Source organism: Pan paniscus, chromosome 4 (genome assembly GCF_029289425.2).
Source record: "Pan paniscus chromosome 4, NHGRI_mPanPan1-v2.0_pri, whole genome shotgun sequence".
In the NCBI taxonomy this organism is placed as follows: Eukaryota; Metazoa; Chordata; class Mammalia; order Primates; family Hominidae; genus Pan; species Pan paniscus.
The window spans coordinates 25394654-25538832 of NC_073253.2; the positions used below are offsets into that span (position 1 = coordinate 25394654).

The following is a 144179-nucleotide window of genomic DNA, read 5'->3' on the forward strand; positions in this document are numbered from 1 at the left end:
GTGATGGTATTCATCTTCAGGTCTCCCAGCCATGGATACCAGCACCTGCTGCAATGGAGGTGGCAGGCAAGTGAAGTGGACTCTGTGGGAATCCTTGGTTGCAGTTTTGTTTAGTGCACTGGCTGAAGTTTTCTTTAGTGCACTGGTTGTGGTTTTGTTTAGTGCACTGGTTTTCTCAAATGCTAGCAATGAAGTTGTCATGTGGACAGACTCAGGACCTCTGGTTAGTCAGTGTGTTGAAGGTGGTGAAATTGGCTACTGTTTTTTCCTTCTTTGGAGCAGAGTTATTCTGTTATGAGTTACTGTAGTGGCTTGAGTTAGTTGGCCTCCAGCCAGGAGGTGGCGCCTTCATGAGAGTATCAGTTGTAGTAGCAGAAGGAGGATATAATCCTGCCCTACATTGACCAAGATAAGTACTGGGTTTCTCAGGTGATGGGCAGTGCCATAGAGCTTTCAAGAGTTTATGTCTTTTGTCTTCAGCTACCAGGGAAGATAGAGAAAAACCATCAGCTGGAGGAAGGGTTTCATATAGTCTTTGAAATCTGCCTGGTACACAGTAAGTGTAGCTCAACTTATTGCCTGCTCATTTTCTAAGGACTACTATTCCCCTTCAGTCTACCTAGTAACAGGGCAACAATGTGCATAAAATGTGATTCTTTTCACCTTGCCACACTTGATTTGTCCAAAGTTAAATATTTTACCCAAATAGGAAATCAGTATTTACCTGAAAATATAAACTTGTATTTTTAATAATACATTTTAGCTCCACTCTAACTGCTCTTTTAGAAAATCAAGCACTTGAAGGATCTTTTTAAGTGGCTTAGGAAGCAGAAAGGGTTGGGCTAGACCGAGATCACAACAAGAATATATATCTGGGTAATAATAGGAGTGGATAATAAGAGATTAGGAGAGAAGAGTTCTCAAATTATGTATGACCCTTTGGCTCTGGATTTCAGTGTATTTCTTCCTGAAGTTCAGCTGTATTCCTATTCTTGAGTTCCTTTATCCTCATATTAAATGACCTCTTCTTCTCTTTAAGGTAGCTTAAAAGGTTTTCCAATAGAACTATACTAGAAATCAAATGTTTCTTTCTATCCTCTTACTATTACTTTATCTTGAATACAAAGCTGTGACTCTGAGTCAAAATTTTCTCCAAGATCTTTCAACCCACATACCAAATAATCAAATTCAAACTGATTTATCAAATGAGAAATTCCTGTCCTATTTGTGAAGCCAGTTCCTTGTGTTATTTCATGAAATTAAAGCCTAATCACCTTCACTGAAAATTAATTTCCATGTAAAATATTTTATATATTTTATACTCATGGATTTTTAAAAGTTAAAAACTATACCATTATTAAATTACTTGGAAAATTATATATATACGTGTGTGTGTGTGTGTATATATATATGTATATATATATGTATGTGTGTATATATATATATATATACCTGTATCTATATATGTCTTTCTCTTAATATGCACACACACACATTTTCTATCCTAGGCTAGACTTTCAACCAATTTTGTGTGAATTTTAATGTTCATAGCAAAAACAGGCTTTTTTTTCCACTTAAGGAGTTACAGTCTTACCTTTTAAAATTTCCCAATAGAGTTTCACAGAATAAAAATGATTCTTTTATAGAAGAAAAAAATGCCTTTCCCCTTTCATTTTTATCTGTACTATAAATGTCTATTTAGTTCCCATGGAAATGCAAACTCAAGTTTAGAATATCTATGTGCATGTGTTTGTGTATGTGTATGAGAAAAAGCATGCATGATAAAACCCCCAGTCATGAAGACTAAAACGCTGTTTCTGATGATAAGATCAAATGAGTTTGGCAAGAAGATCCTTTTGTACTCCATGGAACAAGCTCAAAGGGCTATGGGTGGTAAAGATGTAGCAGAGTAAAGAAAGGTTCTCCAGGAAACATGTGGCATGTTTGAATTATTTTAATGCATTTTATGAAGTTTTCATTGTGTGAAAAATTATATGTGATTTCCTTTACCAGAAGCCTCAAAAATGATGACATAAGGTAGAACAAGGCAGGGCCAAGCTGAAGTCTGGCTTAGGTATCTAAAGGCTCAAGCTGAGCCAGGGATACTGCTCAGATACCAGAACTGTAATATGCAGACCGTGTTCCAGCCCTAGGGGACTAACTGTGATTGTTCTGCAATCTTTAAAAACCCCAGGGATTCCACAGCCATAGAATCCTGGCCTTTTTCCCTACCGGAATGCTAACACTTAAAGAGTCTTCCTAGATAAAACTCTACCTGTTATTTCTTTCACTTCTTTCAGAAACAGATAGCACAGCTAAATTCAGACACTAAGCTCCAGCCAGGGTCAAAGAGCAATTCATGTTATCAAGTAAGACACTCTGCATGTGTTGACAAGAATGTCATTGATGCAGATGAGGATGCTATCTAGTATTTTTGTTTTGTTCCCACAATACTTTTATTCATCAAAATTCAGAGGTATTAATTTGGTAAAAAGTTCCAAATAAGAAAACATGCCAACTTTAATGCAATTGTTCTTGATACCATCATTTTATCTTCATGAAAACAAACAGAATATTGCTGTCTTCAAATTTTTAAAGACCAAAAAGATGATTGCTTTGTCTAAAACAATAATGTTGTATAAAATCATAAAAATCTTAGAGATAACAGGTCATGTAATCAAAATAATCTTTCTAAAATGGATATATTTATCGACTTTCTTAATTAATGACATTGAACTTTGATTTTCCCACATTCACTATCAGAGAATTTAGCAAGTAGAAAAGCACTTCATTTATTGATGGCTAATTTTAACAGAGAATTTCCCCTTAGAGTGAGCTGTCCTTATTTTCTGCATAATCAAGTATGTGTCACTTTCACTTGACTATCACAAATTGTTACAGCACCATCAATGAACTTAATCGTCCCAAGTACTTAAAATCAGTTAAGCACTGCATTTTCATGTCAAGAAATGAAGAAAAATTAAACCTCTAGCTTTTGGTTATCATCCTTGTACGTTTATACTTTGAGCACCAGTGCATCCCAACAGAGAGCAATGATAGATAGAAATTGATCAGACAAAATTTAGAAGACATTGCCTTTTCTAAAGGTAAGCATCCCAAGAAGCAATGTGGCAAATGGTGCTGAAGCCATGAGCCCATTTCCAGTGCCTCTCCAGAGAGATGGAGACAAACAAATAAACAGACCAAACTAGAAAAACTGTAGTCACATGCATAGGTGAAAGGAACAGATGTCAAGCTCACTGACTAAAGCTAGAGGCTGGTACAGACTATTTTCACCCACCTTGCCCTATCACATGAAAGACAAGTAAAGAGAAATGACCAAAGAGAAATGACCAAGGCTCTAGTTATCCTTCAAGATCCATCAAAGTTCAAATGGATTTTCATATGCCTTTACTGCCTCTAAAGAACCTCCCACTCCCTTTTTGTGTCTTACTACATTCTGCACAAACATCCAGCACAGCACCTGCAACAGGATTGGGTCCACCGGTCAGCAGGTTTAGCAGCCTCAAACAGGTGGTAAGAGCTACTGGATGGTAGACATCATGTCTTATTAAACTCTGGATAGGCTGTAGCATAGTTCCCAACACAGGAGGTAACCAATTTATATTATTGGAGGAAGGAAGGAAAAAGGGAGAACATTCTCTCATTGCAAGACGCGTACTTCCTCTTTATGAGCAGCAACTTTCTCCCAGATAGTAATTCACCTTCATTGGCTTGAACTTTGTAGTTCTTTCTGTCCCTCTGGTTTTGAAATCTTATCTCTCAGAGCCTAACCTATGAAAGTGCAAAATGCAATCAGGTTCAGTGAGTAGATGCACTTCAGAAGCAAGGCGAAATCATTCATTATAGCTTGTTTTATGACTCTGCTTTATGGTTTACAGTGGCAAAAGAGTGAAAGAATGATGCAACACATGGTATATAACCATTATCATTGAAGCAATTTAAATTGCTTTCTGTGAGTACACTGTCACTGATCTAATTCTTACTAAATGTTAAGCAGGTTTCTGTGCTAAAAATATATTGAGCTGAAACAGTGGATTAAGAATGATGTTGTTCTAAAATCCCATCTTGTAATTTTCATTTAATGGGTCTAAATTCCTTGAAGTCTCAGACTTTAAAATTGACTTGCAGAGATCTTAAGTTATGGCTCTGAATCCCTTTGGAGGAGGTGCTTATGAATATTAACTGTACTTTAGGATGCACTGTGTTGGTACAAGACTCATTTGAGCACAGAATTAGTGAGAGGTGAATGATGAATAATAGGCTCAGTGTGTGGAGTTTAAATATTCCAAAGAACAGACTCTGTATGATATTGTAAAATGTCTTGTAACTTCATTTCTGATTTTGAAATGTTACAGTGCTTGCTTATTGTCACAGCATGATCTTCAGCACAGTTGGATAGTGCTTTTTTAAAGTAATGCAAATGCATGAATGTCAGAAATACCTTCAAATATCGGGGACTACATCTTTAAGGAGTGCATTTGGCATTAAGCAGCCTTTTCCAGCTAATGAATTTCTCAAGTTACAAGAATAATGGCCTTTTTAATCTTAGCAAGAGTAATTAAACAGACATTTGTTATTAATGATGTTGTTAATGGCAGAAGATATTGAATTCTCACTTTAGATATTATATTGCTTGAGAGTGATTATTTTGAATATCAGACATATGAGTGTATAGTAGTGTTAAAAGTACAATATCTCCTTAAGAACATTGTAAAGTACTATTCTTTAACATAGAGAAAAATGCCTTAACTTTTATTAATACCAAGAGAAGTAAACATTTCCAAACTGAGGCCGAACACACTTTCAGGGACAAAGAGCATTTGTTTGATTAATCCTACATATCAATTGAAAGGTGTTTTCTTCTATTGAAATATTTATGTGTGTTTCAGTCAGGGTCTCCAAAGAAACAGAACTAGGGTAACATAGTTATGTAACAGGAAATTTATTATGGGAAATGGCTCATGCAGTTATGGAGGCTGGTAAGTCCTACAATATGCCATGTGCAAGCTGAAGAATTAGGAAAGCTAGCGTGTAATTCAGTTCAAGTACAAAGGGCTGAGGATAAGGGAAACCATTGGTATAAGTCCAAGTCAAAGTCCAAAGGCTGGAGAACTAGGAGCTCCATTGCCCAAGGACAGGAGAAGATGGATGTCCCATTTCAGGAAGAGAAAGTGAATTCACTCTTCATCTGCCTTTTTGTTCTATTTGAGGCATTAAAGGATTGGATGATACCTGCCCACATTGGTGAAGCAATCTTCTTTATTCAGTCTACTAATTCAAATGCCAATTTCATCTGGAAACACCCTGACAGGCATACATAGGAATGATGCTTGACCAGCTAGATGGGCATCCCTTAGCCCAGTTATGTTGACACACAAAAAAATTAACCATCACAATGTGGCAGCCCACAGCTTGAGAGAGAACTGCTTACACTATGTCTGCTTTAAAATAGAGAGGGAGATGATATTCCCTAGTGTATTTCTCCTTCCTGATAGTTTCCTCAATTCTGCTCAGAAATCCACCCTATCCTCACCTTCAGAAGGTCATCCTAATTACTCAGTTCATTCATTTGTTCAACAAATACTTACTGTGTACCAATTATGACCAGGCACTATTTTATGTGCTGGGGTTATAGCTGTAAAAACAGCACAGAACAAAATAAAACAAAACAAAAATATCACAAATAAACAAAAGCAAATATACCAGAAGACAAAAATTCCTATGTATTATGAATGGGGTTAATGAGTTAGTCAGGACAGAGCCAATCAGGCTGCAGTATCCCAAGTGACTCTTATGGTCCAGTGCCAGCAGTGGCGTATGGGCCATATTGCCTCAATCACACCAGAGAGGAGAGATTTTATTTCTGCTTGGAGGAAAGAAATGCTTGCTCTGTCCCCTTCTAAACTAGTGGCCCAGTTGCCACTGGCATCCATTTTGTGGTTCTGAGGGAAACTCAGCTTAAGGTGAATCAAAACCTAAGGACAACTATGGGAGTTTCTACTTCCTGCGCTAAAGAATCTGAACAGATATAAATTGTTTTATTAAAATTAAACACTTTTGTAACATAAATGTATGGCTATGCTCTTTATTGTAAGCATATGAGTTAGGGCTTGATCTTAATGGGATTGAGGGCAAATAAAAGATGCTTTATGAATTTGAGGATCAGAGTAAAGGGCATACTTACAGCAGACATTGAGGAAGCTGCAAGGATTAGTTAGCATGTACTGATGGGAGTCATGGGATTGGATTTTGAGGATGTTTGATCAAGAGAGCTGGAACATAAGACTGCATGAGCAAGAGTTCATTTACTTAAGGGCATTTTATCTGCACATGGGATTTAACACCCTGCCAAGGATCCCAGAGAAAAGGGAAAACTTATTGTTAGAATAACTCTCAGGGGTAGCAGTCACAAAGCTGGTATCTTCACAAGCTCATGGGAATGATGAGGCTCTGAAGAAATGGAGCTGATGTGTCATCATTTAAGCATTAAAAGCCAGGGGATTACTATTATTTTAAGAATTGGCAAAGTCCAAGGAACGGCCAAGAAGGCTGTCCACAGGGCAGTTTGGTGGCTAATAGAACATGGTACTCCTAGGTCAAAAATAGACAGATATTTTGTGTGTTACTTAACATACACAATAAAAAGAAGACAAGGACAGATGAGCAGGCATTTGAGGGTGGTTGCCCCAAAAGGAAGTCACATTGTCTTGTCCAGTTTCAAGACCTGAGTCAGTTTTTTGACACAGAATCCAATAACTGATGTGATGGCTAGATACCCCAGAGAACACGTGGTATTACAATGTCTTGTATTTACTGTATGATTCCTCTGATATTTCCCCAAATGGATCTATGAGTATTTACATTGGTGCCCATACACTGGAGAAAGAGGAATGCCAGATATTCTCAGAGCTATTGCACATAGGGTCTCAACTGACAATACCTGGAGATCTGAAGCATTATCATGTCCCTGTTCAAGTTCAGGGAATACATGGGCCAAATAATCAATGGAGTCTTGGGTAAATTCTTACAGTAGGTTCACCCAAATGTCATTTCTTCAATTCCCAAGTGTAAAATTGAAATACTCAGCAGTTGGAATAACCCCAGTTGAATTTTTGGCCTGTGGAGTAAGAGCTATCAGAGAATGCCAAGTAGAAGCTTTTGGGATTGCCTCCTCTTTCAACCAAGAGAGTAAATAAAAAATAGTATTGACTCTGGGAGGGATAGAAGAGATTAGAATCACCCTCAAGAACCTTAAGGATGCAGGAGTGGTGCTCTCTATCATTTCTCTATTTAATTAACAAGTCTAGTCCCTACAGAAACCAAATAGACCCTTAAGAATGTCTATAGACTACTATAAACTGAACCAAGTAATATTCTTGATTGCAGCTGCTGTGTTGGACATAATATCTTTGCTAGAATAGATTAATGAATTCTTGGGCATATGGCATGAGGCTTTGAGACAGCAAACTCATTCTTTTTATTGCAATTAGAATAAAAGAATCTGAAATAATTTGCATTCACAAGGAAAGGACAATAATATACACTTAATATTTTCCCCTAGGTATATGTTAATGCTTCAACTCTCTCACATAAGATAGTCAGAAAAGATCTGGACCATCTAGACATCCCACAGAGCATCATATTGATCTATTAAATTGATGATACCATGCTGATAAAAAAGAATGAGCAAGAGGTGGCTAGCATGCTGGAGGTTTTGGTAAGACACATGTGTCCCAGGGGTTGGGAGATACACCTTTTGAAGATTCAGGGACCCGACACTTTTGTAGTTTTTAGGGGTTCAGTGGTCAAGTGCATGCCAGGTTTTTCATCTAAAATAAAAGACAAATTGGTGCATGTATCCTCTACTGAAAAAGAAGGTATAACATTTGGTAAGCCTCTTTGCATTTTGGAGGTAATATCTTCTATACTTAGACATATTGTTTCAGCGGATATCCTAAATGATACAAAAGACTTATAGCTTTGTGTGGGGCCTGGAACAGGAAAGGGCTATGTGGCAGATTCAGACGCAAGGCAAGCAAATGTTTTCTTGGGGTATGCTATCTAGCAGATCCTATGATGCTGGAGGTGTCAATGGTGGGAAAAGGTACAGTGTAAAACTTATGGCAAGCCCATTGGGACAATCATCCCAAAGGCTCTAGGGTTCTAGAGAACCAAAGGCTCTAGGGTTATAGAGAAAGGCTATGCCATCAACAGAGGGGTAGCATCTGCCTATTGAGAAACAACTCATGATGTTACTAGACCCTTGTAGAGACTTATATGAGCTGGGTTCTGTTGGATCCCTCAAGGCATTGAGTGAAACCAGCATCGGTTGATCATAATAAATGATTAATTTGCATTGACCCTGAGCAGACAAGTGAGGATGAGAAACCTGCATGAGCAGGTAGCTTAGACATCATTGACTTTTCACGTCAGCCACAGGGTTGCACCAACAGCCTTCCTCAGCTCACATCTATGACCATAGGGCCAATGCAGGTGTCCTTCATGACTGCTGAAGAAGCAGAACAAGTCCGAGCTTAACTTACAGATGGGTTGGTTCAGTATGTGGGTCAAACCAAAAATAGACGTGGTTGCTTTATAAGCTACACTCAGACAATGGTGAGAGAAATCTTTCCAATGTCAGAGTTTCAAGTGGTGCAGCTATTTTGTGTGGAAGAAGTAGCTTGAAGTGAGAATATATACAGAGTCATGAGCAATTCAAATAACCTGGCTGGCTTCTCAGGGGCCTGGAAAACTGAAGATAGGAATGTCTGAGGTAGAAGCATGTGGATGAACACATGGGAGTGGGCACAAAGTGTGAAGAGCTTTCTATGGCTTGTGAATACCCACCAGAAAGCATTATTGTAGAAAAATCACGGAACTACAAAGTAGGTAAGAATGACTTGGTTGGTAGACATTAGTCTGCCTTTGTCATAAGCCACCCCAGAACTGGCTTAATGAACACATGACTAGAAAGGACTCAGCAGCAGAGATGGAAGGTTCACATAAGCCCAACAGCATGACTCTCATTTGCCAAGGCTGAGACTCAGCATTGATCAGCTATCGTCAATGCTGAGTCTCTGAAAATGTTTCTCTTCCTTAACGAGACCAACCACCCACTGGTAGCAAGTTGACTACATTTGGCCTCACTCTGTCCTAGAAGGCCCAGCTGTTTTTCTCACAGAAATAGATGTGTTTTGAACATGAGTTTCTCTTTCTTATGATATTTAAGATATTCAAACACCTGAGTTTGTCTTTCTAAATAATATTTAAGACACCACCATCCAGAGACATTCAGAGTGCTTTACCCACAGGCATGGAATCCCTTAGTGCATAGAGTCCCCCAGCAAAACACACTTCACAGTTAAAGAAGTGTAGGAACAGGACAACGACCATGGGATCTACTGAGTACACTAAATACCACAACATGGAAAGGCTACCAGATGAATAGAGTGTTAGAATGGCCTGACTAATGCATATGAATGCCCTGGTGAAGGGTAATGCTCTGGAAGGATATGGCACGTTGCTCCAAGATGTACTATATTCTGCAAATCAGATACCGCTCTATGGCATTGTGTCTGATGGAGAAATTCATGGGTCTAGGAACCAAGGTTTGGATGCAGAAGTAGTCCCACTTGCCATCATTTCCAATGACCTGTTGGGGGACTTTGCATTCCCTGTCCTTTCCACTCTGGGCTCTCTAGGGTAGAGATCCTGGTTCCTAAGTATAGCACACTCTCCTTAGTGACACAGCATGGATATCATTGAGATCCAATCTCTGGCTGTTGCTTGAGCACTTTGGATGTCCTGTATCCAGGACCCAACAGGTTAGAAGAGTAATTACTATGTTACAGGAGTGATTGACTTGAATAGCAGGAGCAGGCAGGACTACTGTTATTCAATGAGGGAGACCAGAATACACTCAGTTGATCTATTTGGACATTTCCTGGCATGTTCCTTTGTGTAATTATGGCTGTGAATGCATAAATGTAGCAACTCCCGCCTGAGAAAAGGGTGGTCATCAGGGCCTAGATCCTTTAAGAATGAAAGTTTTGTGTCATTCCACCAATTAAGATACCATTCCAGGAGAGGGGATCCATGAGGGCAAGGGGAAATTAGAATGGATAGTGAAGGAAGGAGATAGTGAATACCACTTATGGCCTAGAGATAACCTCAGGGATGGGAAATACAGTTTTTTTTGGAAACCTCCCTTTTCTAAGTTTCTCTTCAGGAAGTGAGGCCCACTGGAACCCTGGAGTAGCTGCATCTGGACAAATGAAGAAGTGAATCCATGTGACACAGGGTGAACAACAGCAGCCACGGGTGTATATCACTCCGATTATCCTGCAAAGAAAAGAGTTGGAAATCAGCTGTTTCACTGTCTGAATTAAGAATTATAAGGTCACAGCTAGCAGGGAAAAACAGGGGGTATGATGTTGACTTTATCTGCCTTTTCGGATCCATGGAAGGCCCTGGATTATCTCTGTGGCCCCAGAAAAAAAGAAAAAAAAAAAACCCAGGACACTATGCATCCAACAGCTCTGCCTGTGTGGCCTAATTCCTTGAGCAGAGGCTTGTGGCTTACACTGTTACAGTTGAAAGAACAGTTCTGGGCATGGAGAAGGTACCAAATGTGTATATGCCATATTGATAGAACTAAAGTATAGAGGATGAAGAAGAAATTGCCTAGAAGAGGAAATTACCTTTAACATTTCAATAAATGACTCTGAGCTGTTGTTTAGGAATTCTTGTTACAAATATGAATTCAGTAGTGGAGTGATTTGGCATTCTCAATGAGTAGAGTTCTTTCAAACCAGAGATTCAATGGGAAATTATTTTTCAGTGGAAAGGAAGCACTTTGTTGAGTATGCCTGGGAGCAGTTCCCATAGTGACATGTGATAGAATGTGCTTCCTTTGGCTTTTAAATCTTTATGTCTCTTGGAAAAAAATTTTTTGAGCAGAGCTTAAAAAAATCCACCAAGCTCTAGAGAATAGGGTTTATAGGCAGCTAAATTATGTGACTTTTTGAATCTATGGGTTCAAGCTTTCCTGCCTTTGTAGCTTCCAGCTGACACCTTCCAAGGGGCAATGATCTGTACTGCATTTTCTCATCAGAGAACTCAGCCATCTTAATTTTAGGGTCATTTGGAATCACATGAGTTAACCTGATTTTTTTTTTTCATTCTCCAAAATATCATAAATAGTGGGTTTTTTTTTTTTTTCATTTTTTTAGAAGGGAAAAAAATCTGGCTTCAGTTGCTAATTTCCTCTGTTCTGTCAAGATTAGGCTAGTAGTTCTGAGTAATTCTGGCTCATTTTCTCAAGGGACTAGGCCTGAAATAATCCAGTGTTTATTTTTATACAAATTCTCACAGTAATACAACATTTCAGTGACTTCCTGGGATGTTTCTAGTTTTTCACAGGCCAAGAGGCCATTCTCAGAGGTAGCTCCTTCATGTAAACCTAAAAATGGCACTTTCCCACATTATAGTTTATCAGGAAGTTTAAAGTTCAATAGTCCTCCTCTCTTTTCTTTCTCGTCACAGGGAAAGGAAAAAATAAGGGGCAGTTCCAGCATTTCGGCATGGTCATTCCATTTCAGTACTTTGGAACCTGGGAAAGAGGAGGGAGATTGTAGTATATCTTGGCTGCGAGATGGCTGGACTGGGAAACAGGACTCTCTGCCATTCCCTGTGTCACTCTCTGAGTGACCCTGACCTCTTCCCAGCATTCCTGACCCCACCTCTGTGTTGGGGAAAATGATGCTCGTCATGTAACCCTCACAACATTCTCCAAAAGTCATGGGACATTGCTGAAAAAATAAGAATCCTGTTTGGAAGGCCAGCTTGGCTCTCAACCTGCCTTTCTGGATTTATCTTCCACTACTCGTTCTCAGGAACCCCTATTTTCAGCTCAGGTGGTGGACCAAGCTGTCTGCTGTGTAACATGCAATTCTCTCCCTCTCCACTTTTCCTCACTGAGCCTGTGAAGCTCAGTTCAAACCCAATTCTGTAGTTCAGCTTCACTCTTGTCCTTCCTCTGAAATTATATGGCTCTCTTCATTTGACATTTCACTTGCATACAATAAATATCTTGTCGCTATATTTGCAGAATGTATTATAACAAATTTTTAATATCCTTTATCTCTTCTAACACAGGATAAGTGCATCGATACATTCAAATATCTGATTGATCAAACAATCTTTACATCTCCTCAGCAGTTCTAGTTGGGTTTTAATGACATCATGACCCTGCGTGGACCTACACACATTGCTGAAGTTGCACATCAGAATGTAATTATGATATATGCATTCAGGCATGCAATGTGGACAGCAAAAAAAAAAAAAAAAAAAAAAAAAAAAAAAAAAAAAAAAAAAAAAAAAAAATCTGTTTGAAATATTTAGCCCGGAGTGTTAAATTGGATCCTAGAAGGCAAAATTACTTAGCTGTGTCAGGTCCAAAGCTATATTTAAGTTTATTGTTTCGTAACAAGTCTGGTCTATTTCAGTGTATTGTTCTCTGTACAAGGTCTCCCCATAACCATGCATTATAATAGACTGTTGCCAGCATTCTTAAAAGTTTCAGAGATGGATTCTTGATTACTTACTTCCTGCCCCAGGGATTCTTGCTGTTAGGGTTGTCATTAAACAAAGCAGCCTCCCTGGCATTGTATTCTGACAAACAATTCGCACCTTTGTAAACTGATTAACAGAATGACTTTGTTTTGATAATTGATCCTTGACTTGTATTTTAAAGGACAGCAAAACTTTAGAGAACTTCTATATTTGTTACAAATACTTTTCCTGGAATTTAAAAAATAATTTAAAACTTCATTAGAAAAATAACGTCATTAGAAAAACAGCGTCAACCAGTACAAACTTTTAGTTACAAGATGAATAAGTTCTAGAGATCTAATGTACAGCATGATGACAGGAGTTAATAATAATGTATTGTATACTTGAAATTTGCTAGGAGAGTAGACCGTAAGTGTTCTCACCACATATAACACCCCCCAACACACACACACACAAATGGTAACTATGAGAGGTGATGGATATATTAATTTTAGCTTGATTGTGGTAATCACTTCACAATAGGTAAGTGTGTCAAAACAACCATATTCTACAGCTTAAATATATACAGTTTTTATTTGTCAATTATACTTCAATAAAGTGAGGGGAGAAAACAGTAGCGTGAAACAAATTAAGACTGGAGACCATTATGTTCATTATTACGTGTATGAATTAATGTATAGACTGGTCAGAGCAAGCAGGCTACCCAGAACAGGTGGTAACCAGCCCAGATCCAGACTTTATCTTCTCAAAGTCATCCCTCTGCCCTCTGCCCAAGGTGAGTGATGATCCCATCACTCAGAGGCAATGGCCTGTCTGTACTACTGTATGCAGAGCAAATGTTATAATCTGAAGTATTCTTATTGTGAACTATTCTGTATGAAGACCAACATGACCAACATATGAATCTTTGTTGATTACCTGGGTTAAAAAAAAATGCCCCACCTTGACAACTGTTCTCCATTTCCTGTTCCACATCAATAATCCTATTAGCTATACAGCCTTTGGCAAGTAAGAGGGAAAGTTACTCCAAATAAAGCTACTGTAATCAGGGGATAATCTGATGGCCATTCCCCTGTTATTTGGTGTTTAATTACCTGTTGTTAGTTTTTTCTAAGGGCTTAAGAAAAAAATCATACATATATCAATGTATGTCAGAGTTCCAAATGAAAAGAAAAAGTTGAAAGTAAGTGGGAGGATTAGAGCTAGTTACTGACACACTTAGCCCAGGTAGAGAATTTAGGTGACTGCTGATTTTGGTGGTCTAGTGAAACCTTGCATGTAGTTGTTATTGGTAAAGAATATTGAAGCTATATTGATACAGCACATTCTTTAAAAAGGAAGGAGATTTTAACAGCTATTGAGAGTTAAGCATTTGGTATTAACTTTTATATTTAAAAAATTGCTCTTTCCACTCTAAAGTGACTCTAGAATTGGAATTCTATTCCAACAAACACTGGGGGGAAAATGTGACCAAACATAGTTGTCAACAGACTTAAAATGTCAAACACTACCACATTTAAAATTTATTTTCAACATTTCTTGAAGTAATAAAAGGAGAAAAAGGACCGGGCGCAGTGGCTCGCATCTGTAATCCCAGCACTTTGGGAGGCCAAGGCGGGTGGATCACGAGGTCAGGAGATGGAGACCATCCTGGCTAACACTGTGAAACCCTGTCTCTACTAAAAATACGGGCGTGGTGGCGGGCGCCTGTAGTCCCAGCTACTCGGGAGGCTGAGGCAGGAGAATGGCGTGAACCCGGGAGGCGGAGCTTGCAGTGAGCAGAGATCACGCCACTGTACTCCAGCCTGGGCGACAGAGCGAGTCTCCATCTCAAATTAAAAAAATAAAAATAAAAAAAGGAGGAAAAGAGTAAATTTTCATTCTGTACAGTTACATATTTTGTATAATGGCTGGGAAATAAAGGATTTTGACATCTTGAACTCTTAAAATTCCCTCAGGAAATGGCTAGAGATGGATTTTGATAGAAACAAATCCCCATTTTAAACTCTTTACAACATTTTTTATATCATTCAGGTAGTAGTCCTTTGGGCATTGCTGGAGAAAGCTGATGAAAGAATATATGTTCTTAACTAGTTAATGAAAAATTGAGATAAACAAAAGAGTTGCTTAAATATAGATTTTTTCCTCATATAATTTGTCTCATTAAAATGCTTTTAATATTCTGTATTCTGATTTTCCTTGAAGGAAATATTGTTCTACAAAATTCCAATGAGACATGCTAAAAATAATGTCTGTGACAGAAATTTTAATTTCCTATCTAAATAATTAAATTTAAGACTATTGCATTTTGTATTTCAAAAAAAGATCATTAGATCCTTTTTCTTACGGGAAAACTGAGTCCCACAGAGCATAAAACACTCATCCAAAGTCACAGAGATAACAATTATGAGGGTTGGGTTGAACCCAAGTTAGCTTATTTCTACTCTAGTACTTTTTCCATTATGCTGAGCCATCACGGATTATTTAAAGTTCGGCCTTCTTTCCTTCCATTGCAAGAAGGAAATCTTGTTGAAAGTCTGCATACAGGACATGCACACCAGTAACTTGATAGTGTGTTAAATGTCATGTAGGAGTCCAGTAGGCCAAAGGCTAGATTTAGTTTCTGGGCCAATTATGATTTTTATTTAGTAGATTTTCTTTCTATGTAGTACAGTATTGTGTATGGGCTGAAAAATACGTAATTCAAATTTTTTAGTTTTTAAGTTTTTTGGTTCTACAGGAATCCCAAAACATGACTGGCTTTACATCAAATTATAAAATAAAGTTTTCTTTTGAACCTCCAATTTTTACACTTAGTGTCTCCTCACACCATCTGCTGCATGTCTTTCATCTGAGGTCTACTACCCTATTATTTCCATTTAATTATGTCACTTCAAAACCTAGATAATATCAATCATTTTTAATTTATTGTGAATTTGAATAAATTGTGAATGCTATCTTTCCTTTGACTATTTGTATTTTGACATTTTCATGGTAGAACAAAAGGCCATATCACTATTTATAAAAGTGAATTCAGGTAGTAACTATGAGGGGAAAATGTTTTATTTATAGAAAGGAATTTATTCTGTTCCCTTAAAAATAATGCAACCTATGTAATTATACTTCTTATTCTCTCTACCTTAAGACTTTTTTTTTGACACTTGCTTCCTAGAATAATAACCATTATCCCCCTACCTTGTGTCAGCATTTGTGAAAAAAGTTATTGGCGTGATTTTAAAAATGAGACTCAGTTAAATGCATAAACATTTACTAGTCTTCTACTTTGCTTGGCACTATGAGGAAGGAGGAATATGGGTAGGTTATTGAATTATCCTGAAAAATCTGTAATGTCCCACAGTGTGTTCTTGCGTAAAATGTGGCTTCAATACCAAATTTTCTTATTTTCTGTCTTCATAACTCAAAACATGGCTTCCAAGTTCTTCCCTACCAAATCCAGTCAGTCACACCAATTGATCCAAGATTGTATTCTACCTGAAATCCATTTGTCATCTCCATTAGGTAATATAGTACAATGGTTCTCAAACTTTTAGGACTCAGGGCTGGGCGCGGTGGCTCACGCCTGTAATCTCAGCACTTTTGGAGGCTGAGGCAGGTGAATCACGAAGTCAGGAGATCGAGACCATCCTGGCTAACATGGTGAAACCCCGTCTCTACTAAAAATACAAAAAATTAGCCAAGCGTGGTGGCGGGCATCTGTAGTCCCAGCTACTTGGGAGGCTGAGGCAGGAGAATGGCGTGAACCTGGGAGGCGGAGTTTGCAGTGAGCAGAGATCGTGCCACTGCACTCCAGCCTGGGCGACAGAGCGAGACTCCTGTAAAAAAAAAAAAAAAAAAAAAAATCCTTTTAGGACTCAGAGCGCTTTTACACTCTTAAAAATTATTTAGGACCAAAACACCTTTTTCTTGAGTAATATATACAAATATATAGCATATGAGAAGTTAAAGTTAGGAAAGTTTAAAACTATTAATTCATTTAAAAATAATTTTAAAGTTATTACTGTATGTAAATACAAAGTAACATATTTTTTGAAATATATGTATATTTTCAAAAACACATTTAATACAAAGAATTGCATTGTTCTACATATTTATAAATATCTTTAATGTATGGTTTAATGGAAAAGAGATGGATTCTCATATCTCTGCATTCAGTCTGTTGTTACACATTGTTTTGGTTAAAGAATATGAAAAAATCTAGTCTCATACACATACATAGTTAGAAAAGGGAAGGATATTTTAATCACCTTTTCAGATTATTATGGATATTCTTCTTTGATACTATTCCAAAACTCAGCACGTGGTAATAATTTTTAAAGGTAGAATCTGAAACCATTGCAAGAACTTCTCATACTCTGTACATTAAAATCCATTGATCTATCTTATACTTTAAATTTATCTTTTGTCCATGCATGATTTTATAGCATTATATATTCAAGATTTGGAAATTATTGGCTAAGATATGCATTTCTACCAAAATTTGGCACATTTCATTATACAATATCAATAAATCACATTCATTAATATGACCAACAATTTATCAAAAAAGTTTTTAAATATTGGGAAACTGTCACCATGAAAGATTTTCTAAAATTCTAATTTCTGCCTGAAAGTTTAAATTTTGCATTTGGAAAAAACAAAAAACAAAAAGACTGCCCAGGTATTTTTCCTGGTGTGACAGGGTCACATTTGTCATTTTTCAAGAAAATGTCTTCCAAATAAGCAAATCTGGATAATCAGAGTTTGTTATTTCAAGTAAAAATTCTGTTTCATGAAGGAAAGTAGTTAGGTGAGAGGAAATTCAAACAATCACATAGTGCTTTCCCTGGAGACAACCAGTGCCCTTCAATATGCAGAAGTGCTTTAAGTGTACTTCCCATTTTGTCATGCAGAATATTAAAAACATGCAGACTCAAGGGTGGGAATGTAATGACAATGGCTTTTTAGTTTATTTGCCTTCCGTAGTGAGAGTGTGGCAGTGAAAAATGCAATGACTACTCGTACAGTTTGGTGCCACCGGCTTTATTCCAAGTTGCCAAAAGTTTTAAATACCATTTCTTTTGAACCGTAAGTGTAAATATCAATAGAAGGAATAAAAAATAATGTCTTAAGATTATTAGAAAACTAGTTTTGACCTTATGCACTCCCTGAAATGGTTTTGGTTGTCCAAGGGTTCTGTGTGATACTTTGACAACTGTGACTAAAGTGGATAACTCACTATTCTAAAATACTGTCTAGTCTGATACTCTTAGCTGTTGTGATTATGCAAAAGATTCGTTTTTCTGGGTTTCAGTTATTTATAAAATGAGAGAAAGTGGAAATCTCTCGCTCTTAAACTGTATTCTTTTCTGATTCTCTTGTTTGTGTCCGTATATTGCCACTACGTGGCTGGGCAGAGCAATTCTAAATCCTGAAAATGTCAACTTTTCAAGCTGTAATTTGTGTCAAGTCAGGATCTAAGAAGCTTTATTTAAATATTTTCTTGCTAGTGTGCCATTTGGGGATAGACATGTGATTCCTTTACAATTTTTCTTTTTAAATTTGAAATAAATGTCAAACCTGTTTGGTTTTATTATCATTTTTGTGGGTTTATACTTTTGTATTATTTAATTTTTGTACCAGAATCTCAGGTTTGCTAATGGTAATCATAGCTACCATTTATTGAGCAATGCGCTGGGCACTATGCTAATCTCTTTGTGGTCATTATCTTATTTAACATTCTGAAACAATCAATAAAATGTTCAGTACTACCAAGGTCTCCTGGAAGCTAATGGAAGTGAGTTACCAATAATGGAAAGAAGTATGACTTATTTTTTGAGAATGTAAGACACAAACCCTTTATGTGTACAATTCTAACATGCAGTAAGTGACATAATGTTGCAAGACTATTTTTAAACTCTGTCTTCTGTGTCAAGAATGTTTAGAAATATTTGTGATACCTATGCAAATATACATAACATACACAAATGTATGAATGTGCTTCCCTAAGCAAATTACCATTAGGACTTTCCTGGTATGTGAGTAAACATGTAGCTCATCGTTCAGGTGGATAGAACTCAAGATATTGTTTACGAAAAGATCATTATGAACAAATTTTGAAGTAATTAAAACAACAGAAGTGTGCTTCACATCCAGTTTATGCAGTTGTGTTTACTGTAGGGCGTGATCTTTTTCCTAGTCCCGGAGGAAGCTGACATCTGTATTTGATTTAATGAACTTCTGTTTGGTAATAACCCATGCAAAGACAATAATGCATCTATGAGCACATCCAGCTTTCAACATTGGTTCCCAGAACTCAAAGCAAGCACTCTGGGAAAAAAACTTATAAGTTTGTACGTGTTTTGACTGAGTTACTTAAAGCTTATTCCGCTTGGAATCCACACTTCTCTTTAGATTTATAAAAAATGTTTTTTTTACATTTTATTATAATCATTTCAAGCAAATATCAGAATCTTAGCATGATCCTGTACTAAATCATGTTATTCAACCAATTGAGTCCTACTCCCCTGTTTTTTGGTCTGAATTCTGAATAAAGATGTAGAAAGAACATTATAACTGCAGTGGTGTGTCTGGGAATCAAATAAGGTGTGCTTAGATCAAAATTGATCTCATGCAAATACCTGCTATTGAATTTTACCCTTCTATCTATAAGGGATAGCTAATGCGCTGTTAAAAAGCTCTTTAGTAGAAACATTTCAAAATGTAGTTTTGTGTCGTTGCTAAACTTTAATAACTAAGGCCTCTTTCCATATTTTTTAAAAGCCTGACAATAATGGCTCAGTAATTACTGAACTAATGTTATCAATTCCAACAGATATCACATTTATTAAATAGAAAATGCTATGTTGCTGTTCATCAGTTAGAAATGTGTGTAATTGAAATATGAAAATGAAGTCTGTTGGAGTATGTGATTCATCATGAATTCTGCAAGCCCTACACTAACTCTCCTTTTCCTAATTAAACTGTCAAATTGAAATCTTATAATTAATGCAACCACATCCCTTACAGTAGGTTTTCCACCCGCATGTAAAGCTCAATTCAGCAGAAACTTTGCAAGAGCCTTCTCTAGGAAGAATGCAATTCTTGGCTCTTCTGAGCTCTTGAGCAGAAATTCTGCCCCCTCTGCAGAATACTGTGTGGCACGAGATTTCTGTTCTTGGTAAGATTAGGAGTGGAGTGGGCTGACATGTTTGTCAGGGGAGCTGGTAATCCCTGCTTTGAATTTTTTTGGGAGAAGCAATAAAGAGGAAGTAAAGAGTTGGAATAAAGTCTTCTATATTCTTGCCAGCATTGTGTATTTCTACATAATGACTAGGCTTTTCTGTTTTGGTGCTAAAATTTGAAGACTGAGGTGTATTCTTTCCTGGCTAAAGCTGTGAGTATATAAATTTTTCACCTCTGTTCTGTACCACTTGATGGCAGAAAGTGATTGACAGGAATTTATTTTATCACTCAGGCTACGAACTACATGTGTAATCCACACCCTGGCCAAATGTACATATTGAATTCTGTATTGGCAAGGAGATATCTTTGAGAGAGCTTGTTTCTACATGTCTGTGTCCAATCACCTCGGTGGTAACATATTTGATCTCTTGTGTTAACTCTGATCTGTTGGTGGTTGCTGCCTGGACTGTTATATTAAGAAGGATTGTGAGGCCAGGCACGGTGGCTTACGCCTGTAATCCCAGCACTTTGGGAGGTCAAGGTGGGTGGATCACCTGAGGTCAGGAGTTGGAGATCAGCCTGGCCAAATGGTGAAACCTTGTCTCTACTAAAAATGCAAAAATTAGTCAGGCGACGTGGCATGTACCTGTAATCCCAGCTACCCTGGAGGCTGAGGCAGGAGAATCACTTGAACTGAGGAGGCAGAGGTTGCTGTGAGCTGAAATCATGCCACTGCATTCCAGCCTGGGTGACAGAGCAAGACTCCATCTCAAAAAAAAAAAAAAAAAAAAAGGATTGTGAATTTTAGCTGGTTCAGCACTTGAAATAGTGCTGGGATCCAATAGTAATGTCTGATGTGGTGAGACAATGGGTAGTAACAACAAAGTGTCTCTTGCTTCTATCCCTGTGTTTGTCTTTATAGATGCCTTTGTCAGATGCATTTTCATCATCTGTGATGTCTTTAGTCTCTTAGGTTTCTAACACATGTTATCTCTGGTCAAACTTGAGTGTGTCCTAAGTCTTACTAAGAAACAAGAAGCCAGTTCTCTACTTAGTTTCCAAGTTGAATACTTACACGCTTCGAATCAACTGGACTAGTCTTTCTCTCAATTTCTACAAAAAATATTTTACTCATTGATCTCAACTTCTACACAGATACAGTTCTTCATTCTGTGGTTCAGCTGGATCCACAAACCTAGTTATATTTAAAAAGTCTACTAAATTTGGTCAATGAATATAAGCAATTATACTCATTTTATCTATCCAAATACAGACAGCCAGTATGCCACTTTTTGCTATATTCAAGCCAGCCAGGCAGAGTAGACTGTTCCTGGAGAGCCACAAAGCATCCATAGTCCTAATAACAGTTCAATTCAATGTCTCTCTGTATCGATGACTGTGTCTCTAGAACTCTGCAATGTTCTACTCAAAGGGACTTCCCCAGTGAGAAGAGGCTTTTCCAATTTATTATGTATATTTTGTGTACTAGCTGATATGGTTCGGCTCTGTGTCCCCACCCAGATGTTATGTTGAATTGTAATTCCCGGTGTTGGGAAGGGATTGATGAAAGGTGATTAGATCATAGGGGTGGATTTTTTTCCTTGCTGTTCTTATCATAGTGAGTGAGTTCTCATGAGATCTGATAGTTTAAAAATATGTGACACTTCCACCTTCACTCTCTCTCTCTCTCTCCTGCCATCATGTAAAGATGTGCTTGCTTCCCCTTTGCCTTCTGCCATGATTATGTTTCCTGAGGCCCCCCAGCCATGCTTCCTGTACAACCTACAGAACTGTGAGTCAATTAAACCTCTTTTCTTCATAAATTACCCAGTCTCAGGTAGTTCTTTATAGCACTGTAAGAATGGATTAAAACACTAGCACACATTCCTTCTGTAATTTTTTTACAATGAATGTAAACATTATGTCATTATGTTTGTAAACGTATGTAACCTGCAGGCCAGCTAGGACACCTCTGCTCTTTATGATCTAGAACAGATATTCTTGAACTCCTATTATTGGTGTGTGGTGAGAACATGCCACCTCCAAGATTTCTGAGAATTATTTACTGATAGACTTACATTTTCATGGCTCTTTCTTGCGTCTTTTGATTTTCTTCATTTCTCTTTATATTCTAGCTTTTTAAAAATTATCTGCCCTGGCTTCAATCCAAACCCATGAATGAAACTTCAGACCCTCTTCTTAATTCTCTCTCTGTCTCTCTCTCTCTCTCTGTCTCTCTCTCTCTCTCTCTCACACACACACACACACACACGGTTTTTGTGTGTAGGGCAGATTTGTTTTTTAAAGTTTGAGAAGATGAAGTATTTGCCATGACAGCAGTGCAAGCAATTTAAGATGAAATTACCCATTATGGTTTCCAGGAGTCCTTTGGCCATTTGAGAATGTTGCTCTGCCCTTCCACTTTTTTTCCTCTCTTAAGAGTAAAAATTATACTCTTGGGAGAGGAAGAAAAGATCCACTGAATTAGTCTTAGGCTTTGGTTTGGGGTTTCATATTTGTATTTGTTAGCGCACATACATATCTTTGTATAACATAAAGGCCTAGGGGTGTGTGTGTGTGTGTGTTTTCTTAAATCATTCCCATGTTGAATAATATTTTGTTTCACTACTAGTAATAATGCTGTATGCATATGTTTATTCACCATGAGGTTTTCTTGAGGATAGATTCCTAGAAATCTAGTTAAGTATTTGATAGATAACATTATTCTGATGTTTAGAACAGATGTCTCAAATTATAATCTAATAATCCAGGTGTAAAATCTCCGTCTCACCCACATTGTTGACCTCAATATTTTCAAATTAAAACAAATTTTATTAATCTACTTGGGAGAAATGGTATCATGTTATTATTTAATTTTTACTCATTTGATTACTAGTGATGTTTAGCATTATTTTCATTCATGTATTAGCTATTTGAATTGCTTTTTAAATCACATATTCATATTCTTTGCTCATTTTTATATAGGTTCTTTCTAGTTTTCTTACTGATTTATGAGAGCTATAAATGTCAGCTGATTTTTCTGCATTAAACATTGCATATATTTTCTCCCAAAATGTCACTTTAAAAAAATTGTTTTATGTGTATTTTGCATCCTAGAAATTGTATATAGTTTGTTTAATTTATCATTGATTTTCTTGGAGAATTTACATATGGCTTTGAAAGACCTTTCTAGTCTATTACAAGTTAACAAAAAATAATGTGTACTTTCCACTATTTTATTATAATTATCTAATAGTTTGGTTTTATACATGTGGCCCTTTAATCAGAATCAAATTTACTTTTGTGGATGATGTGAGGTAGAAATCTTTTCTTCTTTTTTTTCTCCAAATGAATGGTCAGTTATCTGAATGCCACTTATTAGAGAGTCCATTATCTACAGCTAATTTGAAAGCCTCTCTTCCCATATACTATGTAACCATATATAAGAGGATTAATTTCTGTAGCTTTTAACAATATTTTGATATTTTGCATGGCTGGTCCCTGTTATTATTCTTCATTTTCAATTAATTTCTGGCTGTTTTCCAAGTTGCTAATATGTGTTCAGTGATTTTTTCCTGGGTACCTTGGCTATCTTCCTTTGCCAATTCATTGCCATACAGGGGTTACTTAGGTGATCATTATGTCTGTAAATACTGAATGTTATATTTCTTTCCAAATTCCATGATGAGATAAAAATAAGAAATTTCCATATTTTAAAACTCATGATAAAACTTTTTACTTCTGAACAAATACCAAATCGCTAAGCATACATTTTCATTAAATTCATGTGATCCAAATAGGAATCTTTTTAGAACATAGGGGAGCTTATGATCCTTATGTGGAGACACTATGATAGCCTATTTTTTCTTTTAATTTTATTATAATGAAAGTAATGCATGTGATTTTTTTAGAAAACACATAAAACCAAGAATAAAATTAATATATAATCCCAACATGTAGTGATAACAATTATTAACTTTTTGATGCATCTTTTCCTTGTTTTATACATGTCTATGTACATTTTAATGTTATTTTGCAAAAATGAGCCCTGAATGTGCATACAGTTTATTTGCTGCATTTTGACTTAATATATGGTGCATACTTTTTAATGAAATGAACGATTGTATTGATGTACCATGATTAACTTAGCTGATCCACTATGTTGGGATTGGTAGTTTGTTTTCATTTATCATATTGTAAACAACACTACAATGAATAAATAACCTTTTAGCTAAACTTCGGGCACACTTATGATTATGTCCTTTGTCAATTCATTAGAATTGTTAGGGCAAACATTATATGCATTTAAAAAAATTGTTATATGCTGTTGTATTACCCCCAAGAAAGCCCAGCTAGACTGGCAGTTACGTGTTTACACAAGAATAACAATGTTCATTAGCCCCTGTGTATTCATGGAGATAGCCTTCATTTGACTCTAATACAAACTGGGCATCTTAAAGGGAGCATAGCCAGAGGATGCTGCAAACAGCTGGATGCTGTGGGCATTTCTGTAGTCCACACTCAGGACTTTCTGTTTCCCAGCATGGTAGTCTGTCCAATATTTAAATGAATTGACTTAAAAATACTTGCTGGTTGGTGGCCAGTATTGGATAATGTTAGATGGGAAGTGATTCTTCAGGGAGAGACTTTGGTGGGGGAAAGGAATAATTATTTTCTTGTGGAACCCAGGAAAATGCCAATGCTCTCTTATAAATGAAAATGCTACCTATGTGTAAAAAATGATATTCTTTTTCTGGTCTATTACCCCTTCCTCTAGGAGAGTGGTTCAGAGCACAGCCAATGTCATCTGCGAGGGTGGGTTCTAGGGTTGTCTTCGCCATTTACAGTCTGTATCAACTGGAACAAATGATATTTGCCTTTCTGAGTCTCAGTTTCATCAACTAGTTGTGAGATGTAAGTGAGGTAGGTAATTTACAACAGCACCTTGGGAAATGCTTGGCAAATAATAAATATTCAATAACTGTTAATTAATATTATTAGCTAATAATGGAGTAGAAAAAGTGTTTTTCTGATTTCATTGAGTAGCTAGAAGCAATACTTCTTATACCAGTGGTTGGTTAAGTTTGACTGGACATTTATCTTATCTTTTTCTTCCTCTGAGATCTGCTGAGTAAACTAGGTAAGACGAGGGGAGGGAGAAGGAGAAATCAGTGATGACAGAATTATGATGCACTTGGTTTCTATTTGGAAACTGCTTATTAGACTCAGCAGCTTATTTGGACAGGTATATAGAACATATTAGTTGGATGAAAAGGACTAGGAAAGAGTAAGGCATGCATTTATACACATTGGTATTAATTCGAGCTATTTTGTATACATATATATCAATATGTGTTAATCTTATATTGCTAAACACATTTCTTAGTCAAATAAAGTTACCTGGGAATCCCTACTATGTACACCTCTCATTGAAGTTATTGTCCACATTTAAAATAGATCTATTAAACTCTCTCCTGTCAGAATTTTGGCCACATGCATTCCAAATCACTCTTAGTAGCCCATTTTATTGTGACCCAGAGAGTCTTTGGTTCACCCTAATTATCTCCAGCTTGAATTTAAATGTTTCCTTTTCTTTCCCCTTCGTGGACAGATAAAAGCTTGACATTTTCATGATAAAAAAGTCTTCATATATGTGAAGGCGATAATTAACTAATCTTCCAGGTCTCCATTTGGTAAGCTAAAAAAATACCTCAATCCCTTTAACCTTTCCTTTCAGTTCATTTTTGAAAGAATTGGCTTAAAGCACTTTGAGACTTTATGTCTTCCTCATAACTTGAACTTTCACCTCTTGAACTTGACATTTCAGTCAAGAGGGTGAGATTTCCTTTCTCAAGGCTACAAAATTAGTTAATTATAATGTTTAGCAATAGTGTAATGATTACAGACATCAACCTAAATTCAAGAATGTCTCTTTAACATCAATAGCTATTCATTCATTAATACACATTTATTATTTACTATGTGCTAGGCACCAGGCTAGGTGCTAGGGAAACAACGTTAACTAAGACATAAATAGTTCCTACCCTCATCAAGTTTACATTCTATCTGGGGGGAAAAGACAAACAGAAACAAGATAAATCATATGATTTCACATAGTGATAAGTAAATGATCTAAAATAATAGAGTTTAATGATAGAAAGTAGAGGGAGGAAGGTCAGCAGTTATTTTTAAAAGGGTGGTAGGTCAGAAATGCCATTTTATAGTGAGCAGACTTATATTAAGGAGCTAGCCATACAGAGATTTGAGGAAGTACATTTTAGGCAGAATAAAGGAGCAGATGGTGCTCAGATGTGGAGGATCCAGGTGTGCTGGCTAACAGGACTCAAGAGAAGTAGGGAGGTAGAGAGTAGAGCCAGATGAGTTCAGCAAGGTAACTACGGTAGGTCACATAGCACCTGGAAGGCAAAAATTTTGAGTTTAGATTATACTTCAAGTATAATCAGAAGCCATTGAATGAATATAAGCTGGATAGAATTGTAATGTAATGTCTTACAGAATTCCTGTAGCTTCTGTGGAAATGGACTACTAAAGGAAATAGCAGAAGTAGGGAAACCTGTTGACAACGTGGTTTCTCTCATGCTTCATAAATATCTTTTAAATCCAGTATGCCTCTTTTTATCCTCCACTGCCAAATTTAATGAGTTCAAAAGAGAATATCTTTGGAATGCCATGTCATTGTAGGTCATGATGAGAAGTGTCATAAAGTGTCTGAATGTAGAGCATTCCCATTGGTCAGGTGTTGGAGTCACTACAGGATCCAGAGAAGCTTAGCCTCAGGGATAAGCTTCAAAGTGGTCACAGAATTCAGTTATTCTGTCTGAGAGATAATTTCATTTATCTTATGCCAGATGAGTGTTGACAGCTGCAATAGATATGGAGATTGAAATAAAATAATTGAAAAATGTGGTCCAACCTCTTGATAAAGCAAGAAGACACATGCAAAATAAATACATGTGCTGATGATGTAATTTGTAATACCTATCAAAATTTTATTGGTTTGCATTTGCTACTTTTGCTCTCTGCAATATTAAAATCTAACTCTTAAAAAATTTGGATCATTCTTACATAGAGGCAATAAATCTTCAGTCTATACAGAAATCTGGTATTTTACAATCATTTTTATTTTCAGCATTTCAGTTTGAAAAAACAAGCAACAGTTAAAATGCTTTTCTGTAAGTACAAGTATTAGTATTTTAAGAATATTGAATTTTGCAATTTTCATTGCAAATATAAATGTTCACTGTTGTTAATACATTAAAATGACATCATATGCCTTAGGGTAGCCTAGAAATCTAACCCCCACATATATTTTTTTCCTCTACAGTAAACACATTCTGAATTCAAACACTGATTTACAAATGCATTTTTGGATTTCAAGCTATTTGCAAAGGTGGACACACTGTATTGTGTACACTGCCCTGAGGAACCTTGAAGTGAAAATAAGGAACCAAATGAAGTTGATTAGATGCAGCTAAATAATATACAGTATGTTTCTAGCAAGAAATGGTTAATGTTTCCTTTGCTTTCACTTGAACCTGACTCATCTGCTGCTTAATATTTACTGGGACTTTGAGAGCTTTTTAAATTTTTTTTCACCTTTTGAACAAGTTGTCTCTGTGTGAAATTATTACCTAAAAGTGAGCCTGTAGGCTGTGTTTTGAGGTGTAAAAATAATCATAGCTGAACAAAAGTGATTCACCTATCAGTTTTCCAGAGTAAAGGAGATGAAGAGAGCAGGGAGTGAAAACATATTTTGACCACTGAGAGACAAGCTTGTTGGAAGCAACATTTCTCAGTCTCAAGATCGCTTGTGCACCTTTGCTTCTTCACTAAAGCATCCATCTAGTTAGCATATATCAAATAACCTGCTCAGCATTTTCCTAGGATGATTTACTTAACTTGTCATCTCTTAAGAAAAGAAACACACATTTTCCTCAGTCTCAGCCATTGGTGGAAGTGATGTCACCATCTTGAGCAATGGAAGCTTACTCTTCCAAAGTACTGGAATGACCAGATTCCACAAGGCTTTCACCTCCCTGGACAGAGGAGAATTTTTGCTGACTTATCCCCACTGTACATATTGCTACAATTACGGGGGATTAAATGGCAATGTAATCACATAATAAGTTTACTTGGCTGAGGAGGAAAATGCAACTTATAGAGAACTGTGATTTCCCGATGGGCTAACACAGCAGAGGAAGCATTTGAACGGTGGATGTAGAGATGAGGAGTGTTTTGTTCCACAATCCCTCTGATAGTTATAACTCCCCAATAAATAAGAGCATTTTGATTTATTCTCTTCATCATGATGCTGCTACCCATAGGTTATTCTTTCATTTTTTGGTAAGTGGTAATTGACCAACTTCTCTCACTCCTGTAGCATTAAAAAATAAACCTCCCCTTGCAGACTCCATATTGTTTTCTCCTTTTTACAAAGATCAATATACAGGTATACATTAAATAATTTTCATAAAATAATGCTAGTTACTCCCCAAAGATATCAACTATAGCTATGCTGTATTTGGGGTTATTATTTCAGAAGCCAACTGGGCACACGCATTCTTCTCTCACCCCTGTAGAGTGGGGTAATGAGAAATGCTTTCAGAGCACAAACCTCCTCAATGCCAATTGTTACGTCGAAAGTGCACACCAAAATATTGAGCGATACGGTGTGCCTTTAAGTAGATGCTGGATGTCCACATGCGCTCTGTCTAAATTGATAATCCCCAATCAAAGATTTGTTAGGAATAATATTTTGGGGTAGGAACCTTCTTATTTTTTTATGGTTGGGTTGCCACATTCAGGACTTATGGTGATGAAGCACTGGAAAAGCCAGAGATGAGGTTTTATACTGTGATTTCTAGCAATAGTTAACCATGGGCAAATGTTTTTAATCCATAGAGTTTTACAACTGTATTCTATTTTCCTTGGCCTATGAGAAATGCAAATATTACTTCTTTACTATTAACTCTATCAGTTCAGATAATCATGATCTGAAATCAATGTTTTTAGCTAAAATAAAAATCTGCTGTTTTATAAGGAAGTGTTTCTACATTAGAAATTATACTAATTTAAAATATGATCTTATAGAAAATTGAAAAATCAGCATGATATGGTGGGATTTTTGACAGTTATATTTTTTACTTTTACTTTTAATTGATACATAATAGATACACATATTTTGGGGGTGGAAAGACATATTTTGATGAATCTTGTCCAAATATCTGTTTTATTAGGGGAAAATATTCGAAGGAAAATGGTTGATACTTTCTCTTCAAAAGTTTTTCCATGCTAATAAAAGAACATTTAGTTTCTTTGAAAATCCATGCTTTTTACACAATTAGCAGTTTCAGAATTAATCTTTGTTTTTCATTTTCTGTAAGTCAAAACACCATACGAGGTGTGTTTTTTCAAGAAAAGAAAATGAAAGGAAGGAAACAAAAAGACAATAATTTCCTCCTTCAGCACATTCTCTTTTTACTTAAACATTTGTGGAAGTGAGAATGTGTCTGTGTTTGGAGCATCAAGCTTCAGTCATGATGGCTTCATGTTGTAAGAACCTGCTCCAAAACCTGCTCTCTGTGTAGCAGCTCAGATGGAAGGACCAAAAGTGTGTAACTGTGCTGGCTCAGCTGCAGGACAACAGTTCTCAGCCACCCCACATGGTGGAAGCCTTCAAACAGTTATAACGCCAACCGCAGAGATCACCAGGGTTCCAAAGATCAATTGCTATGATTCCATGCTAGAATTTAAATAATATTTGGATGTGTCACCAAATGTCTTCTCCTTCTATCTCTCTCTCCCTCCCTTCTTCCCTCCCTCCCTTCCTCTCTCTATTACACTGGGGCACAAACATACACACATACCCCTTTCTTGTGAAGCATTATCCTCTGAAAAGAGAGTAGTGAATTGTTCAAGATATATTCCATCATTCTGTAAAAGTTACCCTAACTTATTATAGTAAAAGATACTGAAAACGATTGTAGAAAGGTTTTAAAAATACAACTACCGAATTCTGAGTATTTGTAAACCTCTGTTTATCTGGAAACAAGGAATATATTGACCGTACTGTTGCTGTCTTTTTCCTTCTTTGTTCCGTTTAAAAAACATACTTCACATTTTATTAGAACATTCATTTGAGGATAAGAGTGAAAGGAACAAATGAAAAAGCTATATAAGTCATGTATGCTTAATTTTTGGTTGTTTTATAAATGTAAGGTGAAGGGAATTAAAACAAAGTCTAGCATAAATGTTTAGAGACAGTAGATTTTGTGATTCCGTAACTGAGAGTTGACTATACATATTATTGCTTTGAAAAAAATTGCAGACAAATTTTGTCTTTTATATTGAATGCTGATTTTTCTACCTTACCTAGCCATCCTGAATACCATCTTCAAAATTGCCTTCCACATAATTACTGAATAATGTCTTCTAGATGCTTAAGATGTTTGGTTGGTCTTTTCTTTACCCAAATCTCCCATTTGCCAAACCTCACCTTACCAATTCTGTAAGTCGTGGGCCAGGCCTAGCTAAGAGATCAAGACCTCTCTGGCTATTTGCTTATAAAGAAATTTCAATAAGCCAGAGTCCTCTTTCTCTGCCACATAATAGGCAAACTCTTTTCCTCTAATGAGCTTCTTAAAAAAGACCCTTTATCTAATAAATTTAACACTCTAATTTAGGGAGTTTCAAGAATAAGGGGTTTGTTGCCCCTTATTATAACATTATAACAGGTCAATGCAGGACATGTCTGGCTAAATTAAGACTGGCTCTTCAAATGTCATTATGATGACAGCCTCAAGGTATCCATGTGCTCAGCCCTTACTACTTTCCCATGTGTGTCTAATGGTCCTCATAAACATAACATGTCCAAAAGAGAACTCTTGATTTCTCACCCTCTGCATCTCAACAATTTTCTTTTCTCCCCCATCTCAGCAATTGGCACTCTCTCATCCTCTACACCTTATTTTCCCCCATCTCAGCAAATGGCACTTCCATTCTCCATCTTTGATTCCTTTCTTCAACATTCAATAAATATATCAGCAGGCCCTTTTATTCTACTTATAAATGACCACCTCTCTTCATCTCCAACACCACTACCTTGGTCTAAGCTTCTGTCATCCCTCTTCTGGACCAGAAAAAGCTTCCAAAAAATATCCCTGGTTTTCTCTTGCAGCTCTCCTATTTAAATTTATTTTAAAGACAAGTTAGATATTTTCTATTCAATTACTTCCCATTACTCCTAAGATAAAATTAAATCCTCCTCACTTCCTTTGGTTTCCTGCATTATCTAGTCCTTTCCTTTCTATAAGCGTATTAAGCTTCAAGTATTCAAGATATAAGCAAATAATTCAAAAACTCCAACAAAGACCAAACCGTACATGTGACTTCAAAGTTCAATAAACCTACTCATAAGAACTAATATTCATTGAATTCTGTCTGCATCAGATGTTTAACACTCATTATCTCATTTGAATTTCACAACAATACTGGGAGCAATTATTATTTCCATTTTGCAAATGAGAACACTGAGGCTCAAGGTTAGGAAATTTACTCAAGGTCAGGAAATTTACTCAAGGTCAGGAAATTTACTCAAGGTCTCACTGCTTAAAAGTAGAAGAAACTTGAAAAGATTGAAGCTCAGCATTTTTCTAAAAAGTTTGAGCTCTTCATCTGTCTTTTTGATGTCTTTGTCTCCCCCATTATTCCGATCTGAGAAACTTGCTGGTAAAATGAAGCCTCAACATGGCTTTTTAAAGCAGGATTAAAGTGTACTTAAGTTTGCACTCCAGAGGCGGGGAACAAACTTTGGCAGCATGTCAGAGTACACTCCTACCTCATTCCTGAGCTGTGGTTTGTTCCTTTTTAGAGGCTAGAATTTTGATCAAACTGAATGATAGGAAAAACATATATCCTTCAATAATTGGTCAGAATAATAAATGTCTCTAGCCGACATGGGATGCTGTGGAGGAAGCATAATAAATTTCATGCCGAATCAGCTTAAGAAGGCAAGCTGAGGCCAAAGAATCACAGCTGTCATTTGGCTGTGGGAAAGGGTTCAGAGGTCCCTTCTACTGTTCATTCCCATGAACTTAAGGTTCTCAGAGGGGCACTCCGGGAGGTGACGCTCCATTTTCTGTAGTAATGTGACCCAGAACATGACAGATTGCTAGTAGTTAATAAACAGGTTATGATAAAAGTTCAAACCTGATTTATTTCTTTTGCCCAAGATTGGCTGTATTTTCACAAACATAAAAATACAGGCAAGCAGCTGAGCAGATCTCACAGAAGCCAATCCTATCAAATGGACATTTCCAACTGATATTTTATTATCTGGAAAATTCATAGAAATTGTAAAACATAATTAAATATTTCAGATTTCCAAATAGAAGTGACATCTATCCACACATGTAATTTTTATTTATGTAGTGCAAACTTTATGTTAAGATATTTAAAATTTAGGAGAAACTTTTTTTGTCACAGAAGAGTAAGGCTCAATCCAAATATGAAATGTAAAGGATGACATGAGAATGGAACTTTGCCACATGCAGGAATCTTGCATTACTTTAAAAATGTTTTTGGACTATGTGTTCCTGAAATATTTAAATATTTTAGGAATTGTCATGATTGGCAATTTGTAATAAAACTTTTGTGGTGGTGTGAAATTTGATGATGAAAGTAATAAAGATGATAATAAAAATAAAACACTAACAATAATTGAGTGTTAATGCATGCCAGGTACTGTTCTGTGTGTTTTGTATTTATTAATTTAAAAATCCTCACCACAACCTGATAGCATAGGAAACTTTCTTGTCTCCATTTCATAAGAGGAGAAATTGAGGCACAGGAAGATGAACAATTTGTCCAAGGCCTGACAACTAATATATTGCAGAGTCAGCATTCAAATCCAATCCACCCTCTTCCCAAGCAATACAATATACTTCTAATTCATAGGTTTGCATTCATATGTAGTATGCAATTTTTAGGTATAGTATATATTTATGTAATATAATTATAATACTACAGTATACTTCAGAAACAGAAGCCAGCAGTACTCCTATGACTAATTCAGATAGGATCATCAAGAACTGGCACTAAAATGAAGTTTTCAGAAATTAAGACAGGAAGCTTGTGGTTTCAAAAGTTATGTGGTGATCACTGTGATACAGGCAATGACTTTTGTTATTCCATCAAAAGAAGAACTTGCGGGAGGACACAGTTAATGGAGAAAGAAAGCCAGAAATGTTAGTTTTGCCAGTGGATTCACTGAATAGCAGCTATCTCTTAAGCCAGAGGATACAAGTTGCCAGGAAAAAAAAGTTCACATATTCCCTTTCACATTTTTATTGCATTTTTGTTGCGTCCTTTAGTTCTTGATAGAGTGTATAAATATATAAATATATCTCTAATTTACATCCTGTATTGTGACACATTTTGGCGTTTGATTTACCATTTTTATAAAGCCAGTGGATCTGGTAGAACTAAGGGCTTGTTGATTGGGAGAGAAACAAACAAGAGAGGTGCCAAGTTCTCCAGGGCAATGGTTGAATTATTTTGACTGTTGCCTTCCTATCAGCGTACTTTTTTGTACCATCTCAGAATTGGAGCACCAGGAAAAGGCTTATTTTTAAAAATGACATTCAAATAGAAGAACACATAACAGCAGAAATTAGAGTGCAGTTTCCAGCAAATAGTTTGAAAATCTTATACACTGTCAAATGAAAACAAACTTCTTGGTCTTTAAATTAGAAAAATAGTGAGAGGATCAGAAACAGCTGTGGCACGTAAGGAAGAAGAAAAACACTCAGCTGTAGTGTGGGGAGTTGATGCTGAACTATAAAAAATTGTCATTGGATTTTATTACATGCTGGCTAATTAATGATAATGAATCTTATTTTTTTCTTTGTACATTTTGAACATATTTAAAGATGAACAGGCAGACTACTTGGTATGTATATCTGTGCTAACCTTGGCATCTGAAATTTTAGTTCCTCTTTTATTCTGGAAAACCCAGGATAGGAAAGACACTCTTCTCTTTAAGCCAGTAACTGAGTTGATTCTTAGGCTGGCTCTTATCATTATTATTTAATTCTTCCATCATATAAAATGTTTCATTTTCCGCTATTATCATCAATAATGCCTGCATTAACTATCCACTTCATGGGACCAAAAAATAAACGTGAAGAAGCTTCAATACTATGACTAGATAATTTTTTTAGCAGTTAAATAAATGTTGACTACATTTGTTCCAGCCACACATGATGAATATGATTTCTCTCCATCTTCCCCAAAGCTAAGAAGCTAAGTTCTGTGTTTTATTTGTATGTTTATTTGTATTTTTATATTTATCTCTCTTGCCAAACAGGTCTTAGGACAGCAAATAGTTGGTATTTTGGGAAAGTGTTCATTGAAAATGTCATCGTGTTGTTTTTGCTGTATTTCTGTACAATCTTTGTATATAAGGATGAGAATATATGTAGCTTTCCAAATTCAAAAGCCACTTATGGGGTTGCGGGTACTGTGGTCAGAGTTTTGGAATCTAGGTGAGTAGATAGACACCTAAAAGTCATTAATTCTGTAGTTTTTCTCTGATGGCAGGGCTGTACACATGTTTATGGTAGGGATGACATGGCTACATTTATTAAGATACAGAAAGCATTTATTTTCCTGGACTTCTGCAGCAAAACCACAATGATACCTTAGTGGGAGACAGCCCCCTGGCCCTCACCTCAGCTGCTCCTGTATTCACCACAGCCTTAGGGACACCCTTGATTCTTTCCGTTCATTAAGAAAAAGGTATAATTGTTCTTGATTACTTATCTTCTGAAAAACATTAAAGAGTTTTTTTTTTTTTAATAAACAAACCCAAAAACTAGCCTACAAAACGCCTCAAAAACATTATGAAGCCTTTGGTAAAAACAGGTTAGACCGGGACTATATTTGGTCCTTAGACTGATACCTCGACATAGAAAAAGTAACATTTTAGTATTTTGATGTTGGTGGATAATGAAGGGTGAAAGGAGAAAAGGAAAGAGTCACCAAATTTAGGCAAAAATAAGAGAAAAACAGTTCAGACAGTAATTGTCAGGAGGTTCCTTTTCCTTTCAACTTTCAGGGACTTTAAAACTTCAAATGAACCAAAAGTAATTTTGTATTCTGTTGCCCCTCAGTTTCTAAGGTTGAACGCTTCTAAATCTTAACAAGTCACTGACCACGTTACACTTTGTCAGCTGGTTTCTAAAATGAATTTATATGTGTGTACATAAGTATATATCTATGTTTTTTTGCCAGTTCTGCATACATGAAGATAAATCCCTATCAACCTCATAATTGGTGAAGATTATAAAATAGAGAACAGCCAAGATCAATTATTGGCAAGTATGGCAAATGAAAAAGAATAACATGCATATGTAGGTTAGAGATAATTTCTATGACATAATTAAAACTAATAAAATAGAATTGGGAAATTAAGAATATTGCCAAGAAAAATAGTGAGAAATGTAGCAGTAATATAAATGTGATGATGGTAGCGGAATTGGGTAATAATTAAGACACACTAATTAGTCCCTGGAAATCAAGAACTCATGATCAATTGGATGCAGACTAGATTATGTTGACCTTTGCTTAGCAAGAGATATTGTGAGCTAATAGTATTTATAAATTTTGTAGGTGAATATAATGCTTGTATTGACTAGAAATAAAGTGTTTCAAGCATACTTATGCATTTAGTAGCATCTTGTAACATAAAGAGCATTTGATGTTAATTATAATTTACTCCTATCCATTTGTTTAAAAATAAAATCCACTAAGAAACCTGAGTACATGTTTGTTAAAATGAGAACCGCGCATTCAGATTTAGATTTTAGTGCATCGAGCAATCATTTAGTTTCTAGGGAAAGATTGAATGTTCATTTAAAAGTTACTTTTGATAACTCTATAGAAAAGGCACTTGTTAATCATCTAAATGCTGTGAATTTAGATGGAAAGTCATATGAAAAGTGAGTGTTATCATACATTTAAGATCTTGTACTTATAATGTTATTATAATCTTTTGCAATGCTTAATATTCTATAATTAATTAATTTAGTTTTTGATTACATTGTAAATTTTTTCCTGAGTTAAAACAATCCATCTTCTTTTTGGAAAAATTGTTTAAAAATTTTTATTTTTAAACAAATGGATAGGAGTAAGTTATAATTAACATCAGATAGAAAAGTTAGAAGATAGAAAAATTTTAAATCACTTTTTATTCCATCATTGTGAAAGTTTTAGTGTTCTTACCCTCTTCTTTGTATATGTGTGTAATTAATTTAGAACAGTATTTAATTAAAACAATCTTAACAATGTTGTTTTAAATTAAAAAACACAGAAGCTTCTTACATTTTCTGTCTTAATAAATAAAATGTATTAAGGAGAGTAATTAAAGAAATAATGGTCTGCATAAAGAGACCATCTGTAACTCTTAGGTGGGATTGTAGCACTGTAGACAAGTCAAGGTGCCTATCCTGAAACTATTCATCACAAACTCGACCACATAAATAAAGGCCCAATAAGATTGAAGAGTCAGATTATTTTTTGCATCAACTAGCCCTCCAGTTTATTGTTGCAATTTATTTTGTCACACCTGGACATTGCTAACAGGGTGTTTCTTCTTCCTCATTTTTGTGGTATCCTAGCATTTATATCTTTGACTCTGATCATAGGAGCCTCTTCAGATTATAAGAGTGGACTGCAGTGGAGCTAAGAAAAAACAAGCATAGAGTTTGATTTTATAAAGCAACCAAAGTCTTGTTAATAGGTGTAGTCAGCATAATCAGTGCTCATGTTTTTGACCCATTACTGTTTTCTACCTGTCTTGTTTTTAGCTTACAGTATTGCCCATAAAAAGGAAGCTTCTGATCATCCTATGGGAGTGTACTTTGTCATAACTAAAGACAAAAATGTGTCCAGTGAGTTTCTGATTACTCTCTATGTGTACAGACATTTAACAAACACATTACATGTCTATTAAATTGTCTATAAACATTTAACCAGACATTTCAGAAAGAAAGTCAAGAATATTTCCGTAAAATGTGACAAGACTGGCTATACTGAACTAATAAATAAACCCTGAAATATAAACTTAACAAATATGAGGCTTACTAAAAGTAAGACTAAAAGTCTGAAGCAGTTCAGGTGACACTTTATTCCATACTGGGACTCAGGGATGCAGGCTGCTTCTGGTCTGTGGCTCTATGATCTTAACTCACGGTCTTCAGGCTTGCCACTGAAGAAGAGACAAAGGAGGCACGCCAGCTTTGATTTTAGCTGTGCATTCATTCTCATCTCTTAGTCCATGTGCCAAACTAGTCACATAGCTTTCACCTACCCAAGGGAGCCTGGAAAATTTAGTGGGATGTATGAGTTAGGATTAAACCACAGAAGCAGAACCAGCAGGAGATGTATATATTAAGAGATTTATTACAAGAAATGGGTTTACGCAGTTGTGGGAGCTGGATATGCAAGGCTGAAACCCACAAAGCAGGCCACCAGGAAGGGGAGACTACAAGTAGGCTGAAACTCATAGGTACTTTGGGCATTTGCACCATAGCCTACAGCGGTTATCAACAGGACTTTTTTTTTTTTTTCTCTTCCTCTCAGGGAAATCTCAGCTTTGCTTTTCATCAGGCCTACACAAATTAGCCAAGATAATCTTCCTTATGTAAAGTCAAATGATGACGCACTTTTAATTATATCTGCAAACTCTCTTCACAGCAACACCTAGCATAATGTTTGATTGAACACTAACCCAAGTTGCCAAAATGACACATCACAAAAACCATTACCAGGGAGCATATGAAATAATAGGTGAGCTCTAATGACCCCGGCCAGAATATGAGATAATTATACTAGGTCTCACAAGGTATCATTTATTAAGAGCTGCAACAACAGAGAAAAAGATGTGAAAGGACTGATGGGATCAATGGGCCTGTGAATTTGTGTGCGACAAAGAAGAGAACCATCATTTAATTATATAATATGTTCATTTCATCATCTAGGCTGAGCTAATAATTAAAGATATTTAATCTAGAAAAATTGTATCCAATTTTCAGAAACCTTCCAAGAACCAGCAAACACCTCATCATACCAACTTTTCCTAGCAGAGTTTGTTTTCATATTTTGTTGAATTGTGATACTAACTAAATTTCTATGCATGATCTTGTCTTTTTTATAATTCTACCTATTTTGCTATGTTATTCATCTCCTCAGCATCTCATGCTTATTGTTAAATTCCTATTAGTCAGTGCAAACTAGCCTATTTCTTTTTTCTTATGGCTGTTGAATTCGCATTTTAGTTGAAGCTTAAATTCTGACTCATAATTATCTTTCTTCCTTTTCTTGTACCTCTTGGCATTGCCTTTATATTCTTCTTTTGCTTCTCATTAGCAGCCCACTGAGCTGTATCACTTTCTCCCAGCAGCAATGAGCAAGATAGCTTTAATTTAGTAACTTCTCATTGCTGCCAGCCAGTTGGTCCTCCCCATTGCCCAAGTCACAGCTGACATCACTGTTGTCAGTGTCACCTGGTAATGGCTGATGGTGTTTCACATACCTCCCTATGTTCTGAAAGTAATATTTGCCAAGAATTGGCCAGACACTAAGGTGGTTGGGACCAAGCAAATATTCCATCTGTTGCCTGTATTTGTTCTCTGTATACTGCCTGAATATTACCTGGGCCGGGGGTGGGGGGGAAAGACACACTTCCACAAACATGAGTTCTAGTAGGGAAGGAGCCAAAAGCAGGCCTTTTCTGGCCAAGTTGTGCTAAACCTTTCTCTGTTGGAAGTTACTCTTTGCCAATCAGTCAATAAGTCAAAACTAAAAGCTGCAGGAGACAAAGTGATGCAGAATTAATGAACTTCTTTGTGCCAAGGTACAAAAATAATATTTGGGAAATAAACATTTTAGTTTTAAGGTCAAAGTTATTTCACCTTGGGACCACTATTAGATTAGCAAGTGATTTGTCAGTCACAGACAGCTGTTGTAGGTAGTCCTAAAGTGAAGTGATTATACTCATTAAGCCAAAGTATATACTTTTCCTTTATTACCTATTGGGTCAAGATCTTACCTTATAATAACACACCTGAATATAGATTTTCATTGCAGAATATAATTAGTGCATGGTCTATTGAGTAAGCAATATGAATTTTTAAAATTGTCTAAACACCTCTTTACATGCCAACTCTGGTGATAATTACCAAATGTCTATATCTAGAAAAACAGGCAATTCAGAAATATCAATTTGTGCTATTATTTATGATACACATGTGCTAGTTTTCCCTAAATATAGACATTTGGTAATTATCACTGAGACTATTTGTTATAATTCCGAAGTAGATCCCAATGAAATAGAAATATAATTTATTTGGTAAAAATGTAAATGCTGAAAAATTCTCATTATCTTTCTGCAGAGTACAGTTCTTAGTTTCCTATTCATATTTCATGTAATAATTTTGGATTAGCCATCTGGTTTGTTGAGGGTTGAAAATCTGTTTAACACCAACGCAGAATTTTTGTTAAAAAATAAAACAAGTCATACAGAAATCACAAATGTTTTCAGGTATTTCACAATGCTAATAATGAATAGCTTTTAGGATATGGCATGTAATTTGCACTTTTATCTTTAGCATTTTCTTTTCTTTTCATTTGTATAATTTAGATTCGCCTTCAGCATACTTTTTAAGACTATTTTTCAGGGATGTGTCAGTATGAAAGGTTGATATATAATAAATATTACCAAAAAACTATGTTGGGCCACCCACATTTTTCCAGTACCACTCTTTCCCTTGTCCAAGTGGTTAGCTCAGTGGATTAGTTAGAATCCCCTGAGTGGATTAGATTTTCTTAACGACTCCAACTCTATAGTCCTGAGATTGAATTACTTCCTCTCTATCCATATCTGCAAATGGATTTCAACGCTCTGCTCCTCATCCTGGATAGAGGTGATTGGTTCACACTGGAGACTAGGAAGCGGAGTTTGCATTTATTGGTATAGATCCATCACTTCATCTGTGTGAAAGCCTTGAAGTATGTGCTGCATAAAAAGTTGAAGAACAGACACTATCTGACTTCAAGACTTACCACAAAGCTACATTAATCAAAATAGTGTGGTATTGGTGAAAGAATAGACAAATAGATAAATGGAACAGAATAAAGAGCCTAGAAGTAGGCCCACAGAAATGTAGTCAACTGATCTTTGACAAAGGAGCAAAGGCAATACAATAGAGAAAAGAGTCTTTTAATAAATGGTTCTGGGATAACTGGACATCCATCCACATGCAAAAAAAATACATCTAGATATAGATCTTACACTCTTCCCAAAAATTAAGTCAAAACGGATCACAGACATAAGTGTATAATGCAAAATTATAAAATTCCTAGAAGCTAACATAGGAGAAAATCTAGATGATCTTGGGTTTGACAATGACTTTTTAGATACAATGCTAAAGGCATGATCCATGAAAGAAACAATTGGTAAGTTGGACTATATTAAAATTAAAGTTTTCTGCTCTGTAAAAGACACTGTCAAGAGAATAAAAAGACAAGCCAAAGACTGGGAGAAGATATTTGCGAAAGACATATCTGATAAATAGCTATTATCCAAAATGTACAAAAAAACTCTTAAAACTCAACAATTAAAAAAAAAACCAACAATAGGCCAAAGGCCTCAACAGATACCTCACTAAAAAAGATATACAGATGCCAAATAAGCATATGAAAAAATGCTTCGCATTATATATGTCATCTGGGAAATGCAAATTAAAATGAGATACCACAACATATCTATGAGAATGGACAAAATCCCATTATCAGAACACTGACAGCACCAAATAGTGAGGTGAGGATATGGAACAACAGGAACTCTCATTCGTTGCTGGTGGGAATGCAAAACAGCGCAGCCACTTTGGAAGACAGTTTGGCAGCTTTATAAACAACTAAACATACCCTTATCATATGATCCGGCAATTGCAGTCCTTGGTTTTTACCCAAAGAAGTTAAAAACTGATTTCCACACAAAAGCTTGCACATGGATGTTTATATCAACTTCATTCATAAGTGCCCAAACTTGGAAGCAACCAAGATGTCCTTCAGTAAGTGAATGGGTAAATAGGCTGTGGTATATCTAGATAATGGAATACTTTTCAATGCTAAGAAGAAATGTGCTATAAGCCATGGAAAGATGTGAAAGAAACCTTAATATATATCACTATGTGAAAGAAGCCAATCGGAAAAGGCTACACTGTATGATTCTAACTGTATTACATTCTAGAAAAGGCAAAACTATGGAAACAGTAAAAAGACCAGTGGTTGCTAAGAGTTAGTGGGGTGAGAGGGATGAGTAGCTAGAGCACGAAGGATTTTTAGGGCAGTGAAAATACTTAATGTGATATTGTAATGAGTGGATACATGTAATTACACATTCTTCTAAACCCATAGAACATACAACACCAAGTGTGAGCCCTAATACAAACTCTGAACTTTGAGTGATAATGATGTATCAATTGCAATAAATGTACCACTCTTGTGGGTGGTGTGAATAATGAGGGATGCTATACATGTGTGGGGGTAGGGGAAATATGGGATATCTCTGTACCTTCTCTCACTGTTGCTATAAATTTAAAACTTCTAAAAAATTATGTCTTAAAAATAAAGTGGGTATGCAGTGTTATTCTTATATTTGATAAACCATGTTCTTACCAGCAATTCCTTTTCCACTGATGGAAAGAAACAGGTTGCTACCTATGGATGTGAGTGTCTGTGACTCTATCTCAAATCACTGACCCACATACTGTTGTATCTTGCTGAATTATTTTTGTCATCATTCATTGCGCCTGACTACAAAATTAGTCTGGATAGAACATCTGGATAAAGCATTCCACTCATCCAAGTATCAAGCAGAGTAGATGTGGGTATTCAATTCTGAAGACCAAACTTTGGCTCATCTGAATATGAGGTTAAAAAAATTATTTGGGGAGAAATATCAGGCCCACTCAACACAGATGTGGAATTCTGTGAAGTACTCATTAAAATGCCACCTGTGGGAAATGCATCTTTGAAGGGAAAAACTCAAAATTGAAGAGACTGTGTCTGGGCTCCTGTTCTTGTTGAGACTTGGCCCAAAGCTGGGTAAGATAACCATGAGAAACAGGTTGGCTTTTCATAAGGCTTTGAAACATGCCTGGTTTCCTTTTGATATGGAGAAGAATAGTCAGTTTTGTTCCACGATCTGTCATTTAACCATCTAAACTCTGACAAGGCTGAGGCCAGGGAGGCAGGGAGTTGCTTCTTCACGTGCATAAGCATAAGTTTTCTTTCTTCTCTTTTATTTTTGAGATGAGCCCGCTCTGTGGCCCAGGCTGGAGTGCAGTGGTCTGTCTCAGCTCTGCAACCTACACCTCCCAGGTTCAAGCAATTCTCCTGCCTCAGCCTCCTGAGTAGTTGGGACTACAGGTGTGTGCCACCATGCTCAACTAATTTTTGCACACACACACACACACACTTATATACAGAGAGAGAGAGAGAGAGGGAGAGAGATGGGGTTTCACCATTTTGTTCAGGTTGGTCTTGAACTCTTCACCTTGAGAGATCTACCTGCCTTGGCCTTTCAAAGTGCTGGGATTACAGGCCTGAGCCACCGTGCCAGGCCCCCACACATAAGTTTTCTAAGGGTGTTTTGAGAAAATGTAGGCATGGGTACTTATTCCATTCAAAAAGAGATTCAGAATACAGACTTACATACTTCTCAACCTTTGAATTTTTTTTCTCTATTTCCTCCCTAAACTTTCTAATTGAGAAAGGAGTGAAGAATGATCTATATATTACATATAGGACAACTCTTACAGTGTTCTCAGTAATGGGTCATTTTTGTCTTGATGATGTTTACTTGGCTAAGGTGGAAAGTAAAGAAGGTATATAAATGAATTAAAAGGCCAATAAATGGATGCATGTGAAGATTAAGCATTCCTACCCAAAGCTGCATACAGATAGTGAGGTGTTGCAGACAACACTGACTGTTTGATGACAACACTGACTGTTTGATGACAACACTGAGCGATTAGCACTAAATTAGTCTCTTGCTGCAGGTAAAGACACATCGAGTCCTTGGGCACATCAGAAGGCACAGAGTCATTGTAGCAATAAAATATGATGGGACAGTCATGGTCACATCAGAGAGGAATATTCTAATCAAAGATATATAGAATGTTCATATTCTACCCCTTTTCACAGGAAAAAATGATTCTTGTCTCCATTGCCTTTATTGGGGATAATTCCTCTCACTGATTGATTAGGAATATGAAGATAAAAGATATGATCAGAGCTTATAAGATCTCAGGAAGTGTGTAAATACATTTGACAGTGGATCTGAAATGGTTTCTTCCTTTCATTCTTAACTATTTCTTTCAAGGGATTTGGTACACTTAAAACAAGTTTCTGCATTTTCTTCTGGGAGATGATGATATTCTCTTACCTAAATGGTGAAGGAACTACAGTAGAAGGGAATGGAATGGCTGGGTGAAAAGCAGTAGTACCAACACTTTCAGACAGTATAATTGTGGTTTGGAGCAGTGTAATTGAATTTTCATGGGCCCAATATTTTCTGAATATTAATTTCAAGGCTGAGCTAAAGGGTTTGGGCTTAAATAAAGTGATTCTATGATTCTGTTATGTGAATACTTACTTGGTTCCTATCAGTGTTCTACCCTCTTCTTTGCTATTCTTAAAATAGTTCAGTGTTTTGCACACAGTATAGAGTGTACATACTGGTTTATATTGATGGAAATGGCAGCTAAGGGCATTACTGGTTCAGAAAGTTTGAACCAGTCTGTTGCTAAGTCTAAGGTGCTTAATTTTCTGTAACTCTTCCATTTGGACTCTTTTTCATTTTTCTTGTCTGTAATGTCTACATTGGATTGTTTCTCCAGAGGCAAGAGTATCAAGATTGAGACCCTAAGCAGTGTAGCCTTCCCCGTAAGTTCTTTCAGTTTAAGTACAACCAGTCTGCTGTACAAAGTCCAGCAGGGAAACATCCTCAGAAGTATCTGTATGCCAAAATATATTTTTAAAACTTATTCTATTTATAATCTCTAATCCTTCATCTCAAGGCTGTTAGACACTGTCCTTTTATTTGAAAGCTGTTATTTTGAGTACTGATTTTAGAACCAAAGTCTCAAAGCTTCATAGAAGGCATTCTTTTTCCTAGCTGTAAGCTGTGGAGTTGATTTTAATAGTACGTCAATTGTAAAGCTGCACTAGCTATTGCAGGCTACGGCTAATTCAAAACTAAATCAGATTGGGAATACCATTTGGTGTGATTATATCATTAAACCACAATTGTCTACCTTCATGCACTCCTGGGCTTAGTATTGGTGTTGACAATAATACAAATCATAATATCTTTTTCACAAGAAATGCAAAGCTCTTTAAAATGGTCTCATTATAGCATCCCTGTGAAGAACTCAGAAAATACCTTTATCTGTGTTTCCCCAGTTGAAGACAGTGATTATCACTGAATCAAAACATGAAGCAAGTTCCCAGAAGTCGGGGTTTTTAGCTCTGGAATGAGTGTTCACTTCACTTAAAGCAACTAAAGTGAAACTAGATAAAAACATAATTTTATAATCTTATTATTCTAATATTATGACTATTTTTACGTTACCAATAGGTTCCTTTTCTAAAAAGAAATACTATTTGAGTGTTAAAACTAAAACTTAAATGGTATTTTTGAGGCAATAGCAAAGCCTAACTTAACCTTGAATAGTACTGATGTAATGTTTTAATCAGATATAAATGCTCTTTAACTTTTTCCTACTTGTCTCTGTTTTAGAGATGCAGTTCTACCTCGTTGTGACTGAAATGGTCAATTCTTAGAGCTGCTCAGGCCAAGTTAAATACATGATAACACTCTAAGTAGACAAGTGGCCATATTCAGACCAAATTATCAGAATGCTTTTTAATCCTCCATCGCATCTTTAAATTGAGTGCCATTAATACCTAGATTAGTAACCTCAAAAAGCAGGCTGCACCAGATAGGAATTCTGCTCCCAAGGTACTGCATGATTATGTTGTGAGATATTTGCAGAGAGGTTTATTTTGGGCTGGGTGAAATTAGCATCTTTGTTTACAAGAATACCCTCTCACTGATCAAGTTAAAGTACATGCCTAATAACCAGCATTTCTTAGACTTTTATGTTGCCCTTAATTAGACTCTTCAAAGTTAATTAGGGGAACAAATGGTACTTTTTGTTCTTTTAAGTCCCCTTTAACAGCTTTCTGACACATAAAATGTTCCCCCATTTATAGCTAGTTTGGCTTCTGCTTTAAACCTACTGGTTAACTGCTCATTGGTTAACTCCTCCTTCATTCACAGAATGAAAACCACACTGTTTTTGAGGTGCCTCTGATCCCCCCTCTTTTCTTCCAATTTTCAAACATTAATATGGTTCATTTTTAGGTAAAAAATTATTCATTAATTTTTTTTGTTCTTGTTTGGGAACAGCATTTTGCTCAAGGCTTAGAAACTGGCAAAACTAAATTTGTGAAACACTAGCACATGCAGGGAGACTAGGAAAGCTTCTGCCTTAGAAATTGCACAGAAAAATCGAGTTTCCACACCCCTGCTCCTGGACTTGGGGTGGGGGTGGTGGTGGCGGTGGTGGTGTGGGAAGTAACACTGTTTTCATTTGAATTAAAATAAAAATGATTGGCCTCATTTTGATACCTATTCTACTTTTGAATATTTTTCTTTATTTCTGTTCAAAAAAGGGCTTATTGCATACAGAAAGCTGGCTTTCAAAGTAATAAGCTAATCCATGGATGTGAGATTTTTCAGCCATGCTGTCTGTCTGCTTTGTGCCACTAATGGTAATATAAGACTATTAGAAGTGAACCGAGTAAATGAGAAATAGTCTTTGCATTAGAGCAGGAGTCTGTCACTCTTCTGGCAACCCTGCCGAGAGCTACACATCAAAGCCACCACACTGTGCTAATAGTGTCACTTATCCCACAGCCTTTACACTGTCCCATATGCAGTTACTATGCAGGGGGTGTGCACATGAGGGTGAGAGGGGAGTTGACAACGTGCTAGAAGAAACCGTAGGAGATAAACTGAATGTGATTTATCACCTCTAATCCTTGCAATGGAAAACATTTAGGAAGAGCAAATAATTGAGGTCTTTCAGAAATATGCTTTTATTGAAAAAAAAATCCTTGAATTAATTGGAAACCTAAAAATGGAGGATTAAAATATTTTTTAAAAAGTCATGAGAAAATCTTTAATGTATTTAAATGATTGGAAGAAAGAAATTATGCTTTAAAGCAATCTCCTTAAAACTACTTAGTTTTGATTATACGCCTGAAAGAATGCTAAAAAATAAAACCTTTCATTATTGTTTTTGTATATGGCAATCACGATCATGGATATCTACATAACTCAAGTTGCTGAAACAAAAATATTTCCATTAAACTGGAAGCAATCAGTGATGAGATATCTATATTCTACTTATTACCATCTTCCTTACTGGGCAAATACTATTTTTGTTGTATTTGATTTTTTTAGTCGTTGTTGTTTGTATATTTAGTAATCACTGAATGGCACCAGATTGACAGGTTGGAAAGGTGAGAACTATGGAGACAGCGTAGAGAAGTCAGGCACAGCTCTTCCAGCCACAGAAGGCAAAGCGGACCTCTTGTGCCCTTAGCTGAGCTCTGCAAAAGGTGGCTGGTACCTGCTCCAGAATCTCTCTGCAAGGTCTTGGCTAAATACAATGGCCTTATTTCTAGTTCATTCAGTTCAATCATTTTCCCAGGAACTGAGCTGGCTACAAATGCTTCTGGAGTCTTTAAAACTGTCCAAAGCGTTTGGGAAAAATGGGAAGGAGAAATTCAAATGGCTGAGTTGAAGCATACTGTTATGTTTCAAACATGCGGAGAGTTAGTGTAAAAGATTTTCCAACAATATTTCTGTGACCCAGGAGAATAAAAAATGAGCATTTCAGAAAAGAAAATCACCAATGGATAGAAAAAGATGATTGCAAACAAATGAACAAACAGCCTTCATTCCTTCAAATTACCCCAAGACCTCTTTAGCAGAGTTTTGGGAATGATACCAGTTTTCCTCTCATTTGGAGGTCAAATCTGACAATTGCAACCATTGGGATGGAACTTTTAAGCAGCAAAGGAAGAAATCATAGCAAGGGTGTCCTGAAGCTTCCACATTTTAAATCTGGAGGAGTTTTTGAGTCCATGTTTTGTTTCCTGTTTAATCTTATAATCTTAACATATAGAATGATTCTATTTACAGACCATGTAGGGGCTTTGACTTCACAAAGATGCATCAAGTGAAAATCTCTTAACAAACACAAGGAAAGAGAAGTTTTAAACAGCAGAAAAAGGAAAAGATGAAAAACTTTTGGGGCCTTTCAGTCTACACACAGAAACCTGTGGTCTGACAGTGAGCTTCCATATGGGAAAATATACAAATGAAGTGAATTTTGTCAACTACAGAAAACCTGCTCCTCTCCCCATAGTCTCATCTCAGTTAACAGCATCATAGCCTACCAAAGCTTGAACCATCATCATACCTTCCTTAGTCCTAACCTTCTCTTCCTCACCCATTCTGCGTCCAAGTCCTACTGATTCCTCCTCTTAGGTATCTCTTAATTTTATGTCTCAGTTCTCACTGCCACTGCTTTGTTTTGGGGGTGACCGTACATTTGAAACCTTATTCTTCCTTCTTCATGCTCCCCATCCAGTCTCATAAGTTATAGAACATGCATGTATATGCTCTTAGTGATTGATGGCAGGGGGCTTCTGCTTCATGATTTTTTTCTGGGAGGAACTACCTATTAGTTGATCTCCTCAGTGCTAGTTCATACTGTCAGCTGTCCTCTCTCAAATCACAAGGCTGGTGCTAAAGTGTACCATGCTACTATTGTATCATCTCTAATGGCTTCTGGGAGAGCAACATTCATCATGATCAACGCTTCCCCAGTCTTCCCTCTACAAACCTTGCCACCTTCATCTCTTCTCATCTCCCACATGCCCCCTACGCTTCAGTGACGAGGAGCTTCTCACTATTCTCTGAATATGCCACTCTTTCAAACTGTTTTCCCAGATGCTGTTACTTTTCCTGGAGTGCCCGTCCCTCCTTTCTCTACACAGTAAACTCCCACTTATGCTGTAAGACCCAGCTCAAATGCCATCTTTTCTCTGAAAACTCTCCCATTCCTGTGAAGAAAAGCTATACTCTCCTATTCAGAGATCCACTGGCCTTTTGTGGACACCCATATTTGATAGCTGTAGTTAGTGCCACCCCCAGACCTGGATGAGAAGGGCCCTGATTTAAAGGTCTCTGGCCCTCCTCTAGCTGGAGAGACGATCTTGGGGTCCAAGGGGTGTGCTACCCAAAGTCCTAGCCTCTCTCTTTTTAAATCATGCTCTGAATACCTGGGATTATAAAACTCTCTACCCAAACAGTAACAATCCCCTTGGAGAAACTGCCTGGAATCCTTTTCCTGGGTCTTTGCATCTGAGAGTTGTCCATGTAGTTGGTGCAAGCACCACTAGGTCTGAAGGATGAAGAGAATGTGTATTGTGGATGGAAATTAAACTTGTTGCCTAGGGTGTCCACACGCATGTGTCCAAGGGCTTTCATGGTAAAAGGCAGAATTGGGAATGGGGTAGTGTAAGAATTAAGGAGCAATACAGGCCTGGGCCTGGAGGACAGTTTTTCTGATGGTATTATTTTCCAGCCTTGATCTCAAAGAATCCAGGAATTCTAAACTTGAACCTGATAGGTCATATTGTTAAGAAGGTATATTTGTCAAGGCATCAAAATAAAATATATTTTACTCAACTGTTTGTTAGCTTAATTCATAACTTTTAAATATTTAGGCATCTGGTATGTGGGCCTCTATTCATATTCATTCTCAGGTCTAGCAAATGTTAGGAATGGGCCTGCTTGTAGCATAATTATTTCCTCACATCCTTATCTCTCTGACTGGCCTGTGAATTCTGAGAGGGCTGGGACTGCTTTTTTGTCTTTGTTAATCTTTTTATCCAATAGTTAACCATCTTGCTTGGCAAAGACTAATCTTTTAAAATATATTTGTTGATACAAAGATTATATTCATAATATTTAGTTTATAAAAGCAAGAATGTGTATGACACACTTCAAAGAACAATGTTGAGACTGGTTAAAGGGAAAAAACTCTGTGATAACTTCATAAAATGATGAGGAGTACAGTTGTTTTTAGACAATAAAAGAGTGATACGTGACTTTAGAAGTTAGAGTATAAAACATGCAGTTAATTAGCTCTAAAACTGATCCTATGTCCTCAAATTCTCTAATGACTAACCCTACAATAGCATATTGTAAATAAAAGCCATGCATATTCAGCCACCTCTGTGGAAGGAAAAAAAGGGAAAAGAGTTTAAAAACAGTTAAACATCTACTCCAAGATGGACACTCTTTCAGCTGTTCTATACACACTGTCTTACTTAATCCTCAGAACAACACACTGAAGCATGTACTATTACCCCTATTTTATGGATGAGAGAATTAAAATTCAGTAAATTTCAATAACTTGCCCAAGGCCACAAAATGTGTAATTAACAGAGCCAAAATTTGAACCCCGGTGTAAAGCCTATGCTCTTTTGATCAGAGCTGCAGTAACAAAGATTATTAGCATGAATTTGCCTTGGAAATTGTCAACCATCAAGACTTGAGACTTTTGGTACCATTGAGACAAATATTGAGCCCACATTGATGAAGCATTATTCTTTCAGAAAACAACAATTTGCGTGTGTTCTATATACAGAACACCAGGTAAGGCACTATGAAGAACTATAAAAGAAATATATACATACATACATAGATGTACACATATGCATATATATGTGTGTGTGTGTGTTCATTTCTCCATTGTTTGACTATTAATTGGAACCTTTAATTAAGAGTTCTATTTTTATAAGAAGAAGGAAAATAATGATAAAACCAAATTGTAACAGCACATAGTTTTTAAGAGTATATTCTGGTGTTGAAAATCAGTCAACTCAACCTCTTATCCCTACTACAAATATAGTTTCACTACTGAATGAGAATAATTTCATATATGCTATGGTAATCTTGAGTACCATGATATTCTTAATCATTAAAATCTGATTCATGTTTACTAAAACTTATAGGGGTAGGAAAACATATTCATAAATGTATTTGAGGAAAAGTGTTATAAGAAAATGAAAAGTTTTATTTATCTTTCAATCTTACCCTTACTGGGGTCTTTATTTCTTTTCTAGCTTTAAAATATCTAGTCAAAGTAAAGCATTTCTCTCAAATCTATTGACAAAATTTCTTAAAAGTCATTATTACAATTCTCATTGCACAGAGCTGCACACACATCATGAGATGAAGGTATAAGAACACATTTTTCAATAGCTTTGATCCCTATGTGTGGCTACTGACATTTATAATAATTTACTATTAATATATCTTTTCTCAAAAATATATTTTGCAATTTTATACTTCTAAGACTGATTATTCATGTATGAACCTATAACTTGGGGGATGACAGGAGCAAGTTTTCAGTGTTCATGGCACATCTTCTCCTTGGGCAGAATAGTAAGCTATTTATATCTTGGGATATCCAATATCACAATTAGATTCACTCACTCTTTGAACTTGTCTCCTTGTTTACCCTCACCATTTCAACTCCTGCACTCCACGCTGAATGTTATCTGAAATCCCACTTCTGGAATGTAATTTATCTAGCTTGGATCCTATTAAAATGGAAATATAACCAAGAATGAAAAGAATGAGTGAATAAGAAAATGAATGAAAAGATAAAATTGCTATTGAGTCAGATTTTTTTCCTGACAATTGTCCTTTATAGTGAGGACAAAGGCCTAGGTTCAATATGATTGAAGAGATTAAGAAGGAGAAAATTCTAGGAAACATAGATCCACAGAAAGAGTAGTTTAAGAATTATTTAAGAAACACCTGGCCAATTATTCACTTTTGCAAAAACCTTGATGTGAGTGACCATTTCTATTTCATCTATGGTTATAGATTGAACATTACTTCTGCCAAACACAAGCCATTTGTTATTGGAGGGAATAGTGGTCTCTGGACAAAGAAACTTTCAAGTGTCAACCCCTTGGTTTAGAATAGTTACCCTGCTCTGCCAAACCAAGTGTCTCCATGTCTAATTGTTATCCTTCATTCACTGGAGAATACAAAGTCCTTTGATGTTTCTTGGGTCCAGGAGAGAAAATGTTGAAAGGAAAAAGTACAAAATTGAGAAGCCCTTGTAGCACCACCTTCTTGAATTTTCTTCTCAACTTCCTCTTGCTCCTTTTTCCCCATATTTCTTTTCTTTTCTTTTCTTTTTTATTTTACTTTAAGTTCTGGGATACATGTGCACGTTTCTTTTAATATGGGTTTCTAAGGGAGTTTTTCTCTCTCTGAAGGACTGCAAATAAAAATACACAGCATTTGGGTCCTAAATTCATTTAATAGATAAAACTTTCTCATTCAATGGCTCATTGAACAATGTGACAATGAATATGTTGTAGCTCGGGCCACTATGACAAAATATTATAGACAGAGTGGCTTAAACAACAGACATTTATTTCTCATAGTTCTGGAGGCTGGAAAGTCCAAGATGGAGGTGTTGGCAGATTTGGTTCTGGGTGAGGGCTCTCTTTTGGCTTGCATATAGATGCCTTCTCTCTGTATCCTCACATGCCAAAAAGAGTAATCTCTGATGTCTCTTCCTTTTCTTATAAGGGCATTAATACCATCATGGGGGTCCACACTCATGACCTCACCTAAACCTAATTACCTTCAAAAAGGCCCATTTCCTGATACCGCTTTTGCTATTATTAATAGGACTTCTTTCTCAAGTGTTGAACCACATAGACTTCTGCTTTTCTTGTTCTACTCTCATAATTCAGTGGGTACTGCGCTACAGATTTTGTTTTCAGTTCACCTTCCAAGCTCTCTTTATCTCTTCTTTGCAAAATCTCTCCCCATTTTTCTCTTACTTTCCTACTTACTCTTACATTAAATCTGTTTTCTGTAAGGAGCAATTACCAGTCTTAACCAGCATTCTGTTTAATACAGTGTCACAAAGGAAAAATAAATTATTGATATAGATTTATTATCTAAGAATTTATTTTCATCTTTTTTGAATCCCGTTAAAGTTCAATGATAGCATTTTAAAACTTAACTAGGTCTTAAAAATCATCAATCAATTAAGCATATGCTCATTATACAGATATACAGATAAGGACACTGAGATATACAGAAGTGAAATAACTTTCCAATGGTCATGTACCAGAGCTAGAACACAGTTCTCCACAGCAGTATTCTTTGTCTAGCCATTATTGCAGTGTTTTGTTTCTCCAAATTTTTTTCTCTCTTTCCAAATTTGGCTGTTACTTCCATTGGGAAGCATTGAATTAAGTCTGAAGTTTAGGTGCAATTATGCCTGGGTAGATCAGGTTGGACTACACTAGTGATGAAAATTAGCACTTGTGTGTGTGTTGGGCTTAAAATAAGTGAAGACTAATGGAAATCATCCAGTGCACCTAAAAGCAATTTAACATTCCCTTCCCTTTGCTTTGGTTTGAAAGTAATCTATGTATGTGGGGAGTTCTGAGTGAATCTTAAAAAGGCAGGTGCTTACATTCTCTGAAGCTACAATTAAAAACAATCTTGTTTCTCATGGGCTTGGGGTATAAGATACACATACCATACACATACATTTCTATTTGAGTATAAAAATTGTAAGTGTGTGTGTGTCTGCATATGTGGGTATTTAAGGTGTTATGGACTATGTTTGAATCAACTTGACTCCAACCATATGGGATTTAGTAGAAATAAAAGGTGGAAGAAATATGTAGTTCATGCAAATTCACTTAAAAATTAAATTTGGATGGGTCAATTATCTGTAAATAAGAATCAACTACATTGTTCAGGTATACATTTCAGTCTCATCTTCCTTCTTACCCTGAAACCAAAATTAGCACCTCATTTTTGAATTAAGACTCTGAAACGATTAGCTTTCTGTAATGATTGGGGTAGAGACTTTGAAGCGGAGATCTAAAAGGCATGTGTTTCAGAATTAAATGCTCAGGAAATTTCCATATAGCAATTATTCTGAGCCTTATAGATTAGGTGGCTATTGCAGAATACTTAAGCATACAGATAACTCTCTAATGGTAAAAGATGAATGTAAAAGCTATTCAATTTTTAAATATTTTTCTTTCATTTATCTTTGAGCTCTTTCTCTCCCATCTCCGTCTTGCTCATTGCACTCCAGATAAATTGACCCTTTTACTGCAGCATGTGCTGTTCCCTTGCCTAGAATGCTGTTCCTCCAGAAGGTCACATGGCTTATAGTCTCACATTAAGCACCTGCTCAAGAATCACACACTCAGAAAAACCTTTGTTGACCATAGTCTCAAAAGTAGCATCCCAACACTCTTAATTCCTTCTCCCTGCTTTATGTATTTTCATAGTATTTATCACTAACCATTTTTAATATGTTGGTTTGGTCATTTGTTTTTGTCTGTTGTTCCAGTAGAGCGTAAGTTTAATGAGAATGGGGACTTTGTTTTGTTCCCTTCTTATCTCTGGGGCCCAGAAAAGTGGTTGTTCTAAGAGCTAAAAAAGAAAACCCATTTTTAAATACGGGAATATTTCCTGAATGAATATTATCTGTTTCACCTTCATAGGGCACCTGCCACATGTGGGGGACATGTGCCTCGGAAGGAGTTCTGGTTAGAAGCTGCGATATCTATTCTTTTTCTAAAACTTCTTTTTCTTTCAAAGAAGTTGAATCTGAAGAATTTTGTAACTTTGGATTCAGTTTTTTACTATCAAATTAAAGCTAAAAATGCTGCCAGGAAGGAGGGAAAGCCAGATTGGAGGGGGAGGAGGCGAGAGGTAGAAGAAGGGGAAGCAGAGAGTTGGGGGAGGAGATGGCTGAAAGATCCAGGAAACCTGAGGAGAGGCAACAAAAACCAATTAAAGTTAATGAACTACAGCTAAGCTTTTTATTTTAGTTTTTTCCCCCTCACAGTATACCAGCCTTAACTTGGAATTATTTTTCTTGGAGAGACACTTTCAAAAAAGTAGACTATTTCCTCCCTACCCCCATGCTCAGAAAAATAATATAACACTTTAATCAACAAAAGCATGAGGGTATGTTTTGTGCAGCTATCTAGTGGATTTGTCACTTGGCCTTCAGCCTTAGTTCTACCACCTACTAAATTCTGGCAAAATCCCAGAATGTCACAAATCCTGTTCTCCTCTATCTTCACATAAGCTGAAAGTCGGCCCTACTGAGTAGTTATCTGGAGGCAGGAGGCGGAGGTCCAATTGTAGTATCTAATATTAGAAATAGAGACGCCTCCAATGGTTTTTGGCAGACTGAGCCTACAAAGAGTGGCTCTGGCTTTCCTACTCAAACGTCTTAAATAGTTTATATATCTGTTTGATTAATTTGGCTGGAAACATGATTGCAGTTAATGTATTAGGTATAAAAGTTTAGAGGAAGAGTCTTATGTCAATGATACCCCCATTTTCTAGAACAACTTATTCTATCAAGCCAGCTATGTTTTAATGATGAATCCTACTGATAATAAGAACCTATCTTATATTTATTATTTTTTATTATCCACAGAACCCCCCCTCCCAAATTTGAATATGAATGAAATGTACTTCACTAACATTTTCTATTCATTCAACATTTTGGCAAAGTATCACATTCAAATTTATGATTCCATTCTATAATGCAAAAGTGGTATACACTGATCTAAATTATTTCAAGATATTTTAAAATCTGAGCCTTTGACACTCAGGTTTCCCACTTGAAATAGAGTTTCAAATGCTCTGCTTTCAAATAATCTCTTCTTCAACCTCTTGCCTTCACCTCAGGCTTGAAATCATAGAATTTTTTTCTATGTTATTTCTCAGCTTCCCATTTAATTCTATTCATTTCTTTTTTGACTTTTAAATGATATATAATAGTTGTCTTTTCTCAAAGAGTTTAAAAGTTATGAAGGTAAGCGTGGCCTTACTAAATATTTGGCTGAATGCTGGCTTCTCTCTCCATCTACCCAATCTCTTCTCTATGTTTGACAGTTGCATCAGAATCTCACGGTGCTCACTATTGCTTAAGGAAGCACATCCTTTGTTGGGAAAATCTAATGCTTAGAAAGTTGGTGAAAAACGCATATACCATAACTTCTACTCATTGATCTTGGCTCACTTGTTGATTCATTAATTCATTCATTTATACATGCACTCAATAATCATCTTAAAATTCTACCACATATAGAGGCTGTCACAGCTCAAGGCCCTAGAGGGTCACAAAATTATACTATTCTGGTACACACTACCTTCCTTTTCTGAGTGGGAAAGAGAAAAAAAACTACATTTGTAAATTTAAGTATTCCCACTTCTACTTATCCTGACACAATATAATTTTAAATTGTATTCTGTTTCTGGTCACTCTCCTCCAGAAAAGCCTTTGTATGTCAATGTCCCACTTAAAATGTGCATCCAAATATGAGTGGGCTTTTTTCACATTTAAAGAAGAGTAAAACTGTTACCTCCCACATTTGAACACATGCTTTTTCTTAATATAAAAAATATAAAAGGGCTTTTTTCTTTCATGTATTTCAGTGTTGGTCATCATTTACTTTTATATGATCTGAAAACTTTAGATTTGGAAATCAAAATAAAGTACAATTAGGTCAGAAATTCTCCATGTTGCTTTTGTATAGTGTGTGTGTGTGTGTGTGTGTGTGTGCTTTTGTGTGTTTGTGTGTGTGTGTGTGTGAGAGATTAACGCAACCCTCAATTTTGTTTTTAAAATTTTTCCATATTAAAGTTCATCTTGTCAAATGATTATTCTTCCTACCTATATAGAGTGTGCTTATAACTAATGTAAATAAGATGAGCATTCCACTTACTAACAGTAAAAAATAAACAGATAATTTACAAAATAGTGAAGACTAATGTCCAATACACATATACAAATTTAGTCCTCAATTACAATAAAAATGTAAAGTGAAAGCTTAATAAAATATAATTTTTTACTCACCAAATTGCCAAAGGTTGATTACTTTGTTTTCAAATGTTGATTCAATACTCAAGGTAAGGAAGCCAAATGCATTTATTTATTACTTGTTTAGGTATAAGTATAGTCATTACAATCTTTTCAGAAGCCATGGAAAATAAAGAGGAAGAGGTGATCATTAATAACATTCCTTGGGTCATATTCTAATAATATAAATGAGAAATATAATTAATAATTTATGCACAAAACAGCTTAGCATTGTTTATGACAATAAAATTTCAAAGTAGTTAGACATCCAACAATAAGAAAATGAATAAATGAGTCATACATACCACCAATGAAACATTGCAGTTATTTACTGCCATTTAAAAATATTTAATAACATGAAAGACCCTTTCATTATAATCTTGAGAAGACAATAAGATATTAAATTATATTTAAACTGTAACTTTCATGAATTCAAGGGTATTTGTCTGTTTTATTTATAGCTGACTGTCCCCAGTACCTAGAATATTGCCAGGCGCTAGCAGGCATGCCGTGCATATATGCATATAAGAAGTAATGAATGGATATGCAGAATGTTTTCATTTAAAAATACATACACACATACACACACAACATAAGAAGAAATATCATGAAAATATCAGCAAAGTCCATCTCAGCGTTGGCCATTATAACACATTTTACTTTTTATATCTTCAGCAGTTTCCAAATTTTTTATATTTTATAACTGGAGAATATTTACTGAACCAATAGCCTCGTTCGCTTCAACCAATAATTCCAGCTTGTGGAAATATTTTTTATTTTTGTGCTTCTGTAGTTAAATTCTGAAGCCATCCCTGATAAATTTGGCATATTTGCCTTTCAATTATCTACTTTCTGAATAGGATAGAATCCTTTACAGTACTAGATCATTCCCTACAGTTTGAACAAGCTTTAGAACGATGATCTAAATGATTTTAAACCTACCTTCTGCCAAATGTGTTAGAATGTGGGGATCAGCCCATACCCTTCTACCTTGTTCATGATGATTTGTAAAACGTTGTTAACAACTTTTTGGTGGCAAAATACATGTGTATAGATTTCATCCTGACTTGTATGTCTAGCTAGGAAGCTTCTCAGAAAAAAAATAAGAAGAAGGTTAGTTTGGCTGAGTTTGATCTTTGTGATCCTTGCAGCAATTGTCTCTCTCTTTTTTAATTTTTATGTGCCAAATATTTGAAGATTGTAATCAGTTTCAGAATTTTGTTTGTATAATGTCAAGCAACTTTCTCTTCTTTACATTATCTACATTTTTGAAGATGAGTAAAACATCTGCTTGTCTCCTGAGTAGCACCTAGATACTTCTCCTTGATGCTGTAGTCTAAGAGAATTCACCAAGGATCGGCTTACTTTCACATTTGCATTGTTGAGTAAATTGCTTTTCACAAATAACCTTAGAGATGCCTTTCAGTTTGCCTGGATGTTGTTCACTAGGTTTAAATACTTAAATACATTTTAAATGGTAAAATGTTTTCTTACTATACTTTCGCATTTTTAATTTTCTAATTCAATGCTTATTTTGCATTTACCTGTAGGAGCTCATTCTAAGGATAATGGAGATAAACCACGGAAAGGGGTAAGACTCCTTTGTTGTTTCCTATGAAAACTGACAATAACACCATTACCTCTTGAGATTATTCTTTAACCCGTCTGCAGCTAAATTTTCTGTGCCATCTTTTACATTTCCGCCATATTGGAGGGATATGTTTTCTCTTAACTTTCTATTTTGAAATAATTTCAGAATGACAGAAAAAAACAGCACAAGTAATTAAACTTCATCTAGACTCCCTAAATGGTAATCTCATCCTATCCCCTTTTGTTAAACTGTTAGAGAGTAAGTATTGCCTCTTTACATCTAAATGTTTCTGTGTGTATTTTCCTAAAAAATTAAGAATGTTCTTTTACACAGCCAGAGTATAATTACACAAATCAGGAAATTGGCTTTTATACAAAACTATACTCAATTATAATTGTGTGTGTGTGTGTGTGTGTGTATATATATATATATATATAGTAAATGATAGTACAAAAAACTTACATGTTGCCAGTTATTCTAATAATGTTTTTTATAGAAAAATAGATATTCGTTCTGGTCCAGGATCACGTGTTGTATTTAGTTGTCATACATTTTGAGTCTTTTTTATTCTGAAGTAATTCTTCAGTATTTCTTTGTTTTTCATGACCTTGACATTTTTCAAGAGTATAGACCAGTTATTTTGTAATATGTCCCTCAATCTTTTTGTTTGTCTGGTATTACTTCATGATTAGATTCAGATTGGGCATTTTCAGCAGGAATACCGTGAAGTGATGTTATGTCATTCTCAGGAGGCACTTGATGTCCATTTGTCCCACTAATGGTGAATTAACTTTGATCATTTGGTTAAGGTGGTATCTGCCAGTTTTCTCCCATAGTTACTATCTCCTCCTCCATAATTAATAAGTGTCTTGTGGGGAGATACTTTCAGACTTTGTAAATATCTTTTCTCATCAAATATTCACCCTCTTGTTTTAGTATCTATTGATCATTTGTGCTTGAGTCAAATGTTACAATAATTATTTCCACATGGTGAATTTCTAATTTCAAATTTTAAAAAAATTCATTACTTGGCATTTTTTTCTATAGAGATGAGCTTTTCAATTCCCCTTTTAAACTATCTATTTACTTCTTTATATTAGAATGGACTTGTGGATTCTTATATTCATTAAATTAAGTTAAATTATTACTATTGTATTATTATTTATCACGATGCACAATTTGTCCCAGATTTGGCCAATGGGAGCTCCATTCAAAAGTATTTTTTGTGTATCTTAACATGTCCTCATTTTGTGGGGGAAGGGGATAAAGGGAGTGATTTCTTTCTTTCTGGACTTAAAGATGTTCCAAGCACATCTTGTATTTTCCCAGACCCAACCTTGGCATAAGCCAATTTTCCAAGAAGTCCTGTTTTCTTCTAGTATAAAATAATGTTTAGAAACCAAAGTAAGAATGGTAGGTGTGGTTATTGTTACTGAAGTACCATTGTTTCTAGGCTGTTTCGGACACATACGCGCACCTGTACACACACACACACACACACACACACACACACACACACACACACACACACACACTGCTGTATCTATTTCATTAACTATCTACTTATCTGTCCATCCTCCCATGAGTTCATATGGATACCTTCAGTCAGAGTTCCAGTCTTCCTTCTTTCCATAATTGTAATTCTCTTCTTTGACAGTGACAAATATGCCTGGCTGTCTCTATTTTGATATGTCAGAGATGGCCTGCTTTTCTACTTAGAAACCCTTGACAAAGGTTTGAAGTTACAAATTAAATTATTGAGGATAGGGTAAGACAAAGAGGTAGCAATATATTGGAGACAATTATGGAGAATACTGAGTTTCCTGCACATTTTCCCATCTACTTTCAATCTATTGCCCTCTCCCTTCCTTTACCACTGGGATTTTTAAGCTTCTACATAGTTGGATTATTTTAAAGATTATCTTCAGACAGTGGTCTTCCTTTTCCCACTGAGAGTCTCTGTCTATTGAATAGCTGGCGTGAGTCTTTGACTGCATTCTGTATGTGGTAAGGTCAGCAGCCATGCACCAAGGGGTGGACCAGTGGGAGCAGTCCAGCCCAGTCACAGGCTATCCAGGGATCTATGTCTGTAAAGAATTTTAAAACAATAATAAAACCAAATAAAATCACTCTGATTTATGTTATAACCATGCCTCAGCAATATTCAACCTTTTAGTGATAAAATACTCTTTCATGATGGGGTAGGATTCTTCTATCTTGTCCCACTGGTACACCCTTTGAGGTCAGTCAAAATGATTCCACTGACATTACATGAAAATACAGCTAGACTGTGCCATTGTCACTATGTTCTTCTATGTGCTTCCAAAATAATGTTTTGTATTTATTTAAACTTCCTAATGGAGAATTATTTTATAGTTATCATCTCTTGCTATCAGGTTTAAGGCACTGAATACATTGCTAAAATTATTGATGTCCAAAGGTGAATGATGAACACACCTTTTAAAAGAAAAATACGTTCTCATTGTGCATTTGGATGTACATCCTTGAACCCTGGTTGGAGAAGAGATGATTTATGGAACACATGTTTAATGTCTAAAAGTAGTTTGTTCAATTGTGAATGATCACTTCAAAAGAGTTTCTTTATAACTGGTAAAGTATTTGTTTTTAAGCTTACCATCAAAATGAGGGATAATATACAAAAAACAATTCTCATGGACCTTTCTAATTCTCAAGGATCCGGTCTCAGATACTAATTTGAGAGATTCCAGGACAGATTTTTAAATTGTTCTCCTGTGTCATTCAAAGAAACATCTCACATATATTTTTTTTCCAGAAATGCATTTGCATCTGAGAACATCTGCAACAGTTGGAAAAAAAACATGCTTAAAAAAATTCGCTTTAATCTTTCTATAGATATCAGATATTCTCACAGATTCTGTGATGTGTGATATATTAGCTTTACTGAAGAAATACCATTCATCCCCATGTCTTGAGTAGCGTCCATGTGAACTGAAAATGTATCAACTTTGTTAATATCCTTAAATTCTTCTTTCAAAATTAGGAAGAGGATCTAGAGTGAGATTGGGTCATGATAGAAACCATTTTATAGATCAAGTGACTGTGATCACTACAATTTTGGAAGAGATATACTTAAGTAATATAAGAAGCAGGTCCAAGTTATGTATTCCCTAACACCTTATAAAAAGACTATGCGAACAATATCTAGAATTATCTAACAGGTAGGAGATAAAAAGTTCCAGATAGAAGAGTAATTACTTCCTATACTGTCCATTGGAGAAGTAATATTTAAAATTAATTGACTACATTACCACAAATTTAAGTTTTTCTTTATGCTTTTATGAAAATAGAATTGGCTGAGGCCATGTGGGGCCCTTAATTGCTTTTTGCATAGGAGGAAAAATGAATGATTGTTCTATTTATTGGTAGAAACTTATTAACTCTGAAATTTCTAGTTTTAGATTTTATTTAATTTGATTTTGATCTATCACTGTTTAGAGGTGGAGCTTAAACTGAATATCTATTTAAAATGGAGGTGTGCAATCTGAATTCCTTGTAAATTTTTTAGCATATTTAAATTATACTTAATTCAAAATGTTTAAAGAATTGACAACATTGTTTGGATGCCAATGGGTGTCCTTCAACAAATTCACATTAAAACAAAACTGCATTTTATTAAAAATATTAAGTACTTTGGAACCTCTACTAATTCTGATCAACTCTTCCTTAATTTAGTCACAGCATAGCTGTTTTACTGCCTGAAGATCAGATTCCAATCTAATTCCCTCATCAACTAGCTTTGTGAGGTTAAGAATTTAGTTAATCTCTCTCAAACTCAACTTAATCATATAAGATAAAAATACTAGTTCCTCCTCAGTCTGTCTTACAGTATTATGGAAAGATCAAATGGGACTAATGCATTTGAAAGTGTTTTGTAATTTACAAAACACTATATAAATTTAAGTATTATTTTTATTTGTGATATACAAAATATTTTAGGAACCTATCTATATTTGAATTAAGTACATCCTAAAAATGATTACTTCAAACAATCTTTTTCAATCTTGAATGTGCATAAACCCACCAGGAGGTCTTGTTAAAACAGAGAGTGGTGGTTCTATTTTGATCTGGAGTGGGGCCTGAGAATTTGTCTTTCCAACAGGTTTCCAGGAGATGCTGCAATTGCTGGTCCAGGAAACATGCTTTAAGAACTGCTGACCTAGGATGTGGGGGTGCATTTTCCCATAAGTAACAAATACCTAGCAAACAATACCACTGAAAATATTGAAAATACACTACATTTACCTCGTTAAGTTCTTTCATTATGCTTTTCTCAAGTTTTATCTCCATTTCCAGTAAAATAATAGCCCCATTGAATCAGACTGAAAGTATTAATATTTTAGTTAATCTTCAGCGTATTTTGTGCTGTAGCTTCCTAGCTCTGATCATGAGATCATTTTCAGTTGAGTGGAGTCCCTGACTGAGAGTATTTGTCCCAATACTTACTGCTATTTGAACATGGTGAGTCTGTAGATAGTACTTTAATTCCTTTGTGTGTCTTTTTTTAATTAAAAAGGAAAATCATAAATACCCAGACTTTTTCAAAAATTCAAATATTCTCCAAAAGAGGTGATTTAAACCAGAAGAAAGGACAATGGCAGACCTCTGTTACTTAGTTTCCCATCCATGTATGAGGAGCACATATGTTGTGAATTAAGTTATTTTCAGAATATTTCACTTTTTCACACTTCAGGGAGGCCATATATATTTTAATAAATCTCCAGACAAACTATGGTAATTCTCTCTGAAGATGAACTTACCACAGTAATAGAAATTATAAATAAAAATTTTTTTGATGATGAAAGAAAATGATATATACCTGAGACTACACCAGGTGGAATAGGAACACCTAGAAGGGATCTATTTAGACTGTGTAAGGTTCATTGACCTTAAAATTAAATTAATACTGTGTATTTTTCATAAAATGACCCTGCATGTACTGAGAACAAAATAACTTGGATAGTAACTCTTGTTTAAGTTTTCTATTTAAAACCCAGATTCTAAGATCAAGGCTTTAGGGAAGTTGGCTGAATTAGATGATTTCTTTTTTCCTTTTTATATGTATTGTTTTACCAGGGACAGATTCTTTCTTAAATTAGACTAGTTCTTTTCATACAGTGTCTTCAGGAAGTAGAGTTGGACCAAATGGTAAGAAATACCATCCAGAGAGTTTATACATGTTGAAATGCATGGCTAAAAGAAAAATATATTTTGGCTATTTTTATGATTCTGTAGGAAAACATACCTTCCGGTTCTCTACCCTTAGCATGAATCATCAAAGGGAGCTGAAACAGGTAATGGTCTAAAATTGTATAAATATTCACAGTGTTATGTGATTGGCTCTTAAAGAAGGTTATGCCAAGGTTGTCTCACTCTTCTAGAGCACATGGCCACTCCACAGACATTATGTAAAACACCTGGAACGTAAAAAGCACATTTTAAAAACAAAGATTGAATGAATCTTAAGTGCATCTGATTTCATTTCAGGAATTATATTTCCTAGATAAGATGCCTAGGTTATTGTAATTTGGCCTGTACAGAAACCCAGCTTTATTTTTAAGAAATCTCAGACTTCAAAGATTCATCTGCTAATTCATCTTTGATAAGTTGTTTTTGAGAATTCTGGTAGTTCATCTTTGGTAAGTAATTTTTGAAATGATATCAATGAAGTATTATAACTATCCTACTTTAATCTAGATAAGAAGTCACCACACAAACAATACATTATGATTTTAATTGCAAGATAATAAAATTTATCATTCAAATAAGATCCAGCACAAACATATAATGTATGACATAGATACCTCGTTATTACAGATGGAAACTAATACTATCCCTAGATTTCTCCTACTGATAAAAATACCCCTTATTCCAGGGCCCTCAATTTATGAAAGTCTGCAGTTGAGTGCCAAGAAATATGTTGAAACCCAGGAGAATAAGCCATATTTAGAATGCCAAACAGAAGTACACAAAAGGTGCAAATCAAAGAGTCCCTGCAGAGTTACAGAGGAGGAGAATCTGGCCTGTGGCTCAGGTTAGGAAGCAAAAAAATGAAACAGAAAAACAAATATCATCTGCTGTGTGATAATGAATAAAGAAGTTATGCAATGGAAGTAGAAAATTGTCTTTATTATTTTAACGTAGACATTGGTTCCAAGATGTCCAATCTGGTTTTGAATATTTTTCAAAATATGACTTGTGACTCCATGTTAACATGTGGCAGGATCTAACAGACATCATCAGTCTTTCCTGGTGGATTCTAGTTTGAATGGAAAATTCTGATGCCAAATTGAGTTTGTTTTGTATCACTTAATTTCTTCACATGGTTTTTGTAGAACATTTCTAGTATCTCTGTGTATTAACCTGGTGCTTAAATATCATTTTTCCCCTACAAAGAGATGGCTCCTTTCTATATGTGTGATTAGATATTATATCTTATATCATTTGAAATCTCACAGTTTGAGCATATGTCTGCTATTCCTCTTCTTGGAGTCTCTTTCTTTTCCAAGTAATTTCTTTTTTAGTTTGGATTACATGTACTATTGCCTAGTTGACAAACCGAATGACTCAGAAAGACATCTTTCTTGATTACTACATAACGATGGATAAAGATAAATGATTCACACATTTGTGTTCTGCAATTGATGATAAATGTCAAAGACACATTTTTTTTTTTGCTTGCCTCTCCCTGCAATAATAATGATGGCCATCAACTTTTTCAGTATTAACTTTCAAGGCAGTATCTTTGGGGAATCACAGTTACCGGTTATTGAAGGACTAGAAGGACTGTTCACTAAGGCATAACTATATTGGTTTAGGGCCTTAAGTTCAATGACTTGATTGGTAAAATTTTGGTTTAACTTCTTCATGGTTATGTACATTTATAATTTAGTAGATGCTTGGGAAAAAATAAAGAAAATTCAAAAATCAGTATTTAATGACACCCACTGTCAGTAGCCTCAAATTTTGCCACTTGGACCATTAATATTCTAAACATCTATTACATCAAATGTAAATGGGCTTCATTATGTCTATTCTGAACTGACTCTGTAATTTCCATTTCTGTCTGTTTTTCTGTCTGTACTAAATTGGGTTGATATATGCACCTCTGTTCTCACTCACATTTAAATTAAATTCCCTCATTGCAGAATTTAAAATTAGGCCTGTCCTGTTTTTGATTTTAAATGTCAGGTTCTTGGGAAGACACTAGCCTAATGGGCCTGTTGATAATCACTCAATCAATCAATACAAGTTTCCCTTTGTTTTTATTGTGTCAGTTTAATACAGACTATTAGACTTCTCTCCTTCTTTGAACTTCTGCAGTCCTTCCAGGGTATTCAGTATTGATCTGTGCTTTGTTCACCTTCTTCTTGTGACATTTGAGAGGGACCAGAAAGTCACAATTAGATTGTAATCCCTCAACTGTGGTAAGAATGGATTAGGTGTTAGCCAATTACTGCTCTTCTAACATTAATTCTCAGAGGGTGGGGCTCCTCTTGTGAAGTTTTCTCAGATCCTGCCAATCATTGTCAGGAGCTTTTAAATAGAAACACTTTTCAACACTTCAGAAGCTCCTGAAAAAGACTTGTACATTTTTCTTTTGTTGTCTCTTTAGCTTTCTCACTGCTAATGACTACTGCCAAGATGTATAAATGGAATGGTTTAGCTAAGAAAGGAATCTATCAGAGATTTGAAAAGTCTCCTGCTCTACTACAATTTTTCTCTCATTTTGTGATTGAGTTGGGACAGGAAGTACAAGATAGGGAAACAGAGGATTTCTTTATGCTAATATATTTGAACCACCAGAGAGCAGTTGATTCCCTAGGACAAGTTTCCGGCCTGTCTCACTGCTTGAGATCCAAAAACTTAAACTCTTTGGGAAAGATTTACACCTGCTGAGATTGAATATGGATGTCTGGAGTTCTTGAGAACAAATCTTATCTGGCTTCCATACTTTAGGGAAATAAAAAGCAAAGCGATATTTATATTTTTCAATTTGCAAAGAACTAAGGTTATCATATTAATAATCATGAAGGGAAGAGTAATAAATTAGTACCAGTTTGGAGGGATTTTCCTGGTTGAGTGCTGAAAATCCCATGTCCTGGAAACCTCCTCAGTCTAGAGCAAACCAGAACAGTTGGTCACCCAAGAAAGGGATATGAGAATGCTGGAGCCACTTTCCATTTTCTTTATTTCATTTGGCTTCTCTTGAATTAAATGTTTGGATTTGTGCATTCAGCATCTTATTATTGTATGTTTATAAGTACATACATGTATTTCATATTTCCCTTTTATTAAATTGATTTTTATAAGGATGTGGTAGACATATTACGGAAGAGGAGAAGAGGTATTGAATATTTAAAACTGTGGACTCCAACAACCACTTTCATGGAGAAAATGAAGCAGTTCACGTTTATAGGAGATTTTTGGAATGTAGGTCAAGGTGTATTTAAACAAAGAGTCACTGATATTTCCACACTCATGTTTAGACACATATTTATTTTCTTAAAATTAATGTTCTATAATCTGACCTGATATTGCGCAAAGGGAGGTGTTAATTTGTCTTGAGAAATCCATCGAGTGAAGGATCTACCTTGAGATTTGATTTTGTATCTCTATCAACACAGATGATATGTGACTATGTTTACAAAAGTTGGCGTATATGCAGAAACCAAGATGGGAATTTGAGTCTATTTGAAATTTTCTTAGATCAATTTAATAAAATATGCATGAAGATATATTTTCTTGGAGCTCCTGATTGGGCTGGTCTGAGTTGATGCAGTGTGCTGTTATAATGGCAGAGGAACTGAGCAATGAATAGTGGGGACGTATGGGAGCGCTGATATTCAAGGGCCCAAATAGCCAGGACTCAGAAGCAAAACTTGCTTAAGATTGTGTCTTATGTGATGCTGTCAGCATAAGAATAGTAAGGATGGTTGGCTTTCAAATTCACAGTGTTCCTAAAAGGAGGAGAATTTTCAAATACCTATGGTAGAGGTCGAGAAGAGAAAAATGGAGAGAGTTGAAGCAAAAAGATCCTTTAGTAAAGTAATCCCTCTCCCTTATGCAAGGTTTCACTTTCATGGTTTTAGTACCCGTAGTCAACCGTGGTCAGCTGTGGTCTGAAAATAGATGAGTACGCTAAGATATTTTGAGAGAAAGACCACATTCACAAAACTTTCATTACAGTATACAGTTATAATTGTTTTATTTATTATTATTCTTTATTGTTAATCTTTAATGTGCCTAATTTATAAGTTAAACTTCATCATAGGTATGTATGTAGGGGAAAAATCAGTATATATAGGGTTTGGTACTATGTGCTGGTTGGGGAGATGAAGTTCTTCCTTTGCTGCAGAAAATATGACAGCATGGTCGGATATGGGAGATGCTTGTGGTTTGAAAATCCTATGTAAATAACTGAATGATCTTTCCAGCTGCTAATGAATATAGTATCAAGAGGCAACATTTTTGCTATATCCCTTTTCTGAGAGGAGAACAAGTGTGGTGGTCTATTGAAATCTTTCTTACACGGTCATTTTTTTCAAGTCTTTGCAACATACACTCTAATAATTTCTATATGAAACCTTAAATTCATCCTTACCAGTAGACAGCTCTGTTTGTAGTTAATCCCTATAGCAGTGGCATATTTCCTGGCTCCATCAGTGGTTGTGATGACTTAGAACTCTTGGTTAGAGAACTGTATCAGAAAGAATAGACTAGTCCATACTGCAGTGGCTTAAAACAGCAAAGCCTGGTTAAGGGCAGCAGGGATTTTTTTCTAAGCAGTGACTCTGAGATCATGATTCACTCTATTTTTTTGCCTCCACCATCTCATGCATAGGTTCCAAGGGGGTCATGAAAGAGAAAAAGAGAATTTTAGAGGAATCACTGTACTCTAAACTGCCTCAACCTGGAAATGATTTATGTCATTTTTTCTTATAGCTGTTAGAGGCCAGGACTCATCACGTAGTTCTAACCTAACTGTAAAGAAGGCTGGGAAATGTAGAAGATCATGCAGATATTTGACAATTAAATGTTTCTGCCATAGTCCAACCTCCCAGTCACAAAATATTCGCTTGTTTCCTTATCCTTCTCAGAGAACAAACTCAACCCCTCCAAAGAAAGATAACCTAAAATTTATTCAGTCACTGAGTCCAACTTAAAGTCCAGGAACTCTGGACTCATGAGAGCCTCTGAATTAGGTCCAACTATGTCTTCATTTTTTCCAGCATCCTATGAACTTGAAAGACAAATTGTATCTGCCCTCCACCCTAAACACAACAATGGAATACTCTAATTAGGAAAAGGAAAGAATTGGAAACAGTCCATAGTCCTTGGTTCATAGCACATCTGAAATCCCATTGCATAGATAAGGTGATGGCCCCCTATCTTGAGGGAGTGAGAGGGTGGGCAGGGAATGGGTGGGAATTTCCTTAATTAGGTAATGATTCTGCTCTATTTCTCTGTGCATTGTTCTCAGTAGTCCCATGCGGAGTGAATGTCTAGGAATTTGCCCTTTTTAACTATAGCACCTTCGTTTTCAGCTCACTTCCTGCTCTTGAAAGGCTGGGGGCCAAAGAGTTGTTTTAAGTCTTGAGCAGACAGATGATTTTTCAACCAGTCATGTGGTTTCTTTGGCAATGCATTTGACATACAAACTTAATAAGTTTCAAATCTATATGCTTCCAGTAAGTTTCATATTCCAGAAGCCCACCCCAGATTCCTTTTTAGACATTGTCCTTTAATTTGCCAAATGTCTTTGCTCTTAATACCTTCTTCTCTCTCAATTTTATGGTGGCTATCTTAAGGCTATTAGGCTTGAATTAAAAGATCATATCCTTAATTTGATCTTTGCAATGAATCACTTTATTAATTCAGAATGTTTGCCATATCATAAATTAAAGAATTGATGTGTGTCTTAATATAGATTTTGGAAGAGACAATGAGGCTAGTGAGAGAAAAGTTGAAATCATCTACATCCCTAGTTCTCAATGCCCTGCAGGGGAGATTTTCAATGTCTGGATACAATTTTTATTTTCAAAAATGGGGTGGAGTGGGGGATGGGTGGTGCTAGTGCTACTGGCATTTAGTGTACGAACGCCAGGGATATTGATAAACATTCTACAATGAACAGGGCAGCCCCACACAGCAAAGAATCATCTGGCTGTTCCAGATAACACACACAGACTTCTTCAAGAACCACTTAAGCTCTAATACGCCAGCATTTTCCAACAATATTAAGAAAGGTTGACAGTGCTTTTCACCTTTTTCAGATTTCATTGTAATACCCACGATTGAGATGGTTGGAGATAAAGCCATTATCCAGTGATAGTTCATCATGTTGAAGGAATCCTGCTGTATTTATTTTATATATTTTGATATGGATATGTGATATGCACCTTTAATACAATTCTAGTCTATAACAGCTACCTAACAATATTTCAGAATGAGCTTTTTCTAGTATTCTGTGCCATTAAAGAGTGGCCCCTTTGTACATTAATGAAAGCTTGTCCTTTAGAATGAATAGGAAGTCTAAGAATTTGGCTAAATACCATCTTTCTGGAAGAGGAAAAATTAATGGCAAAATATTAGAAATATAATTGATCAAATGCAATACTCATTGTAGTCAAGAGTAAGTAATGCAAAAATCTGTAATTCTCATGAAAAACAATATTAAAATTGTGTTCCCGGGAAGTTAGTAACATTTTGACATTTTTTCTCTATTCTTTAAATGGTTCAGAGCAACTATTATTAATTAGCATTTTCTTTAAGAAAAACTAATATCGTTGTGGAGGATTAACTTCACTTTGGAGTGTACTACTCCCTTAAAAGGACCATTAAAAGGCTATAAAATTAATTGTTTTCTACTAATAAGTTATTATTTAGAATCACTTAGTTTCATCTACCAGAAAAAAATGCTTTTTGAGTTAGAGGTTTTATATTATCTCAGTCTTCTCATACATGATCAATACTTACTCCATTTTTGTTATTATATCTGTTTCCTTCTGGTTCTCATCTTAGCTCAAAAGAAAAAGGATGATTGAACAAAATACCTTTTGAGTAGTCTCTCTGCTCCTCAAAGCACATGTCTTCGTAATTATCTCAAATTTGCATATTTATTGTTAAATAAATATAAGGGGAATTTATTGCAGTATGCTGCATTCTTTGCACTCTCTGTGTCTTGTTTCCATCTTGCCTGTTTTGATCGTTTTAGATTAGAGGCACATGAATTATCATTTATTTTAAGTGCTATATTATAGTCATTTTTGCAGAGAAAGAAAGCAGTCAAAAAACAGATAAATTGTCCAACTTCTTATAAATGAGAATGTCACAAATAAAATGCCAGTTTGTTCACCTTGTCCTTTGCCCTAACGTCAAGCCATTCTCTTCGATGCCTTTTTTGTAATTATGAGTAATAGCCCAAATATTTTACAGCAGAGAGATGAGTCACAAAGCAGAAGAACTATAAATACTTTTGTTCTCGAGAAACAATGAAACTGTATATTCTTTCACATTCACCCACCACATATGTGTTTTATTTAAGGTTAAGCTTTTTTAAAAACAACTTTCTCCTGCTTTAAGAGTTCCAATCTCCAGTACAAGTTTTGTTTTCCAGTAAACTGTTTCATTTTATTTGATGCTTCATAAATGTATCTAAATCTAGCTCATCATGCACTGCTAGCTACACCTAATCATACACACATGTCTGAATTACTCCACTCCTATTTAAAGAAAAAGAACAAAAAGTAAGAATGGCAGATGTGTTCATAATTAATATCCTACTGGGTTAATCAGTAGATCCTCAGGAATGCTATGAGGGTTTTGATGTATTCAGAAAATCACTGCCTTTATCTATAGACCTCTTTAAAGACAAACATACAACAGTTAGTTTTTAGAAGATGTGATCCTTGCAAATAAGATAGTAAATAATATTGTCACAGACTTGCCTCTTTGAATAACCTAATTCCATGCTTGATTTTATATGTTTAAGTGAGGAATTTATGGTTCATATTTACAGCCAGTGATATGTGCAAGGATTGCTGTTTACTAACATCACACTCAAAATTTCTTGTAGACATTTCAAGCAATTTGAAGTATAGTTCTTCTAGAAGTAACTAAATATAAACAAGATGGGCACTTTTTTTAAGGAGATTGATATTTCAGAATTGTTGATCACTCCTATACTTGTGAATGAGAGAATATAAGAGACATGGTAATTCACTGAAGGAGAAGAAGAAGAAGGAGAGCATTGCATTACTGGAAAAATTCCATCTTTATAGCGAGACAATACTGAGTTGAAAGCTCAGTCTCCCACTGTGCAACTCTAGGAATTGCTTAAGAGCTCTGGCCTTTGGTTACCTCATCTACTAATGCAGAATAATAACACTTCTGTCTTAAGGTTTAGAGTGTTAAAATAAAGCAGTACTTGGGACATTGAAAAATGCTGAATTTAAAAGTCCTGTTTCATGGGGAATATGAAACTTTCATTCTAAAAAGACTGTACTGTATGAAAGATAAATTTTAGTTATATTGTGGTCCACATTTCAGTTTTGGAGTTAATGTATTCAGGTATGTGCCTGTCACAAAAGGGTTGTGCATTAAATGTTGAGTGAAAACATTGTGGCTTAGACAGAAATCTTGGAATTTAACTAGAAACTTATTTTTTTAAAAAATGAAAGAATAGGAAGAGGTTCATCAGCTCTATCTTGACTATCTCTAGATCTATGATTGATGCAATATTACCTTTAAGTAAAAAAAAAAAAAGCTACATAATTATTTTAGGTTTATTGTATCTTCTTAAGTATGTTTCAAGTACTTTCATTTGTGTTTGACTCTTCAAGACCTTACCTTCACTACAACCCAGTATTTCCTTTGCAAGTGATAATATTAACAGTCTTTCTGAATAACAGAATTTACATTATCTCAGTCCCCGAGAGGACCAGGGGCATGGAAAGATCAGGGTTTGGACACTTACACCCCCTTGTGTTTTGGGAGAGGTCATGGCAACTCGCTGTCCCTATATGCAGCTTGCCTAGCAAGTATCCTTGTGCCTGAAGGAGTGAGATATTAAATAGCAAATTAAAAAAGACATTTCAAGCAATTTGAAATATAGTTCTTCTAGAAGTAACTAAATATAAACAAGATGGGCACTTTTTTTTTAAAGAGATTGGTATTTCAGAATTGTTGATCACTCCTATACTTGTGAATGACAGAATATAAGAGACATGGTAATTCACTGAAGGAGGAGAAGAAGAAGCAGGAGAGGATTGCATTATTGGAAAAACTCCATCTTTATAGTGAGACAATACTGAGTTGAAAGCAATTTGAAGTATAGGGTTAAAAATGAGATTGAGAAGTAAAGCAAAATGGGTTACATTTTAGTACTTTTAACTTCATTTTCCCCCAGTTATTTTTGAACAAAGGGGCACCACATTTTGTTTTTATACTGAGGTTTGCAAATTAGGCAGCTGGTTCCCAAACATGTGGCAGAATGGTCAGACACTTCAGCCTGATCTCCTGTGCCTTCCTCTGAGGTTGCATCTTATAGAACCCAACTTGCCAGTCCCCTCTGCCTCTTTCTTTAACAAATTTCTTTCTGTTTCCTACCTCAGGAACTCTATACTTGCTATTTCTTCCTTCCACTATACCCTTCCTCCTTGTTCTTGATTTCTAAGTATAAGCATCACTTCTTAAGAAAACCTTCTTTAACCATGCTAACTGGAGGAGCTCTTCTCGCACAGAAGTTATTGCTATCACACCTCTCTCTTTTATTTTCCTTATATAACTTAACTACTATGTGCTTATTTTTAATCTACCAATTTTGCTCAATAGGATGTAAAATTCCATGAGGAGATATTTTGTTTATATTATTCAAAGTAATATACCTATACCAGCGGGCAGGGGTGGAAAAGTCCCAGGGCATAGTAGGTACACAGTAATTCCTTGCTAAATAAACACATGCTATTGATTCATTCTAAAAATTTATGAAAACCTACCGTGGCAAATAACACTAGGATTTAAAGGGGATATCAATGTGGCTCTTCTAGGAGTCTCTAATCCAATTGAGGATATGGAAGTAGATATATAATTAAAAATTGTAGGTAACTTTAATGGTTAAAATTAATGTTACAATGTACCATAATATTTCTTGGGCAGCAATATAATTAAGTGGTTTAGAAAAGTTTGGGGCACGTAAGATTACAAGAAACCCCAATTTTTGTATGGTTGTGTTTACATGGAAGAGGTCAGAGACTCAGGAATATTAACCTATGAAAATCTTTATTTTTTTCTCTAAATTCAATAGCTTTTTGGGGAACAGATGGTGTTTGGTTTCATGAATAATTTCTTTAATGGCGATTCCTGAGATTTTGATGAACCCTTCACGCCAGCAGTGTACACTGTACCCAATGTGTAGTCTTTTATCCCTTGCCACCCCCACCTTTCCCTTCGAGTCTCCAAAGTCCTTTGTATCATTCTTATGCCTTTGCACCCTCATAGCTTAACTCCCACATGTGAGTGAGAACGTACAATGTTTGGTTTTCCATTCCTGAGTTACTTCACTTATAATAATAGTCTCCAGTTCCATCCAGGTTGCTGTGAATGCCATTATTTCATTCCCCTTTATGGCTGAGTAGTATTCCATTATATATACATATATCTATCTATCTATCTATCTATCTATCTATCTATCTATCTATCTATCTATCTATGCATCTATCTATCTATCTATCTATCTATCTATCTATCTATCTATATCACATTTTCTTTATCCACTCATTGATTGATGGGTATTTGGGCTGGTTCCATATTTTTGCAGTTGCAAATTGTGCAGCTATAAACATGCGTGGGCAGATATCTTTTTTGTGTAATGGCTTCTTTTCCTCTGGGTAGATAACTACTAGTGGGATTGCTGGATTAAATGGTAGATCTATTTTTAGTTCTTTAGGGAATCTTCACAGTGTTTTCTATAGTGGTTGTACTAGTTTACATTCCCACCAACAGTGTAAAAGTGTTCCCTTTTTACTGCATCCCCACCAACATCTATTATTTTTTAATTTTTTTATTATGGCCATTCTTATAGGAGTGAGATGGTATCATATTGTGGTTGTGATTTGCATTTCCCTGATAATTAGTGATGTTGAACATTTTTCCATATGCTTGTTGGCCATTTGTGTATCTTCTTTTGAGAATTGTCTATTCAAGTCCTTGCCTACTTTTTGATAAGATTTTTTTAAAATTTTATTTCTTGCTGATTGTTTGAGTTATTTGTAGATTCTGGATATTAGTCCTTTGTCAGATATATAGATTGTGAAGATTTTCTCCCACTCTGTGGGTAGTCTGTTTACTCTGCTGACTATTTCTTTTGCTGTGCAGATACTTTTTAGTTTAATTAAGTCCCATCTGTTTACCTTTGTTTTTGTTACATTTGCTTTTGGATTCTTTGTCACGAACTTTTTGCCCAAGCCTATATGTAGAGGGGTTTTTCCAATGTTATCTTCTATAATCTTTATGGTTTCAACTCTTAGATTCAAGTCTTTGATCATCTTGAGTTGATTTTTGTATAAGGTGAGAGATGAGGATCCAGTTTCATTCTCCTATGTGTGGCTTGCCAATTATTCTGGCACCATTTGTTGAATAAGGTGTTCTTTCTGCACTTTGTTTTTGTTTTCTTTGTCAAAAATCAGTTGGCTGTAAGTATTTGGCTTTCTTTCTGTGTTCTCTATTCTGTTCCATTGGTCCATGTGCCTATTTTTATACCAGCACCATGCTGTTTTGGTGACTATGGCCTTATAGTAGAGTTTGAAGTCGGGTATTGTGATGCCTCCAAATTTGTTCTTTTTGCTTAGTCTTGCTTTGGCTATGCAGGCTCTTTTTTGGTTCCATATTAATTTTAGGATTCATTTTTCTGGTTCTGTGAAGAATCATAATGGTATTTTGATAGGAATTGCATTGAATTTGTAGATTGCTTTTGGCAGTATGGTCATTTTCACAATGTTGATTCTACCCATCCATGAGCATGGGCTGTGTTTCCATTTGTTTGTGTCATCTATGATTTCTTTAAGCAGTATTTTATAGTTTTCCTTGTAGAGGTCTTTCATGTCCCTGATTAGGTATATCCATAAGTAGTTAATTATTTTTGCAGGTTTGTGAAAGGGGTTGAGTTCTGGTTTTGATTCTCAGCTTGGTCACTGTTAGTGTATAGCAGAACTACTGATTTATGATGCTAATTTTGTATCCTGAAACTTTGCTGATTCATGTACCAGTTCTAGGAGCTTTTTGGATGAGTTTTAAGGGTTTTCTAGGTATTCGACCATATCATCAGCAAACAACGACAGTTTGACTTCCTCTTTACCAGTTTGGTTGCCCTTTATTTCTTTCTCTTGTCTGATTGCTCTGGCTAGGACTTCCAGTACTACATTGAATAGAAGTGGTGAAAGAGTCTTAACTATAGGAGCTAAGGTGAGGAGGGGCACTGGTCACAGGTTGTCAGGTTAATGATAAAGGAATGGTCAAGCAGTGAATAGTTTTTAAAACTATTCTGGAAGCCAGAAGAGAATAAGTAAATTGATGTGTGATAAAGTAGATAGGATTTCAGCATCTAGTCATGTGCAGAATAGCTTAGTTGTTAAAGGTCACCACATACGCCTAGGCCATCGGTGTATGTATGTGCTATATGTCAGTGTTTCCTGAATCTGTACGAAGCTTAGCCTTGAATTCACCACCCAAACTTTCATGATCCGTCTCTTGATTCCATCATAAGCTCTTTGCTTTGGAATTTATTTTTACTTTTTTGGGATTGACTTATTCATGTTGTTTCTTTGGTCCTGAGCCTTCTTTCCATCAGAGATGGTCTCTTTAATTGCTTATAAATCCACACCACCTATAGGTTCATAAGCTGTAAGGCCCTGAATTCCCACTCTGGCAATACCACTAGGTTTCCTTTTACTCCAGTAGAGCAGTGTTAAGACTGGAAACTTGGCCAATAAGTGACGAGATGGACAGGAAATGAATGATTCTGAAATTACCAGCATGGATTTAACATCTATTTTAAGTTCCAATTGAATGCAGCAAACAAGTAGCAGATTTTGGAAGGAACAATCCACAATCCAGAATTTTAGAATCACACAAACAGTAAACTGGGTTATGACCACTGATTCCAGGAAAAAATTAAAAAGTGCCACTTACTCTCTGTTTTGGTTTTAGGCATTTTCTGGGATCAGGTTTCCTTGAAGTAGAGCCTCAATTAAGACAATGCCTAAAAGTAGAAAAGAGAGTGCTATGGTTTAAACATTTGTCCCCTCCAAGAGTCAGGTTGAAATTTAATTGGTATTGTAACAGTATTAAAAGATGGGGCTATTAAGAGATGATCAAGCCATGAAGGCTTTGCCCTCATGAATAGAATTATTGCCATGATAAAAGGGCAAATTTGGCCTTCTTTTGCTTCTCTCTTGACTCTCTTCTACTTTTCTGCCATGTGAGGAACAGTGTTCCTGCCCTCACAAGGATGCAGCCTTCAAGGTGTCATCTTGGAAGCAGAGACTGGGCCCTCATCAGACACCAAACCCGTTGGCATCTTAATCTTGGATTTCCTAGCCTCCAGAACCGTGAGCAAATAAATTTCTGTTCTTTATAAATTACCCAGTCTATGGTATTCTGTTACAGCAGCACAAAATGGATCAAAACAGATGGTATATGATTAGGATAAATCTATACATGAGGGAGGAAGGAGGATAGGGAAAAGAACGAAGCAAAATAAAGACTTGGTTTCAGGTGTCAAACCTCAGTCTGATCCTACAGGGAAGCACTGGAGCATAAATTCTATCACAGAGTCTGTCCTGCCTTCAGGAGGGGTGCTTTTGTAATCTGCATTTGTCACTCATTGGGTCAGGGTCACCTAAGGTGAAGGGTATTTCTCTCAGGCACCTCCAGTGAGGTGATTAAAAGACCCTGTGGGCTTATCTGTCTGAAAAGGTTGAAATATGAACTCATGAGCTGTTAGCAGCAGCACCTATAGCAGCAGGTAAAAAGGATCCCTGAATATCTGGGAGGGGCACCAGCAGTGGCTGCAATAAGGATCCAGCTGGCAGAAGTAGATATAGATGGACAGATAAGTGATTGCAGCCAGAGAGCAGAGTCTTCACATCCTTTGAAAGTTGTTCATTTCAGAGCAGCCAGAGTACACAACAGGAATAAAGTAGAACCATGCACATATTAAATGCTATATAGAGATCAAGGAAAACAAGCTAATCAGCTTGGGCAGGTAGATGTTGGATACCTTTAAGACCCACAGATTTGTTAGATTTCTAGGAACTAATTGCAATATCTTAAGGAAGAAAAGGATCATGATAAATTGAGGCAAGGGAGTAAGACATTCACAAGAATAGTGCCTAGTTATTCATTTCTGTATTGAGCACACATTTATAGAGTAAAAACTGTTTGAAATTGCTGTGATCGCATGGCATCACACAGTATATCATTATGAGCAGAAAATTTACGTTTAATTTTCCTTGTATTTTATACACTATTCATTACTTTCATGTATATTGCTTTATTGAAATTTCAAAATCTCTTTTGAGTGGAAGAACTGTGAGATGATGCACACGGAAAAAGTTCACTTTTAAGAAGAACAAAAGGAATTCATTTCAGAAAACTGGCTCTAAGTGAACTGTATAAAACATGTAACATCTTTGAAAAATTCACCACTTGTTGGGTGAAGAACAAGATGTTTCTTTGTAGCTCTTTTTAAAGTGAACCCTTTGAGTAATGACTGCATTAGAACTTCCCAGAAAAAGGAGGTTAAATCACTATAGACAGACGGATAAGCGTAAATGACAGAGAAGCAGAAAATATATCTATTGATCATTTGACAATAGTCTTGACCAGTATTTGTAACACTGAATACACTGAAGGCATCGTGTTTTTTGAAAGTGTATACACTTTGGATTCAGACACACTTGGTTTTAAATAACAGTTTGGCTACTCATGTGTGTGTGACCTTGGGTCAGTTACTTAAACTCTCTGAGTTCATTTTCCTCATCTGTTCAATGGTTGTTTCACAAGCACAGGTATTTATGAGGATAAATAAAGTGACATTACATATTATTTGACATAGAGTTAGATTTTCAGAAATTGTTAGAATGCTGTCTCTCACTCCTCAAAACCTGAAGTTCTGTCTGTTTGCTTCACAAGGCAAGTGAAATATTTCCATTAACTTGATCATCCCAACTCTGTTGGTGGCAGAAGATATACTGCAGCCTCCACCTTGGAATTGGTGGCTATTAAGTGGATGATGAGCAGGCTAGATTCCTTAGTATCCCTAAGGATACTAAGATGGTGTGAAAGCTGGTAAACAATGAGGGCGAAAGTGAATCAAAGGTATTCAAAGATAAAGGATATAGTAAAAAAGCACTATGATTCCCAATGAAAGAGCTCACCAAATAACCGTTGATTCATATATAATGCATTTCTTAACCATATAAAAGAGTCATGTTAAATTAAGAAAAAAGTAGACTTACATGTTATACAGTTTTTTTCTCTCTTGAGAGCTAAAATATATGATATAATCTCTGATTATACCTTGCCATTTACACACAATCTTCAACAAATTTATTTCCAGCATTTTATACAGAGCCTTTAGTCTTATTTTTTTTTCCTTTCATAATTGAACCACAGTTGACTGGGTTTAAATCTAATAAGAGCCTGATTGGGGTTAAAGATGTGCCCTGATGGGAATGCCTAATGATTTCATCTTTGTTTCAAGTGTATTAAGCTTATGAGACCTATGATTTTTATCACTATTACCAGCGTTTTCAATGTTCATTTTCCACTCATTTTGGCAAAATAATAAGGGCAAAGAGCAAAAAATATTCAAATAATTATATAAAGCCTGCTCTTACAGACAAAGATGGCATGACTGCCCAAACAGAACTCTTGGCTGTCAGGCAGTGCCACCACACATTAGTGCAAAATGTTCGTTGATCTGCTGATGTATGAAAGTCTGGATTTGGCATACAAAAGGCACTTTGGAGTGTCGATGTATAATGCATGAAAGTGTTGGCTGTTCAGAAGCTGAAAATATGAAAGTCAGGGACAGCCTGTATGTATATGAACAAAGAAAAGGAGACAGATATAGTAAACCCTGGCTGACGTTGTCCTGTAGGTGTTAAAGAAGACTTCAGAGTGGAGGTGGTTTTCAGTACAGTCCTTGGGGGTGAGTAGACCTGGAGCAGAGATTGGCCTACAGTCTAAATGTGCACCCATCTTGGAACTGTCAAAGAGCATGGCATATTCAAGAAGGGTGAATGCAGAACATAGAGTGTGGAAAGAGGCTTAAGGAAGGCAATTCGGGAATAGAATTTGAAGAGCCTTGCATGATATGTCAAGAGGTTTGTATTTTATTTTGCAAATCAACAGGTCTTTTTGTGTTTTTGAAAATGAATTCATTGGCATCATTTGGCATAGGTGATTTTAAGAAAAAATTCAGAGTTCATGCTTCTCAAAAAAAAAGCCACACTAGTGGCTTTTCCCCATCTATTGAGGCAACACTTGGCTGGAATAGGGTTGCTGCCCTTTTTACGTAGGGCTTCTGCTGTTCATCTTCTTTCTTCTCCTTGGCAAGCTTCATTCATCAAATGACCAGCCTCGCCCTGGTTGGCATTTAACTTGATGGGCTCTGAATGTGATAGGGAAATATAAGTGGCCTGCAAGTAAAGAGTAATCAGAGAAATTAATTTAAAACTTTTATCATAAGTTGGGTACTTTGGCTAGCCTCTCTGTAGTAGAAACATGTGTCTGATAGCCACATGGAAGATGGTTTGGGAATGCACTTATTGAAGAAAGGAAGGGAAACTAGGAGGTTATTTAGAAATTCTAAGTGAAAGGTGGAGAAGACCTGAATATCCTCTGTATTTTTGTATAGTCCACATATCTAGACATTGCCTTCCATATAAAGGTGCTTAATAAATATTGATTGGATTAACATATATGCTAATAAACATTTCATCATTTTGTGGACATTTTCATACAGTCTTTGGGTCCTAGTTCATTGTTTCCTAAGCACAGGTAAAGGAGGGGAATTCAGTGACAGCCCCAAGTAGAGACTGACATCAGAGATTTTATTTAAATGCTTTTCCATGTTTGACCTGATACAGATTGATGGATTATTAAGTTGTTTCTAATTCTATGCTAATTTTGTACAACATTACTCTCAAAGTCAATAATATGAAATGTGTGAATATTAATAAAATTAGTCACTTTATATTAATGCTTTTGTCTTTTTATAAAATGTCGAGATTCTAGGAAATATTTATAAAATATAGATAATGTACACATGATCATTATTCAATGGATGTTTATGTACATATCACACAATTACAAGATGGAACATTATCATTCCATATCACAAATCTGTGCTCCTTTTTCTGAATTCATTCCATGCCATGGAATGAAGAGAAAACCACCACTTTGAACTTGTTTATTATTTCCGTGTGTGTGTTTATTATTTCTGTGTGTGTGTGTGCGTGTGTGTGTGTGTGTGTGTGTATTTTTTTAAGCGACTGGATCTCACTCTGTTTCCCAGACTTAAGTGCTGTGGTGCAATCATGGCTCTTTGTAACTTCAAACTCCCAGGCTCGAGTGATCCTCCCATGTCAGCCTCCTGAGTAACTGGGACTACAGGTGCACACCATTATGCCCAGGTAATTTTCACCTTTTTGTAGAGAAGGGGTCTAACTATGTTGTCCAGGCTGGTCTCAAATTCCTGGTCTCAAGCAATCCTCCTGTCTTGGCCTCCAAAATTTCTGGGATTACAGGCATTGGTAACCATGCTCAGGCCCTCTGTTTATTTTTTAACTGCATGTTTTTAACATTAAACCATATATTGCTTGCTTTTGCATGTTGTCTTTAACTTTCCATAAGTGGATTAATACCATATGTATTCAGGACTTAGTGTTGTTCACTCAGTATTAGGTTTCAGGGGTTTAGATATATTGATGCAGGTAATTAATTGACTTTCCATTGCTCTCTAGCATTTCATTGCATAATCACACCCTGATTTACTTGTATATTATATTTTTAATTGCTACTTGCTATTATAAACAATGCAGTTTTGAATGTTCTTAATTACATCTCCTGATGTGTGTGTGTACATATTTCTTTAGGATTTAAACCTAGAAATTGAATTTGTGGATCATAAGAATTGTAACTGTTCAAATATAACAGACAACTTCAAACTACTTCCCAAAGTAGTTTAACAACTTACATACTACAAGCATTGTGTACATGTATCAATATTCTGTTTGCATTGCATGCTTGCCAACACTTGCCATTGTTAGACTTTTACATTTTTTGCACATTTAGTAGGTATGTAATGTTACCTTGTAGTTTTAATTTACATTTCTCTGAAAACTAATGCTGTTTGTTACTAATTTTTATTAACTATTTGAATTTCCTCCTTCTGAAGCATCTGTTTAGTTATTTGGCCTATTTTTTCTCCTGTTTTCTTATTTATTTGTAGAAGTTTTTTAGAAATTCTGGATTCTAGTACTTTGTTATATATGTTGAAAACACATGTTAAAACAATAGACACCATTCAGCTAAGAAGAGAAATTGAATGTGATCCAATTTTTAATCTTACCTTGTATGGCTTACACTTTTTGTATTATTAACAAAAAGTTCATTTATGACTGTTTATAAAAATATCTTCCTATATTATCTAGCTTCTTTGAAAGGTGGTTTATAATCAGTGATAGGACTTTGACATGTGTTCTTGAATGTATGTTTCTGAAAACTTTGAAAATTGTGACATTAGCATACAGGAAAAACACTTTCAGGATTCATGGAAAGCTTGAATGTTCATGAATATCAAGCAGAACAGAGTTGACTGAAGGAACTGAACTAATATGAGACTAAAGTAATCTTTTTTGACTTTGCTTAAAACATTGTTGATCCTTTGTTTTGTTTTTCAGAGTCAAGGATACTTTCTTTTGAGCTATTTACAGCTTTTAACAATTGAGTAAAGTATACTCCTGTGAACAGAATTTGTTTCTCTCTACCTGATTTATCCAGAATTTGGAAACTAATTGTAAGTATTCTTAACTAATGACAATATGATTATTTGCATAAGTGCAATAAGAATGTTCTCTTTTGTAAGAGGACACAATTGGAGAAACTGGCTATTTTACCAAGACTTTAACTGGAATGGTGTGCTTTCCTTTAAGGAATCAAACTTGACTTATAGAGCCAATAAAAGTCCTTTGGGCAAACTGGTCTTATATCTTGTCTACACAGTCCCTGTGCCAGGTTCCTGACCTGTGGCAAGTAAAGAATGTCACTTTCTGACAGGCCTAGGAGCCCCAAGTTATCTTGGGACCTCAAGAGGAGAGGAATTTACTCAACTCATGGGTATTTTAAGGTCCAAACCCACGGCTGGGTTCAGCTTTAAAAAAAAGTCTTATCTGAAATTCCTTTTATGGAGCAAAGTTCAAAGTCAATTTAAAAAGCCTCTGTAAAAAATATTATTGCTACACTTTACACAAATAATCAGTCCAAGTATATTAAAGCAAGTCAGTCTTACCATGATTTGTCTTTAGTGAAAATGGGAAACTGGAGAGAAAAAGTTATGTTTCAAGGACTATGGTACACCTGTTTTAGGTTCCAGTCTCATCAGTTGCTTTTGGTTTTTTTTTCCTGCAATTTAGACTGATCTTGCTCATTCCTGTGAACCAATCAGTAATCTCTGACTGCAGCTCAAAAGAAGCAAGAGAGATGGGTCATGTAAAAATCGAGATCAGTATTCTAATTCTGGACACATATTGGAATCAGCTAGCATCCTGTATCAGCTTGGTTCCAACAGTTGCCCACTTCATAGAAAGACTTCTTCTCATTTAGTTTACTTGGGATAGTTTTACTTATTTTACTTTACTGTTGTGGAATATTTTGCTCTTGTACTCTTTGTGTAGAAATACAGGGTAAGCTTACCAAATGTTTTCTTAAATTGAACACTTATTTATCTTCTAGATATCCTTTTGTTGGAACTTAAGAGTTATAAATGGCCCATGCCATACTGATGTTTTCTGACTGAGCTCTTCTCTATCTTGAATGCAAGAGACCCATTAGTTAGGCAGGAATGTTATCCCCCCTAATTAGCCTGAACAAATTACAGAAGATGGATCTTCATCCCTCTACAACCCTTAGCATTAAGAGTTTCCTTATAAAATGGAGGGGGAAAATGTCAGAGACATTTGAACCAGAGCAACTTTGTCTTGAATAGGGGACAAGTAAAATGAGGCTGAGACCTATTAGGCTGCATTCCCAGGAGGTTAAGGCATTCTAAGTCACAGAATGAGACAGGAGGCCAGCCCAAGATGCAGGTCATACAGACCTTGCTGATAAAACAGGTTGCAGTGAAGAAGCCAGCTAAAACCCATCAAAACCAAGATGGAGATGAGAGTGACCTCTGTTGGTCCACACTGCTACACTCCCACCAGCGCCATGACAGTTTACAAATGCCATGAGAACATCAGGAAGTTACCTTATATGGTCTAAAAAGGGGAGGCATGAATAATCCATCCCTTGTTTAGCATATAATCTAGAAATAACCATAAATATGAGCAACCAGCAGCCCTCGGGGCTGCTCTGCCTATGGAGTACCCATTCTTTTATTCCTTTATTTTCTTAATAAACTTGCTTTCACTTAAAAACAAATATATATATATATAATCTAATAAAAGTTTTATCATACTTAGGTTCCTAATGCCATGGATTATTTTCTGTGAAAGGCATGAGTTAAAAATACAGATTTATTTATTTTTTCCATATGGATAACCAGTTGTCCCAGCAGTGTTTACAATACATTTCATCTTTCTACCACTGATCTGAAATGTCACCTTTGTCATAAATCAGGTTTCTTTATATTGGTGGGCTTTTTCTAGACTATTTTCTTTGGACTATTTTTTGGTCTCTGTGGTAATGCCACACTGTCTTAATTTCAATAATTTAAAAATAAAAATTCTTGAAATCTACTGATACACTCCAATTTATTATTTAGAAGAGTCAGCAATTCCTAGTCCTTTAGTCGTTCATTTTTAACCAACTCGTCAAGTTCTACATAAAGAAAATCTAGTTAGAAACTGTATTTTATTGACAAAAAGAGAGATTCAATATCTTTATGATGCAGAATCCTTCCACTTATTAATATCCAATTTATTTAATATCTCTCTAGTTTAATTCTTTAATTTTTAAATAAATTTTATAATTTTCTTCATACATTTTTCACAGATTTTTGTTAGATTTGTTCCTTAGACTCCATATATTTCTATAAAACATTAAATGACACTAAAAATTTTGTTCATTCTAAATTTGTGATTCATGCATAAAAATGTAATTGCTTTTTGTTTGCTACTTTGTATCTTGCAAGCTTGCTACACTGTCTTCTAATCAATTCTAATAATATGTCTGTTGATTTTCCTTGGCTTTCTAATATGTTGATCATTAAGGAAATTTTTATTTTCTAATTTCCAATGCATATACTTTGATTTATTTTTCTTGTTTTATTGTCCTGGCCATCACAACTAGTACAATCATGAATAGAAGTAATGATAGTCAGTACCATTGTCTTGTTTCTGATGCTACAGGGCAAGTTTTCAGTATTTCATTGTTGAGAATCATGTTAGGTATAGGGTTTTTTTCTAATTACATTTATCCAGTAAAAACGTTTTTCTATTTCTTGTGTGCTAAGAAAATCTATCATGCTTTGTTTGGAAAAGACCCTATGCCATCTTGTTCTCAAGAAATAGTAACTTTATAGGTAGAATTGATTGTTCATAGTTATTTTTGTCCTCACATTTAATGTAAACTTTAATTCTGGCTTTGATTGAGTCAACTATCAGCCTACCCTTCACTCATTGACAAATAATTTGCTTTTCAATTCTTGTAAGATTTTTTTCTTTGTCTTTGGTTCTGCAGTTTTATTATTGTAAGTCTAGTGAGAATTTCTTTTCCTTTATTTACCTTGAGAATTCTGAGGCTTTTTGAATATGTAGATTGATGTCTTTCATTTGTATAAGACAATGCTCAGATTTATTTTTTTCAAATATTTCCTCTACCTTAGTTTTTTTCTTCTTCTGTGTATGTTTCTGTAAACTCAAATCTTAGCTTGAGTTTTTCACAGCATGCCAATAGGGTGAATTAAGCTGCAGACCCATGTGAAGCTGGATTTTGTTTATAAATGTTATTAACTTAACTTTGCCTTTACTATAAAGATTGGACAATTGGGAGGCCACAGATTTTTAGGGGTTTTCTCTTAGACTCCTCATTAGTTTACTAATTCCATGTTTATATATTCCTCATCTATTATTATCCATTGCATTTTACATTTCAATTATATGTTTTATTTTCATAAGTTGTCTCTGGTTCTTTTTCAAATCTGCTTGGCCATTTCCTTTAATAACATAGTAATTTTTATATTCATATTTTAATACCACTTTTATTTTAAAAATATATTAGATGTATTTATTTAATATTTTATTCTGATAAATCCATTTCTGCTATTCTATGCTTGTTTTCTCATTTGGTGTCTTCTTTGGCAGAGTAGGAGTAGGTTATGCAATTTGATCTTATCTTTTTCTAAATATTATTTGTGGGAAATACTCCAGTCCAAGATGAAGGTACGTGCTCAAGAGAGTTTCAGTTTGCCTCTGTATAGCATCTGTGTGTATTACCTACTTTGGAACAAATGTAAATTCAGTTTTTGGTGTAAGATTTTCAGAATAACAAGTCATGTGAATTTAGGCTACAAACCCATGTGAAAACTAGCTTTTACTTATGAAAACTCAGGGTAATGTGTTTACCTTCACTTTTACTTATAAATATTGGACCTCTGGGGTCACAGCTTTTTAAGGATTTTCTCTTAGGCTCCTTACCCCAGCAGGCCTTAGGCCTTTACAAGGCCTCTGTGTCTTGTTCTTTGAGTTCTGGAAGATCATGTTAGAAACATCGGAGGTTTACTTTGTGTAGTAAATCTTTCAGGATTAAACCTAGCCTCAATAATTAGCTTAATACTCTATTTCCCACTTTAATTTAGATTTTACTTTTAATATTCCTTATTTTCTTTTGAATTAATCAATTTAAGAAGATATCTGGCATTTTCAGAAGTTTTTCAGTGGGAAAGTGGGTGTTCCATATTTCCAGAAAGGAAAGTCTTAGTATTTGCTTTTTGACTGGCAAATATCAATATAAAACTTAGAAAAGAAAAAAAGTTACCATGGTTTTTTAGTAATTCCTTATAGCAAGGATGTTCTCAGCACAGGCATGCCAGGAGTTAGTGATTCCTGACTATGGAGAGTTGTGTGGGACAGAGACCAATGAGAGCTGCTCCCAGTGGAAAGGTTAGTTTTGGTGAGGGCCCCAGGGAGTTTCACTGTGCAATGTTTAAAGTGACAGGAATAATGTTAGCATGTGTATCCCAGATAGGATTGCTGGATAAAATCAGGACATCCAGTTAAATTTAAATTTCAGATGAACAATAATTTTTTAAAACATATGTTCCCATATTCTCTTGCATCCAGTCATCTCTCATTACAAATATCCAAGTAGCATTGGATATGATAGAATATATGATTTATGAACACTCCATTGTGACTTACTGAAAGTCTCAAAGAAATAGTCTTCAAATTTCAGTGTGCAATACGAATCACCTGGAAGATCTTGTCAAACTACAGAAGCTGATTCAGTAGGTCTGGGATGGAGTATGAGATTCTGCCTTCCTAACATGGATGGGTTCTGCTGTGTCAACATGGAAACTGCTCAGCAAGTAAGAGAAATGTCAAGCAATAATCTCTGCTCAACAGGAAAGGACTTCTTGCTGCTCCCTCCTGGAGCCTTCAAGGCAGAATTAATTTTCTCAGGTTCTGAACTTTATTATTAAGTATGCACATAAATATCACTAATAAAATGTGACTGTGTGTTTTATAGACCCAATTCTTGCAGCAAATTCTCCAAAATACCACCTCACTATTTAAAATGCTAAGGTATTGGAACCCACTACTGTTCTCTTTACCACTTTGTATAGATATAAGTAGTTTAGGATATTTCACAGATAACCAAATAAATATCACTTTGCTATATATTATATTCCCTGGAGCAAGTCAGTAGAAACTTCAAATGGAGGAGTTATTTCAGATAATCAAATTTCCATAAAGCCAAAGCTTTATATCCCAATATATTGGAGCCAGAACTGGATGAGTGTTAGGAAACCCTATATCTTCTATTGAAGGAAGTTTTATACCTGTTGAATTTTCACGTGAGCTGGATGTAACTTTAAATGCAGAAACTTTAGAGTAACAGGTATAGAATGATAGAGACATGCTATAATAATTTCCATATGTATTTACCTCCCTATCTGTTCTAACCTCTCACCAGTTTCAGACTGCATTTATGATACAAAAATGGATGGGAATGCCTGGAATATGCGGAGCAACTCTGTGGGGTCAGATTTTTCAACATTTTGTTAGAGGTTAGAAATGTTCTCTTCATCCTTGGGAAAACCTGTTCTCAGTTTTTCCATGAGATGAGTACATCATTCATTCAAACTTATGAAGAGTTCAAAATATCCATAATGGTACAATATAACATGACTAAAGAGTGTGAGCTCTGCATTGTCTTTTCATCCTGTCTTTTTTGGTCTGTAGGTGAATTTTAAAATTTGCTTCTTTTCCCATTGTAGTTCAGTATTGGTCATTGTTTGCCATTATTGTGAAATTTTGTTTTATTTATTTTTTCCTAGAATTACTATAAAAATAAATACAAATAATGGTACTCTTTTTCCTAATTCATCAAGTGTCATTTCTTTTGTGTGTGAATGGGTATATTACATTAATGGTTTCTGTGGTATAATTCTGTAATTAATATTTATATATTAGCTACAGTATCTGTTCTTAGGAAAAAAGAATTACATAGTATAAAACTGAATGTTTTAAAGCATTCAAGTAAACCAAAAATATTTCCTCAAAAATGTGTTGAAAGGATGTAACAATCCAGCATGTGATTTTAATTAATGTCCAAGTAACTAAAAATGTATTTAGTTCATAAAGAAAACATATTGACATCTAATTATGGATCATAGAATTTGGTGCAGCAAAACTGTAGTGCATCTGTTCAGTGAAAACATAATCATGGAGAATACGAAATGGCACAATTTATAATGAAAATTGAAATAATGCACAAATAAGACCATTAAAAAATCACAGTGTGAAACCAAATAGAGTTGGGTTTTAGCAAGAGAAGATTGGTAGTTCTAGATTCACTGGTAACAGAGATTGTCAAATTCATACAAAATGTACTCACTATGCTAATTTTAATGGTAGCACAGCAGAATATTCCCTCTTTTCTTTTGTAATGAAATTCAAAAATTTAAAGTAGAAGTGGGAAGTTGGCACCATTAGCCCACTTTAATATTTTCTGACTAATAACATAATATGTATAGTTTTAACTAAGGATTATTTTTTGATAAGTCATTTTTAAAAATTAATGATGCTGTAGACTAACAGATGCCAAGAATAGTAACATTATATATTGTATAAATGACATTATTTTTACAATATTACTGGCTCAACCTCCTTTCCTCTCTCTATTGATTTGGCTTATGCCCTCACTTCCTCTCACATAGGATTTCAGTATCATTGATAGCCCATCAACTGGTTTCCTTGATTCATAGTGGATCCCAGAGCTTCTGGTCTCTTTCTTTTTCAATCTCTTCTGTAATTTACAGAAGTGGTTCTCAGATTTGAGCTTGCATAGAGTACTTTTACCTGGATTACTTGATAAAGCATAGAACAGTGGACTTCCAGAGATTCTAATCCACTTATTCTGGGAAGAGGCCTGAGAATGTCCATTTCTAATGAGTTCCCAGGTGATGCTGATGCTGCAGGTTCCGGGACCACATTTTGAAAACTACTTCCTTGGAGCCTTATAAATTACCTTAAAGCCAGTCTTGCCCTAATACTCCCATTTCTACAATGCTTTGTTAGCTTGTAGTAGTCTTTAGAATCAAGCTAAACTTGGCAGGGTATTTAGCAATTGCTATCATGTTCCCCACCCACTCCAAGTCTGTCTTTTCTGCTCATCTTTAAGTTGTTTTCCCCTGGACCCTTAACACTATATCACATAGAGTAACCAATGCATTATTCTCCATATTGTTCAGATATTCTCCATATTGTTCAAATATGGAGAATTCTCCACAATTTTCCATATTGTCCAAATGGTTTCCTACCTTCATCGCATTGTTACATTACTCCAATTAACCTAGAAAGCTCTTCTTTATCTCTATATTTCAGTCATACAAGTTTCAGCCCAAATATTTCATCCCCCATAAGCCATCCTTGGTTCTCTTTCATTTACTTAGGTCACAAGTAATGTGTCATTTCTCTGAAATGTTTCTGCATTTCATTTCTCTTACATTTAATTTCCACTTTCTCTACATTTTATTCTTTTTACTTAGATACATATCTAAATTCTTCCATTAGCTTGTAAGGTATTTCAGAGCACATTTTGGGTTTTATTATCTTTTCTAACACAATATCTTAGAAAGAGAAGACATTAATATATATGTGTGGATTTCTGTTATTTATATAATAGTCATGAAAATGGCAATAATAAACATGATATTATATGATAATAACAGCAACTAATATCTACTGGATTCTTATTATGTGGCTAGGCATGTTTCTAGTTTCACTCATTATTTCATTTAACTTCTTCATTATCCTCATATTTTCATTCTTATTTTATAGGTGAATAAACTGAGGCACCAAGAAGTTAAGTGACTAGTCTATAGTCACCCAACTAATAAGTAGAGTAGCTGGGATATGATCTCCATTAATAAGCCTCAAGAATCAAATGTCCTGATTCCTTAGATAGTGAAACTTCTAGTACCAAAAATGAAGATGCTTAAAACTTTGTTGCAAAATAGACAGATATGTCTACACTTATTCTGTAGTTTAAAAAACTCTCTAAACAATGATGACCACTGACTCATATTCAGTAGCAAAGTAGCTTCGAGTATTCTTCCAGTTGTAATTCTTGGTCCATTCCACTTATATGGTCACTTATACACAGTCACATGAAATCTAAAGTACCCATTGTCTTGTTCCTATGAAGGCATGGTAAGGCATGTTTCTCTAAGAGTGGACTCTGGCCTCCTTGAATCAGTACTACCTTAGGTGTTTGGGAAAAATACAGTCTCAGAATTAACCCAAACAAATTAAATTTGCGTGTCTTCCCCAAGTATCCTGGTGGTTCTTATGTACACTTTTTTCAGTGTAGCTCTCTCTCAGGATCATCAAACTCATGAATATGACCTATCAACACCATTCTTTCAGTACATGTGGGATGAAGCACGGGGAAGTCAATTCTAATTGGTGACAGCCATGAGTTAGGTTTCACATAGGATGCCTATGAAGGCAAAAAGTCCAAGTGGAGATTTGTTTGGATTACCAGGGATTCTTTTAAAATGATAGTAACTTGGAGAGTTAGTATAGGTTATTTTAATCAAGTACTCAAGTCCCTTTCCTTTTAACACACATAGAACTAGGCTGTTCTAACATTTCTCAGTCTGAGATAATATACCACCACCTTTTAAAGGAAAACAAAACAAACACCTCTTTGATCTTCATAGTTGACTCAGATTATATTTAATATAAAGTTTCTTAAATATTGTACAAACATAACACAATGTTTACATTTTATATAGCTATAAAATTAAGCCTAATGTTTAATTTCAAACAAAACTATAGAAACATAAAATTCAAGTGAGAAACATTTAAAATCAGGCAGAATTTTTATTGAAACTATATTTCTCCTATTATATTTAAAAGTGACAAATGTACCTCTTTGTTTACGGTGTCACTTGCTATCAACTTAATTTTTATGCTTTTGAGAGCATAAGGGGCTATAATTTAATTCATCAGCATTATAACTATTTCTCCTTTTTAACAGTTTTTTAAAACTACTGTTCTATTATTTTCATGGGCCAATTTAAGAATATGTATGCAATATAAAATATAGTAATACAATTGATCAAAAACTAAATAAGAAATTCTCCAGAATATATTTGTCCTTATGTGCACTGATAATGAACTATCTTAAGATAGTCTGTAGTCAATGAGCACTTCAAAGACTGGCCTTTTCTGTCTGTCAGGGAAGTTTTTCTCTGGTCAGTATGTTTCTACAATTGCAAGCTTTTTGATAACTCAATGTCATTCAGAATGCATGCTGGGCATCATTTGACCTTCAGTCACTTAAAATGCATTCAAATGTAACTTAAGTACCTAGTCACAGGTAGTCATGTAGGTGGGATGGAATATGCAAATATCAACTTTCCAAAATTCTTTTAGAAAAGAAAATATAACACTAAAACAAAACAAAACTTCCAGAGCTCCGAAACCAAAATGAGTAGACCTTTGCTCTTGGGGTCTTTAGAAACCTGAAATCATTCATTGGAGCACTGGTTTGGATTGGGAGTAGAGTAAATGAGGAAATTAATATAGAAGAAGACAAATTTTGGATCATGGGCACCTCAGGGGGTAGGAGATTTAGATATTTATAAAAAAAAAAAGGGGCTTAAAGAAGGAAAGAATCCTGTAAGGAGAACATTGGAAAAGTAAAAAGTAAACCACTGGCAATCTTCTCTATTATTTTATGTCCTCTCTTGGCACTTTCCTTTCAGGCCACTTAAAATCGCACAGTCAGGCAACTCTATGCCATACAATAGAGGACTTCTGATACAAGTAAATTGAACAAAGCAGCTTAATATACTCAGGTTGATTTTTTGGAGTCTCCATTCTGCTATAGCATATAGTGACAGGCTTGCATATATCACATGTGTCATTCTATCATTAATATATATGTGTGGATTTCTGTTATGTAATGTAACTTAAGTACCTGGTCACAGGTAGTCATGTAGGTGGGATCGAATATGCAAATATCACCCTGGATTTCTAATTGCTTAAGGTCTTTTGAATATCTTCATTCACTATATCAAATCGATAACACTTCCAGGAATAAAGCAACAAAGTTGGCTTTCCTGGCTTCAGAAAGAAAATTTTATCTTAAACATCCTTTATGGATACAAATCTGAATTAGTTCTGAAGAGTCCCATATTGAAAGAGTTTAAAACTATTTTTCTCCTGAAACTTATTTTATTGTATAATAACTCACTTTGTGCAGACATCCTTCCTCAGATCTAATCTAAACCCTCTGTACTGCATTTTATTCTTTTCCCTTTGTTCTGGCTCAGCAATCAGAAGAACAGATGGCCATCTTCTGTCAGTACTTGAAGACTGTTTCTAAGAAACATTAAGCCTCCATCAGGCTCACTTGTTAATGCAAAAGTCCCACTCAGGACAGAAGCTGGGACAATCTTTGAAGTTGTCAGGTAAGTCTTAAAGCCCTAGTTTTACTTTTCCTTATTTTCAGTCACTTAATATCTTCAGTTTTTCTGCTTTTCTCATCCATAGCTTATCAAACAGTCTTCAGATGTATAACTGTTAACCTTATCCACATTAAAGTGTAAATGATTGCTACAGTGTAAAATGTAAGCTTTTGAAAAGGATGCCTAAATTTTAACAAAGAGCATTTTTTCTTACATTTATGTTTTAATTGCAGGGTTACTATATAAATTAGATAAAGGAAGGTAGAAGACTACTGTCAATATCACTGAAATCATTTTGTGTAGGTGATCAGATAAAATGCTCCATATTTTTACAGTAGCTCCCTTCAGCTGTGATTTGTTCAACAAGTATTCATTGAACATCTAGCATCTGGGACCTGGGAATCTAGCAGTGAATTAGACAATGTCTTAGCGAAGTAGCAAAGTAATATCCTTTTGGGTGTAGAAACCCAATAGCGAACCAACAAGAATAAGAAAATACTGGGTGTGAAAAATGCAGAGAACTAGTATAGGGTGGGGTGATAAAAGAGTGACTGCCTGGCTACTTTAGATTTGGGATTCAGGAAAGGCTCTTCCCGGGTAAGTTGACATCTGAGTTGGAATCTAAATAAGAAGGCAGAGTCAGTCCTACTCAATGAGGGAGAACGGTGCTCCAGGGAGAGGGAAATATACCACAGTGTTGTTTTAACCATAGTACACTCATACCTCATTTTATTACAGTGCAGTCAAACCTTATTTCATTGTACTTTGCTGTATCAAGCTTTGCAGATAGTGTTATTTTTACAAGTTGAAGGTTTGTGGCAATCTCACATTAAGCAAGTCTGTAGTATCATGTTTCTGATAGCATGTACTCGCTTTTGTCTCTGTGTCACATTTTGGTAATTCTTACAGTATTTCAAAGTTCTTCATTATTATTGTACGATCATTACTGTCATATGTTATGTTGTTATGGTAATCTACCATCAGTGATTTCTAATGGTACTATTGTCATTGTTTTGGGGTGCCATGAACTGCAGTCATAGAAGACAGTGAACTTAATCAATAAATGTTTGTGTTCTGACGGCTCCACTGACCATTCTGCAGTCTTCCTCTCTTTCCTTGGGCCTCCCTCTTCCCTGGGATAAAAATATTGATGTTAGGCCAGTTAGAAGCCATACAATAGCTTCTAAGTGTTCAAGTGGAAGGAACAGTTCCATGTTTCTTACTTTAAATCAAAAGCTAGGAATGATTAAGCTCAATGAGGAAGACATATTGAAAGCTGAGATAGGCTGAAAGCTAGGCCTCCTGCACCCACCACACAGTTAGCCAAGTTGTGAACGCAAAAGGAAAAATTTTGAAGAAAATTAAAAGTGCTACTCCAGCATACACACAAATGATAAGAAAGTGAAACAGTCTTATGGCTGATACAGAGAAAGATTTAGTGGTCTGGATAGAAGATAAAATCAGCCACAATATTCCCTCAAGCCAAAGCCTAATCCAGAGCAAGGCTCTCACCCTCTTCAATTTTCCGAAGGTGGAGAGAGGTGAGAAAGCTGCAGAAGAAAAGTTGGAAGCTAGCAGAGGTTGGTTAAGGTTTAAGGAAAGAAGCTGTTTCCATAACATTAAAATGCAAGGTGAAGCAGCAAATTATCTGGAAGATCTAGCTAAGATCATAGATAAGGGTGACTACACTATGCAACTGATTTTTCCATGTAGATGAAACAGTCTTATATTGCAAGAACATGCCATCTAGGGCTTTTATAGCTAGAGAGAAGAAGTCAGTGCCTGGCTCCAAAGCTTCAAAGAACAGGCTAACTCTCTTGTTAGGGGATAATGTAGCCAGTGACTTTAAGTTGAAGTCAGTGTTCATTTACCATTCTTAAATTTCTAGGGCCTTTAAGAATTATGCTATCTACTCTGCCTATGCTCTATAAATGGAAAAACGAAGGCTGACTGACAGCACACCTGTCTATAGCATGGTTTATTGAATATTTTAAGCTGACTGTTGAGACCTACTGCTCAGAAAAAAAATTCTTTCAAAATATTACTGCTCATTGACAATGCACCTGTTCACCCAGAAGCTCAAATAAAGATAGAGGTACAACTAAATGAGTGTTGTTTTCATACTTGCTAACACAGCATCCATTCTGCAGCCCATGGATCAAGGAGTAATTTCAACTTTCAAGATTATTATTTAAAAAATACATTTCATAAGGCCATAGCTGCCAGAGACATTGATTCCTATGATGAATCTGGGAAAAGTGCGTCAAAAAAATTCTGGAAATGATTCACCATTATAGATGTCATTAAGCACATTTGCAGTTTAGCAGAGGAAATCAAAATATCAAGATGAACAGGAGTTTGGGAACAAGTTGATTCCAACTCTCACGGATGACTTCAAGGGGTTCACGACTTCAGAAGAGGAATTAACTGCAGATGTGGTGGAAATAGAGAATTAGAATTAGTGGAACCTGAAGATGTGACTGAATTGCTGCAATCTCATGATAAAACTTGAAAAGATGATGAATTGCTTTTTATGTATAAGCAAAGAAAATGGTTTCTTGTTATGTAATCTACTCCTGGTGAAGATATTGTGAATACTTTTGAAATGACAACAATGGATTTAGAACACTACATAAACATAGTTGATAAAGCAGTGGCAGGGTTTGAGAGGATTGACTCCAATGTTGAAAGAAGTTCTGTGAGTAGTAAAATGCTATCAAACAGCACTGCATACTACGCAAAATCTTTTGGGAAAGAAAGAGTCCATAGATGGTGTAAACTTTATTGTAGTCTTACTTTAAGAAATTGCCACATCCACCACTGCCTTAGGTAACTGACATTCTGATCAGTTATCAGCCATAAATGCCTAGGGAAGACCCTCCACCAAGCAGTAAAAAATTACAGCTTGCTAAAGGCTCAGATGATTATTAGCATTTTTTAGCAAAAAAGTATTTTTAAGATATGTATTTTTACAACATAATTCTGTTGCACACTTAAAATTAAAAAACTACTTTATAGTTTAAATGTAACTTTTCTGTGCATGGGAAAACCAAATAACATGTGTGACTCGCTTTATTGCTATATTTGCTTTATTGCTGTGGTCCGGAATAAACTGTGCAATATTCTCAAGGTATGCCTATAATATGTTGCTTCCCAATGGTTCATTTGTCTACGAAGACCTATAGATATTTATACTATTATCCAATACAAACATTTTTCATTTTTACATCTTTAGTATCCTATGTGGTTTTCCTCATTAAGAATAAGAATCAGCAACGCACAGTGGCTCACTTCTGTAGTACCAGCACTTTGAGAGGCTGAGGCGTGAGGATCACTTGAGCCCAGGAGTTCAAGACCAGCCTAGGCAACATATAAAGAACCAATCTCTAAAAAAATTTTTTTTGATTAACCAGGTGTGGTGGCATTTGCCTGTGATTCCAGCTACTCAGGAGGCTAAGGCAGGAAGATCTCTGAGTCAAGGAAGTCAAAGCTTTAGTGAGCACTGATTTTGACACTGTATTATAGCCTGGGTGACAGAGAGAGACCCCATTTAAAGCAAAACAAAAAACAAACAAAACAATAATAATAATAATAAAAGACTAAGAAGCAACAATCATTCACTTTATCATATATTTTTTACATTTCACATTTTATTTAAAAACTGTCATGCTATATTCTCACCTTCAATGAACACCACTATTCTGTATTTGGTATCTTTATCAAACTTAATTTATAAGTATCTTTTGGATTTTTCCAGGTTTTTGATGAAAATAGAAGTCTAAATTTGGACTTTACTATTATGATGAAGTTCTTGAGGAGTATGGTAGGAGGGAGTAAAAAGAGGAATTTTTTTTTCAGTTGTGAAAATTTAACATATCTCTTTTTTAGGCTATATGTTATAAGAATTTGTATAGGTTATAGTTGAGAGGGATGAAGCTTGAAATAGCACTGAGGTAATTTTTTAAATCATCACTTGTATCAACAAAATCCTTGTATAGAACAAATCTGTTTAAGTTTTGGACACCTAGTGTCGGTACATGCTACTTACTGATTGGCCAATATTCTGTGGTCCCATATCAGCTACTTTCAACTTTCTGTAAAGATAAAGAAGAAAGAATTGTTTTCACTGATTAGGAGAATGCAAATCTTTAAAGACAAATGGATGGTGATTTAATACTTTGTGTATCAATGTTACCTTTTTATGTTTATTAATTAAAATGCTGATAAGAGAAGAATTAAGAAAAAAAGAGAAATTGTATGTTCCTCTTCCTCACAAACATGCTCTTAACATTGGCCCACTGATGATGCAATATTCTTGTGAAAGTAGCCTCTACATTGAACACATTGTATTTATTCATACTTTACTCATTCACTATGACAAATTTACCAATAGGAATGAGACCATCAGCGAGCCTACTGTAGAAATATACATAGTTTGATACTTAATGCGCATGCTTTTTTGTTGAGGTGGAAGATGAATTTTGTTGAGCTAACTAAAGAATTTCTGAATGAAGGTGGAAAATGCGTATTCCCCAAATAAGCAAGAGGTATTTGTGGCTAAAGCCATTATAGGGTCCAACATTCTGAAGAGAGACATTATTTTATATTCACTTCAGAGAAACATTATTTATCTCTGTTGGCCAACATACTTTGAAACAACTATTTGGTTTTAATGGATATATATCTTGCCACTGTGCCATCAGTAATTTGAACAGCTTGAAATACTGTATGTCATCTTACATTGCTTTCCCTTTGTAGCAAACACAATCACTGGATTGTTTTTCATTGATTTAAAAACATTGACTTGCTGAAGTATGAGCCTGTGTGCAGTCATAATTCTTGTTCTTTCTTCCTCAGCAAAGCCTGTGATAATTCTTTGAGTTTTAAGCAGGTGTCATGCATCAGATCCAAGTGCTTAATAAATGCACCAGAAGTATATTTTCCTTAAGGCCTTGTGTTTATCCCATTTTCATTTATCTTGTGAAATATTTCAAATGTTTTTCTAAAATCCTGGGAAAGAGCAGGTTAGCATTTCCACTTGGCAAGCAGAATTATAAGCATGAGGCTCCCCTGTCTATTGTGACCTTAACCAACATCAGTGATTCCCAGCCTGTGTGCCAAGGGCCCTTGAGGAGTGATGAAAGTTATTGGATAGGGCCCATCAATCCATATGTACAGTAAGCATTTTCTTTGGTAATCTGAATAAATATATCTAACATAAAATGTACTATGTTTTTTCTAAGCACATATAAATTCTATCAATAAAATACAGCTACATTCATAAGTGGTCCTGAATTCATGGTGGCTTTTTTATATTATATTTTCTCAGTTAATGGATAGTCCAACTGGGTTACTTGCATTTTTTTTTTCATTGTAATTGACAGTGCTCAATGCATTAAGTTTTAAGAAAAGATGATGTTATTGACCACAGGTATTGTATTTAAACCAAATTGAAATAATTTTTGTCATACTAATATTGTGAGCTGGCTACTAGCAATTTCATATTCATTTTATCAATAGTATACTAATACATTAATCATAATATAACTAACAATAACCATAATAGGTATTGTATTGAGTGCAGGCAGTCATTTCATTTTTACACCAACCCTGTAAAATTGTTATTATTATGATGCCCATTTCACTAAGAGGAAATCAAGACATGGAGACTTCAAGAATATTGCCTTAGCATCCACAGTTAACTAGTAAATAATGTGAACTTTAAATCCTAGTTTAGCCATCTGACTCCAAACACCTTGTTCTGTTGATTCCATCACATTGCAGAGCAATATGTCATGTAAGACATACATATCGATGCTGTGCTTAATTCTGGAAGGCAATGATTTGTGCAAGAGATATGATGGGACCTTCCTTAATTTATATTGAATCAAATCAGTAATCATTTTTTAAAAACATTTATTTGATGAAGATTTGTTTGTGAAATCCTTAAAAACATGAACACTATTCAAACTGGGCAATTACAGCTACTACCCTTTATTACTAAACCAGCAACCGCCTACTAGACATGTCCAATTTTGACCTACTGTTTCAAATATCAAGAAAAGGCCAAGACATCCGGGCCCGGTGGCTCATGCCTGTAATCCCAGCACTTTGGGAGGCCGAGGCGGGCGGATCACGAGGTCAGGAGATCGAGACCATCCTGGCTGACATGGTGAAACCCCGTCTCTACTGAAAATACAAAAAAGTCGCCGGGCTTGGTGGTGGGCGCCTGTAGTCCCAGCTACTCGGGAGGCTGAGGCAGGAGAATAGCGTGAACCTGGGAGGCGGAGCTTGCAGTGAGCTGAGATCCCGCCACTGCACTCCAGCCTAGCTCCAGCCTGGGCTACAGAGTGAGACTCCGTCTAAAAATAAATAAATAAGTAAATAAATAAAAATAAAAAATAAAAAGGCCAAGACAATAATGGAGAGAACCAAGCAATGAGATGGAAATTTAAAGGAGTATGGAAGAAAAGGAGGAAAGAGCTACATGCAGTTCATCGTCTTTAAAAGCTAGAAGATCTAGGGCATTATCAGTTAGTCTCTGGAGGTTTCCAGCTCATTTTTTCATTCCTAATTCCTCTGGTAAACTAGGTGCTAGCCTCACTTACCCCCTCTCTTCTGCATCCTTCTTCTCATTATTCTCCCTTCCACTGTGGAAAGAAACTCCTACTGTTTGTTTACAATCCAGAGTTTTAAAGAGGCTGAACTAAAATTGGCTGCTTCTGGGACATCCCTGCCAATGGATGGGATCCAAATTGGCTCTGCCATGAAGAGGCAGCTATGCCCACATAAGGATATTTTGGCTTCGTGCTTCTGTCGTCTCAATGCCAGGCAGACAATCATCCAGGAGTGGGAAAATACAGCCGGGGCAAATGTTTATAGCTAGAGTGGTCAGCTGGTTGGAACACCAGTCTGAAGGACAGGCTATCTGGATGTCGTGTTTAGCTCCTCATGGGAAGAACTTAATAATGTTGGACAAATCACTTAGTCTCTTGACTCCCAATTCGATGGACAAGGACCACAGTACATATACCTCCTGGCTACCCAGGGGTATTTTTATAAGTGCTCAGTTTATTTCTTCCAGTTTTGAGTACATTGAAGGTAACTTTCTTTTCTGAAATGAGACCAGAGAAATAACTCTGTCTCTGTAGCTTTGCTAGTGATATAGTCAAGTTCAGAAGAAAGAACAATTCTCCCAGCTCTAGAAGAAAGACTTCCCTTTAGATATTTCTCATGGGCTAACACATTACCTGAAGATGGGAAGACAGGGTGTGTGTACAAAAATCACATGTAGAAAGCATATGTGTAAAACATAGACATATATACAGTATTTATGTAAAGATGTCTTTATCTAGACATTTCAGCATAGCTCCTAGTTAAGCCACAACTTTTATAACAGGAAAGCAAATCAGATTTGACTGCATTGGCTGTTTAAGTGAAGGAGCCACACAGATGGGCAAGAAGCACAGACAAATTGCTTTTGGCTCTGCTTTCCTTTATAACAACATCAGATATTTTTAGTTTCTTTTTCTTTATGCGTTGTGCATGTTTCTGCCTCATATAGAAAGTCATTGCACATTGTCTTCATCAGTTTTGCCACCCTCTACTAGTAGGCAAATTTAGCATTTCATTTACCTTTTACGTTTCTGAGATCTGAAGTTATTATAGGAAAATTCCATTGTCCAGACGTAGATGATGGCCAAGAAATAGGTTAATGCCATGGAAATAGTTCTTATTAGGAGAAAAGGAAAACTTACATTTTGGACCTCATGGTGGAGGAATATTTCTGGTTATCGCAAGATAGATTTCCACACTGGTTGGAATTATACAAACTTCAGTTTCAAGAATTAGAAAAAATGTTTTCTATGACAGACTCTGCATTAATGTGATGAACTGAGAGGTTCATTAAAATAATTATGTAGGCCAGGCGTGGTGGCTCACACCCATAATCCCAGCACTTTGGGAGGCCGAGGTGGGTGGATCACCTGAGGTTAGGAGTTCAAGACCAGCCTGACCAAAATGGTGAAACACCGTCTCTACTAAAAATACACAAAATTAGTCAGGTGTGGTGGCACGTGCCTGTAATCCCAGCTACTCGGGAGGCTCAGGCAGGAGAATCACTTGAACCCAGGAGGTGGAGGTTGCAGTGGGCCAAGATTGCGCCATTGCACTCCAGCTTGGGTAACAAGAGCAAAACACCATCTCAAAAAAAAAAAAAAAACAACAACAGCAATTATGTAAAACCCTCATAAACCTTTTAAAAGTTGTCCACTTTATTCTCATGATCTTTTATTTCCCAGTAAGTGGCAGTAGTTGCTATTTTCATATCCAGGTTCCTCGTGATATTATGATGTCAGGTTAGAAAGAGATGAGTATTCTACAGATTCCATTCAGTATTCCAGCAGGCTCTCTCATAATTACTATTATCCTCCATAACCAGTTTATGAGTAAGAAATTAAAAACATGTGACTCAAACAGTACAGCAACTGCTTCAAAAGCTAATTACAGAGCTACCATATAACCAACCAAGTAATTTCACTTCTAGGTATCTAACTAAAACTTGTGTTCATATAAAGATTTGTCAACCAATGTTTATGGCAGCATTATGCATAACAGTTCAAAATTGGAAACAACACAAATGTCCATCAACTGGTAAATGAATAAAGAGAATGTGATACATCCATACAAAGGAATACAATTCAGCAATAAAAGCCATGAATCGTGTGTACAGGAAACAACAGAGTAACCTCAAAAACATTATGCCAAGTGAAAGAAGCCAGACACTAAGACTATGTATTGTATGTTTAAATGTATATGACACTTCTAGAAAAGGTAAATCTATGAAGAAAAAATACAGATCACTGGTTGCCCGGGGGTGATTAATAGAGTAGAAATCAACTACAAAGAACATGAGGCAACTTTTTAGGGTGATGAAAATGTTTTAAATTTGGGGGTGTTGGTTGCACAATTATATATTTATTTATTAAATATCATTAAGCTGATACTCATAAGAGGTGAATTTTATGCTATGTAAACTAATCTTAGTAAGACTATAATTCTGAATGCTTATCCATTTCTAACATCTATGTCCAATTTCTATAGCTCTGTATTCCAATTTTGCATGCTGTGTAAGTCCAGGGAAATTGAGATGTGCATGTGTGACATTTACCCTCCTCTGTAATGTTCCAGCTCAGATAGAATTTTTCTGTTTCTTGAATATGCAAAAGTTACACTCTGCTCCAGGAGATTTTGCTACACATGCTGCAACCTCTCCCTAGAATGTTCTTTCCCACCAAGCTTCTCAAGGTTGCTTTTATTTCAAGTTTTTGCTAATGCCACTTCCTCAGAGAGGTCTTCCCTGGCTTTGTAAAGGTGATCCCTAGCCCCCATAATATCTTTGATCTTTTTTGAATTTCTTTCATAGCGTTTAACTTAATTTTGAGTTAGTTTCATTTATGTGTGTGCCTGTGCATTTATATGTCTATATTTAGTCTTTTCTCTAATAAAATATAAGCCCTATAAGTGGAGTATATGTATCTGAGTGCCTGCTACAATGTGGATATTTAATATTTTGTGACAAATGAATGAATAAATGAAAAAGAATATTCCCTGTATTAAGCGATGATAAGTTACAAAAATCCTGAATATTTTAAGTAGGTCTGCATTTCCAGTTTTCTTCAAGAATTTCTAGTCATTAATAGACTTGTCTCATCAGTCCATACTAGTATCCTGGGAATGTTCTGAAATGTACTTGATATTCTGAGGGTCTTTGACATCGGTGTATGTCTTGACTGGGAGAGTATTCTAAGATCTATGAGGGTCACCCTAACTTTCCCAGGTCTATCTCCTAAAATCTTACAAGATTGTAGGAGGCATAAAGGCTCCAGATTTATTTAGTGATCTGTAATTACCAGTGACTAAATATTGTTTTTTGACACCTTATTTGGCACCTCACCTTAAAAAACCTATTTTTACAATTGAATCAGACCTTACATTGCATAAACCATAATACAGAATTAATATACAGTTAAATATGTCCTAAATACTGAGGTTTCCCAAAAACCTAATTTTCCTCTTAGGAAGTAGCTTACACTCTAGAAAAATCTCACTAATTACATAATCTGACAAAATAATATAATATAGTTTTAATAGCTACAGTTAATACATTAAACATATGGTAATAATTTTGTCAATGATTACTAATTTTTACATTTCTCACTACCAATTATGGTATTAAATTGTTCACTTCTTAATTTGTTCTGTCCTAAGTTTTTATTTATTCCAGACTGAATGGTGATAGAGTTGAGACTTTTGTACTTCTCCCATTAGCTTAACATCATTGATATAATCATGCTGTATTGTCATGGTTTATAATCATATTATTCTTGGTGACTTAATTTTCCTGTGAAGATCACCTCAATTTAGCCATTCCAGATGTGAAATAGTTTCAAAGGGTATTTAACAAATCTTACCAAGACTGTCTTAAATAATTTCAACACCATTTTGGTAACTGCTGGTTATAATTGCCAACCCTCCTGGGCTTCTTGTTTGCTCCAAGATAAATTCACTAATAGATATTGCATGGACAAACTGGGTAGTTGGCAAGCAAAGAGTCACAAGACTCCCAGGAAGTACTTTTTGTACCGAAATGAATGGAATGAGTAACTGGTTGGTACTTTAAGGTGTGTGTTTGTGTATCAGTTGTCTGTGTCTCTGTGTAAAGTGAAGCAGGATTTGTGGGGAGTGTGGAAGTAGAAATATTAATACCATAAACATTCATTTCCAGGGACTTTAAAAATTCTATGTATTTAAAAATTGTATATATTTAACTTGATGATTTGATGTGCATATATATACATTGTGAAATAATCACCACAATCAATCTAATTAACTTACTCATTACTTAACATAGTTGTTTATTTATTTTGGGGATGATAACACTTAGGATGTACCTTGTTAGCAAATTTTCAGTATGCAATACAGTATTGTTACCTTTAGTCACCATGCCGTACATTAGATCTCAAGAGCTGATTGATTTTGCATAACTGAAACTTTGTACACTTTGATCAACATCTGCCCGTATCCTCTTTCCTCAGCCTCTGGTAACCACCATTCTACTCTCTGCTGTTATCAGTTTGACTATTTTAGATTCCACTTATAAGTGAGATTAAATACTATTTGCTTTTCTGTGTCTGTCTTATTTCACTTGACATAATTTCGATCAGGTCCATCCGCATTGTTATATGTGATAGAATTTCCCTCTTTGTTAAGGATGAATAATATTTTGTATATGTGTGAGTGTGTGTTGAGGGGGAGAGAGACAGAGAAAGAAAGAGTGTGTGTGTGTGTGTGTACTACCATTTCTATATTTATTCTTCTGTCTATGAGCATTTAGGTTATTTTCATATCTTGGCTATTGTGAAAAGTGCTACAGTGAACATAGGAGTACAGGTATGTCTTTAAGATCCTGACTTTAATTTGTTAGGATAAATACCTGGAAGTAGGACTGCTGGGTCATATGATAGTTCTATTTATAATTTTTTGAGGAACCTTCACGCTATTTTCCATAATGTCTGTACCAATTTACAATCCCCTCAAACAGTGTACCAGGGTTCCCTTTTCTCTACATCCTTGCTAAAACTTGTTATCTTTTATCTCTGTAACAGAAGCCATTCTAACAGGTGTGAGGTAATATCTCATTGTGGTTTTAATATGCATTTCTCTGCTGATTAGTGATGTTGAGCATTTTTTATATACTTGAATGTTTGTATGTCTTATTTGGAAAAAATGTCTATTTAGGTCCCTTGCTCATTTTTTTAACTGGATTGTTTTTTCTTTTTCTGTTGGACTCTATGAGTTCCTTATATATTTTAGATATTAACTCCTAATCAGATAAATGGTTCACAAATATTTCCTCCCATTTCATAGGTTGACTTTTTATTTTGTTGATTGCTTCCTTACCTGTGTAGAAGCTTTTTAGTGTAATGTAATCCCATTTGTTTATTTTTGCTTTTGTGTGCTTTTAGTGTCATATTCAACAAATTGTTTGTAAGACCAATGCCAAGCAGTTTCTCCCCTATGTTTTCTTTTAGGAGTTTTATAGTTTTTGAGCTTATTTCTAAGTCCTTAATTCAAGTTGATTTTTGTATATGGTGTAATATGAAGGTGAAATTACATTTTTTTGACCTATGGATATCCAGTTTTCCCAATAATATTTATTGAAACAATTATCTTTTCTCCATTGTGTATTTTTGGCACCTTTGTTGAAGATTAGCTGATCATGTATGCATTGGTTTATTTCTTCACTCTCTATTCTATGGGTCTACTAGTCTATGAAGTCTGTCTGACTGGTGTCATGCCAGTACCACAATGTTTTTATTACTGTAGCTTTGTAATATATTTTAAAATCAGGAAATGTGATGCCTGCATATACTTGTTCTTCTATCTCAAGATTGCTTAGGCTATCCATGGTATTTTGTGATTCCATATAAATTTTAGGATTGCTTTTTCTATTTCTGCAGAAAATGCCATTGAATTTTGATAGAGATTGCATTGAATCTGTAGGTTGTTTTGGGTAGTATAAACATTTTAATAACACTAATACTTCTGATCTGTAAATATGTGATATCTTTCCATTTTCTTATCCTTTCATAATTGAGTAGGATGCTGGCTATGGGCTTGTCATGTGTGACCTTTTTTATGTTGAGGTGCATACTTTGTATATCATGAAAGGATGTTGAACTTTGTCAAGTGCTTTTTCTGCGTCTATTGAGATGATCATGTAAGTTTTATTCTTTATTTTGTTAATGTCGTATATTACATTTATGGATTTGTGTATGTTCAACCATCATTGCATCCCATGGATAATTCCCCACTTGATCATGGTATATACTGTTGAATTTGGTCTGTTAGCATTTTATTGAGGATTTTTGCTTCTGTGTTCATTGGGGATATTGGCCTATACTTTTCTTGTTGAGTCCTTGTCTGTTTTTGGTATCAGGGTAATGCTAGCAGCCTCATAAAATGGGCTTGCAGGTATTCCCTCCTATTTATTTTCTTGTAAGAGTTTGAGAAGAATTTGAATTAATTCTTTTTAAAATGTTTTATAGAATTCACCCATGAAGCCATCTGGTGCTGGGTTTTTCTTTATTGGTAGGTTTTTGGTTACTAATTCAATCTCCTTACTTATTATTGGTCTGTTCAGATTTTCTTTTTCTTCATAATTTAGAATTGGTAGGTTGTATGTTACTAGGAATTTATTCATTTCTTCTAGGTTATCTGATTTGTTGGCATATAATTCTTTATAGTATTCTCATGATCCTTTGTACTTCTGTGGCATCAGTTGCAGTGTCTCTTTTTTCATTTATGATTTTGAGTCTTCTTTTTTTCTTAATTTAGCTAAATATTTGTCAAATTTGTTTATCTTCTCAAGAAACAAACACCTTATTTTTTTAATCTTTTCTATTGCTTTTCTAATCTCTGTTTCATTCATTTCTCTTCTAATAATTACTCTTTCCTTCTTTTTGCTAACTTTGGGCTTAGTTTATACTTTTCCAAGTTGCTCTGGGCATAAAGTTAGGTTGTTTATTTGAGATCTTCCTTTTTTCTGATGTAGGTATTTTTGCTATAAACTTCTCTCCTGAAACTGCTTTTGCTTCATACCATGAATTTTGGAATGCTGTGTTTCCATTTTTGTCTAAATATATGATTTTTAATTTTCCTTTTGATGTCTGTCTTGACCCATTGGTTGTTCAGGAGTGTGATGTTTAATTTCTACATAGTTGTGAATTTTCCAATACTCCTTTTGTTACTGAGTTCTAGTTTCATACCATTGTAGTCAGAAAATATACTTGATACAATGCCAATTGTCTTAAATTTGTTAGGATTGTTTTGTGGCCTGACATATCATCTATCTTATAGAATGTTTCATGTGTACTTAAGGAGAATATGTATTCTGCTCTTGCTGGATTTTCTGTGTATATTCATTAGATCTATTTGATTTATAGTATTATTCGAGTCTGCTGTTTCTATTTTTATTGGTTTTCTGTTTGGATGATCTATCTAATATTGTGAGGATTTTTAAATCCCCTACACTTACTGTATTTCTATTTCTTTTTTTAGTTCCATTAATAATTGTTTTATATAGTTAGGTGTTCCAATGGTGGTTGAACATATATGTTTATAACAGTTATGTCTTCTTGATGAATTGACCCCTTTATCATTATATAATGACTTTCTTGGTCTCTTGTGACAATTTTTTACCTAAATCTATTTTATATGATATAAATATAGCCACCCCTGCTCTTTTGGTTACCCTTTGCATGGAATATGTTTTTCCATTCCTCCACTTTTAGCCTATGTGTATCTTGAAAGTTAAAGTGAGTCTCTTGTAGTCAGTATACAGTAGGGTGGATTTTTTTTTTCCCATTCCATCACTCTGTATCTTTTGATTGGGAAATGTAATCCATTCACATATAAAGTAATTGAAGCATTTTTTAATAGATAAGGACTTGTTATTGTGATTTTCTTCATTGTTTTCTGAATGTTTTATAGTTTCTCTGTTCCTTTCTTCTTCTCTTGCTGTTTTCCTTTGGGATTTGATGACTTTTTTATATTGTTATGGTTTATTTCTTCTTAATCTTTCATCTATCTATTAGATTTTTCTTTGTTATTAACATGAGGCTTGCATAAAACATCTTATAGTCATAATAGGTTATTTTAACCTGGTAACAACTCAACTTCAATGGCATAGAAAAAATCTACACTTTTACTTTCCTGACACACATTTTATTTCACTGATGTTACAATTTACACCTTTTTATAATGTGCATCATTAATAAATTGTTGTAGCTTCAGCTACTTTTAGTACTTGTGTCTTTTAACTTTTATATTATCATTAAAAGGTTTTTATTAATTGCCATTACAGTCTTAGAGTATTCTGAATTTGACTATATACTTACCTATACCAGGATGTTTTATATTTTCATATGCTTTCATGTTGCTATGTAGTGTTCTTTTTTTTTTTTTTTTCAACTTTAAGAACTCCCTTTAGCATTTTTTGGAAGGCAAGTCTGGTAATAATTAACTCCCCCAGCTTTTGTCTGCGTAACTCTTTATCTCTCCTTTATTTCTGAAAGATAGTTTTTTGGGTAAAGTATTCCTAGTTGAATTTTTTCCCCCAGTACTTTGAATCTATTATCCCACTCTCTCCTGATCTGCAAGGTTTCTTCTGAGAAATCTGCTGATAGTATTATGGAGGTTCCCTGGTATGTGACAAGTTGCTTTTTTCTTACTGCCTCAAAACTCTTTAACTTTTGACATTTAATTATAACGTGTCTTGGTGAAGAATTCTTGATATTCAGCCTACTTGAAATTCTTTGGGCATCATGGGTCTGAATGTTCATTTCTCTCCCCAGATTTGGGAATCATTCTGTCATTATTTTTTAAAATACGCTTCCTTCCTTTTTTTCTTTATCTACTTTTTCTGGAATTCCCATAATGCATACATTGTTTTACTTAATGGTGACCCATAAGTCATACGGCCTTTCTTCACTATTTTCATTCTTTTAGCTCCTCTGGATAATTTCAAATAATCTATCTTTGAGTTATTTAATTCTTCCTTATGTTTACTTGAGTCTGCTGTTGAAGCTGTCTATCAAATTTTTAATTTCAGTCATTGCATTCTTCAGCTCCAGAATGTTTTTGGCTCTTTTTTATAGTTTCTAATCTCTTTATTGAATTTCTAATTTTGTTAATGTATTGTTTTCTTGGTACTCTTGTCTATGTCTTTTTTCTTGTAGCTCACTGAACGTCTTTAAAAGGTTATTTTTGTCACAAAATTCGTAAATCCTCATTTGTTTAGGGTTAGCCACTGGAACTTGCTATTTTTTCTTTGGTGGTGTTATGTTTTTGAGTCTTCGTTTTTCTTAAAATCTTGTGTTGCTGTTTTTGCATTTGAAGAAGCAATGTCCTTCTCTAGTCTTTACTAACTGGCTTTGAGAGACAAAGAAAGACTTTCACCAGTCTGCATAGAAGTACTGGGAGTCTCTCAGGCATTATGTATTTGTGTGCTTGTCCCATTTCTCTTTTTCTCCTCTTTTGGGAAGAGAGTCTTAGGATTGTGTGTTTTTTATTGTTCTCACAAAGTCTGTCTGAATGCTGACAGCCTTTCATTTCCTTCTCCAGTAAAGTCCCCTTAAGTGTTCACAGTTGTGCACTTTCTCCCAATCTTGCACAGTTGAGCCAGCTGCTTATATTCATGTACTATCTGCAAGGATTTGCCAATGCCTCCTATAATGGCTATGTGCATTGTTTTGAGGAAATGTACAGAGAGCTGGAGCACACGCTGGCCAGCAAGGGGTAGCTACAGGTGATGTATCCCATGGAATTCATGGGTGCGTCTCTTGGTGAAGTCTATAAGCCAGTTACTGGGATCTGTGGGCAGTTTTTGAGATCCATGTGTCATTTGCTGTGAGCCCTGCCCCTTTTCCTTGCTCTTTGCACTACTCTTCTCAGGTTGTTCTGTTGTGCATGTCTCCTCAGTAATCTGAGTAGGGCAAGACAGGAAGTGACCCTCTTGGACAGCATTCTGCAAGGCTAGTGAGGCTGAGTGCCTGATATGGTTTGGCTTTGTGTCTCCACCTAAATCTCATCTTGAATTGTAATTCCATAATCCCCACATGTCATGGGAGGGACCTAGTGGGGAGGTAATTGAATCATGGGGAAATTTCCCCCCTGCTCTTCTCATCATAGTGAGTGAGTTCTCTTGAGATCTGACGGTTTAATAAGGGATTTCCCCCTTCACTTGGCATTCATTCTCTCTCCTGCCACCCCGTGAAGAGGTACCTTCCACCATGATTGTAAATTTCCTGAGGCCTTCCCAGCCATGTGGAACTGAGTTAATTAAACCTCTTTCCTTTATAAATTACCCAGTCTCAGGTATGTCCTTATAGGAGCATAAGAACAGATAATTACAGTGCCCACTCTGTTTATACTTTCCCCGTAAGACAAGCCATGGGCCAAGGGGGTCTCTCTTGAGCTGTGCCACTTTGCAGTAGAGGTGACACAGATAAAGTGCAATTGTTTCTCTTACCCCTTCAGTGTGTTTATTTTCAGATTATTTGCTAGGATAGGGTTAGGGACTCTCTCCACTGGAACCCCAGGTTCTCAGAGAAATATTCCTGTCTCTGGATAGTTATCAAAATTAATATTTCTGTGGCAATATGATGAGTATAAGCTCCTATTTAGCCATCTTGCTATTATTGGTTCAAAAATTTCTGACAGTCTTGGAATAGCATGATGTGAGTTAAACCCATGTTTCAAGCATAAAGTTCGAGAGGGTATAAAAAATTCAGTAATCAACTTAAATAATATTTTAATGCAATATTTAAAAAATCAAATTGGCAAACTATGGCTTGCAGGTCAGCTGCCTATATTTGTCAATAAGTTTTTATTGAAACCAGGCCTGGGGATTAGGGTAACGTGAGTGAGGCAGAGTCATGCAAGTGGTGGATCTCGTCTTTATTTAGAATTGTGAAACCTTGCTCCTGTACCCACAAAAATAAAAAAAAATTAAAATTCTAAATTTAAAAAATTATTATTCATGTATTTATAGATTTTTGCATTCAAAAATAACATGTTAAAGGAATGGGGTATGTGCATGTGTGTGTACATATATATACACACACACCATAGAGAATATGTATTATTGAAATATATTTTCCTATAATAGTTTCTAATTACTAATTATAGTGATGTGTGTACATATATATCAAATATATATTATAGAAAAATATATATGTATTTTCACACATACTCTGTAATAAAGAGAAAATAATATCTATAAGTTTTTCCTTCAATGATTTCTATATCAATGTAAAAAAATTTGGAAACGACCAGAAAAATGTAACTATTTAAAAGAAAATAGTGTTTTATATTTATCCTACTATTAATGCTAACTTCAGGTATGTACTTAGTTAATTACTCTGAATATTTTTCTGAGGATGCCCTATTGCATATTTTCACACTCTTTTGATTCCATTATTACATGTGTTGACCTTTTATTTGCAACAGACTCCTCTAAGGATGCAGCAAAATGCTGTAATATAGGAGATGAATGATGTTGTAGAGTGCATTCCTACAAAGTGTGGCAGAATTGATTGGCTTGCTTATGATCTAGGAACATGAAGTTTGAGTCTTAGGAAACTAGGCAGTTCAAATTTGCTCTGATCTCTATGAAGCGGGGACTTTTTTTTTTTCTCCTGCATTTCTTGTACTACTAGGCTTCAAGGTAAGGTGGTGTCTTCCTCACTTCTTTTTCCCATATTTGTCCTTAACATTTCCCTGTCTTTGAAAATGCTGCCATGAGATTATCCATACATCCTTCCTTGCTGCAGTCACTTACAGAATGCACTCATTCCTTTAGTATTTTTAGCTTTGCCTCATTGTCATTCTTACCAACACCACTTCCCATCATACTTCTTAGGGATCTCAATAACCACATGAATGACACTTGTTGACACTGAGCTTCTTGACCTCTTCTTTGTTAATCTATTCCTCTACCTTATGTGAGACATTTGTTTTCAAGGTTCTATCAATTACTGCACTCCTTCCATAATCTCAGCTTTAAGTGTTCTACTTTGTGACCACCTTCTATTTTTCTAGCTAGTAAGCTGACTCCAAAACAAGCTCAACTGATTCAATCATGTGTTCACTGTCCTCTCTTATCTGATTTCATATTCTTATTTTCCTCCTTAAACAGCTTAGATTCCATGGTTTGTAATTATAAACATTACTTTGCATATGCCTGCATTTCCCTTGTCCCTCTCTCTTTTAGGAATCAGGATTTAAACTCAATCAGACTAATTCCAGTGTTCGAGCTCCTAATTACTGCAGTATACATATATTATCTCATTTGAGTCTTACAACACACCTGTAAAAATAAATAAGAAAATAGGAGCTTGGAGAAGTTAAGTAAGTCTTCCAGGAACACACAGCTTGTAAGTGGTGAAGCAGTATTTAAACTCTGCCTGCTTTGTGCCTACATCTCAGCAGCTAAACTGAGGGTAAATCTATACTAACTCATTGCACTTTAAGTTCATGACCATTTCCACTAGACTTACAGTGCTGTCGGGCAGACCCACATTTCCTTAGTCTGTTTCATTTTTCCCAATACTTCTACCCTCTTCTCAAGAATCAAACTCTCCCTCATACTCAGTCTCTGATAATCTTGATTTATATTTCACTGAAATTATAGAAGCAATCTGAAAATATTGTTCCCAGTGTCCCACCACCACGTCTACCATCCCATCTGCATGGAGACGCACCCATATACTTCACCTTCCCTCTCCTTAATGTAAATCAGCTAACTGTGCTCCTATGCAACCCCTCCAATGTTCACTAGAACCTCATCTAGGTGATTTTCCTACTAAAAAAAAAAAAGCCCCCTTTTTTTAATTACATGCCCCTCTCCTGTTTCTTCTCCATTTCTCTTCTCTCTTTCTTTACAACATAAGCCTTCAAAAGAGCTATCAATACACACTGTATCTAGGTCTTCTCCTCCGATTTTCTCCTGTTCCCATAGCAATAGAATTTTAGCTCAACCACTCCATCAAGAGTAGCTGTTATTTAAGTGTACCAGTGTTTTCCATTTTGCTACGTCCATGGATCTTTGGTCCTCATCTGGTTTGACACAATTATGCCTTCTTTTTAAAAATAATTCCTTCACGTGACTTCAAAAACATCACTTTCTCTTACTTCTATTTCTACTTCTCTGGCCACTTCTAAATATCACAGTCTTTGAAATCTCTTGCATTATACCTCTTTACCTACACTTTCTCTCTTACCTGTATGATTCAGTCTCAAGGCTTGTAGAACTCCATTCTTCTTACTGTTCCAGCCGAAGTGTTTGCTGTCATCTTTCTCCTTACACACATGGAAATCAATTAATATGGAGCTCCTCTTGTCTCTACTTTAAGCATATAATAAAAATCTATAATTTTACCACTTTTTCTTTTACTACTGCCACTCTTACCAAAGTCATTATAATCTCTTGCCTGGATTATTATTATGACCTCCCACCTGTTCTCCCTGTCTTTGTGTTTTGTTTCTCTACAAATTATTTTCAACATAGCAGCCATGTAAACCCTCTACGTAAAATCCTCCAGTGGTTTTCCATGCGATTCCATGTAAAACCCAAAGCCCTATTATCTAAGGCTGTTTCTGAACTGTAATATCATGCCTTAGACTGAGTAGTTTGTAAATAATATAAATTTATTTTTTACAATTTTGCAGGCTAGGAAATCCAAGATCAAGCTGCAAGCAGAGTTGGTGTTCTAGTGAGGGCTCTTCCCTGCTTTTTTTTTTTTTTTTTTGAGACAGTCTGGCTCTCTTGGCTAGGCTAGAGTGCAGTGGCACAATCTCGGCTCACTGCAACTTCCACCTCCCGGGCTCAAGCAATTCTCCTGCCTCAGCCTACCGAGTAGCTGGGATTACAGGCATGTGCCACCATGCCTGGCTAATTTTAGTATTTTTAGTAGAGACGGGGTTTCACTATGTTGGCCAGGCTGGTCTCGAACTCCTGACCTCAGGTAATCTGCCCGCCTTGGCCTCTCACAGTGCCCTGCTTTTAATATGGTGCCTTGTTGCTGTGTCCTCACACGGCCAAAAAGCAGGTGGGGCAAAAGGGCCTAGCTAGTTCCCTTCAGTACTTTTACAAGGTTACTAATCCCATTTATGAAGGCTCCACCCTCATGACTTAATTGCCTCCTAAGGCATCACCTCTTAATACAGTCATATTGAAATTTGTTGATGTTAATACATCCAACATATGAATTTTGCAGGGGCACATACATTCAAATCATAGCACCTATGAAGCCCCATAATAACTGGTAAGTGCAAAATCATTCACTGTCTTTATGTTCTATTATCTTATCCCTTATTCACTCTGCTCCACACTGGTCTCCTTGTTGTTTCTTGAGCACATCAAGAATGCTTTTGCCTCATAGGTTTTGCCCAGGCTTTTGCTTTGACCTATATCTTTTATTTATTTATTTATTTATATCAACCAACCACATGGCTTATTCCCATACAACTGTTATTTTCTGGGAAATGTCATTTTATCAGTGAGACCTTCCTTGACTACACTCTATATAATAGACTTGCCACCACAGTTTTAAAATTTGTAGTACTTGTCAACATACTAAATACTTATAATTTTTTAAAATCCTTTTGCCACTAGTAGATATAAAATTCATGTAAACAAGAATTGTTTTGAGGTTCATTGCTGTTTCTCCAGCATGTAGACCTATGGCTAAGACAAAAAGGTACTTAACAAACTCTGTTCGATAAATGAATAAATGAAGGAGCCTGGAAAATCTCTTGTATCAGACAACCTAATTTAAGAATAAAAGTAATGAATTTATTTCCATGGCAAAACTTTCAGCATGGCTAGAGAAAATATAGAAATAGTGATTATACACAGTTCAAAGAGCACTGTTTGAGCCCTCACAGCCAAGTGCCATGAAGACCATACAGATGAGAGATAACCAGCGACTGTTTACAGATACTACCTGTAGGAAGCTTACAATTGAATATAGGCAGCAGTGCACTGAAGGGAGAAGAACATATACAAATATGACCTAGACTATATTCCTATAATGACAGAAGTCAGATAAATGCTGTGATTTAATTCTTTAGAAAATTGGATCTCATAACATGTGACATGATGAAGTGACTTTTGTTTATCCACCCAGAGTTGAAAAAAAGGTCCATAACATTTGCGGCATATCTTGAATATCAATTAAATGATCTAGAAGATTGACATGAAAATATAACCTGAATGTTTATAAAAATCCATTGTTAGATGAGTAAAAGCTTGTATAACAAACGTTATCACAAAAACTCATGTAGACCATTAAGAGAGAGGCTTTAAAAACTGCTGTATTTTCCCTTGACTAGTGTTATTCCCATTTTCACTATTTTTGTCCTAAATTTTTATATAAACATATTTACAAATTTATACTTATACAAATGATACTTTAGAGAGTTTCATTCTGCCCAAAGTCCCAAGATGCCTCATAGGGTGTCATTCTTCATCTTTCTTTTTGTATCTCATCACTACTCTCTTGGGTTTGACTATAAAATTGTCCTTTATGTCCTAAATCACTTGGTCAATGACTTGGCCTTTGAGTTTCCTTAGCTCTATATCCCTTACCATCTCCCAGCATCATTTACTCCCAATACATTCCATCTCCTGAGAACTCCAGCCCTCACAAGAGTCCCACTTCCATCCCTTACTAGAGGAGAGAGGGCAGGCAGCTCGTATCAGAGTACATGTAGATGTGAAAGGCTGCCTCCAACCTACAACTTGCCATTTAACTCTGGGTCCCTTTGAAAACCTTTAACCTGTCACAAAGAGTAACATAAATATCACTTTGATAAAACTGTTATTTTTTTCTGGTGAAGACAAGAGTTTGATTACTATCTGTATCTGTCTTAGTAGTCATTCATTAAAAAATACCCTTATTTTGACCACTCCACATCTTGAAAAATTCCCAGTGCTTTTTTAAAAGAGAACATAAGTTCTACTTTCCAATCCTAATCAATCATTCATATTAAATAGACATTTTATGAGTACCTATTATAGATGCATAAAAATGAATAAAACATTTTTCTTCCCCTTAAGGAGTTTTTAGGTTTGGGAGAAGACAAAAATGCAATGAATAATTACAAGAGCAATAACTATTATAGTATTGAATGTATGTACAGAACACGGGAGAAAGGAGCAATCAATTAGAATTGCCTGTTATAGACCTAGAAGATTACAGAGAAATGGCATTTGTACTGGCTAATGGAGGCTGAGTCCTGTTCTTTTAATTTTTTTCTAGTTTTTCCTACTCCTTTGGTCATGATAGTAAATGTGACCAAAAGCAAGATGTTGGCATTTATATACAGAGATGATTACATTGGTTCTCTTTTCCAATAATAGCCCCAGGTCTCTTCTAACCCCAGATCTTCACTGGTCCCACTTATGACCCAAAGGCACAACTTTGTACTGTGGCTGGTGTAGTCTGTGACCAGTAAAATAAATAAATAAATAAATAAATAACATTTGTAACCTTAGATTTTTTTTTTTTGACCCAGAGGTTCTCATAAATGACATACACAAAAATGCTATTTCCCTTTGAGGTGCACTCTCATTGGTGGAACCAAGATTCTGTACAAATGCTGGCCTGATAGTGATAGCTATCATTACACTAATTTTGTGTTCCTTTAAAAGGGCATATTGGAATGCAAGTGAATGAGTGTGGGTGACAAGGATATCTGCTCTAAGTTATAGAAAAAGTAGCCATTGTTCATGCCTGAAGAGTGGCATCTTATTATTGTTAAATTACTTCTAACATACCTTTCAACTGATGAAGATAAATTACTAAGCTACAATACCATGATTTTAAACAATTGTTATATTCAGTAAATGTACTGGCCTGCCAGAGGATGTAAGGCTTTTTAATGATTTTTGAATGTATATTAATCTTTTTAGAAGTAACACAATGTATAGATAAGAACATAACATTTAGACTCAGAGGACTTGAGTCTAGTTCTGTGTTCCAAGATATATCAGTTACATAATATTGAAGAACCTGCTTAAAAATACTGGGCCTCAGTTTAATTACGTGTACCAGTGGATTGTGTAGATGACAAAGTACTCAACAATTTTGATTTTTTATTATTATAAAAACAGTATCAATGCACAGTGCTAGTTTTTTTTGTTTTTGTTTTTGTTTTTTCTGTTTTGCCCTTATTGCTTTCATTTTCTTTCCTGAATAGAGCTAACCCCACAGTACTTTTACAACTTGCTTTTTCTAATTCATCATGAGTTTCTGTAGTGAATTGGGAATTTTACAATTGGGTAGATAGGATACAGTTTGTGATCAGGAGACTGCTGAATTGTCTAGAGAATTTCACAGTGTTGAGTTACTCATTATTTTAAGAGGAATTTCTATTTTTTAAATCTTATGGGTGTGGTAAGTAAGAAAGAAGGACTAGGCCAGTTATGATTTCTAAAGAGAAATGGAAAAGGTGGGAAGAGAGAAAGAAGGTGGCATGGAAAATAAAACATTGTAAGACAGTACAAGGAAAATGCTCCTGGGGGGCATAAAACTGTGATTAGATGGACCCATGCTGCTTCTGTGGAGAAGGGAGACCTTCTGTACTCTAGCTACTGGGGGACCACTGGAGGCCACCTGTAGGGATTAATGTTTTAATAACGTTTTAATAACATCTGAACACTGCTGCTACTGATTTCAAGGAGAGATGCTCCAAGGAGAGCCACTCCAAGGAGAGCCAGCATAAGGAAAGGGTTTGCAGAGTTTGTATTTCAGATATACGTCAGTGGTTATATGATACTAGATTGTTCATTCTTTCAATAAATATTTCTTTAGTTTCTACTGTGTGACAGGAACAGCAATAAGCATAACACACAAAAATTCCTATTCTCAGGGAGCTTATATTGCAGAGAAATATAAGCCTTTATTGTGAATAAAATATTTGCTGGTTTACTGGATTTTTATTTCTTTTCCTTCCCATCCCCTATTGGATTATTTAATTATCAATATAATGACCTATGGGCATTCTCATTGTATTTCTACTGATGCAGGTTGCCAGAGGCAGCTTGGTGTAGATGCCATCCCATCTATCACTAACCAGGTACATGATCTTACCACAGAATCAGAGCCCAAAGAAACAGATGAGTTCTTTCAGCAGGTATCTACTTCTCTCTTACTCTCAGTTTAGTGACTTATGATCTATCAGAAAAAGGGAAGGAAGTTATCTTCTCCTGAAAGTAACTTCTGCATAAAAGTGTGCCTCCTTTTGAAGCTTGCTCTCATTTCTTTACAGATTTATGAATGGTGCTCATTGCTGACATCCAGGCTTCTATAGACCCAGAGTCTGTTAAGTCAGACCTTTTTGCATCTGCAATCAGGATGTGTCACCCTAAGAATAATCTGTCTTAACAATGAAACACAAGGGTTTTCACTGTCTCTCAGGGAGAGCTGCTCCACCAAGTTTGGGATCAGGTATTTTGGCTAATGGAAGACAAAGCATTTCCACTTCTATGGTAACAACAAGATTGTATTTGTTCAAATAGGAAAATATCAAATATTCAAAAAGTGAGTGAGTGTGGCAGAGTCATGTAGATGTCTCCAGTATCTATTTCCTTTTTTAATTTATTAATAGAACCTCCAAATTATAGCTGCCCAAAACAAAGGCAACATTTTCTAATTTCTCCTGCAGTTTAAAGTGGTTAGGTGATCAAAAAGGCCAAGGAGAGATAATGTGAACAACTTCTAAATAATGTTTTTAAAGGAAGGGCGTGCTACTTTATACCTCCTTGCAACATTCTCATTTGGAATGAGAACCCAGTGGTCATTGTACTGAGCCATCTTCAACTGCAGGCAGGCAAGTCCTAGTGGGTAGTAAAGTGAAATTAAAGAAGGATTTTTCATCTCTAGCTCCATTGAGCTGCCACTCCAGTCCTGAACTACGTCCCGAAACCTTGATGTCTTTAATAACCATTGCACTTTAATGGCTTCTTGCTTCAATAGGCTAACATATATCTCAACTAATCTAGAGCTAAATGACCGGGTAATAAATAGACATTAAAATGTTACATTATCAATAACTTTCTTTAACCAGTTCCAGCAATATTTTACATGAAAGTATAAATATATACACAATGTATATGTATGTATAGATGACTACCCCATTCTCTGAGAGAATATATATATAGAAAGAGAATGGAAATATTTTAGGGATGACTAATAAGAGTGTATTTTATAAAATTTTCATGTGGTGGCAGGCACCTGTAATCCCAGCTACTCAGAAGGCTGAGGCAGGAGAATTGCTTGAACCTGGGAGGTGGAGGTTGCCGTGAGCCGAGATTGTGCCTCTGCACTCAAGCCTGGGCAACAGAGCCAGACTCCATCTCAAAAAAAAAGGTTTAAAAAATAATGAAAAAAGATATATCTTGTTAAACATTAAGTTCACATAATTTTATAAATTGTTATTTTGGTGTCAGTAATAACTTTGTTATAATTCATGATCTCTAAAAGTCAATGAAGAAGAGAAGACCTGAAAAGTACATAGAAGAAGGTGAAAGTTATTGTACTGTAGATATTCTAATGTTGGATTTCCCCATTTCAGATATTTATTTTTTAGCAATAATAATACAACCGTGCTTGCATTTGGTTGCAAAATTCATTTATAGAAACATTTTTCTTTGTGAACAAATGGGAAAAATTAAACCCCTAAATATTAACTAAATAATATCTTGATGAAGATTTTAAAACAGTTTGGCTAACATTTTTTTCTCCTTAGAAGTGATGTTGCTGTGAAATGTGAGGATAACACTTCATGTGTTACTATTTGTTGTGAAGTGGTTTAATAAATGTTTAAACAAGTCATTACCACGTTGACAGCATCTCTTATCATGGAGTTGCAATTTTGGTATTGATTGTCATGCTAGGCTTCCCACCACCTTCCTCTGCCCTGAAAATGTGGGGACACAAAAACATGACCCTCAGAGTGTGCGAACAGACTGGATTCGCTGTGAATGTCTGTTCTTGAGTCTTCCTCTCATGTGCTGAAGAAGGAAAATCCATCAGCCCTTCTTTCCACACTGACGTGGCAGCAGGCAAGGAAGGGAAAACTGTGTTTAGTGTAGTTCAACTGCTAGGAGAGCACCAGGGTAGCATCTTTGGAGGATAATATGTTTTTGCTTATTTGTAAGTAATCTCAAAAGAAGCAGCAAAGAAATTTTTTCTCAGCTTGTCTAATACTTTACAAATTTAAACTTTCACCCAAGGAATAAGTATAGTTTAGCCTTCTGGATCCTTAGAGTAAAGACCACAATCTTGCTTTCATGAATAGGTATAGTAAAAAATAATTTGTGCTATGGGCTGCATGTTTGTGCCCCACCCCCCTCTGCCAAACTTATATGTTAAAATCCTAACCCCAGGTGATGGTGTCAGAAGATGAGGCATTTAAGAAGTGATTAGGTCAAGAGGGCAGAGCCCTAATGAAGGGGACTTTGGCTTTACGAAAGAGGCCCCTTCCACTATGTGAAAACACAACAAGAAGGTGCCACCTATGAGCCAGGAAACAGGCCCTCACCAAACACTGAATTTGCTGGTGCCTTGACCTTGAACTTCCCAGTCCCCAGAACTGTGAGGAATAAATTTCTGTTATTTATAAGCCAACCAGTTTATATATTTTGGTATCAAATGGACCAAGGCAATCTGTGATATTTATTCATTTAATAATAATTATGAGCTCCTATTATGTGCCAGGTGAATAATGAACCCAACAGGTATCACTTCTGTCCTCTTGAAACTTAAAATCACATGGTGGATCAACATTGATCTTTGTTTTCATCTTCCTGTGAGTCTCAGGAAAATTACCTTCAGCAAAAACATTACTCTGTGATCCTCAGGCTGCTCTACCAGGAACTCTTCCCCTTGAGCTTTATCAATGAGACCAAGTGTGACCTGAGTACGGTATAGTACCTTCAGTCTTACAATCTTAAAGATGGAAGGTCCCTTAATTTATTTACTGCAGACTTTTTCTTGAAGGAACTCTATCAGGTGGATGGCAATTCAGTTTTATAAGGGTATCCTGCCAGATGTATTTTCCAATGTGTATGATCGTATAAGGAAATGAAGTCAGTAGAGGTTTGATCATAATAGATCCATGTTTAATCCTAGTGACCACCATTTCTTCATAAATGTTGCCAACATGAAACATTTCAACAATATTTTAGGGACTAGTTGGGATTTTGGTATCCACCTTTCTTCCCTGTTGAAAATCAGTAAAGTTGCTCATCTCAAGTTTTCTGTCATCTTTCCCATTCTCGTCAGGAGTTGTCACTTTCTGGATATATTTTTTGGTTGTCACCACGGACAGAAGGGGTGAAAGTGGCACCTAGTGAATAGAGGCCAGAGATAATTCTAAACAATTTACTATATACAGTATAGGCCCCCACAATAAAGAATTATTTGGCCAAAAATATCAACAGTGTTTAGTGTGAGATAATCTGATTTTAAACAACTCAAATATTTATTTGTTTTTGTTAAGATATTTTCTTTGAAATCATTTTTCTGTCTCTCCCCTTATACACAATTATACCCAGATAAAATATCAGTTATTGAAGTGTAGTACCCTTTCTTTCTTCACTGATTTATTTTTTTACTACACATTTAATGTGTGTCTGTACTAAGTACTCTAGGAAACACAGTGATAATAAGTCTTTGTTTCTGGCTCCATCATCAAAAATATATCTGTGAATTAAAATAATCATAGTTTAAGGTTAAAAACTGGTTAATCATACAAGAGCAGACAGAAAGTACCAGAGGAAGTTGGAAAGATTTGGTTATATCTGGCTGGAGTAATACAGAAAATACAATGGAGGAGGTAGCATTGGAGCTGGGTCTTACAATTTGAACATGCTGAGGTTAGGGGACAGTCAGGAAGTGAGAAAGGAAGATGGTATATGGAGCTAGCTGGGGCAGGTGGGGGCAGGCTTATGGGACAGTCTTGGCTTGGCTTGAGGGTGAATGCATAAAGGTCAATATAGAGAGATGTAGTTGGGAAAATTCTCTGTTCTCTTACCGAGATCTTAACAGCAAAGTCCAAATTGTGTATTTATTATTCTGAAACTGTGCATGTCAGAATCACTATAATGGTTTTTAAAAATTATGCCAAATTTTCATATTGTACATCAAACAAACTAGAATTTTTTTATTGCAATCTAAGCTTGTTTGATGTTGTCCTGAGTTTCCATGTGTTTTTACTGCTTTTCCATCAGCTCAGGTTTTTCATAATCAGCAATCAACAAGCAGAAACTGTTTTTTATTCATTTTTGAGTCTGAAAATTCACCTTGAATATGCACATTCTCACAGCTTCAAGGGTCATAATAAGCCAAAAATACATAATTTAGAAGACAGCTCAGTGATTCACTCCCCAGTTTAGAGTGAAAATAAATTCTAGCCTGAGACAATAGCATTGATACAGAACATCTTTGGAAAGATCTATAAAAACGTGGCATTACATGGAGGGGCAATATCTAAATAGTAGTGATTCAGGAAGGTCATCACATTTTCCTTAGGGCTTGACTTAAACTGCTGATTCCTGGGCTTCTGTCTATATTGAATACACTGAATCAGGATGGAGAAGAAAACAGGACAAAATTTTATTTTTTTCTTTTCACAAGTACATTAGGTAATACTTGTGAAACTAAGGTTTAAGAACCCCTGTAGAAGATAGAAGACTCAGACTATAGTTAATCATGTTGCAGATGTGATAGTCAACAAATGTAAGAAATGAAATGTGTTCCAGAAATGTGGCTTTGGGGGATGAGTGAGGTCTAGGAGAATGGATTGAATTATAGTACACAAAAAAAAGATGAAGATGGGAGAAAATACAGAGAATGGAAGTTAAAATATTTATTTGTTTGTGATTAGCACTACTGAGAGGGAATTCCTGTGTTTTCTTTTTAAAAATACATCTATTTATTCTGTTGTAAAAGTAGAGACTTAAAGGAGGCATAAAAGTATGCTTAATTGTTAATTACCAAATCAGTTTTTTGAATTTGCCAGCACATGATTATAAAAATATATTGTTGTTTTAAGATTCTGATCAAAATCAAACTTGAGGGCATATATGTCACTCCTTTCCCTTTTGTTGAGCTAGTAAAAATATTATAAAATTATATTAGTTTTCAATTGAGGTTCCATATACCTTTATTTTCTAATTACGTCGATCATTAAGGTTGTAGTAACTTAAATGATTTTTTTAATTTTTTCTATTTTATTCTGTTATTCTTAAGTTTCATAAGGTCCCTAACTTGTTTTATGAAGTGCTCAGGTATTGTATTCATGTTTTGATTGTCTTTTAAAGCATAATTGTACCAGGTGTGCCTCCAAGGCCATCAACTGTAAAGAGGACTATGTTCATGCTGTGCCTGTAACGTAGAGTTGAGTTCTATAATAAAAATTTTTTGGCAATGAGAATGTCCCTCTGTATACTTGATTTGAAGGATCGAATTTACCTGCAGTCTGCTATGGCCTTTATCATAACTTTATTACTCTTTAGCACATTTATTTTCCTCTGTGAAATCAGAATGCTGATGTCACACCACCCTGCATTGTGATGATTATATGCAATAATTATGTAAAGCACTTAGCCTGAGGTTTCCAATAAATATGACTCCTCTTTTATTACCTTATTTATGTAGTAGAATTGATTAAAACGACTTCTGGCTTCCTTCTACCTAGCGCGAACTGAGAGTAGAAATTACTTTGACTTAATACAGAAGATTGGAATACTTTTTATGATATTCAGTACTTCTCTCTGTGGACCTCCTTCTGCAGAGGAGGCTTATGTATCTCTGCAGTGCTCCACTTAGGCACTGCCATGTGACTAGCGTTAGCTAATGAAATGTGAGTGGAAATAATGAGTCACTTCCTAGCAGAGGTGCTTAGAGCCAATGCATGATTCACAGTGTTCTCTTTTTCTCTTTGCTACCAAGACAGACAATGCTTCGCAGAAGCCCCATAGAGAGGCCGCTCCATCAGCCTCCATGCCAGGGAGAATGCTATCTGAACCTGGAGCTGGGATAAAGCTGACCCACAGTGAACACAAGCCATGAATGAGAAAGAAATATTTGCTGGAAACCACAAAGATTCTGTGGTTATTTTATGTTGCATAACTAACCCACATAAGGAATTTAGTGAGGAATAAATAGTAAAGCATACTCCATAACAGTCCATTTGAAGTCCCACTATTCATCTTAAGCTTTCCTCAGCCATGGACACAGGTCATAGCAGTCCATTTTGTCTCTCAAGCCCTGTTTGGCCTCCTGACTGGGCACCTTGTCAAACCTGCTCTAAGGCATTGTAAAGTGTTTGAGGGAATGTGACTCTTTTAAAATCCCCACAGAGAGGATATGCACCAAACAGTTTCTCTGAACCTAACTGTAGAACGTTGGCAGGTATATTTTACACTTCAGTGTAAAGCAAGCAACAGTGGGTCATACCACTGGACACTTCTGGAAGTCAATATAAACAGAAAAGGAGAGAAGTGCACCTAGCTTAGAGGCCTATGAATTTCGGGGCAGGGCTATTGTTTCTAGAACCCAGTAACGTCATCCTGCTTGAGTATGACTCTGTTGACAATACCAGCTCCAGATGCTTTTTTAAGAAAGAAAATTTATTTATGGTTTTAGCATTTGCTGTATTGTCCCCTCAATGAGCCACGGTATTAAGAGTATTTAACCTAAGACGTTTGGGGTATGACCATAGAACTCTTCTGAGAATGTATATAAAGTCTACATAGATTTTGAGCCTACATTTATGTAAAAAGATATCCCATTCTATTTTAACTAGAAATATTATTTTGATACAGAAAGGATCATTCAAAAATATTTATCGGGCCAGGTGTGGTGGCTCATGCCTGTAATCTCAGCACTTTGGGAGGCTAAGGCAAGAGGATCACTTGATGCCAGGAGTTCGAAACCAGCATGGTCAACATAGCAAGACCCATTTCTACAAAAGAAAAATAAAATTAAAAAGTAACTGGGTGTGGTGGTGCACAACTCTAGTCCCAGTTGCTTTGGGAGGCTGAGTTGGGAAAATTGCTTGAGACGAGGAGTTTGAGACTGCAGTGAGTCATGATTATGCCACTGTATTCCAGCCTGGGCAACAGAGTGAAACCTTGTCTCAAAAGAAAGTATAAAAGTATATATATATGTACATACATATGTGTGTATATATATATATATGAATGTGTGTGTATATATATATTTATTAGTCTGTTAAACTGAGCTGCTTTTCTTATTTCTAGAAAAGATGTCATAAAAATGTTCAAAAATTTATAGAATTCCACTCATCATTCAGCACAAAAAATTAGAGCACTCTTTATCTGTTCCTTTTTCCTAAAGCAAGGGTTTCCTGTAAGCACCCCTACATCTTAAATATTTCTCCATGTCATTAAGAGTGGATGAACCTAAGGATACACAGCTAATTTTTACATCAGAATGTTGTGAGGTGGTATATCTTGTACTCATTTTGCAAAGACTGATGAATACTATCATAACCTGGTGTATTTTTGAAGATTTCTCTTTCACTATTTCTTCATTCGGAAATATAGATTGGATTCTGACTCTGTCAGATGCTGTAAACATAGTATGTCACTATGAACATAGTCAAAGAATAGCTTATATTCTGGGGCATATATACAGCCTTCATTATTTGTGATGTAATCTCTTGAAAGTTTTTCAATTTGGAAAGCCTGATTTAAGGTAGTAAAATAGCAAAAAATGACAGTGAAACAAACATGTATTTAACACTAGGCAGGCCAGAAAAATGTAGTTGCATAAAGATATTATTGATCTAATTAATTAAAGTCAGTTGTACTAGTTTATCGATATTGAAACCCCAAGCAAACAAAATGTTCAAGCAGCAGCAATATGAAAAGTAGAAACAGGAAGACATTTTTGGATATATTTTAACAGGGAAATTCTCAAATAAAAGAGATATAAGCTGTTTGGTCTGTGTTAGTCTCTGCTTTGGATTTGCTGAAAAATGATGTTTTATGATATTGTCAATTCTCTCTTATAATGGTCTATATTTGTAAAAATGGCTACTGTATTTGGTAAGTCTCAAATTTTCTTATAGATTATGAAAACAATCTATAAGAAAATTCCCGTGTCAACAATTGCTAAATTCTTTCTAGATCATAGTATTAAGAACTTTGAGATGATATTTAGGCTTTTGCAGGAAAAAAGAGTCCTTATAGATAAGTGATATGTACTATGTTAAGATGTGTTGATGTATTGAGGAAGGCAATTATATCATAAATATCATGTATTTGCCATCCTTGTTTTATAACACTTTATAGTTATAATAAGTTAGAATTTGTCACCTTCTGATATTCTCTAAGTCAGATTATCAAGTGATTTCTTCTTTGATTCATTACTGTGACTTTATTAAATATTGCTAAAACCTCCTTTAATTTTTGAGATATTGGCGCACCTTCATCTTGGGAAGATTTCAAGCAGTGGTTTACTATGGAGGCATAGGAGAGTATATCAAGACCCAAGGATATGGTTGAAAGAAATCCTGAAGAACAAACACTGTCTCTTGATAAGGTTGCTCAATATTTATTATGAATGTGGGTTGGGATAATGGTGAGAGTTGGGGAAGGTTTAAATACAAGTAATTTTGAATTATACTGTAACATTGAAAGAAGTTTAGATTATACAAATTTATGTGAAAACTTACTCCTGAGTAATATATTGAAATATTACATTCATACCCCAACAATGCCAGCATGCTTCATGAAGTCAGTAACGGTTAACAAAATCTATAAGCTGATTTGTGTCACATTAGGTCAATAAGGGTTAACAAAATCTATAAGCTGATTTGTGTCACATTACTGTGGTAACTGTAGGAAGCAGTTCTCAGTGGAAAAATCCCAAATATTGCTAATTCTGTTAATATTTTATTTTCACAGCATTTTTTTTTTGCTACTTTATAATTTCCCACTTTCCTTGAAGGGAGGTTGAAGTATGCCAGGCATAATTTATCTTATATTTCAGTTTTGAAATACATATGCATATTTCTATTTAATAAACTTTTTATAGAAGTTAATTTACAGCAAAATGTAGAAATCAAAAGTATACAGATTGATAAGTTTTCACTAAGTGAACCCATATATCCACCACACAGGCCAATAAATAATATATTACCAGCACTCATGAGTCCTTTTCTCAGAGGTAACCAACTATCTGGTTTCAAATTTTTTAGATATCTCATTTTGAACTTCATGTAAAAAGAAACAAACAGTATATGTCTGGCATCTTTTGAACATTATGTTTGTTAAATTCATCCATGCTATAGTGTTTAGTACTTGTTTATTCTTTCAATTGCTCTATAAATTTCCCTGTATGAGCATTTTAATTTATTTATCCATTTTACTGTTGATGAGCATTTGGGCTGTTTCCATCTTTAGCTATTATCAATAATGATGCTATGAACATTCTTAAACATGTATTTTAGTGCACACACCAAGGTATTCTATTCACTTTTAGAATATATCTAAAAGTGAAATTGATATGTTATAGTTTGTGCATATGTTCAGTTTTAGTAGAAACTGCTAGTAGTTCTCCAAAACGGTTGAGCCAATTTATACTTCCAAGAGAAATATATATGACTTCCAGTTGTTCCACATTCGTACCAACAAGGTCTATTGTCAGTCTTTTAAACTTAGCTTTCTGGTGTTGAACAATAGTATTCCATTTGTTATAGTATGAATATCCTTTCTAAAACCCATGTTGAAATTTAATTGCCAGTATAACAACATTGGGAGGCAGAGCCTTTAAGAGGTGATTAGCTTATGAATGGATTAATGCAGTTAACTCAGGAGTGAGTGAGTTATCACAGGAGTGGTTTCTGGATAAAAGGATGAGTTTGGTCCCCATTTTCTGTCTCTCAAGTGTTACTTCCTCACTATGTGATGCCTTCTGCTATGGGACTACCCTTGCCACATGTCAGCACCATGCTCTTGGACTTTCCAGCCTCCAGAAACATGATCCAAATAAACTTCTGTTCTTTATAAATTACCTCATCTGTGGTACTCCATATAGCAGCAGAACACAGATTAAGAATACACTGTAGTTTTAACTCATGTTTCTCCAATGCTTAATGAGAATGAGCACTCTTTCTTAATTATCCTCTTCTGTGAAGTGCATACTTACTAGTTTTAAATTTAATTGTTTGTATTTTTCTATTAATTTGTAGAATATTTTAAACATTTGTGTTAGTTCTTTGTCATTTATACATTTGCATATTTTTCCCCCTGCTTTGTGACTTGCTTTTCAATTCTCTTAATGGTGTATTTTGATTAAAAGAAGCTCTTAATTTTAATGTAGTTCAAGTTCTTTATCTCTTTTCTTATGGCTAAGGCTATTCGAATGCTTTTCAAGAAATCTTTGTCTATTCAAAGTAATTAAAACATTCTGTATTACTTTTCTTGATTCTTTATTTCTTATTGCCCTTTTACATTCAGATCCATTATTTGAAAGTGATTTTTGTTTATGGAATATGATAGAAATTAAGAATTATTTTCTTCTTATATATATATCTAACTTGATCATACCATTTATTAAAAATACTGCTGTTTCTTCATTGCTCTGCAGTGAAAATTTTGTTGTAAGTTATATGCTTATATTTGTGAATCTGTTTATGGACTCTCTTAATCCGTTCCAATGTTTTGGTTATGTCTCTTTGCATTAACACCATACTACCTTAATAACTATACTTTAAGGCCTTGACATCTGCTAGTACAAGTCATCCTGATATGTTTGACCATCATTAATTTCAGGATTCTGGGGAAATTTTATAAAGTCAGAACTTCATAAAATGCTATCTTCATCTTTAAATTTTCATTCTGACACATTTTTGTCTTTCCTGTAGAAAAATAGATTTGGCGCCACAACCTATTTTATAAGGATACTAGGAGAAATGCTCATTTTTATAAACACCATCTAACTACTGTTACTACTACTACTACTACTAATACTACTGTCATGATGAAACTAAACTTTATGAACACTTTAAAAGAAAAATAATTCAAGGAATTTCCAGAGTTTCTAAATGTGTCAATATATTTTTTCATTCAAATAAGAACTAAAAATATCCACTGCATACTAGTCCACATGAGTTTTTTCATTCCTGCTTAATGTATATCCTATGAAAGTACTGAAAATTTGTAAATAGTATAAAGGATTTATTTGTCAGCTTAATGGGTATATTATAACAGCATCTCAAGTTTGTGACCAAAATTTCAACAGCTATTTTTGTTTGATAAAAATGTTGTAGAGAAAAACATAGTTCATTATATTCCTACTAGCTGTTTGAGAAAGTTCAGCCTTTGCCGTGCGTGGTTTCTCTGTATAACACTTGGTGGAATTGCAATGCTTTTACTGTCACGTCTAAATATCATTACACCTTAGAGAATCTGCAGAGTTATATAACACTGGGATAATCAAATTTACACCCCTTTCATAGCACAGACTCTGAGTTTTGCTGATGTAGAAAATGCAGCATCCTAAGACCTTCAGCTATCTTACCTAAAGTTTATAGGAAGACAGAAAGATAAACCAATGACTGAAAAGAAATTGAGAAAAATCTCTCCTGCAATGCAAATGAGAGAGAATGGACAAAAATAAATCAGGCTCCCCTAGCTTCACTTGTAGTCCTTTTAACCAACAATATTTTCTTTAGTTCCTGGCCTACTGCCATGAAGAAATTCGGAATTTGAATGCAAATTGATTGTTAAAAAAACAGAGATTTAATTTGGAAATGAGCAAGGTAATTAAGAAAGAATAAGAATATTTCTAATCTCTGAGATTTTCAGAGGAGTGAACTAAACCAGATTTTTAGATCATATGGTTGTACATCATATGGTGCTGCAATGAAAAAAAATATGCAGCAGAAAAATTATTCTTTGTTTCAGGGATAAAATTGTTATGTTTTTCTTCGTTGACATTTCTGTCACACTCAAGTTACTGAAGCAAACACTCCTTTCTTCATTAACAATGAAATGAGTTCACATCAGAGCTCAGCTACTTAAGAAATGCAACGGATATCACTTATACAGGTCAATTAACAATTTCTAATAATTAAAACCAAGAAAGAAAAATGTTCATAATCTCACATGAGACTGTAAAATTTGGTGATTTTTACATTTCAAAACTGAGACTTGAGGCTGAGTGCAAACAGTACACAGACCTGGCTGACACATCCAGAATTCCTGTGAATGCAACTGGAGAAGTCACATAAGCCTCATCCAGGAGCTGACACCTCACTCCCAGAGAATAAACTTACCTTCTACCTACATTTCACAAAACTCACCTGTCACGATTATGTCTGTGTTGCTCAATGTCTGGTCTTATTTCACACCAGAAAATCAAAGACTACTTGATGAATAATTATTTGCCTATTCGTTTTTTAAATTCCATTTTCTAACTTCCACTTTCACTTCCTAAGCCAGGATTTACTCTCATAGTCCTTTGCTAATTATGTAGGTTATCTGGTGCTCTAACAAGGCAGTAGTCAGTGGCAGTTCTGCTCCTAGTTTAGGTGAACTCTTAAAAAATACCCTGGAAGTACACAAAACTGCAGTAGCTCAATGTTTCAATCTTAAGAGTAGGAGCTTATGGGGAAATGTCATCAACTAATATTTCTATTTAGAGTTGACCTTCATTATTTTACTTTATTCTTTTGTGTCTGTGTGTGTATATGTTTGTATGTGTGTATTTTATTGCTCATAAAACAACCAGTTATTTCATCCAACCCCTGAACCCGGCACTGTGGTGCTGGCATGTGGACTGATTATGTTTGAAGCAGTTCAACATTTGCTCTGTCAATTGGACGGATTACCAAAATTTGCTAGAGAAATCACCCTTTGTTTGTTCTTATTCGTCTGCAAGAAATGCTCTTACATACTTTTGAATCCATCCCGACCATGCTCTTTTGGAAGATAAGTTTAACTTCTTGTGTACTACCTTTCTTTGTTAATGCTGTTGTTTTGTAGCTTTCTGCCACTGGCTATTTGTGATTAGTGATATTTTAGAAGAATCAATATGCACTTCACCAAGGGGAATCAATTTTCCAGCATGAATGTGATTGCTAGTTTTACATGATGATTTGACTGAACTAAAAAATGCCCAGATAGCTGGTAAAACATTATTTCTGGATGTGTCTGTGAGGGCGTTGCTGGAAGAGATTAGCATTTGAATCAGTAGATTGAGTAAAGAAGATGCCCTCACCAATGCAGATGGGTGTCATCCAATTCACTAAGGGACCAAAGAAAACAAAAAGGAGGAAGAAGGGCGAATTTTCCCTGTGCTTGACTGACACATCCATCTTCTTCTGTCCTCAAATATTGGCACTCCTGGCTCTCAGGCCTTTGGGTTTGGACTGGATATGTACTTCAGGCTACCCTGCTCTTCTAGCTTACAGAAGGCAGATAATGGGACTTCTCAGTCTCCATAATCATGTAAGCCAATCCCTCATAATAATCTATCTATCTATCTGTCTGTCTGTCTGTCTGTCTATCTATCTATCTATCTATCTATCTATCTATCTATCTATCTACTTTCTATCTATCAATTAATCATCACCTATCTCTATCCTATTGGTTTTCTTTCTCTGGAGAACACTAATACAATGCCTTTCACATGCTTATGTAAAACTTCCCACAAATAACTTTAACTTTTTTTTTCCATAGTGGGAAAAGTTGTGATTTAAGGAAATTAAATAAAAATATAAGATAGCAAAGATTTAAGTGACTATTGTGTACTAGGAACTTTCACATATGATATATGATACACAGAACCAACTAAAGATGCACATTTATATTTTTAATGCATATTTTATTATACTATTGAATAGCTTAAATAACTGATAATCAGAAGGGAAATTTATTTGTCCAAAATCACATATTCACTATTTACATAGCACAGAATTCTCTGACAGAAATGTCACCATTTGTACTATTACTTACTTAATTACCACATACAGCTGACATTTGAGTGCTCACTTATGTCGATCTCTGTTTCAAAAGCTTTTTTTTTCTTTTTCTTTCTTCTTTTTTTTTTTTTTTGTCAGGGGGACAGGGTCTAGGTCTATCACCCAGGCTGGAGTGTAGTGTTGCGATCTCAACTCATTGCAACCGCCACCTCCCAGGCTTAAGCAATCCTCCCATCTTAGCCTCCTGAGTAGCTGGAACTACAGGTGCATGCCACCACACCTGGATTATTTTCATATTTTTTTTTAAATAGATGGGTTTTGTCTTTTTGCCCAGGCTGGTCTTGAACTCCTAGACTCAATTAGTCTACCTGCCTCGGCCTCCCAAAGTGCTGGGATTACAGGCATAAGCCACCATGCCTGGTGCAAGAGCTTTATGTATACTATTTCATTCAATCCTCCCAGTAATGTGTGAGGGCTTAATGTCCATTATGTATACTACACAACAACAATTTCACCTTTCAAGAGCTTGAGAGACTTGTGCAAAGTACCTTACTGGTAAGAAGCAGTGCAAGATTAAAATTCAGGTGCACATAAGGCCACGACCCAGGCTTGTCGTCACTGCACTAGAAGACTCTGCATTGGTCAGCAGGAAGTGAGGAATTTTCAGAATTGATTTGGTTCTCTTGATTGATTGGGTCAGTGGTTCTCAACCCTGAATCAATGAATCAGGAGATATGGGCTCCAGGCCAGATCAATTAAATTAGAATCTCTGGGGAGAAGGGCTAGGTATGGTTTGAAAAGTCAGCAGGTGAATATAATAATGCACAGCCAGTCTGAGAATCATTGCTCTGGTTGTATTAAAGTCCTGCCTTGGTTTCCTCCTACTTGCCATCAACCGGTGAGTTCTGTCTGCAGGCCCAGGCCTGTTCTAGTTCCTCCTCCTCATGCAATCATGGGCCTTCCTCAACTTTGGTGTTGAGCGAGCTGACATAGATACATTTACAGATAAGTTGCAAGTGATAGGAAATCTGGCCCTTACTGGATTGCACAAAATAGTGTTCATTGGCTCCTGAAAACTTTCTGGTACCAAATGTAGCTGACATCAGACTTCACTTCCATTAAAGTGGTACAATCCTGAGTTTACTATCAACGCTGTAGTCCAGTGAAAGATGCTCTCCTGTAGCTGAAATGCAAGTCCTTCCTTGACTCTGATTGGCCTGACTAGCATTCTCCATCCAGCCCTACAGCAACCACAAGGGATTCTCTGTGTGTGGCTTGGTTTATTTTGAGCCACTGGTTCCATCTTGGCAACCTGAAAGTAGAATCAGTTGTAAGCTCAGCAGAGAGTTGAGGGTAGGAAGGAATGGTCCTTCCTAAACAAAATTAGCATATAATTGTCTTAAGAAAGAAAGAGAATCCCTTCAATCTGATATTTAGTGTACATATTATATTCACCTGAGGACTGTAAAAAATATACTCAGTCCCCTCCTGAAGAGGCTTTGACTGAATCCACAAGTGTCCATTTAGCCTTGAGTGACATCATTTCCTTTGTTTCCCTCCCCATAATCTCTCTCCTTTCTAAAATTGACCCCCAACAATAAAATACAGCCTGAATATACTTCATTCACTGCTTAGATTTTAGTAGTTCTTTCTCATGAAAAACAAGATAAAATAAAAAATATTGTACTGAATTATCTTTTGAAGATAATTTGCAACCAAGTCACTCTGGCTCATTTAGTCAGCTTAGAATTTGATTTTGCATTAAGAATTTGATTAATTCCTTTCAGGTTTTGGGGCCTCAAGTTTCCTGTCTATAAAACAGTGAAATGAAGCTATGTGATTCTAAAGTCTCTTCCAGCTCCAAAGTTCTGTAAATTCTATCCTAACTTAATTTCAATTAAGTCTATTTTTTTCTAAAATAATTAAAACTTATACTCATTGAAATATAAGGGTCAGAGGGTGATTATATAGTTCTATTTTCCTGGGACTGTCCAGGTTTTCACCTTTGTTCCCAAGAAATTAGTAATCATGCCATATATTATTCTCATAAGCTTTCTGGTTTGGATGATAAATTATATGGTCATTGTAGGGACCATGTTTTATGAGAAGACACAGCATCTCAATTCTGCTACTAATAATTAATATTTATCAAGCACTGACCATGTGTCAGACCATATTGTCAGTGCTTTAAATATTTTAATTCACTTAATCCTCATAACAACACTGTAAGTCAGGTAACCTTGTTAACCCTATTTTATAGATGAGAGCAAGCTTCAGAGATGTTAAAAATCTTGCCAAATATCACAGAACAAATAAGTGCTAGAGCAGTATATTCTTTGCCTCTCACACTTACTACATTTGCTAACTTAATTAGGTAATTAATTAAAGTGAACAAAAATAACATGAATGGAATCACTAACTGAAAATATTGATCATAGTTTTGGAAATAAAATATACTATGATTATCAATTATAACCCAAACTGTAAAGTAGAAGATGCCAATTATGAAAACCCAGTGTATGCAAAATTCTGAAAAGAATGGTGCAAAGAAATTTATGGTATCACATGTGTAATATGTGTCCCAAGAAAACCATTTGTATCATTGGCCATCCCACCCCAAATTATGCAGTTTGAGTGACAAAATTAAATTATAGTAATGTGTATATGTAATATGACATTTTGTACCAAAATTTACCTAATAAAACATGTGATATGCATGTTTAAGAAAACTATCATTTTTCTCCTTCTTTTTGACTAGTATTCCAAACTCCCTACTTTTTTTTATTTCTTGCTTAAAGGAGTAGCTGTAGAAATCATTCAGTTACTATAAAGTTACTTTTCTTTTTCGAAGTTACTATTTTTTTTCCGCAGTTATCCTCAAGTTAAACTACTAATGATTATTTAAATGTCCTGGACAAGTGTTTTCTCAATTATTTGTTTATATGTATTTATTTATATATTTACATATTTATTTTTAGAGCAATGTGTGACAAACTTGCCTGATTCTAATTATTATCTAAGGATCCCCAATTTAGATCAGCTACTTTAACTTTCTTAGAGAGTAATTCCAGTAATTGCTATTTTTGACAATTATCACAGATGAAGCTGAAGATTAAGATAATACCAACAAGAATGTTTGAGAATAACTCTTTTGAACTACAATTTTTATTGTATTGAATAGAATACAAATTCTGAAAGAAACTTGGTTTAAAAGAATACTAGATAAAATTTTAAATTGAATAATCAAAAATTGATTTCAAATATTATAAAATAAATTTATGTGCTGGTAAATATGACCTGTGAATTCTATGAGTAGAGTAATATTTTGGAAACTGAGTTCACTTAAAAAAAACTTGAAAATCAAGTACACAGTAAACTTTATGATTTTCCCATAATGCATGAGTTCTTTTTTTGACTTGAATTTATTGGCATTAATCTCTCATAAAAATATTGCCAGATATATACTTTTTGCCCTAATGATTTGAATTAAAATGACTAGAACTTTATCTACTTTTCAGTTTTCTAATATTAAATATGAAAATATACATTCATTTTAATTAAACTTGTTAGAAAACAAATGGAAGCATCTTTGTATATTTTAACACAAATTATTTTGTTATTGATGTAATTCTCTCAAACTGTACATTTTGTTGCTTTTGCCACAAAGTCACAAGTCTGTCACATTTTTCCATGATTGACAGCCCTTGAATTAGGCCAGCTGTTGAAATGCTGTGCAGTTACTGCAAAAGCTTTCTGGAGGCCTTGACTATCACATTTTCATCGAATGTGAATTCCTTTTTGTACGTGTACATATTGTACAGAGAACAGAAGAGCTCACAGCAGCCCCTAAAAGGCATCTGTTCTTTATAGTGAGATGAAGAAGCTGCAGAAGGTTTGTGGAAACTTGCTGAAGCTTGTTGTCACTTAGCAGGAAGTGTTTAGAAGTTTGCAAAGAACAGAATTACAATTTGTCAAACGCTGCAAACTTCCCAGTGAGCACACCATGTTTGATTTCACCATTGCTCTAAATAGGATTGCACTTTATGTACTTTCAAGGTGACCAACTTTCCTTTTTAGTAAAATACTAAAAAATTCTGCACAGGAATTCACAGTTAATCAGGTGAGACTCTTCTTTTACTTTTACTTTTTTTGGTGGAATGGGGCGTGGAGACTATAGTGTAGAAGTCACAGTCATAGCAGTATAGGCACCTGCTTTGCTGATTGGGATGAAGGGAGTTTTCTTCTTTAATTAATTATAAATTTTCTTCAGGTTTACAAAAAATTCTTAGAAAAAGCCAGGGATGTGCAGGAACCAAGGCTTTATAATGTGAATCTGTACCTAAAAGCCCCTAGTTTAAGTCTCTTCACCACTACTCAGAATTTGTTCTTTATTATATATACTGGACCAGCTAGAATCAGCAAAGAATACATTGAATTCTAAAAGTTTTGAAATTTTTATTGTCAAATTCTCCTTCTCTCCCCTTACTCACCTGTGATTTCTAAGTTCGTAATTTTTTTAATAATCTATTCAACCATGCATTTTTAATCTTCCAGGGGGAAAAAAGTACTCTCTTCCCACCTCTTTCTGATTTGGTTGATTTGTTTTGGTCAAAAAAAGATCAAGTTGCTTTGGCTAAAGAAGGATTTGTTGGCCGGGCGCAGTGGCTCACGCCTGTAATCCCAGCACTTTGGGAGGCCGAGGCGGGCGGATCACGAGGTCAGGAGATCGAGACCATCCTGGCTAACACGGTGAAACCCCGTCTCTACTAAAAATACAAAAAATTAGCCGGGCGTGGTAGCGGGCGCCTGTAGTCCCAGCTACTCGGGAGGCTGAGGCAGGAGAATGGCGTGAACCCGGGAGGCGGAGCTTGCAGTGAGCCGAGATCGCGCCACTGCACTCCAGCCTGGGCGACAGAGCGAGACTCGTCTCAAAAAAAAAAAAAAAAAAAAAAAAAAAAAAAAAAAAAAAGAAGGATTTGTTAAGTGTATGGGGTTCACCCAAAATAAATTAGTACAATAAACCCTCAACCAAGTAACTTAGGACTGTGAAGTATAAGAAAATTGAGTCACAAGCACCTTTTTCCATTGGAAAAAAAATACTTTCAACCTTCTACATTAGAAGTATACATTGGATACAGTATTAGGATGAAAAAGTTTTGGTGAAAATATGATTTTATTGTAAACAAATCTAGGTGCTGTGATGAATCGTTTAAACCCTGAGGCTTATTTACCCCCCTGGGGCTAAAAGTACAGGCACAGGTAATTTAACAGTAACATTTAGAGAGTCATCTGCTGACTAAATAGGCTTCTCAATGTGGAAAGATTTCTCTTCATTTTTTTCTACTGGTACATGTTGGCTCATTCGAGAGAACCTGAATGATCAAATAAATTCTGGGGGTTTTCTCCTTATCTTGAATTTTATGATTTCATATTCTAAATAACTGGGACTTTCTCTTGAAGTAGGGAAAAAATATTTTCTATTGTCTTCAGCTGTTTTCTGAAATATTGCCTCGTGAATTAACACACTTTTGTATTAACTCTCCAATGTAAGTCCCTAAAAGTTTAACACTATCAAGTTTGTAAGAGATTCTTTTGTCTTTCAGGTATTGAGTTTGAGCAAATGGAATGCAATGTGCTGGAACTGGTCCTTGCAGCAGCATCCTGACACCTTGGGTCTATTTGCATAGTGCAGGTGGCCTGAGATGGCACTAGGCTCTTGAGAGACTTCAGGAACAAGTTGAGGCTTCTGCCTGTCATCTGAGTTTATGTACCATGTAAAAGACAACCTCACACTGTTTCTAACATGAAATGTTAAAAATTGTTATATCTTTTTCAAAAGGGAGAACCCTTTCTGATTAGTAAGAAGAATCGGCCAGGCGCAGTGGCTCACACCTGTAATCCCAGCACTTTGGGAGGCCGAGATGGGTGGATCACTTGAGGTCAGGAGTCCAAGACCAGCCTGGCTAACATGATGAAACCCCATCTCTACTAAAAATACAAAAATTAACCGGGAGTGGTGGCAGGTGCCTGTAATCCCAGCCACTAGGGAAGATGAGGCACAAGAATCTCTTGAATCCGGGAGCTGGAGGTTGTAGTGAGCCAAGATCGCGCCACTGCACTCCAGCCTGGGTCACAGAGTGAGACTCTCTCGAAAAATAAAAATAAATTAAAAAAAATAAAAAGAATCTTAATTTTTAAAGTTAGTTGAAAATGTGAATCCTTTTTAGGTTAAAATGGGCCTTGCTCTTTTGTTTACTCAGGGCAAAGTGGAAAGGAGGAGACAATCACTGGTAGGTCTCTGGTATACGTGTTCTAGAGTGGGTACAAATGACCATTTGATGAGTTGTTTCTAGGAACTTTATACATACCATGAGAACTGATGGAAAATCTCATTAATTCCTTAGGAACATTACCTCCCTTAATGAAAGGAAAACAGCCTATTGGCTCTCTAATAGTAATCAAGTGAAGTGTGGATAATTCTAGACTTTTATTTTTAATCACCACTTATAGGAAGCTGTACTTTTTACCACTAGGGTGTAACCAGAAACTATTACAAGCAATTTAATTGCAATGTGGATCCCCCTTTTCTGTAAAGATTTCATTCTAACTTGGGATTACCTTCTTGATCAAGGAGGCTTTATCAGATAATCCTGACATCTCAGTTACAGAGCAAGCAAAACTTTGCCTCCATGCTCTTAGGTCCTCTGGTTGGGCCTGAGAATTAAATTGGCATAAAATATATTAACAGGAGAAAAATACACAGACTTTTTACATGTACATGGGAGCTGCCATAGGAAAATAAAGACCCTAAGAAGTGGTAAAAACCCAAATGCTTATATAGCAGATTGAATAAAGAGTGACAATTGTGGAAAAGTAACTAAAATGTGTGAGGAGGCTCAAGGAAGATAAGAGTTATTTTAACAAGGTCTGTTTGTACAGGTTTTTTTTTAGTCTCAACTCCTCATCTCCGGTGACAAGAATGTTTCTTCTCTTCTGGTACAGGGAGCGCATCTTTCACATGGGAGTTTTTGTCTCCTGTTTGCAGGAAGAAAAGAGGAGATTGGAATGCCCTTCTTGCATTTGCTGTTTTTCAAGGGCCTTTAGCTCAAAATAATCTTTACACCAAACTAGCATATTTTGGGGTGACATATTCTGCCACCCTTCACAGTCTGTGATGGTTAATTTTATGTGTCAGCTTCTCTAGGGTAAGGGAAGTCCATATAACTGGTAAAACATTATTTCTGGGTGTGTCTTTGAGGATGTTGCTGGAAAAGATTAGCATTTGAGTCAGTGGACTAAGTAAGAAAATCACTAACATGGGCAGGCATCGTCCTATCCATTGAGGGTCAGAATAGAACAAAAAGGCAGAGAAAGAATGAATTCTCTTTTTTTGAGCTGGGGCATCTATCTTCTCCTGACTTCAGGTATCAGAGTTTCTGGTTCTCAGGTCTTTGGACTTGGCCTGAATTTCACTGCCTGCTTTCCTGTTTCTCCAGTTTGCAGAAGGCAGATCATGAGACTGCTAACCCTCTGTTAGCACATTAGTCTGTTCCCATAATTGATGGTGTGTGTGTGTGTGTGTGTGTGTGTGTGTGTGTGTGTGTGTGTGTTGGGAGCTATCTCCTCTTTTGTTTTTTTTTTTCTCTGAAGAACACTAACATACAGCTTCTTATACAAATAAACTGATGTTTAAAAACTTCTATGTTCATTTAAATGATTTTAAATTATGTATTAAACCTCTATGTTCAATAAATAACCTACCACGCTTAAATTTTTACTCAATTTGAATTGTCTCCTTCTTTTTTTGTGAGAAATTTCCCCAATGTGAGTAGAAGCACTCAAGTTTGTCTACTGATCTTAAAGCTAGGTTCATATATGGAATCATTTTTTTAAAATAACAATAACAATTACTGCCACATTGAAACACTGAACTCACTCCCTTCCTAACAAAATAAAACAAAACAAAACGTTTGGGTGAGGGAGCTCTAGTTAAAGAGTTTGGAGGGAAAGACATTGCTACTGAATACATTGTTTCTGTTCACCTTTATTTTTTTACTCCCTGAAATGAATCTCTTCCTAGAAAAGGAACAAGAATTTTCTTAAGGGCAGTCTGAGGTTGTGTTGTGGAACTGAGGAAGGGACTATACCTCTCCGACAGTTTCTGCAAAATAACCCTTGGATCCTGTATTTGAATAACCAGCCACAGTGGTTTCATTCTCACTACTCCATGGTCTCTCCAATGTCCACAATGCAGGGTTCTAAAGTTGATCTTTTATATTGGCCATCACTGGACAGAGTAAAAATGGCTAGAAAGGTTTATGTGACAGGATCACAAAACATTGAAATACAGAAAATATAAGCGTAATGTGATGAATCCCTTATATCCATTGGTGCCCTAGAAAAGTTTAATGATCAGCTTTCTGAAAAAAAGCATGCATGTATATGTATAACTTTATTATAAAATGTTCTGATATAAAATATGTGTAACATACAATTTACAAATAAGAATAAAATACACAGTACCCTGTATTGCACAATGAACATAACTAAATTTTTGTTGATTGTGGTTGACTTCTTATACACAGCTAAACTAGCCTATGATGAATGAATGAGAGTCATTCTGACATGAATGTGTGTTGATATTTTTGTAATATTTGTTGAATTTCCATGCTGTAAATGGTTCACAATGGGTGATTTCAACTACCAGCTTGATGTTACTGGATGTAGAATAGGAAAAACCCATAATTATGTCATTTGCACCATACAGATACAATAGACCTAAATAGCCCCAAGAACGTAGATAACAGAAAAACATAAAATAATTAGAAAGTGATGGATTTTGAATCTGTATTACCATTTTTTATGATATAATTCATTTAATTATAAGTTTATATCTTTTTTTAATGATGATTGTTTAGAAACTGGTTTGTAAAACTTTTCTAAATTTAACTATTGCTCTCATAAACCTGTAGAAGCCAGTTCTAGGAGACCACTACTTCACCTTTTGAAAGCATTCACTGTCAATTTCAAACATTTCTTTTATGATAAGAATACTTGTATGGATGGATCGCCTTATGTACTAGATAACTCTCTAGTTATATTAAACGCAATCCCAGCCTTAAAACCTTGAAAAATTATGTACAAGCATAACTTATTATATTGCACTTTGCAGATATTGAAGTTTTGGAGCAACCATGTGTAGAGAGTTTGTAGCAACTCTTGTCACTTCTATATATTTCACTTAAAATAATAAATTTTTCAGGGAACTTATTGGACTTCTGCTACAACTGAAATATCAAATATAAGATTAGATATTCTCTATTTCTACTTTCTTCATTCCACACTCAATATTGTTTCTCTTTTTTATTCCTCCCCATGTATGTTAAATAACAATAATTATGTATTCTCCAGAAAGACAAAACTAATAGGATATCTATAGATAAATAGAGATGTAAAAAAGGAGATGTATTATTAGAATTGACTTAGGTGATTATGGAGGCCAAAGAGTCCCATGATATACAGGCTGGAGAATGAGGAAATCTGGTAGTATAATTCACTCTGAGTCTGAAGGCCTAAGAACAGAGTGGCCCACTTCTGTAAGTCCCTGGAGTCTAAAAGTTCAAGAACCAGGAGTTCTGATGTGTGAGGGCAGGAGAAAATAAATGCCCCAGCTCAAGAACAGAGCAAATTTGTTGTATTTGCCCATTTGTTCACTTTGGGCCCTCAACAGATTAGATGGTTCCTATCCACATTGGTGAAGGTGACCTTCTATACTCCATCTACCTATTTAAATGCTAATATCTTCCAGAAACATTCTCACAGACACATCAAGAAATACAGCTAATCCTTGAACAACACTGGTTTGCACTGTGCAGGTCCATTTATACATGGATTTTTTTCAACCAAATGCAGATCAAAAACAGTGTTTGGCCCATATATGTGGGTTCTTCAGCACTGACTGTGGAACTTGAGTATATGCAAATTTTGGAATATGTAGCAGGTCCTGGAACCAATCCCTCCTATACATCTAGGAAGAACTGTAATGTTTTTCCAGTTATTTGAACATCTTTTAGTCCAATCAAGTCATCACATAAAATTAACCATCACAAGCATTGTTTTTCTTCCCAATACAAAGTTCTCAGTTTTGCAAAACGTAATCATATTGAAGTTGAGACTTGTTTTCACTCACTTCTCAAAAAACCAAAATGGGAAGTCACCTTAAATGAAATGCCAGCCTTCTTAAAACCTTGAAACACTACATATAGACATGCCTTATTGTATTGCACTTTGCTTTTTCGCACTTTGCAGATATTGCATCTTTTACAAATTGAAGGTTTCTAGCACCCCTGTTGTACAAAAAGTCTATTGGTGCCATTTTTACAATAGCATGTGCTCACTTTGTGTCTCTTGTCACATTTTAGTAATTCTTGCAGTATTTCAAACATTTTTATTATTACTATTTTGTCTTCCATGGTGATCTTTTATGTTACTATTATAATTGTTTTAGGGCACCATCAACTGCATCCATATAAGATAGTGTATGTAATCAATAAATATGTGTCTTCTGACTACTCCACCATCTGGCCATTCTCCCATCTCTCTTCCTCTCCTAGGGCCTCACTATTCCCCAAGACATAAAAATATTAAAATTAGGCCAATAATAATGGCCTCTAAGTGTTCAAGTGAAAGGAAGAGTCACACATCTCTAACTTTAAATAAGCTAGAAATGATTAAGCTTAGTGAAGAAATAATGTCAAAAGCTGAGATAGACCGAAAGCTAGGCTTCTTGTGCCTAAGAGTTAGCCAAGTTATGAATACAAAGGAAGAATTCTTAAAGGACATTGAAAATGCTACTTTAGTGAACACATGAATAATAAGAAAGGGACAGAGACTTACTGCTGATATGGAGGAAGTTTGAATGGTCTGGATAGATCAAGCCAGCCATGACATTCCTTTAAGTCAAAGCTTAATCCATAGGCATTACCTCTCTTCAGTTATCTGAAGGCTGAGAGAAGTGAGGAAGTTGCAGATGAAAAGTTTAAAGCTACCAGATGCTGGTTCATGAGGTTTAATGAAAGAAGCCATCTTCAAAACATAAAAGTGTAATGTGAAGCAACAAGCGCTGATGTAGAGGTTGCAGGAAGTTACCCAGAAGATATAGCTAAGATCATTGATAAAGATGGCTACACTAAACAACAGATTCTCAATGTAGACAAAACATCCTGCTATTGGCAGAAGATGTCACCTAGAACTTTTATAGCATGAGAGAAGTCAATGCCTGGCTTCAGAGCTTCAAAAAATAGGGTGCCTTTCTTGTGGAGAGCCAATGAAGCTGGTGAATTTAAATTGAAGCCAATGCCCATTTACCATTCTGAAAATTCTAAGGCCCTTAAGAATTTTGATGAATCTACTCTACTCATGCTCTGTAAATGGAATAACAAAGCCTGGATGACAGTACATCTGTTTACAGCATGGTTTACTGAATATTTTGAACCCACTATTGAGACCTACAGCTCAGAAAATAAGATTTATTGACAATATACCTGTTTACCCTAAAGGTCCGATGGAGATATCCAAGAAGATGAATGCTGTTTTTAAGCCTGCTAACACAACACCTATTCCACCCATTCTGTAGCTCATTGATCAAGGAGTAATTTTGACTTTCAAATCTTATTATTTAAGAAATACATTTTGTAAGGTTCTAACTGCCAGAGACACTGATTCCTATGATGGATCTGGGTAAAGTGAATCAAAAACATTCTGGAAAGAATTCATGATTCTAGATGCCATTAAGAACATTTGGGATTCATGAGAGGAGGTCAAATTATCAACATGAACAGGAGTTTGGGGGAAGTTGACTCCAACCTTCGTGGATGACCTGGAGGAGTTTATGACTTCAGAGGAGGAAGTAACTGCAGATGTGGTAGTAGAAAGAGAAATAGAACTGGAAGTGGAATCTGAAGATGTGACCAAATTGCTGCAATTGTGTGATAAAACTTAAAGAAGTAGCTTTTTACGGATGAGATGATGCCTACTCCATGTGAAGATGCTATGAACATTGCTGAAATGACAACAAAGGATTGAGAACATTACATAAACTTAGTTGATAAAGCAGTGGCAGGCCCGGCACAGGGGCTCAAGCCTGTAATCCCAGCACTTTGGGAGGCCTAGGCGGGCGGATCACAAGGTCAGGAGATTGAGACCATCCTGGCTAACATGGTGAAACCCCATCTCTACTAAAAATACAAAAAATTAGCCAGGTGTGGTGGTGGGTGCCTGTAGTCCCAGCTACTCGGGAGGCTGAGGCAGGAGAATGGCATGAACCCAGGAGGTGGAGCTTGCAGTGAGCCGAGACTGCGCCACTGCACTCCAGCATGGGCGACAGAGCAAGACTCCGTCTAAAAAAAAAAAAAAAAGCAGCGGCAGGCTTTGAGAGGACTGATTCCAATTTTGAAAGAAGATCTACTGGGAGTAAAATACTATCAAACAGCATCACATGCCACAGAGAAATATTTCATGAAAGAGTCAATGAATGCAGCAGACTTCCTTGTTGTCTTATTTTTAAAAATCACCACAGCCATCCCAACCTTCGGCTACCACCACCCTAATCAGTCAGTACTATCAACTTGGAGGAAAGACCCCTCCACAACCAAAACGACTGTGACTCACTGAAGGCTCAGATGATTGTTAGTATTTTTTAGCAATAAAGTATTTTTAAATAAAGGTGTGTACATTGTTTGTTTAGACGTAACACTATAGCATACTTAATAGTATACTGCATACTGTAAACACAACTTTCATATGCACTGGAAAGCTAAAAAAAAATGTGACTCACTTTACTGCAATATTTGCTTTACTGCAGTGGTCTGAAATTAAACCCACAATATCTCGGAGCTATGCATGTGTATTTTTAATACGAATGTTTTTAAGCCACAATACATCAGGATAAAGAGTTTGTAATTTACCGTCTGTGTCCAACTGATTCTTTTTATTTTTTGTCACTATATGAATAATTTACCAAAGTAAGCATAGAGGAATAGTGAACAATGACTTTTACTACACATTTTGATAAGAATTTAAATAAAACAAAACTTACTTTTTGTATCAAGTAAGTTTTGTCATTCAAACATCATAACTGATGAAATAATATTAGAATGGATCTTTTTAGCTAAAAATGATAATTCATTCTCATTGTCCTATAGTGTTCCACTGCAGAAATAAACCACAATTGATCATATGTTTGTATTATTTCACCTTGTTTGGAGGCTGTAATGAATAGACCTACTGTGAAGGCTTTTGTACATGTCTTTGGTGCAGATATGTATATATTTTCTGAGTATACAACTAGGAGATAGAATTGCTGGGTCATTGAGAATAATAATCACTGGACCTTTGGTATAAATATGTGCATTTTTGGGAAGCATCACCAATCAGTGGTTGTACCATTTTGACTCCCAGCAGTCAACTTTGAGAAAGATCTTTACCTTTTTAGAAGTTATCACAGGATCAAAGGGAACTATAACTACTAAACTGGAATTCTGGCACCAAAAACAGTTATATATTGCCTCTGCTTTGT

The 144179-nt window shown here is 35.5% G+C and overlaps 2 long non-coding RNA genes across 2 annotated transcripts; one reads left to right on the top strand and one right to left on the bottom strand.

Annotated features, from left to right (window-relative positions):
- Positions 1–26900: 26900 nt before the first annotated feature.
- Positions 26901–99020, bottom strand: LOC134730425 (uncharacterized). Its single transcript, XR_010112185.1, has 5 exons — positions 98623–99020; positions 96063–96108; positions 55953–56065; positions 51012–51308; positions 26901–29542 (listed from the first exon to the last, which is right to left on the bottom strand). It is a non-coding gene; the product is annotated as an uncharacterized LOC134730425 (long non-coding RNA).
- LOC117980245 (uncharacterized) lies at positions 74513–96064 on the top strand. Its single transcript, XR_008625340.2, has 5 exons — positions 74513–76193; positions 80168–80285; positions 81555–81670; positions 91880–92017; positions 93903–96064. It is a non-coding gene; the product is annotated as an uncharacterized LOC117980245 (long non-coding RNA).
- Positions 99021–144179: the final 45159 nt, after the last annotated feature.